The sequence below is a fragment of the Bufo bufo genome, chromosome 6 (assembly GCF_905171765.1).
Source record: "Bufo bufo chromosome 6, aBufBuf1.1, whole genome shotgun sequence".
In the NCBI taxonomy this organism is placed as follows: domain Eukaryota; kingdom Metazoa; phylum Chordata; class Amphibia; order Anura; family Bufonidae; genus Bufo; species Bufo bufo.
Genome location: NC_053394.1, coordinates 294,594,204 through 294,738,382, shown reverse-complemented (window position 1 = coordinate 294,738,382; position 144,179 = coordinate 294,594,204). Strand labels below are relative to the sequence as shown.

Genomic DNA, 144,179 nt, shown 5'->3' with positions numbered 1-144,179 from the left:
GTGGCGATCTCCATGCAGTCATGCACACCTGACCAGTCAATCTGTCCTGGAGGCTGGTTTTAAAGTCAGTATAGAACTGAGTCTACTTTTACAGCGCCTACCAGTAGCCATTTGGCTCCAGGAGAAGTATATAGTGGGCTCAGCATGCATGTTGGTACTTGCATCCCTGGATCAGATGAAAGCTGTCACAGCACCGGACGGGGTTAAGAGCAGAGTGTGCCTGGCGTGCATGCTGTACCTGCGCTCCCTGGACTTTGTGTGGCTGTCATGGCCCATAAACAGGTAGGAACTAGTGTTAGAGACCACTCATAGAGGCGACCTTGACGTGGTGAATGGCTTATTACACTTTGGCCAAAATGTACACCAATGCCTCATACAGCATAGAGGCAGGGCAGAGTGTTGGTTGCAGAGTGCTATTGCATTTGTGTTTTTGCATTAAATGAAATATATATAATATATATAAGGAATGCGTAAAGCAGCAACGTGGCATAAGCCCCTTAGAAAAAGAGCTAACTCAGAAATAACTAGAAAAACCTATAAACGAACACTGAGAGTTGATAAGCTATAAAAATAATATTTATTGGAATACATGATTAAAAAACATACAGTACGAGATGACAGACAAATCAATGACTAAAGTGCGGTATAACCCTGGGAGAGTTTGGTAAGACAAGTGACGGAAAATGGAGCCTGAGGATAAGAATCTATTGCATAAATCTGAAAAATATGGATATCTTAATCAATGGAGGCAAAAAATGCCATATACACTCACCTAAAGAATTATTAGGAAAACCTGTTCTATTTCTTATTAATGCAATTATCTAGTCAACCAATCACATGGCAGTTGCTTCAATGCATTTAGGGGGGTGGTCCTGGTCAAGACAATCTCCTGAACTCCAAACTGAATGTCAGAATGGGAAAGAAAGGTGATTTAAGCAATTTTGAGCGTGGCATGGTTGTTGGTGCCAGACAGGCCGGTCTGAGTATTTCACAATCTGCTCAGTTACTGGGATTTTCACGCACAACCATTTCTAGGGTTTACAAAGAATGGTGTGAAAAGGGAAAAACATCCAGTATGCGGCAGTCCTGTGGGCAAAAATGCCTTGTGGATGCTAGAGGTCAGAGGAGAATGGGCCGACTGATTCAAGCTGATAGAAGAGCAACGTTGACTGAAATACAACCAAGGTATGCAGCAAAGCATTTGTGAAGCCACAACATGCACAACCTTGAGGCGGATGGGCTACAACAGCAGAAGACCCCACCGGGTACCACTCATCTCCACTACAAATAGGAAAAAGAGGCTACAATTTGCACGAGACTCTGTTGCCTGGTCTGATGAGTCTCGATTTCTGTTGAGACATTCAAATGGTAGAGTCCGAATTTGGCGTAAACAGAATGAGAACATGTATCCATCATCCCTTGTTACCACTGTGCAGGCTGGTGGTGGTGGTGTAATGGTGTGGGGGATGTTTTCTGGGCACACTTTAGGCCCCTTAGTGCCAATTGGCATCGTTTAAATGCCACGGGCTACCTGAGCATTGTTTCTGACCATGTCCATCCCTTCATGACCACCATGTACCCATCATCTGATGGCTACTTCCAGCAGGATAATGCACCATGTCACAAAGCTCGAATCATTTCAAATTGGTTTCTTGAACATGACAATGAGTTCACTGTACTAAAATGGCCCCCACAGTCACCAGATCTCAACCCAATAGAGCATCTTTGGGATGTGGTGGAACGGGAGCTTCGCGCCCTGGATGTGCATCCCTCAAATCTCCATCAACTGCAAGATGCTATCCTATCAATATGGGCCAACATTTCTAAAGAATGCTATCAGCACCTTGTTGAATCAATGCCACGTAGAATTAAGGCAGTTCTGAAGGCAAAAAGAAATAGAACAGGTGTTCCTAATCTTTAGGTGAGTGTATAAAAAGTGCAAGTGCAAACCGCAAATGAGCAGTTAAATAGTAGCAGTTCTACAAGTACATACAGTACAGACCAAAAGTTTGGACACCTTCTCATTCAAAGAGTTTTCTTTATTTTCATGACTATGAAAATTGTAGATTCACACTGAAGGCATCAAAACTATGAATTAACACATGTGGAATTATATACATAACAAACAAGTGTGAAACAACTGAAAATATGTCATATTCTAGGTTCTTCAAAGTAGCCACCTTTTGCTTTGATTACCGCTTTGCACACTCTTGGCATTCTCTTGATGAGCTTCAAGAGGTAGTCCCCTGAAATGGTTTTCACTTCACAGGTGTGCCCTGTCAGGTGTAATAAGTGGGATTTCTTGCCTTATAAATGGGGTTGGGACCATCAGTTGCGTTGAGGAGAATTCAGGTGGATACACAGCTGATAGTCCTACTGAATAGACTGTTAGAATTTGTATTATGGCAAGAAAAAAGCAGCTAAGTAAAGAAAAACAAGTGACCATCATTACTTTAAGAAATGAAGGTCAGTCAGTGAGCCGAAAAATTGGGAAAACTTTGAAAGTAAGGGCTATTTGACCATGAAGGAGAGTGATGGGGTGCTGCGTCAGATGACCTGGCCTCCACAGTCACCGGACCTGAACCCAATCGAGATGGTTTGGGGTGAGCTGGACCGCAGAGTGAAGGCAAAAGGGCCAACAAGTGCTAAGCATCTCTGGGAACTCCTTCAAGACTGTTGAAAGACCATTTCAGGGGACTACCTCTTGAAGCTCATCAAGAGAATGCCAAGAGTGTGCAAAGAAGTAATCAAAGCAAAAGGTGGCTACTTTAAAGAACCTAGAATATGACATATTTTCAGTTGTTTCACACTTGTTTGTTATGTATATAATTCCACATGTGTTAATTCATAGTTTTGATGCCTTCATAGTCATGAAAATAAAGAAAACTCTTTGAATGAGAAGGTGTGTCCAAACTTTTGGTCTGTACTGTTTTACATCAATCGAGTAAATAACTGTTTAGTAAAATGCAACAGATATCATGATAAAGTGCATGTGCAAGCCACATATAAGTGGTAGAAGGACATGATAAAATCCTATTAAAGGCTCAACAATGATAATGGATGCAATGTAAGCGTAAAAAGTCACATACCGTAATTTAAAGTAGTATCTCCATAGGAGGACCGCACACCCCGACGCGCGTTTCGGTGGAAACCTTCCTCTGGGGGTACAGTTCTTCCTACTGGAGAGGCTATATTTAAGTAGGCGCTCCTCCAATCAGGATACACCAATTAGTATAAGGTAGAAACAGATGGTATTAATGAAACCATCTGCCCTATCGCCGTCCTTCTAGAAGGTGGAGACACAGGCGGGCCGTGCGGTGGCCAATCGCACGGACACGACTGCGCTCACCAGACAAACTGTTAAGGACCTTGGGTGACGTACTGATCCCGCGAGACACTCGGCGATCACGTGATGGCCTGTCACGTGGCCGGCGAAGTCAGTGGGATAGATCACATGATCGCGATCACGTGATCGGCAGAGGTCGTCACATGATCGGCAGCGCTCAGAAGATGAAACGCAACAGAGTGGACCACATGATCGCGAATCACGATCAAACGATCAACAACGTTCAAAAGGTAAAAAATACGCCACAAAAGATAAAAGTGAGAAACGTGCATGATGAATATAAAAAATAAATAAATAAATGTGTAATGAATCATTATTAGTTAGCTGACCTTCTTTCTTCTCTACACAGCTCCTATTGGGCAAATTCTCAGCAGATTTGACTTTCAGTACCATTTCTACACAGATGACACCCAATCATATTTGTGTTCCCCAATGGTAACACAAGAATGATGACACTCTGAGTACAGCTCTCTGAAATATGTTTGCTTGTGAAGTCTCAAACCTGTTCCTGAAGCCTTGCCTTGTATCTGCCTATTCCTGACTAGAGTGTCTGGGTTCCAGAAATCATCTCTATGTCTGCTTGTTATTGTAATGCAAGGTACCAACGAAACAGACCAGTGAGGATGAAGTCAAAGGGGTTTATTAACAAAATAAACAAAGTCCAGGTACACTTCACTGGGCAAATATCAGGCAAACAAAAAACGAAGGAAAGCCAGGAGTAGTCCCGATCCGTGCAGAAGTCTCTGTGCAACTTGCCAGGTAAACAGATGCGTCACGGAAAGTCCGGGTCCTGGGTCCCACTGGAACAGACGGAGTCCCAGCAATCTTCAGTCAGTAGCTAGCAGTACTGACCTGCACCTGGCTGAGGGAAGATAACAGTGGGCACTGACCGACCTGGGAGACCACCTTTTATGTGCCTGCTAACAAATCCCAGGGCGCCAAGTGTCCACTCCCCATAGGTCATGATCCCGCCCTACACCTGTGTACAAGGCTTTGGTTGGTCATTAGTCAATTAGACCAACGCCGGCCCCCTAATCTACTTAGAACTTGCGGCCAGGTGCTATTCCCTTCACTGGTCGGCAAAGTGCGTACCCCCTTGCGAACCTGTTTTCGAACATACACACGGATGCACGACAGACTCTGCGAGAGTGCGCGAGTGCGTCGACATGGTCACCGGAATGGAATCCGCAATAGGCACCAGAGGCAAGCTCGGCCGCAGCGCACTGCCACTAGCCCGGCCAAGCTGTCCCCGAAAGCCATGTTGTCTTCCCCTCCGGCGCACATGCGAACGCATCCCCGCGTCGGTTTGCAAATGGGTCGGAGCTGGTGTATCAATGGAGACGCGCGTAACCTGTCCCACAGCTCCACGAGGACCCTTTTTGGTCACACTGAAGTGCGAGACGGGTGAGGATCTTACAGTTATTTCTGGTATGTTTGGGTTCCTGAAGTTACTGCAGTGTCTGCACTGGTCCCTGCTACTGTTTAGACTGGTCTTCTGTGAATGCCTGGGTTTCTGAAGTCTTGAGCCAAGTCTGAACAAGTTCCAAGTGTATGTCTCTGTATCTTTGGATTCCTGAAGTTTTCCTAGTCAGAATGTTTCTTTCTATCCTGAGTCTTTCTCTATCAAAGTGTCTGTTTGTTCTGCCCAGTAGGTCAGCTGCCTTCTATCAGGAATCCACCCGTGTAGTGTTTTCCAGTTTTAGACATAGTGGTTCCACAAAACCCATAACACTATACAGCATGGGGTATGTTTTATTTTTTTTTTAGAAATTTGGCTGATTTTACTTTTTTGTCACTTCACCTCCCCCAAAAATTGAATGAAAAGTGTTCAAAAAGACATACACACTCCTAAATGGTAGCAATAAAAACTACAAACCCAGCCCAGTGAGCCCTCAAAAAGCTCCATAAATGTAAATATAAAAAAAGTTATGGGGGTCTCAATTAAAATGCAAGAAAAACTATACTGTTTTAGCTGTAACCGGAGAATGAAGGAAACAGGTCATATAGGGATTTTTTTCCCAGCTTCCTACTACATCATATGCAATATTAATGGTGCCATTAGAAAGTACAGCATGTCCTGCAAAAAACAAGCCCTCATACAGAAGACAGAAAATGAAAAAAGTTATGGTTCCAGTAATGGTGGGCGTAAGAAACGGAAACGCAACATGGTATATCAAAAACTGTTAGGCCCCTTTCACACGGGTGAGTTTTCCGCGTGGGTGCAATGCCTGAGGTAAACGCATTGTACCCGCACTGAATCTGGACCCATTCATTTCTATGGGGCTGTGCAGATGAGCGGTGATTTTCACGCATCACTTGTGCGTTGCGTGAAAATCGCAGCATCACAGGCCCCATAGAAGTGAATGGGGCTGCGTGAAAATCGCAAGCATCCGCAAGCAAGTGCGGATGCGGTGCGATTTTCACGCATGGTTGCAAGGAGATGATCGGGATGGGACATGGTTATAAGGGAAAATAATAGCATTCTTAATACATAATGCTAAGTAAATTAGGGATGGAGGGGTTAAAAAATAAATAAAATTAAACTCACCTCATCCACTTGTTCGCGCTGCCTGGTTCGTCTTCTTTCTTCTTCTTTGGTGACCTGGGAGGAAAAGGACCTTTGGTCTATCCTGGCCTGCACTTAAACTTTAGGGAGAATATATTTTGTTGTACATCACCGTGCATTCCAGCAACATACATAGCTAGTCTTTTCTGGTAGCAAAACAGTTACTGTGCGTCAGAATGTCAGGAAAGTCACATATATGGATGTTCACATCATCATGCAGGCCACCAACAGTCCTAGCTAAACCAAAAGAAAAGCATAGAGCAGCCTTCAGTAAAGCAAAAAAAATAAAATAACAAACAAACCGCTGCATGCCCCTGCAAGAGCTGGGTCCCAATGACTACTTAGTGGAACAAAATAAGGACATGGAGGCAGCTCCATTAAATAATGGAGAAAAATAAGGTTCTTTTAATCCATGTTGTGGCAGTGCAAACACATGCATGAATCCATTCTGCTGTAGAATGACTGTGTGAAACTATAAGGCTTAGTTCACACTTCACTTATTTGATTAGTTATTCTCATCAGTTATTGTCAGCCCAAAGCAGGTGTAGGTCAAAACCACAGAAGAGGTGCAGATCTATTCATGATACCTAATCTGAGAATAGGCTTGGCTCCTGAATTTCGCTCACAATAAGGGCTCATGTTCATGACCATATGTATTTTGCGCAGTGGCGTACTAAGGGGGGGCGGTGCACCCTGGGTTCCGGCTCTCAGGGGGGCACCAGAAGCAATGAGCGCTTCCATCAATACATCGCTGGGAGCTGCGGTCATGTCACTCACTGCTCAGCTCCCAGCGCTCCTCCCCTCCTTCATGCCGGCGGCACACAGACTTCTCCCCGCTCCACCATTAAGCCTGCAGGCACAGATGGCGCTGCCGGCCGATGTGGGCGGAGCCTGCAGTCCAAAAATCTGCATAAGCTCTGCCCCCACACAGTGCTGCAGAGCGATCTGTGCCTGCAGGAAAGAGAGGTATGTGAGCTTCAGGAGCGGGACAAGGTTGTTGTTGGGTTTTTTTTGTTGGTTTTTTTACATACAGAGGGGGCACAGAGGGCTTTATTTCTATAGATAGGGCACAGAGGGCATTATTACTGTGAATGGGGCACAATGAGCATTTCTACTATGGAGGGGGCACAGAGGGCATTACTAATGTGAAGGGGGCACAATGGGGATTTCTACTATGGAGGGGGCACAGAGGGCATTACTAGCACAGTGGGCATTACTACTATTAAGGGGGCACAATGGGCATTATTACTATGAAGGGGGCACAGTGGGGATTATTACTATGAAGGGGGCACAATGTGGATTATTACTGTGAAGGGGCACAATGGGGATTATTACTGTGAAGGGGGCACAAAGAGCACATTACAACTGTGAAAGGGGCACAGAGAGGGCATAACTACTGTGAGGGGGGCACAATGTGGGCATAACTACTGTGAAAGAGCACAATGTGGGCATAACTACTGTGAGGGTGCACACATCTGTACAAAACTACTGTGATGGTTGTACAATGAGGGCAATACTACTGTGAGGGGGTACAAAGTATTGGGGGGTGCCAAACACCCTAGGCACTCCACTGATTTTGTAGTCTGCAACACACGGGACCGCAAAAAGAAAAACGATGACATCTGTGTGACGTCCGTATTGCATCCATTTTTTTTATTGCTGATCCATTGTAACAATCCCTATCTTTGTCCGCAAAACAGACAAGAATAGGACATGTTCTATTTTTTTGCGGAACGGAAACGCGGACATACAGAAACGGGATGCACACCGATTCATTTCTGGGTTTTTTTGCGGACCCATTGAGGTGAATGGGTCCGCATACGGGCTGCAAAAAAAGCCGAACGGACGCAGAAAGAAAATACGGTCGTGTGCATGAGCCCTAAGTGATGCAAATAACTGACCAAATAACTAAAGTGTGAACTCAGCCTTGGAGGTCAATGTTAGCGTCAGGTCTAATTTATCGGTGTGCACTTAACACACCAGTGTGCAGTGGCCCAAGATTCAAGTAGTGGCCCCTTGAAAGTGGGAGGGTGTCAGCAGTAAGGCTGTGTTCACATCAATGTTTAGTTTTCTGTTCTTCTGATCCGTCAGTTTTAGCATCTGCCTTCAAACCATCAGTATTTGTTCAGCATTTGATGAGTATTTGTCAGGCAAAAACAGGAGTTGGTCCAAACAGAGATAAAATGTGATGGAAATATTTGCATCTGTTCTGTATTTTGGACCCACTCCTGCTTTTGGCTTCCAAATCACGATTAAATCAGGATGTAAAATACTGACTATGTGATAGAGGCCTTATGCTCAATTTGCATGAGTTTTGACCATTTGCGTCTGAAATCAGTTTTATTCAGATGTAAAAGAAGTCCTGCATGCAGGACTTTAATGGACTTTATCACATGGTCAATATTTGGTCAGTTTTTTACATCAGTATTTGATCAGTACTGGTAAGGCAAAAACAGGAGTGGGTACAAAACAGAGATAACATGTGATGGAAATATTTGCATGTCTTCTGTGTTTTGGAATCAATCCTGCTTTTGGCCCCCAAATCATTATCAAATCCTGATGCAAAATATTGACATGTGATAGAGGCCTCATGGATGCTCAAATGACAGGACCCTTTTTTTTTTTTTTTGCTATTTTTATGTTCTTGTGATGGATCAGAAGAATGGAAAAAAAAAACAGTGACGTCAACACGATCAAACAGGGACACCAGTTTCAGATTGGTGAGGGTGACAACAGCATGAAGTGTCACAATAGTGGCCCCGTAACGGAGTGGTGATGGTAGCAACAGCATAAAGAGTCACAGTAGTGGCCCCAGAACAGAATGGTGAGGGTGGCAACAGCATGAAGAGTCACAATATTGGCCTCAGGACAGAGTGGGAAGGGGGAGCAACAGCAGTGGCAGTAACAGCACAAGATGGCAGCAGATCACAGTAGGAGCAGATAGCAGTAGAGGCAGCAGGCAGGTGGCAGCATCAGAATTTGTCACAATGTTCCGGTGTAGCAGCGCACTACAGTCAGATCATTACTGCTAGAATAATCTAGTCTGTTGCATCATTCACTGGTGTCTGGAAATCCTGGTTGATCCACGCCTGATTCATCTTTATAACGGTTAGTCTTTGGGGTAACTATGCCACCCGCCACACTAAACACCCACTCTGGCCATACTACTGGCCGGGCAGAAAAGCTTGCCAGGCCAAACTTGGACAGTTGCGGCCACAATTCAAGTTTGGCTGCCCAGTAGTCCAGGGTATCATGGATCTGGGGTGTCAGGGTGCAGTCCAAGTATGCCACCACCTGCTGGTTCAGGTTTTGCTTCATGTCCTACTGCTGCTGGATGGTTTCTTCAGTAGGCTGCTAAAGAAAACTGCTCATCAGAGACTCAAGACTTAAGTTGCTGCTGATGGAGCTGGTGCTGCTCCTCTCCCCCCACCTACCTCCAGCAGTCATGGCAGTGGAGCTTGAGTTCAGAGGGTCCCCTCGGTCAGACCTTAGTGAGGATGGGCGATGGCGCATGTAGGCAGCATTCATGTCACGGATGGTGTTGCAGAAAACAAGAAGTAACAAATAAAAGATCCGACTGACTTGATCCCAAACTAAGGAACAAGAGGGTGAGCCCTATAATAGCCCTAGAGCTCTCCCTGACTGCTCAGCCCATGCAAAGATCTCTATGATAGAAAATTGCATGTCCACGTACCTAGACTGAGTGACACCTGAAAACCCTATAATAGTGAGGGGACACGACCACCGGCTCCCTGCACTTAATACGGAGGGAGTCAGGGTCACCTAGAATCAAGCCAACAGGAAAACACAAATAAAGGAATAGACTTATCTGAGGAACCAGCAGTTGCAACTTCTAGCAGTGAGCACAATCCAGGAAGTAGTATAAACCGCAAAGTGAGGCAGTATGGGAGGGGATATAAAGGGAGGCAATCACTGCTAGTAGATGACAGCTGGGAGAGGGAGAAGAGATGTCAAAGCGAAACCAAAACAAAAGAACATCATGCAGGAGGTACTGAAGAACGTTTGTCAGAACTTCTCAGACTGGCGGTGACAGTACCCCTCCCTCTACGAGTGGACTCCAGACACTCAGAGCCCACCTTCTCAGGATGGGACCTATGGAACACCCTGATAAGACGAGTGGCCTTAATGTCCGCCACTGGGACCCACATCCTCTCCTCAGGACCATAACCCTCCCAATGAACGAGGTACTGGAGAGAACCGCGGATAATACGAGAATCCACAATCCTAGAGACCTGAAATTCAAGATTACCATCAACCACAATCGGAGGAGGAGGCAAAGAGGAGGGTACAGTGGGTTGGACATAAGGTTTTAATAGGGACCTGTGAAAAACATTATGGATCTTCCAAGTCTGAGGAAGATCAAGACGGAAGGCAACGGGATTGATGACGGACAAGATTTTGTAAGGCCCAATAAACTTAGGACCCAACTTCCAGGAGGGAACCTTCAATTTGATATTCTTAGTAGACAACCACACCAGATCACCAACATTCAGGTTCGGACCAGGCACTCTTATCCGCCACACGCTTATATCTCTCACTCATGCTCTTAAGATTATCCTGAATCTTTTGCCAAATAGATGACAAAGACGAGGAGAATCTCTCCTCATCAGGTAAACCAGAAGACCCCTCTCCAGAGAATATCCCAAACTGCGGATGAAACCCATATGCACCAAAAAATGGTGACTTATCAGAGGACTCCTGACGACGGTTATTTAAAGCAAACTCAGCAAGGGACAAAAAAGAACACCAATCCTCCTGATTCTCCGCCACAAAACAGCGCAGATATGTCTCCAGATTCTGATTGACACGTTCTGTCTGGCCATTCGACTGAGGGTGGAAAGCAGAAGAGAATGACAACCGAACCCCCAAGCGAGAACAGAAAGCCTTCCAGAATCTGGAATCAAACTGCGTGCCCCTATCAGAGACTATGTCTGAAGGAATGCCATGCAATTTGACAATGTGATCAATAAATGCTTGCGCCAGTGTTTTAGCATTGGGCAACCCAGGAAAAGGAATGAAATGTGCCATTTTGCTAAAACGGTCCACCACCACCAGAATCACAGTCTTCCCTGAGGAACGAGGCAGGTCCGTAATGAAGTCCATGGACAGATGTGTCCAAGGACGGGAAGGAATGGGTAACGGGAGGAGAGGACCCGATGGCCGTGAATGAGGGACTTTGGCACGAGCGCAGGTCTCGCAGGCTGCCACAAAACCCTCAACCGACTTACGAAGAGCCGGCCACCAGAATCTCCGAGCAATGAGATCCACTGTGGCTCTACCCCCCGGGTGCCCAGCAAGGACAGTATCGTGGTGCTCCTTAAAAACCTTGTAAAAGCGAGAGGCACAAACAACCTCCCAGAAGGACAAAGATCAGGAGCCTCTGCCTGGGCTGCCTGAACCTCTGCCTCCAATTCAGGATAAAGAGCAGAGACAACCACCCCTTCAGCCAAAATGGGACCCGGGTCTTCAAAGTTCCCCCCTCCCGGAAAACAACGTGACAGGGCATCCGCCTTCACATTCTTAACCCCAGGGCGGAACGTGACAACAAAATTAAACCTTGAAAAGAATAAAGACCATCTGGCCTGTCTCAGTTTCAGACGCTTGGCTGACTCCAAGTAGGCCAGATTCTTATGGTCGGTAAACACGGTAATAGGGTGTCTGGCTCATTCCTCAAAAGCTAACTTGATGGCCAACAACTCTGTATCTCCCACATCGTAATTTCTCTAGTTTCGATTTTCTCTAGTTTAGATTTTTCTCTAGTTTCGATTTTTGAACCCACACACGGCACATCTGCGTGCATGGGTCCTGCACCTGCTGAGGGCCTACTCAGTAGTGTCAATTACTGACAGCGTCTGCTCAGGTTTCAGTGCTTTTTTTTTAGCCTTTTTTTCTAAAAAAAAATCTTATTCTTTCACTTATCTTTTTCTCTTTTCCTTCTTTCTCTTTTTTTCTTTATCGTAAATTTTATTTTAAATTTATTACAAGCCCCCTCACGTGTTAAATCACTACATACACCCCCTGACACTTTTCATTTTACACACACCAATAAAAATAAAAATGTCCCATCCATCCCAGAGAATGTGCTCCGCTGAAGAGGCATACACCATCCTTGCCTCTGAAACAGAGCCTGCAAGTGAGGGAGAAGAGGATGCCACATTCCTCTACTCCTCTACTCCATCATCATCATCGGGTGATGAGGGACCCTCAAGGAGACGCCCCAGGAGAGATGAAGTACAGTACAGACCAAAAGTTTGGACACACCTTCTCATTCAAAGAGTTTTCTTTATTTTCATGACTATGAAAATTGTAGATTCACACTGAAGGTATCAAAACTATGAATTAACACATGTGGAATTATATACATAACAAACAAGTGTGAAACAACTGAAAATATGTCATATTCTAGGTTCTTCAAAGTAGCCACCTTTTGCTTTGATTACTGCTTTGCACACTCTTGGCATTCTCTTGATGAGCTTCAAGAGGTAGTCCCCTGAAATGGTTTTCACTTCACAGGTGTGCCCTGTCAGGTTTAATAAGTGGGATTTCTTGCCTTATAAATGGGGTTGGGACCATCAGTTGCATTGAGGAGAAGTCAGGTGGATACACAGCTGATAGTCCTACTGAATAGACTGTTAGAATTTGTATTATGGCAAGAAAAAAGCAGCTAAGTAAAGAAAAATGAGTAGCCTTCATTACTTTATGAAATGAAGGTCAGTCAGTCAGCCAAAAAATTGGGAAAACTTTGAAAGTAAGGGCTATTTGACCATGAAGGAGAGTGATGGGGTGCTGCGCCAGATGACCTGGCCTCCACAGTCACCGGACTTGAACCCAATCGAGATGTTTTGGGGTGAGCTGGACCGCAGAGTGAAGGAAAAAGGGCCAACAAGTTCTAAGCATCTCTGGGAACTCCTTCAAGACTGTTGGAAGACCATTTCAGGGGACTACCTCTTGAAGCTCATCAAGAGAATGTCAAGAGTGTGCAAAGCAGTAATCAAAGCAAAAGGAGGCTACTTTGAAGAACCTAGAATATGACATATTTTCAGTTGTTTCACACTTGTTTGTTATGTATATAATTCCACATGTGTTAATTCATAGTTTTGATGCCTTCATAGTCATGAAAATAAAGAAAACTCTTTGAATGAGAAGGTGTGTCCAAACTTTTGGTTTGTACTGTAGCTCTACCCCCTAGTGATCCCCTATGGACCACACCGCCTGAGGATTATGAGCCCCAAATTCCAGTTTGTGGGAAACTCGAATTCAGATTGACTGCGCGGGCTTCACAGAAATAGATTTTTTCAAAATCTTTTTCTCTGACGAATTCATAAATTTGATGGTGACCCAAACAAATTTATATGCCCAGCAGTTTATAGCTCAAAACCCGACATCCTCATATGCTAGACCCCTAGGTTGGACCCCGGTAAATGCAGCCGACATTATGACATTTTTGGGGCTGTTGCTGCATATGGGTCTGGTAAAAAAAAACGAAATGAGACAATATTGGAGTTCAGATGTCTTGTGCAACACTCCAATTTACAATATGGCTATGTCCCGCTCAAGATTTTAATCCATTTTGAAATTCCTACATTATAATGATAACGCACAGTGCCCCCCCCCCCACCCCCAAAATGACCAACAATTTGACTGTCTATTCAAAATAAGAACCCTCCTGGAGAGCCTCAACTCCAAATTTACAGAAAAAGAAATTAGCATAGACGAGTCCCTTGTACATTTTAAAGGAAGGGTTAAATTCCGCCAGTACCTGCCCAGCAAGCGGGCACGGTACGGAATTAAAATGTACAAGCTGTGCGAGAGTACATCTGGGTACACCTACAGGTTCCAGGTTTATGAGGGGAAAGATTCCCAGATACAACCCCCTGAATGCCCCCCCATCCTAGGAGTTACTGGGAAGATCGTGTGGGACTTACTGCACCCATTGCTGGATAAGGGTTACCACCTCTATGTGGATAACTATTATACCAGCATACCCCTATTCATGTCCCTAAAAGCCAGAGGTACTGTGGCTTGCAGAACAGTACTCAAAAATCTGAGAGGCCTCACTGGATCCCTGGTAGAGCAACTACTCTAAAAAGGCAACAGTAAGGCTCTCTGCCATGAGAACATCCTGGAGGTTAAGTACAAGGACAAGAGGGATGTCCTTGTACTGACCACCATTCACACTCACACCAGTTCTCCTGCCCGAGTGCAAGGTACCACTACCACTGTCAACAAGCCAGACTGTATCCTTGATTACAACAGGCACATGGGAGGGGTTGATGTGTCTGATCAAGTTCTGAAGCCCTACAGTGCCATGCGTAAAACTAAGGTGTGGTACAAAAAGCTGGCCATATACAGTACAGACCAAAAGTTCAAAGAGTTTTCTTTATTTTCATGACTATGAAGGCATCAAAACTATGAATTAACACATGTGGAATTATATACATAACAAACAAGTGTGAAACAACTGGAAATATGTCATATTCTAGGTTCTTCAAAGTAGCCACCTTTTGCTTTGATTACTGCTTTGCACACTCTTGGCATTCTCTTGATGAGCTTCAAGAGGTAGTCATCTGAAATGGTCTTCCAACAGTCTTGAAGGAGTTCCCAGAAATGCTTAGCACTTGTTGGCCCTTTTGCCTTCACTCTGCGGTCCAGCTCACCCCAAACCATCTCGATTGGGTTCAGGTCCGGTGACTGTGGAGGCCAAGTCATCTGGCGCAGCACCCCATCACTCTCCTTCATGGTCAAATAGCCCTTACCTTCAAAGTTTTCCCAATTTTTCGGCTGACTGACTGACCTTCACTTCTTAAAGTAATGATGGCCACTTGTTTTTCTTTACTTGCTTGCTTTTTTCTTGCCATAATACAAATTCTAACAGTCTATTCAGTAGGACTATCAGCTGTGTATCCACCTGACTTCTCCTCAACGCAACTGATGGTCCCAACCCCATTTATAAGGCAAGAAATCCCACTTATTAAATCTTACAGGGCACACCTGTGAAATGAAAACCATTTCAGGGGACTACCTCTTGAAGCTCATCAAGAGAATGCCAAGAGTGTGCAAAGCAGTAATCAAAGCAAAAGGTGGCTACTTTGAAGAACCTAGAATATGACATATTTTCAGTTGTTTCACACTTGTTTGTTATGTATATAATTCCACATGTGTTAATTCATAGTTTTGATGCCTTCAGTGTGAATCTACAATTTTCATAGTCATGAAAATAAAGAAAACTCTTTGAATGAGAAGGTGTGTCCAAACTTTTGGTCTGTACTGTACATTGTACAGATGGCACTGTACAATGCGTACATTTTACATCGAGCTGCAGGCCACACAGGAACTTTCCTTCAGTTCCAAGAGGTGGTCATCAAGGCCCTAATTTTCGAAAGTCAGGAAGGGGAAGGCCCGAGTACTTCAGAAGGTCATGGTTCCTGTGTTGTACCAGGACAACATTTCCCTGGTGAAGTCCCACAAACAGCAAAGAGGGCAAAGACCCAAGAACGATGTCGGGTTTGTTACAAAAGGGGAATACAAAAAGACACCACTTATCAGTGCAACACCTGCCTAGATAAACCTGGCCTCTGCATAAAGGATTGTTCCCACGAATTCCTACTACTCATCCATGGATTTTTAATTTCATCCTTTATGCTCCCTGTAATATTTCCACTTTATATCCCTGATTTAGTCCACCTCGCTTGCATATCCACTTTCCAACAACCACTACATATTCTTTTCTTTGAGACAACTGTTAGGTCAAAAGTGCCCTTTCCACCCCTTAAAATGTTTATACGGGGGTGCTCTTTCCGAAATAGGGGTCACTTCTTGGGGTTTTTCATTTCTGGGGACCTCAGGAAATTTATTTAATGCGACATGGCAGCTAAAATCCATGTCGGTTTATTCAGGCCTGCAAAAAACAATTTTTGCACTTTGCCTCTAAAAACCTGCTGTGCGCCAATACAGCAGGCTACAAGCACAAATGGGGTGTTTGCAAAAAGGGGAGAAATTGGGGAACATATACTGGGGTGTATTTTCTCCTTTAACCCCTTGTGAAAGTGAAAAATTGGGGTCTGCTAGCAATTTTTCATTTTTACAAATGTGTGATTTGAAGTGCTTTCTCAAGCATTTCTGTCTTTTGTGAGACACCTGTTTGCCGAAAAGTACCCTTTCTACCCCTTAAAATGTTCGTACGGGGGTGCTCTTTCTGAAATGGGGTCACTTCTTGGGGTTTTTCATTTCTAGGGACCTCAGGAAATTTATTAAATGCGACATGGCACCTAAAATCCATATCTGCCAATTCAGGCCTGTCAGCAAAATTCATATTTTGCAGTTTGCCTGCTGTGCGTCCAAACAGCACGTTACAAGCACATATGGGGTGTTTCCTGAATAGGGAGAAAATGGGGAACACAATCTGGGGTGCATTTTCTCCTTTAACCCCTTGTGGAAAAAAAAATTGGGGTCTACTAGTAATTATTATTTTTTTCACAAATGTGTGAGTTCTCTTTTGTGAGACACCTATTTGCCGAGAAGTACCCTTTCTACCACTTAAAATGTTCGTACGGAGGTGCTTTTTCCGAAATGGGGTCACTTCTTGGGGTTTTTCATTTACTGGGGACCTCAGGAATTTTTTTATTGCGACATGGCACTTAAAATCCATGTCTGCCAATTCAGGTCAGTAAAATCCATATTTAGCTGTTTGACTCTAGAGCCCTGCCATGCGCTCATACATCATTTTTTGAGTACATATGGGGTGTTGGCGTATTCGGGGGGAAATGAGGAACAAAATGTGGGGTGCATTTTGTCCTGTTACCCCTTGTAAAAAATGAAAAATGTGGGTGTAAAGCAACTTTTTCTGGAAAAAAATTGTAATTTTTCATTTTCACAGCCAAGTGATTCCTAATTCTGTGAAAAGCCCCATGGGTCATAGTGCTCACTACATACCTTGAAATATTCCTTGAGGGGTGTTGTTTCCAGAATGGGGTCACTTTTTTGGGGTTTCCACCCTAGGGCCACCTCAGAGTGTCTTCATATGCGGCATAGCTCCCAATTACCATTCCAGCTGAATCCGCTCTCCTAACGCCATATGGTGCTCCTTTCACTCTGAAGCCTGCTGTGTGCCCATATATAATTTTTTGAGTAGATATGGGGTGTTGGCGTATTCGGGGGGAAATGAGGAACAAAATGTGGGGTGCATTTTGTCCTGTTACCCCTTGTAAAAAATTAAAAATGTGGGTGTAAAGCAACTTTTTCTGGAAAAAAATTTAATTTTTCATTTTCACAGCCAAGCGATTCCTAATTCTGTGAAACGCCCGATGGGTCAAAGTGCTCACTACACACCTTGAAATATTCCTTGAGGGCTGTAGTTTCCGGAATGGGGTCACTTTTTGGGGGTTTCCACTGTAGGGCCACCTCAGGGTGTCTTCACATGCGACATAGCTCCCAATTACCATTCCAACTGAATCCGCTCTTCTAACACCATATGGTGCTCCTTCCACTCTGAAGCCTGCTGTGCACCCATACATCCTTTTTTTTAGCAGATATGGGGTGTTGGCGTATTCGGGGGAAACGAGGAATAAAATGTGGGATGCATTTTGTCCTGTTACCCCTTGTGAAAGTGAAAAATGTGGGTGTAAAGCAACTTTTTCTGGAAAAAATTGTAATCTTTCATTTTCACAGCCAAGTGTTTCCTAATTCTGTGAAACGCCCGTTGGGGTCAAAGTGCTCACTACACACCTTGAAATATTCCTTGAGGGGTGTAGTTTACGGAATGGGGTCACTTTTTGGGGGTTTCACTGTAGGGCCACCTCAGGGTGTCTATACATGCGACATAGCTCCCAATTACAATTCCAGCTAAATCCGCTCTCCTAACGCCATATAGTGCTCCTTCCACTCTGAAGCATGCTGTGCACCCATACATCAGTTTTTGAGCACACATTGGGTGTTTCTGTAAACTCCATATTCAGGGTAATATATTTTGAGTTTTGTTTGGCTGTTAACCCTTGATGTGTTTAAGAAAATATAGATTAAAATTTAAAATCTGCTAAAAAGGTGAAATTTTTAAATTTCATTCCCATTTTCCTTTAATTCTCGTGGGGCACCTAAAGGGCTAACAAAGTTTATAAAATCAGTTTTGAATAGCTTGAGGGGTGTAGGTTCTAAAATGGGGTGACTTATGGGTGGTTTCTAATATGTTAGCCCCAGAAAGTGACTTCATAACTGAACTGGTCCTGAAAAAAATTGGGTTTTGGAAATGTTTTAAGATTTGCTTCTAAACTTCTAAGCCTTCTAACGTCCCAAAAAAATAATACAAACATAAAGTAGACAAATGGGGAATGTAAAGTAATTACTATTTTTGGAGGTATTACTATCTATTATAAAAGTAGAGAAATAAAAATTTGGAAATTTGCACATTTTTCCAAATTTTTGGTAAATTTGCTATTTATTTATAAATAAAAATGAATTTTTTGGACTCATTTTTACCACAAAAAAAAACTAAATGGCTGCACACCGTTATATATACAAACAATAGAGCTAAGAAATGGGGGTCATTCTAGATAAGGCTACTTTCACACTAGCGTTCGGAGCGGGTCCGTCTGATGTTTCATCAGACGGATCCTCTCCTATAATGCAGACGTTTGCATCCGTTCAGAACGGATCCGTCTGCATTATAACTTAGAAAAATTTCTAAGTGTGAAAGTAGCCTGAGCGGATCCGTTCAGACTTTACATTGAAAGTCAATGGGAAACGGATCCGCTTGAAGATTGAGCCATATAGTGTCATCTTCAAGCGGATCCGTCCCCATTGACTTCCATTATAAGTCTGGACGGATCCGCTCGCCTCCGCACGGCCAGGCGGACACCCGAACGCTGCAAGCAGCGTTCAGGTGTCCGCTCACTGAGCGGAGCGGAGGCTGAGCGCTGGCAGGCGGATGCATTCTCAGCGGATCCGCCTCCACTGAGAATGCATTAGGGCCAGACGGCTGCGTTCAGGGCCGCTCGTGAGCCCCTTCAAACGGAGCTCACGAGCGGACACCTGAACGCAGGTGTGAAAGTAGCCTAAAAGTGGTACAATACCGACTATAAATGAGTAATGGAAGCTCTTAGCGCACATACGTGTCGGGCCCATCTACCAGGCGTCAAGGTGGCTTCCACAGATGGGTCCCTATCACTAAATATACTGCCTCACTTTGGACTTACTTAAGCCTACAATATTCAGGGCAGTGTAGGAACCAGCTACAAACATACTCTGCTCAGAAGTCCCAGGTAGATGGGCGTGTTCAGTCTAAAAGAGGTGCTACCCTCAATATATTGCAAGAAAATTTAGACTAGAACCTTCAGAATCAGAGGTGCATATCCATGAAGCGAGCATGATTATAAAAAGTAAAATGGCTGCACACCGTTATATATACAAACAATAGAGCTAAGAAATGGGGATCATTCTAGATAAAAGTGGTACAATACCGACTATAAATGAGTAATGGAAGCTCTTAGCACACATACGTGTCAGGCCCATCTACCAGGCGTCAAGGTGGCTTCCACAGATGGGTCCCTATCACTAAATATACTGCCTCACTTTGGACTTACTTAAGCCTACAATGTGAGGCAGTATATTTAGTGATAGGGACCTGTAACGGATCTCCTGGCACCCCGACCAGGTACCTCCGTTGATAGGTGCTCCTAGTGCTTCCCGAGGACTCCAAGCACTCCACTTGACACCGTGAGCACTGCAGACTAGTGATGTCCGGATCATGAACGAATCGTTCTTTTGAATGGATTCAGTTCACTGAACCGGAAGAGTCGATTCCTCTGACTGAGCCGATCCGAGTGAAACATCTCAGTCATGTTAGCATAGAGGCAGTGTAATAGGAGCCTACAGTGGAAGCTAGCCCCGCCCCTCCCCGCCCTCCAACCAATCAGAGGCAACCAGCACTGACTCACAGCACAGGGGGAGTCGTGCAGGGACTCAGAGAATCGACTGAGAGTTTATTAGTTAAAAGAATTGTGTCACCGAGTCCCTGCCAGGCTTCCTGCTCTGCGGCTCCCTGTCTCCCAGGGGGAAAGGGGGGGGGCATTAGTATAGCATGTAGTGGAGCTGTGTGTGTACAGGGTGCATGCAGCAGTGTAGCATGTAGCAGAGCAGGAAGTCTGGTAGGGACTCGGTGACACAGTCTGTGACTCATTCGATTCTTTTAACTAATAAACTCTCAGACGATTCTCTGAGTCCCTGCAATAACTATACATTATAATTACATCACAGTCTGCTCCACTGCATTCACTGCAGCAGAGCTGTGTTTGCCAGGAGCGAGTCCCTCTTGACCTTCGGTTCACTTGAGAGCCGACTCAGCAAGTGAACCGAAGATTCGATGAGCTGAGCATGCGCATTGATCTTCAGTTCACTTGCTTCTGCCGACTCAGGAAGTGAACCGAAGATCCGATTCATGAATCGGTTCTTTTGAATGAACTGATTCGAATGAACCGATTCATGAAAAAGATCCGAACTTCCCATCTCTACTGCAGACCCCACGAACCGTCGAAGCTTGGTTGAGGTCTCGCCTAAATCCAGAGAGCAGGAAAAGCTCTTACAAGACATAGTAGTTATAGCCAGGGGAGTATACAGCGTATAGCAATCCCCATACACATGAGACAAGGCTCTATGTTGAATGTAAAACAGGAACTCTTTATTGAACACACAGCATTGACTTATATACACATGACATACTGAGGATATGATATAGCAGCCAATCCTGTACAGTTTAAACACAAAACTAACCCTATTCAACAAACACAATGGCATTGTCTGTGACGCAATTAACAAACACACTAGCATTGTCTTTGACGCAATCAACAATGAACATGCAAACAGATATCTTCACACCCTCCATAATGAATGAATGGGAAGAGGAGACACATGTGATGGTATTATCTCCTGAGTGTATCATAGGAGTCGGCTGCTATTATAATCAACTATCTTAATCCCATCACTAACACAATCAGTGGGAGTTTCAGTGCAGAGTTAACCCTTTTTGTGTTGCTGAATCCACACCATGCCTTTTTAATGGGCAATAGGAAATATGTGGCATATAAATTACACACATAAATCAGGGTCATAGTTCCTTGTAACCCCAAAAGGTCTGAGGTGGTCTCCATAGTTCTCGGTCCATAGTCTGTAGGAAGGAGGCTGGCCCTCAGGCTTCTGCAGCAGCCCCAGTGACGGTTCAGTCCGTCACAGGACCCATCTGCGGAAGCCACCTTGACGCCTGGTAGATGGGCCTGACACATATGTGCACTAAGAGCTTCCATTACTCATTTATAGTCGGTATTGTACCACTTTCATCTAGAATGATCCCCATTTCTTAGCTCTATTGTTTGTATATATAACGGTGTGCAGCCATTTAGTTTTTTGTAATTATGTTTGCTTCATTGATATGCACCTGTGATTCTGAAGGTTCTAGTCTAAATTTTCTTGCATCATTTTTGCCACTATCATGAAGTACAATATGTGATGAGAAAACAATCTCAGAATGGCCAGTATAAGTAAAAGCGTTTTAAAGTTATTACCACATAAGGCGACACATGTCAGATTTGCAAAAAATGGCCTGGGCAGGAAGGTAAAAATTGGCCCGGGGTATAAGGGGTTAAGCCCAAGCAGTTAGTTAAACTTAAGGACCACAGGTTTATACCCCCCTAGTGACCAGGCCCTTTTTTACAAATCGGCACTCCACAACTTTAGCGGTTTATTGCTCGGTCATGCAACTTACCACCCAAATGAATTTTACCTCCTTTTCTTCTCACTAATAGAGCTTTCATTTGGTGGTATTTCATTGCTGCTGCCATTTTTACTTTTTATGTTATTAATCGAAATTTACCAATTTTTTGGCAAAAAAATTAAATTTTTCACTTTCAGTTGTAAAATTTTGCAAAAAAAACGACATCCATATATAAATTTTTCTCTAAATTTATTGTTCTACATGTCTTTGATAAAAAAAATAATGTTTGGGTAAAAAAAAAATGGTTTGGGTAAAAGTTATAGCATTTACAAACTATGGTACAAAAATGTGAATTTCCGCTTTTTGAAGCAGCTCTGACTTTCTGAGCACCTGTCATGTTTCCTGAGGTTCTACAATGGCCAGACAGTACAAACACCCCACAAATGACCCCATTTCGGAAAGTAGACACCCTAAGGTATTCGCTGATGGGCATAGTGAGTTCATAGAACTTTTTATCTTTTGTCACAAGTTAGCGGAAAATGATGATTTTTTTTTTTTTTCTTACAAAGTCTCATATTCCACTAACTTGTGACAAAAAATAAAAACTTCCATGAACTCACTATGCCCATCACGAAATACCTTGGGGTGTCTTCTTTCCAAAATGGGGTCACTTGTGGGGTAGTTATACTGCCCTGGCATTCTAGGGGCCCTAATGTGTGGTAAGTAGTTTGAAATCAAAATCTGTAAAAAATGGCCGGTGAAATCCGAAAGGTGCTCTTTGGAATGTGGGCCCCTTTGCCCACCTAGGCTGCAAAAAAGTGTCACACATCTGGTATTGCCGTACTCAGAAGAAGTTGGGAAATGTTTTTTGTGGTGTCATTTTACATATACCCATGCTGGGTGAGAGAAATATCTTGGCAAAAGACAACTTTTCCCATTTTTTTATACAAAGTTGGCATTTGACCAAGATATTTATCTCACCCAGCATGGGTATATGTAAAATGACACCCCAAAACACATTGCCCAACTTCTCCTGAGTACGGCGATACCACATGTGTGACACTTTTTTGCAGCCTAGGTGGCCAGAAGAAGCGCTATTCCAGCGCGAAACGGCCGTCGCCGCCGACGCACACTGTGGCCATCCCATCCCCCCTGCTTGCGCATGATGCTCCACCTGTAATAAACAGCCATCAGCACAAAGAAGTTTGGTGAGTGCCGCGTCTCTTTCTCAACTCCTATCAACTTACCGCTATTTCACGCTGAGCACCATCATTTGCTGTGTATCTCATTACGGCTGCTTCCCCTGGGTTCGACACGGACGCATAAAGACACAGGTGTTTGCACGTAGTGCCGCTGCATTTTCCTTTCCCTGCTCCCTTATCCTAAGGCTCTATTCACACGTCCGGAAATGGGTCCGCTTCCGTTCCGCACTATGTGCTCTCCGCATCAGCAGTTCTGGAGCGCGCCGCCGATCTTCCGGGCGCGGCTCCGGAAAAAAATAGAACATGTCCTATTCTTGTCCGGACAAGAATAGGCATTTCTATGGGGGTGTCGGCCGGGTGTATTGCGGATCCGCAAATCACTACGGACGTGTGAATGGACCCTAATTCTGGTTGCTAGATTTGGAGTCGGGAGGAATTTTTTCCCCTAGAATAGAGAAAGCCGGATTCTGCCTCATGAGGATTCTCTGCCTTCCTCAGGATGGTGGGTTAAACTGAATGGATGTACGTATATGACTATTAAACTGGTAACTATTTATTCTTCTTTCACCAATAACCCTTCACAGGAAGGATCCAATGGTTTATCTTCATCATCATGTCACTGATAGAAAAATAACAGCCCCTAATAGCCTCATGTCGAGGCTATGATTCCAGCCATGTCCTCTCTGCTCATCCTGACATTTAGTTCTGCCCCATTACTCCGCTATAATGTGATAACAATGTGTTTGTGCTGCTGAGTCTGACGGGGGATCAGATGTAGATGTAGTGTCAGTAAGAACATTGACCTCTTCACATTACTCTTTATCCTGTGCTACAACTGGGAGCCCCAGTTGTAAATAAAGACATTCGTGGACTGACCATTTGGGCACTAAGGCAGTGCTTGGGCAATCCTAGCCAGATAGAGCCCACAAACCCTTAGGCTACTTTCACACTAGCGGAAGGACGGATCCGACAGGCTGTTCATCCTGTCGGATCCGTCCTGCCGCTATTTCGCCATGCCGCCGTACTGCCGCTCCATCCCCATTGACTATAATGGGGACAGGGGCGGCGCTCCGGCGCAGCACGGCAGTGCACGGCAGTGCACGGCGAGAGGCTGCCAGACTAAAAGTACTGCATGTCCGACTTTTTAGTCCGGCGGCCTCTCACCGTGCACTGCCGTGCTGCGCCGGAGCTCCGCCCCTCGTCCCCATTATAGTCAATGGGGATGGAGCGGCAGTCCGGTGGCATGGCGAAATAGCGGCAGGACGGATCCGACAGGGTGAACAGCCTGTCGGATCCGTCCTGCCGCTAGTGTTAAAGTAGCCTTAGTCAGCCAATATTCATTAAAGTTTAGGTGCAGGGCCTGCAAAAAGTGCAAGTAATAAATCCTACTTACATGCAATATATTTAAACAACGCATATCATGGCTACTGGTTGGTAAGGGGCTATGATTTTAGCATTTTCTTCAGGCTGTGGTATTTCAGGTGGCCTAGAAACCACATATTGTTATAGGATATCCTGTCTGCTATAAAAGACACTCCTGCTAAAGAAGCACTCCCACAAAAATCTTTATTCTCTGACCTGTTAGAAAGGTACATGATGTAAACTGTAGTGAAGGTAATTTTCTTACCAGTGACTGTATTTCTGAGTTATCCCCTCCCTTCTGATCCTCAGCTGTGTAATGTGACCAACACTCTGACTATCCAAATAACACAGCATCTTATGTGTGGACAATTTCTCTATGAATTCCAATGGGAGCTTCAATGTCAATCTCGTAGAGAAGTAACTGACTTCCTATACTGTGTCAGTTGAAGATCAGAGTGCTGATCACATGACACAGGTGAGACACAGAAGGGAGGTTATAACTCACAAATGCAGTCACTGGTAATAAAATTGCCCTCACTATAGTTTACATCATATACCTTTCTAACAGGTTAGAGAATACACATTTTTGTGGGAGTGCTTCATTAAAGTTTGGTCCAGTGTAGTGACTGAGAGCTCTGCCCAGAGAGACTTATGAGCCAGACAGAGCTTGGGCAATTTTCTTCATTCACACCATAGCAGCTGGAGACACAAGTTGATAAACCATATTCTTCACTACCTCAAAAAATTGTATATGCTTCTTTGAAGACAGAAGCATATTTCAAACCATGAAAAGGACAACTGCATGATGTGGTTTTTATACATTTAGTGAAATCAAGTAAGGCCGGACTAGAGGTTTACCCTAAGGGTAGGCCTTCATGAAGAATTTGGGTGCAAGGGGCCTGGTAGGTGTAGGGTTAATGGGAGGCGGAGGGACGGGATATTAAGGGTGGAGTTAGGGGGGACTTTATTTAAGGGGCTTAGCCCGGTGGCCATTCTAGAGCAATTTTAAAAAGCGCCCACCCCCCCCCCCTCACTTGAAGAGGAGATGTGGAGGTAGCAGGCGGTATTGGTAGAGATTCAGAGAGTATGGGGTAAGGTGGGGATTGTATGTTATGTTTGTCGCGGCAGTCAAGGCGGGGGGAGGTCCTCGGAGCTGGTGGAATGGGTTGGTGCTTGAGAATGAGAGGGCCTCAATGGTGGGGCTGGACTCTCAGGATTGGGCACTTGATTAATCGGTGAGGCATCCATCAGTTGGTGGCTCCGAGCTGGGTGTTTACGGCTGGAGGCAAGGTGGATTGTCCAGTTGGTGGTTGTTATGGATTTATACATGTTGGGGCTTCTAGGACCTCCCTCGTCTGGGTTAATTTATTGTCAATATATTTGTATTTTTGTTTAATAAATAACGGCTACTATGGCCGATTTAAATCCGACTCAAGTCTCTGTGTTTTATTGGTAAGGGGCAAGTAAAAGGGTAAAGATGGAGGTATTACGGGTGAAGGGTAGTTAACAAGGGCCCGAAAGGGTCACCAATAATTCGCTCATGTTTAGTGCATGGTTAGTTGGCTGTCAATATTGGAATGTTTATGATATAGACACTTGATCCTAACATGCCACATATCACTGAGGTTATTTCAGGACCTGCAATTATCAAGTCATTCTTATCTCTTTCATGGTCTTGTAGACAGCAGCAAAACTCCACGCTCTGGAGATATGGATGACGTTATTCCAGTTTAGCGGACAATAAAAAGGCCAATGATCTCCTCTCCAGATGCCATTATCTTTGGTATGTAATTCTCCATAAATCTCATTACGTTACATCCAACAATCCAATCCTTCACCTGTGGCCTTGCTTCTGAGCACCAGCTACCTCTCATCTCTCATTGCTAAAAATTAGCTAGCCCGTACCTACTCATCATTATAACTGGGAATTAACCCTTCATCGTCTGCAATGAAAATGACAATGATCTCCTCTCCAGAGCACATCAGATCCCATTATCTTTGGTATGTAGTTCTCCATAAATCTCATTTTGTTCCATCCACCAATCCTTTCCATCACCTGTGGCCTTGCTTCTGAGCACCAGCTACTTTTCAACTCTCATTGCTAAAAAAAAATATCCAGCCCTTACCTACTCGTTGTTATAATTGAGAATTAACCCTTAAGCTTCTGCAATGTTGTGAAAAATATCCAGCAATTGGTTAACTTTATGTTCTCTTTTCCCATAATTTTTTTTATAGATATTAGATAGCTCTGTAGATTGCTCTATTGTTTTTAAAAGGGGTTCTCCTCTTTGGACAATACTTACTTGTTAGAAAAGTCTATGGACAACAAGCTGATCACAAAGTGTCCCCTTGCTGGAGAACCTCCAGAGACCAATCCGCACTCTGGCCGAGAGATGAGGATCCTCAGTAGTATTTTCTATGAACTCAAAATCCCCAATAGGGCATTGGAAAATATGTATTCTAAACTATATAGTCCCTTTTTTTAAGGTGTATAATCTAAAGTTACCTATACACATTAATTACCTTTTTGGCAAGATCAGCTGACCAATGCTTGTGGGGGTCTGCAGACTTCCACTGACATTTTCTGATGGGGAAAAGAACTGGACATATTGGATTTCAACATGCCTGCTCCTTTACTCCAGCATAAACTAAGCTACTGTTGGAGGGGTCTGGTAGCAGCTTGTCTCCCTCTCCATTTAACAAAAAGAACATAGTCCAGTGGACATGTGTAGGCTCTTAGCCATAGCGTGAAGGTGAAAAACATGCACAGTGATTTAAAAGACAGCCCGACTAATAACAAATCTAGAACAAGTCATTTGAGCCACACAGGTGTATATTACAAAAAAAATAATTCAAAGTAAAATATACAAAATCACAAACAGTAGGAACATACAAAAATCACATAACACATAAATGCAATGTATTTATATTGGGATATCACACCAAAAATAAATTGTATGCTAATAATGTAGGATAAAGTCCTGTTTCCAATTTAGCCCATTGAGGATGCTTGTGTTGATGTTGATGCATGAAGATCCATAAAGCCTTTAGGAGTTTTTGTGAGGCTTTCTGGATTTTCATGCAAACTTGTGTACATCCTTTAGACAGAAATATTAGTACCATATCTGGATCCAGACCATTGCTGGCATCCTCAGATGAAGCTGGCATTCTTTATATATAAAATTATTGTTTTTTGACAAATCCAAGTGATACAAAAATGCTGTAGGGTTGTTAGGATAATTGTGGCAAAAGCCACCTTTTACACAAGTAGTTGTTAATTTAAGTAAAAGGTGGCAAATGAGTCAAGCTTAATATGCCCAATTTGGCACCTGCACTGGGTTCAGAAACTAAAATTAATCATAAGGAGGAAGTTCTGTCTGACCTGAGAGGTCACAGGCCAAACACAGGAGCTTTGTTGGCCAGAAAAGTGTCTTCTATTCAGGAGTAGACCTTTTTAAAATGCAATATGTTTCTCTTTGTGACCAAGAGTACATAACATCTCAAAATTATCTATGTCATGGAGACGGAGCAATTAACACCTTGCATGCACATGGTGTACTTTGCTGTATATCTGGCACCTTTACTAGAGTGTGTACAGTGAACTATAGCACAAGACTAGACAGTCTTTGTAGTTTCTGGGGTTTGAAACAGTTTTGTGGTTCCCAACAGATTGAAACTCAGATCCCTACAGAAAATGAAGAAATAATAAAATTTTTGCAGTGTAGCTGAACAGATAAAAGCCTTATTAAAGTGATTCTCTTCTTTGGACTATCCCTTTTAACTGATCGCCAAGTGTTCCCCTGCTGGACCCCCAGAGATTACTGTACGGTAACTGTTCAATTTTCCTGCAATTCCACCACTGTGGAAATTAACCAGTTCACAGTGCCCAGTGCTCTGCCATTGCTCTGGCTTGTTGCTGGGGATGGGAGGATGTCTATGAAGGACGAGGGGGAGGAAATGGATTAGTGCCTAGTGTGGAAACCAGACACAATCATGAAGATGTCAATAGGACCTGGCCGTGGTGCTGTGTCAGTGACTCAGTGGACCCACTGAACCATTAAAGACATGTACTGTCCCTGTCTTTAACCGTTGATCCAGGTGTCCACTTTGGCTTGCTCCTTGACACACAGTAAAAATTCCTAGGATCAGCCCAAGTTCTCTGCCATATGACAGTACAAGGCAGGGATGTTTTTTTTTAGAAATAATGATTGCTAGGTATCTTCCATCGAGGCTGAGCACACACCATCAGTTTCCTAAAGGCAGTGGAATCCACTAAGTGGTACAGCATCGACTAAACTGCCAGCAATTTGGCCAGGTAGGAGTTCAGCTTCCACACTATTGCTGGATGCATAGAGTTGTTTACTGGCCGCATATTCCATTATTGATGGCTGATGCCAGAGATGAGGAGGAGCAGTAGTCTAAGCAGAAGAAGCTGTAACTGATGATGATGACAAGGACACTGTACTGTATGTGGATGCGGCATAGGAGACCAACAGCAGGAAGATAGTCTTGTTCTGATTGCTGGCTAATTCTATTTTTCCACTGGATCTGGTGAAACAACTTCATGTGGTACAATAGAGCTGTGGTGCCTATGTTCATGTTTAAATGCCTATAGCTTATCTTCATCCTACAGATCTTGTACACAGCAGTGCAGATATTGACTAAGATACTGAAACCTGTGGATCTTATAAAGGAAACAGGTTCTTAGCATTAACCGAAGACAATTACCTTTCCCCACTGGTTCAGGATCCGACTAGAGTAATGACCATATTGGACTTAGTATTAACCAATAGACCTAACAGCAGACATGCAGGTTGGGGGACACATGGGAAATAGTGACCATAAAATAATAACTTTCCAATTGTCATTTAAAAGAGTGTTTCTTCAGGGAGGCACAAAAATGGCAAACTTCTAAAAAGCAAAATTTGACCAGCGGCCATTAGCCTCACTTACTGGGACAATGCCCTCAAGAATAAAAAATACAGCGACAAAATGGTATCTTTTTTAAGGAATCGTAAACTCTAATTGTGAGAGGTGCAGTGTCCTGAAACACACTGCCTAATATTGTGATTATGTTTCATGAAAATGCGCTTGTTCCTGAGTTCCCATATAGTTGCATAGGGAGGGGGAGGTTCTAACAAACCTCCCAGGGCTGACTCCCCCATGCTCTCTCAGAGAGGAGAAGAAGAAGGAGAGTGTGATGTCTGAGAAAAAAGTTGCCCCTCAGCAGCCATTTTGGAGAGTTATCTAAACTCCAGAGTTAGTTATTTGTACCAGCCGATAGAAGGGAAAGATTACAGAAGATCCAGGCAAACCAGAGAGGGAGTGACGAACCATCTAGTGTTTAGAAATGAACAACTAAGTAAAAGAAAACAGGAAAACAAACTAAAAGGGTAAACATAAAAAGAACTGAGTTGAAATTCCACTAAGAACAATAGTAGGAAGTTTTCAGCTTAGAAGGACTCAAGGGTCTAAAACTATTAGCAATACCGATAATATATTCATGGCTGTCATTTCAATATTCTTTTTTTGTTGCTTATTTCATGTGGCAAAGGTAAGCATATACAGTCAGGTCCATAAATATTGGGACATCGACACAATTCTAACATTTTTGGCTCTATACACCACCACAATGGATTTGAAATGAAACGAACAAGATGTGCTTTAACTGCAGACTGTCAGCTTTAATTTGAGGGTATTTACATCCAAATCAGGTGAACGGTGTAGGAATTACAACAGTTTTCATATGTGCCTCCTACTTGTTAAGGGACCAAAAGTATTGATGACCTTTGGATCAGCTTCAGTAAAGTACTGGGAATTTGTTAAGAGAACTGGTCTCCTTATTGTGTGAACTTATCACCAATTTGCACTTAACAGTGCTGGTGTCACGAACACCAGGGACCCTGCCTCCCCTGCACCTTAAACCATACGACGAAGGGCACCTCAACCACCATCTGGCGGGAAATCCCTAAACACCAGAGTGTGCCCCAAAAGAACCTGGTGCTATCCTTCCATACACTGCATACCGGCCAGGGAGCTCTGCTAACCGTGAGTAACAACTACTACACCAATCGACCCACCACGCTCACATATTGCCCCTGCGGCCCGGTCGTTGCAGAGGTACATACCGTATGGGAATAAATGGTGAGGAACAAGAATTTTTTTGGGGGATAAATAGAAATGTAAAGGAAACAATGAATGACAAAAAGAAAGCATTTAAATCACTAAAATAGGATGGTAGACATGAAGCATTGAAAAACTATAAGGAAAAAAATACAATATGTAAAAGACAGATAAAAGTAGCTAAGTTAGAGACAGAAAGACTCATTGAGATTAAAACTAACCCTAAAATGTTATTCAATTATATAAATGGTATAAAGCTTAACCTGGAAAAGTGTTGACATTTTACAGAGTGATGAGAGAGGAGTTATAGAGAGCGATGAGGAGAAAGCGAATCTATTAAATATTTTTCTCTCCACTGTATTCACTGAAGAAAATGAACTGTAAGATAAAATGTAGAGTGTCAAAGTAAACTCACCATTAAAAGTGCCCTGCCTGACCCAGGAATAAGTGCAGAGACGTCTTAGATTAAAATAGACAAATCAACAGGTCCAGATGGCATACACCCCCATATCCGAAGAGAATTAAGTGATATAATAAGGAATAAGTGTTTAAGGACTCTATACAGAAGGGCTCAGAAGGAAAGGAATGCCATATGGTTTTTAGTAGGCAGATTTTGATGGACTGTTTTTTTGACACCATGTCCCATTTGAAGCCACCCTGATGCACCCCTAGAGTAGAAACTCCAAAAAAGTTACCCCATTTTAGAAACTACACCCCTTAAGGTATTCAAAACTGATTTGACAAACTTTGTTAACCCTTTAGATCAGGCATGGCCAACCTGCGGCTCTCCAGCTGTTGTAAAACTACAACTCCCACCATGCCCTGCTGCAGGCTGATAGCTGTAGGCAGTCTGAGCATGCTGGGAGTTGTAGTTTTGCAACAGCTGGAGAGCCTCAGGTTGGCCATGCCTGCTTTAGATGTTCCACAAGAATTAATTGAAAATGGCTATGAAATTTCAGAATTTAATTTTTTTGCCAGATTTTCCATTTTAATCATTTTTTTTCGCTAACAAAGCCAGGATTAATAGCCAAACTAAACTCAATATTTATTGCTCTGATTCTGTAGTTTACAGAAACACCCCATATGTGGTCAAAAACTGCTGTATGGCCACACGGCAGGGCGCCGAAGGAAAGGAACGCCATATGGTTTTTGGAGGGCAGATTTCACTGGGATAATTTTAACTTGCAATGTCACATTTGAAGACCCCTGATGCACCCCTAGAGTAAAAACTACAAAAAAGTTACCCCATTTTGGAAACTACGGGATAAGGTGGCAGTTTTGTTGGTACTATTTTAGGGTACAGATGATTTTTTGGTTGCTCTAAATTACACTTTTTGAGAGGCAAAGTAACCCAAAAATTGCTGTTTTGCCACTGTTTCTATTTTTTGATATTTACAACATTCATTTGACAGGTTAGATCATGAGCTATTTTTATAGAGCAGGTTGTTACGGATGCGACAATACCAAATATGACAACTTTTTTTGGTTGTTTGTTTCAGTTTTACATAATAAAGCATTTTTGAAAAAAAAAGGATTTTTTAGCGTCTCCATATTCTGAAAGCCATAGTTGATTTATATTTTTGGGGCAAATGTCTTATGTAGGGGCTCATTTTTTTCAGTATGAGATGACGGTTTAATTGGTACAATTTTGGGGTGCATATGACTTTTTGATTGCTTGCTATTACACTTTTTGTGATGTAAGGTGACAAAATGGCTTTTTGACATTGTTTTTATTTTTATTTTTTTACGGTGTTCATCTGAGGGGTTAAATCATGTGATAGTTTTATAGAGGTTGTTACAGATGCGGCGATACCTAATATGTATACTTTTTTTATTTATTTAAGTTTTATACACTAATATCATTTTTTAAACAAAAAAAATAATCATATTTTAGTGTCACCATAGTCTGAGAGCCTTTTTTTTTATTTTATTTTTTTTGGGTGATTCTCTTAGGTAGGGCATCATTTTTGTGGGATGAGATGATGGTTTGATTGGTACTATTTTTGGGGCACCCGTAGAAGGCAGGTCCCGATGACGTGCAGGGCATTGGGCAGCCTCTGCACGGCATCGGGCTGCCTTGTCACGCATCGGGTCCCCGCCACAGCAGCGCGAGGACTCAATGCACTGCTTCACCCGCCGCAAACCACTTCTATGCCGTGGTCAGTGTGGACCGCGGCGTAGAAGGGGTTAATCCGCCGGCATCGCTATAAACAGCGATGCAGACAGATACAGCAGGAGCCCGGCTATCAGTGACGGACCCCTGCAGTGATCAGGCGCGCACGCTCTGGTGCCCGACCGATCATCCCGCTGTGCATGTACGGCAGAATGCATTCTGGCAATGCATCCCCCGCCGTACATGCACGGCGTTCTGCGTTAAGGGGTTAAAACAGGTAACTGCACCGCTGAGCGGCAAATATATATTTTTCTTTTTCCACTAATACAGGCCACAAAAGGCTTTACAACAGATAACTTCACCGTTGAGCGGCAAATATTTTTTTTCTTTTTATACTAATACACGTAAAAAAGGGCTTTAGAACAGATAACTGCATTGCTGAGCGGCAAAGATATTTTTCCTTTTTCCACTAATACACGGAAAAAAGGCCTTTAGAACAGATAACTGCACCGCTGAGCGGCAAATATATTTTTCCTTTTTCCACTGAGAGTACTTTCACACTAGCGTTAAAGTTTTCCAGTATTGAGTTCTGTCATAAAGGTTCAATACCGAAAAAAACACATCAGTTTTATCCTAATGCATTCTGAATGGAAAGCAATCCATTCAGTATGCATCAGGATGTCTTCAGTTCCGTCACTTTTACGGTATTTGGCCGGAGACAATACCGCAGCATGCTGCTGTATTCTCTCTGGCCAAAATTCCGGAACACTTGCCACATATTTCTATTGAAATGTATTAATGCTGGATCCATTACCAAGTGTTCCGGAAAAACGGATCCGGTTTCTTGGTATGCGCATGCGCAGACCTTTAAATCTGTGGAAAAAAAAATACCGGATCCGTTTTTCCGGATGACACTGGAGAGACGGATCCGGTATTGCAGTTCCTTGCCCAATGTCCTCACATGTGCAGCAGCCATTTTAGGAAAAAATGCGATTCGTTACCATGAAGCATGAGGAAATTCGGCTTCGGTGCAAATGGAATTTTTCCTGAAATTCGGATCAAATTCCACTTTGTCAGTTTCAATTCTCTTATCTCTACTCATCACCTTCACACCATTTTCATTGACCATGATAGAAGTTCTCAAGAAGCCTGATCCCTTATGACACAGACAGCATATTATACAGATTGACGAGAGACTATTTTAATTTACCGATCAATTCATTTATTTTCAAGGACAGGAGATAAAATGTTGCCAGATAATCCAGGTGTCGCTTATCTCCAGGGAAATAAATGTAAACCTCGAGGTGCTAGATCTCTGTCTACAGTACTTCCACCGCAGGTACAGTACTGTAGCTGTCAATGTTTGAATGTTTCTGGGGGTTCTCAGCACTGGAGAGAAGATAGATAGATGATATATATTAGATAGATCCTGTAGATAGATCATGTGATAGATATTGATAGATACACTGCAGATAGATAGGTGAGATAGGTGATGTAGATCATCAGCGATGATATAGATCAGGGGTGGGCAACCTTACAGACACAAAGAGCAAAAAAAATAAAAACCTATGACCACCAGGAGCCACAAGCTATACATTTAGACACAAGTTACTGTATTTTTCGCCCTACAAGATGCACCTAGGTTTTAACAAAGAAAAATAAGAGAAAAAATATATTTGTCATCTGATTTGAGGTCTGATAAAAATATTTTTTTCTTATTTTTTCATTAGCAGAGAAAAAAAGATAAAATAAATTTTTCATCAGACCTCAGATCAGACTCCTAAATCAGATCCTTAATCCTAATCTGACCTAAAATAAGATCCCCAAACCTCATCAGACCTCCAAATCAGACCCCCAAAATCAGACCCCCAATGTTCGGATCAGACAACACAAATCAGACTCCCAGTGTCAGACCCTCAGTGCTCAGATCTCCCCCCCTAATGCTCATATTCCCCCCCCCATCTGCCCCCATGCTCATATCTGCCCCCATCCTCATATCGGCCCCCCATGCTCAAACAATACCCCCCATGCTCAGATTTACCCCCATGCTCAGATCTGGCCCCCATTGCTCAGATCAGAGCCTAAATTGCTCAGATTAGGCCCCCTCACATGCTCAGATCAGACCCCCATTGCCCAGATCAGGACCCCCCCATGCTCAGATCAGAACCTCCCATGCTTAGATCAAAAAACGTCTTCCCTCTCCTGATCAGGCACTGGGCTCCTGCTCGGGCACCTGCTACTCTGCAGGTCTGACACTCCACTGTGACCTGATGAGCACAACGTCTCCACGTACTACGTTCTCACACTGTGTGCATCAGGACATAGTGGAGAGTGAGATGGAGCTGCAAAGTAGTAACAGTGCCCGATCAGGAAAAGAGATCTGAGCATGGGGTGGAGAGAGAGCTGAACCGACTGCATCCCGGCTCCACAGCTAGAGCCGCACTTTAAGAAGCAAAGAGCCACAGGCTGGCCACCCCTGATATAGATAATAATAAAGTTCTGGAAAGTTTGGACTAGAACATATCTCCGGCCTTTGTGTCCTGACGTTTCCTTGTTCTTGCAGAAGTCGGAGGATTCTCTGCAGTTCTGGGCTTCGGGGCCCCTGGTTGCTGCTAACGGGTGTTTCTAATTCAGCATGTAGGAGATAAATTTGGCTGTCAATCTGGCATGAGAGAAGAGCATGCCGGGAAGCGTATACATTATCACATAAAATGATGTGTAGCTTCAGATGGGGAAGTCACAGGGGGCCGCGCTGACAATGATTTCTACATGTCAGACAAGCATCTGTGACAGGTAAACACATTCGACTCCCCAGCATGCCCGGTACTGGTGCTGGCGCCATCAGCACACGCGGCGGCCTCCATTTACAGTATCTCAACGATATTCCATTAAGGAGAGGAGAATTATATGTTAAATATTTAGAGAAAACACTGTCTTTATCAGGAGAGCAGCTGCAGATCCACATGTAGCTGGCGCCACACAACAGCAGCAGATTGAGCCTGTCACTCACACCGATTGATGGCTCTCGGGAAGTTTACCGGACAATAGCTGACCAAGTAGTAGTTACACTGCGGTATACCGTGGACTGACAACCTCTCAGGGAGCTACACTACACAGCTTTGTTTCTTTCTGATTACAAGCACAATTACTGCGAATAGTCTGTATGAAAACAGAAACCACTCACACTGTGGAATTAATCAGTACAGGGATTATTAAACTTCATTACATTAAATACTACCATATGAAACTGCAGTTCCATGCGCCATCTGCTGTTTACAAACCCAAATTGCACTCTGAATTTTCTCAGTTATCTTTTTACATGCTTTGTTAGCTAATGAAACAGGATATCGCTATGCGCTCACGCGATTCTACAGTGATCGCTAGCGCTGCTACATCTGTAGCAGGAAAAGAAGGTGGTGGGATGATGATAATGACAAAGAATCTGTATTGCTTAGCGATGTGGGTGACTGTCACAAAGAGGACCAGGAGAAGGAGGACAGACTTGTTCTGATTGGGAATGCTGGCTAGTTGTATTTTTCAAAAAATGATGCCGCCTCATATGCTGCAATAGACCTCTGGTACCTATAATTGCGTTTGAATGGCCACGGCTTATTTTAGTCCTGCAGATCTTGCACACCACTGTGGTTTTGTGTGCTCGCCTTGTGGAGAAAAATGTGCCATATGGGAGTTGTTCAAATAGAGCTACAGGCTGCCAAGCTGGGCTTAGCTCTGGCACCTTTTGGGCCTAAGCCACCTATAGCATCAGCGGCATCACCAGATCCCAAAGCAGACGTGGCCCTGCCTGTTCTTTGGTATGCATGTTGCCTCTGCTCTTTATTGCTGCCACCACCGCCCTCCTCCACTGATGTTGCCTCCTCCTTAGAACCCCCCCCATTCTGACTCCCAGGTCCTGTCCAGCACACAATCGTCATCGGAGTCTTCAACCTCCCAGCCATTTTTATTAGACTGTGAGATATCATGATGGGCTCCTGGGCCCCCCTCCCCTGCTCTGCGTTTTCCCTGACTGCCACTGTCGCTGCGTCAAACACCAATGCCGTGGCTACAGGTGCCACTATTACATAGAAACATAGAATGTGTCGGCAGATAAGAACCATTTGGCCCATCTAGTCTGCCCAATATACTGAATACTATGGATAGCCCCTGGCCCTATCTTATATGAAGGATGGCCTTATGCCTATCCCATGCATGCTTAAACTCCTTCATTGTATTTGCAGCTACCACTTCTGCAGGAAGGCTATTCCATGCATCCACTACTCTCTCAGTAAGGTAATACTTCCTGATATTACTTTTAAACCTTTGCCCCTCTAATTTAAAACTATGTCCTCTTGTAGCAGTTTTTCTTCTTTTAAATATTCTTTCCTCTTTTACCTTGTTGATTCCCTTTATGTATTTAAAAGTTTCTATCATATCCCCTCTGTCTCGTCTTTCTTCCAAGCTATACATGTTAAGGTCCTTTAATCTTTCCTGGTAACCACTATCAATTACCACCACCATCAACACAGGTATGCATGGGGTCACCAGCCTCCTGCCCAACCTCCTCCTTGGGGCAGCCCAAACTGTGAGGGCAGTCAGACAAGTCGTCAACAGGAAGACTCTTTTGACTATCCGCCATAGGACGTGGTGAGGATTTGCTGTCACTTTTTAGGAAATAGCAATATGTGGCAACAAGAGGAGAGAGGCGCTCATAGGGTAAATATGTAAAATCAAAAGGGTCCTCTGAGAGGGAATTATAGTTTGCTCACCTATTCACGTTGCACCAAACTGGGCGCAACACCAGTGAAGGCAAAGGAAAAAATATTGCTGGTTGGTGCAGCCGGACTTATCAGAGATCCTTAGGCGGGAGCCAAACCGGCGGTTGGATAGACTGTAGCACTAAAAGGGAGCCGGACCGTGGTAGTCGAGCTTACAGTGGATAACACAATGCGCAGACCACAACCAGGCGTCAAATATAGTTTTACTTTATTCTGAGACAACGCGTTTCGGGGTACATGGGATCCCTGTGTCAAGTCTGGATCACTGAAGCCAAGCAGCTAAGACGTGCGGCATCCAAAGTGTTGTGCGCTTAGCAACGCGCGCCGTACGTGCGTGTACAGCACGTAAATGGACAATTGAGGTATGATGCTCAATTTCAACTTAACACACACAGGAAGATTGTTGCAACAATGATGTGGGTATTGCTGCAGTAATTATATATATATATATATATATATATATATATATACACACACTGCTCAATTATATTTTGAACCCCACAAAAAAAACTGCAATTCTGATAGCACACACAGCCACAGATCCTGTCTCTACTCTCCCTGTCTGTCAGCTGCCCCTCTTCTCTCTATTGTACACCACACATACAATTCTCCTTTTGAAACCCAGACTTTCCCTTCACTTTCCCTGTCAATAAGCTTGATTGATGGATTTTTCACTGTTCTTGACTCTCTAAGATCCTTTTCCGGGCAGACATTGTAACACCCAATCACCCTCTTTCACAGCCCAGCACAGAATGGTGTTGTGCTCATTCTGCTAGGGCACCTCCCTGCCTGCTGTAGCACTGATTGGCTCATTCAGGCTGTCTGTCAGCCTGGGAGCCAATCGGGGCAAGCCCTTCCCCCACTTCTTCTCAGGGTCATGTGAGAACTCTTCTTCTGCCTCCTTAGTACTTTTTTCCCGCCAACATGTGCAGTAAAATGGCACTAGGCACAGTTTTAGTGGATTCGTCCGAAACGAACCCGGAAAGATTCGGGTTCGTCTGCTGTACGAAGAATAGCAAAGTTCGGACCAAACTTGGTTTGGTACACTCATCTCTAATCTACACGTATTTTTGGAGTGTAATAATATTACAGGTTATAATTATTAGATTTCTGGAGAAGGGTCATTGATCCAGGGAGTTATTCTGATTGCCTGATTGGAGTCGAGAAGGAATTTATTCCCCTAAAATGAAGAAAATTGGCTTCTACCTTACTGGGCTTTTTGCCTTCCTCTGGATCAACTTGCTAAATAACAGACTGAACTGGATGCACAGATGTCTTTTTTCAGCCTTACAAACTATGTAACATTGTGGGCTCCTTGGCTCCCCCTCACAATCCTCTCCTCTGTATTTGCTACAATTAGCGGGTTCAATTAAACATGACCTACTATGAACACACTAGAAAAATGACCTGAACTGCTTTTTTTTTTATTAAAAGCAGTTTTGTTTTTTGTTTTTATAAAGAAAAAGGTGCAATGTATGTTACTATACTGGGATTGCCTGGGAATATGCGTATAAAACACTTATGAATTGTAGAAGCTTTAGTTTTGGGTTTTTTCCCCAACAACTGGCTGCTGAAAACATTTTTCTGCAAGCACTGAGGTTTTTGGTTATTGCAGCACCTTCCTGGTGTATAAAACACACACAGAACTCTGAATGACCCTATGCTTTCTAATAAAACACTGACTTTTCTACCTATTGATTCAATCTACTTAAATATGACCCTAAAATTCATTTGACAGCAGAATTTTTGTGAAGTTCATAACGAATCTGATTTGATGAGAATCGATTTGATCATCTCTAGTGACAGTATATTGTAGAATGTAGAGGACTGAAAGACTCAGGAAGATGGTGAACACAATCACTGCTGATGGTGGTCACTGCAGAGCCAGGTCCCTCAAGGATTTTTCTATCAGACACTGTAGTTACTTCTTACAATCTTTGATGAAAACTTTGAGTCTTCAGTTTCCTGCCACACAACCAACCAGTGTAACAATGGAGGGAAACATCCAACATTTCAGATGGGCACCAAACACCTTTATGAACCTTCTATGCCTGATACTGAGGTAAATGGAGACCAATTGGTGGAATCTACTTCAGAAATATTGAGCTCTGGGTTTAATTATCTATATGGAAGTACATGCGGGATGTATTAGACAAGCACAATGATATGAGAGCCCTCCATTAATGATATAATGTACATTCTATTAAAACAATTAGGGTTTAATCTCACACCAAAGAACATGTTTCTACTATAAGGTTAATGTGCAGCGATAAGATCTACTTGTGAGGAAAGTAATAGAAATGAAAGACATTTGGCAGCAGGTGGCAGAGCAATTTCAAACAGTAAATGAGAGCACATGTCAAGCAATAGAACAGCCTATCTGCCCTGGGCTCTGTCCTCATTTATGGGCTTTCACTATGGAGAGACAACTTGACACAAAACGGAGTTATTATGGATGGTAGACGTCAGTGCACCACTGGAAAACTGGAGTCTTCAAATCAGCCAGAGATCAAATGGTACAAGGAACTTATTAAGATGTGTGAATGCTGGGGGGAGGGGGGAGGGGGGGGGGGCTACGCCTTTTAGTGCAAAACAAGAAACTCTATTTAACCCATGCAAAGTCACAGCAAGCTTGATGGTTGTGGTCACCTTAAGGCTGGGTTCACACCTGAGCGTATTTAATAAGCGCTGTTTACAGGCGTTTTTAAGGCGTATTTTGGGGCGTTTTTGTATTTTGGAAACGCGCGTTCTTTCTATTGACCACAGAGGCGTACAATGAAAAGCAAAGGTGTTACGCACGACAATACGCCCCAAAGAAGCTCCTGTACTTCTTGGGGCGTAGGGCGCTTTACAGCACGTTCATACTGGTGAGATGTTCCTGATGTCTAATCGACTGAGTTACCGAAGCCCGAACAGACAAGACGCCCTGAAGACCAATCCATGGACCAGATGCAGAGGCTCCCAAACCAGCCGGCGACCAACGCGACGTGTCAAGATTGACTTTCCATCATCTGTTAGGTTTTACAAGTTTTTTTTCAAAGAAGAAGATGGAGATCCGTCAAGGGACATTGGGGAGCATATGACAAAGAGGAGGGACTGTTGTGGAAATTTTATTATGCGGACATTTTACTTTAGGATGTGGGTGTGTTTTTATAAATTGTCATCTGTCTCCCTGTGTCTGATTTAGCCAAGGAGCGCTCTAGCAGAGGGTACTTTGGCTGAATCGGGACCAGTGGCAAAACCGTCAGTATGAAAACCTTCCCGTGGGCTTGGAGACATATCTGCCTTTAAGACATGCATATCTGCCTTGTCGGTATACTAGTACCGTATACTGACAATAGCCGTAGCAATGCCTCACAGATAATTTCAAGCCTATGGGAACCAGTAGAATGATCTTTATTAGATACTGATCACCTTTGAGCAGTATTGAATGAGGTCCATGCTGACAGTGATGGGGGGTGGGCGGCCATCTGGCTGATCAGACAGTGGACATGACTCATCCTTCCTTATACAGGGATGGGGCGTGTGCATTGTCTGCCCAGCCACATTGATTGCCCCGCCCTGTCCTTTGACATCACTTCCTGTATGTTATAACTTCCTGTATCCTTGTCTTGGGCCAGCCCCTTTTACACCTTTTGTTAGTAAATAAAAGGTTAGCAGACTGAGCAGGGCGGGGGGAGTTTGCTCAGAATTTTCTATCAAGATGGTAACATTGGTGTCTCTCTCTGACTAGGGCTGAGAGAAGGGATTCACCTTTTTCCTTACACAAACTTTGATGCGAGTGGATTACAACTATTAATATTTTTTACTACAACAATACGCGCTGTAAAACGCTCAGGTGAGAACCATGCCCATAGGGAAACATTGTTTTTTGCCTGTTGAGCGTTTTACGTAGTAACGCGCTGTAAAACGCTCAGGTGTGAACCTAGCCTAAGTGGAACAGAATACTTAGTGGTTTCTCTCAGACTTTGTGGGTATACAGACTTTAATAAATGAACAGTAGAACAGTTGCAGAAAGATTGACAGTCTCTTGGGGACTGTGCATCACACCACAAATCCTCCAAAGTGTACCAAAGATGACTAATGGCTCTTGCCCGAACCCTCTGTAATGCTAAGGGAGGTTAAGTCCTACCACTGCATGCCCTGCCTATGTTATGTTTGCAGGGGTTGCACCATCTCTTGTATTTCGATGCACTAGTGTCTCAGAGGGTACTTTCAACTGTTAGACCACTAGTTTTCTCAGGAATTACTCGACCACCCACAGCTGTGTGTGTATAATGTGCGTGCCATGCACACCACAACTAGAGAGCAGTCCCAGACCAATGCATGGTCAATGCATTTTGAGTCCAAAGTCTATAGCCTTCAAGGCCTTTTTCACACGGCCGTGTGTCCCCCGTGGCCGTATTGCGGCCAGCATATGGCGAGTCCGCAATACACGGGACACAGGCCGTGTGCATTCCGCATCACGGATGTGGACCGATTCACTTGATGGGTCCGCAAATCCGGAGATACGGAACGGAACCCTATGGAGTGCTTTCGTGGGGTTCCATTCCGCAAAAAGATTTAACTTGTCCCATCTTTTTGCGGGATTGACGGATCACGGACCCCATTCAAGTGAATGGGATCGCAATCCGCATGCGGCATCCCCACCGGTCAGTGCCCGTGCATTGCAGACAGCAATTTGCGGTTCGCAGCGCGGGCACGGCCAGCACACGTTCGTGTGCAAGTGGCCTAAGGGTGCAGATTTATGTGCAAATCTGCATCAACAATTGACATACTGCAGATTTCAAAATCCACACAAGGAAAAAAGCAAAGTGTACATGAGATTTGTTTTATCCCATATAGGGTTGAGCAAACCCGTGGAAGTTTGGGTTTGTCAGGTTCGGACGAACTTCAGGTCAAAGTTCAGGTCGGGACCCGGACTTCACCCCGAATCCAGACCCCATTTAAGTCAATGGGGACCCGAACTTCACTTTATTATTTTCCATTACTACATGGTTATAACGGAAAATAATAGCATTCTTAAAACAGAATGCTAAATAAAATGTCTATTGAAGGGTTAAAAAAAAACTCACCTCATCCACTTGATCGCGCAGCCGGTATCTTCTTTTCTTCAGGACCTGCGGTGATGTCACTGCACTCACCACGTGATGAGTGTGGTGACGTCACCGCAGGTCCTTTTGCAGGTCCTGAAGAAAAGAAGATACCAGCTGCGCGATCAAGTGGATGAGGTGAGTTGTTGTTTTTTTGACCCCTCAATAGACATTTTATTTAGCATTCTGTATTAAGAATGCTATTATTTTCCCTTATAACCATGTTATAACAGAAAATAATAAAATCACCCGAACACGAACTTCGGTGAAAAAGTCCGGGTTCGGGTACCCGAACTCGCAAAGTTCAGTCCGAACCCGAACTTTGCAGTTCGGGTTCGCTCATCTCTAATCCCATACACTTTGCTGGTACTGTAATCCGTGTTGTGTGCAGGCAACCTAAAAGTACAACTTTAATGTTTAACATTGTATAATCCCCACACATAACTTGAACAGAAAGTCTTTATTCACATCTCTGTTGCTCAACCACTCGGTGGTCTCCCACCAGGACTCTCAGTATCTTATGAGTTTGCTGCACATACACACCGTAAAGGCATAAGATAATTGCTTCTATGTATGCACCTCAATAATCCCCACCTACAGAGTCTGTGGTGCAACACTTCTGGCATTGCAGCATCCACCATCAAGTCTGGCACCAAAACACCATTCCTAGTGTTATCAACTAACAAAGATATTCCTGTAATTCCTAAGCACTAGGTGGGGACTGGATTCCAAATGATGCAAAACAGTTCAACACAAAAATAAAAGTGCAAGATGACATTACAATACAGCAGAGAAGAGTGATTTTCTAGTGCAAAAGCAACAGTGCTATTTGTAAGAGAGTGTGTGAAAGTATTCGCTGCTCTGCTAAAATGATCTCAAATGACTTGAAGTGGCAACCAGAAACTGAAAAACGTGGAAGGAAGCGGGGAACGACTGTTCGAATGGATCAAAGAATATCCAGAATGGCAAAGACTCATTGATCACCTCCAGAAAGATCAAAGTTGATCTGAAGTTACCGGTGAGTACGGCTACAATCAGAAGAGGATTAAGTGAAGCCAGGTTACCAGCAAGGACTGAATAGGTTAAAATTTACCAAGGAACACATTGACCTGCCCAAAGCAAAAGAGTGTAACGTTTTGCTAACTGATGAAAGCAAAAGAGTTTTTTTGGGGGGGGTCTAGTGGTCGTACACAGTATGTCAGATGATCCCCGAGCACTGCATTCAAGCCACAGTACACTGTGAAGGCAGTAAAGCATTATGGTGCAAAAATCATGATATCGGGATGCCTCTCATACCATGGTGTTGGGCCTATTTATCGCATACGAGGGATGATGGGTCAGTTTGAATATATCAATATACTTGAGAAGATCATGTTACCCTATGCCAAAGAAGAAATGCCCTTTAAATGGGTGATTCAAAACAACAATGACCCAAAACACACCAGTAACAAACAACATGTTGGTTACAGACAAACAGGATTGAGGTAATAGAGTGTTGAACCCTGTTGGACCAGCCCAACCATGCCTGAATGTAACTATTAAAGGGGTCGTACCATTTCACCATTTCCACACAGAAATGGGTCTTCTACGCGCCTGCCCCAGGTGGCTTGGTTTATGAAAAAGCCATGCAGGCCGGCGCTCCTCTGTTTCCGTAACTCCCATTGTAGTGAATTGGAGCTACCTGGGGCTGGAGCTTCGTCCCATCTTGCTGTGGAAATGGTGAGATAGGGCAACACCTTTAACAGAACTAACTTGATGATGCTCACTGTTTTGTGGGCCATAGTGAAATGAGACCATGAAACCACAAAAAAACAACTCTTCAGTTCTGTAAGTTATAACTCAACAAGGCAGCAACTTATAATGTACAATTATACATAATCTTAAGCAGTAGAAGAGTTAAAAAGTATTAGAATTATATTCTGAAAACGCCATACGACATGAAAGAAAATTAATTTAACATTTTCCATAAATGTGAACATCTCTGTCAGGGAACGATATTACGCTCATTTACTCAGCTATATTTCCACATCATTCATTGTGTGACCCTCTTGACAAATAGTTTATCTCCATGTACTGTAGCTTAAGGCAGGAGGTGCACTGACATCATGAACAGAAGTGGTAAAGAGTAAGGGGGGAGGTCAGTGATGGGAATGGATGGGAGGAGACATCATTCATCGTCCTCAATAAAAAGGTGCTCAGAACCTGCAGAAAGCCACAGCTATCTTCTGCACAACCATCCAGGCTCAGAGACAAGATCACCACAGGTGGGTTATAACTTAGCAGTAGGGGGTGATAAGTAGGAGAGCTTCTGGAAAAGGCACATGATATGTTGCATGTCTCCATTTATTAGTTTTTTATAATTTGAAGAGTTCTCCATTTTGTCAGTTTAGAACAAATTTTCCTAATTGTTTTTGAGGCACCTTCTCAGGATTTCTCTTAAGTCAAGAGCAACCTTCACTGATCTCAACGTCAGCTAATTGACCAGGATTGACTTTTGGGGTTCTCCTGGTAGAGGAATCCTTCCTATACAAAAAGTAGTGAATCCCTTTGATGTTGGGTGATCTGTATGGAAATATATCTGTATGTGTTTAAACTGTTGTGGTATTATAACTCATCCCCAGCATTCTCCAAGTCTACCTAGTAATAGCCTCTCTCATACAATAAATCCAACCTAAGGCCTCGTGAACACGACAGTATGTATTTTGCAGTCCACAAAACGTGGATCTACAAAATAGGGATGACGTATTGTAGACCCATTTCTGCATCTGTTGACCATTCTGAAAAGTATAGAACATGTCCTATTCTTGGCCGCAAAATGCAGACTACAGACCCATTGAAGTCAATGGATCCAGAAAAAAAAAACATTGGAGGACGTTATCCGTGTTTTGTGGCCACAAAATACCTATGGTTCTGTGCATGAGGCTTAACTCTTGATTATGCTTTTTAGTTTGCTGCTGGGACACCCAGGGATGTGTGGAAACCTGCTAGCAGGCGTTCACTTACCCTGCAGCTCCTCTGCAGGTTATGGGGAGCATTACACAGTTCAAAATGAAATCAATGGTCCTCTCATGCACAGAGGTACTGAATCCTCCACAAGAAGAGGTGTTTTTTGTAAATAAGGGTTCTGAACGAGGGACAGCCCTCTATTAACTCATAAATCCATTTTCAAATACTGTTAGTGAATTCTAAGGCTACATGCACACAAACGTTGTTTGTTTTCATGTCTGTTCCGTTTTTTTTTGCGGATAGGATGCAGACCCATTCATTTCAATGGGTCCGCAAAAAATGCGGGCAGCACACCGTGTGCTATCCGCAACCGTATGTCCGTTCTGTAGCCCAGCAAAAAAAATATAACATGTCCTATTCTTGTCTGTTTTAGGGATTGTTACAATAGATCCGCAAAAAAAAAAACGGATGGCATACGGATGTCATCCGGGGTTTTTGCGGATCCGCAATTTGCTGACCGCAAAACACATACGGTCGTGTGCATATAGCCTAACTCTGATGACCTCCTTCCATTTCTATATAATAATATAATAGTAGACATGGTTATATAGTTGTCCTGTAATTCATCTGCTAACTCATGCTGCCAATGCTAAAGGGGTTATGCCATAATTGATGTAAAAAAAATGAAAATCAGACATCATATGGTACATGACAATACCTTTCTAACAAAGCTAGAACCAGCCCTGTACCTCACATGAATCAGAGTTCTCCACATTCATTGCTCTGCTAGATTTATTTCAGGTGTGCCGGTAGAGGGGTATGTCCTTTCTCATGGGATGTGTCCTTTCTGCTGTAGCTCTTTCCCTGTAACTGCATCAACTTCTAACAGAAGATATGGCTGGTAGCAGTTGAAGATTTAAACTGAGCACATGCGACCACCTCAGTGAGGTGGACAAGAAATAAGGAATAGAGCAAACAGCAGGTGGCGCTATACAGATATATTTTATTGCATACCTCAGTGGTTATACTCAATTTTTAATTACCGGTACTTGCAATTAAAAAAGTATTCAGATCCAGGTGCTGGTTTTAAAAATGTAGAATATGGTTCGTGACACAACCCCTTTAGGTACCATTATAAAGTATCAACTATCTTCTATTACAGTGTGAGTCAAGTATTACACTTTGCTATTTGCAACTATTAAAAGACCTTGAAGGTGTTCAAGGGCATTTTTTTTATCATTGAATTTTACGCATTTGGGGCTAAAAATCTTTTTTTTCTTTTTCATTTGGTCTTTGGTAAAAAGTTTCAACAGCTTTTGTTCTACTACCTACATTTTAAGTGCATCTTTGCAGACCATTTCCTTGTATCTCACACTGAATCCATCAGTGAGCTGCTCCAATGGCTGGATCTGTGGCCCTTATCTCTGAACTCCTGACAGCTTATAAACACTCATTGTCGCCGAATTCCTAACTGATTTAAGCCATATTCTTATCAGTTTATGAGCTGTCAGGAGTTCAGAGATGAGGGCTACAGATCAAGGCAGCAGAGCAGCTCCCTGACAGATTTATTGTAAAGCAAAAAGTAATACAGAGATACAGTGAAAATGAAAGCTTTAGAACAAAAACTGTTGAATATTTGTAATAAAGACCGAATGAAAAAAAAAGATTTTTAGCTCAAAATGAATATTGATGCAATGATTAAAGAAATGCCCTGAATGTTTTCATGGCTTTTAAAGAAATAGTAATTTAAAATAGTATAAAAAGTTAACATGCAAACATTTTTATGGACACTAGGTGGCAGCAGAAATCGAATTTTGCTCTAAATCCATATGTGTTTTATTGTAGAGATGGACAGAAAGGTTTGTGTTAGTATTCTGTTAGCCATGCTAGCAACAGCTGCCCTCTGTAGGCCAATGACAGAACTGCAATCAGCAAGGTTTGGACCACAAAAGAAGAACCCTTTTCCTTCTGAAGTCAGCAGACGGGACCTCCTAGCATCATTGTCCCATGAACAGAAGCAGCTAATGATGTCACAACTTCTCCCTCAGCTATTTGCAGGTAAGTGACAAAAGTAGATAAAATGCCACTCACCTAGGACTTCGGCTCTTACTCAGGCTACAAGGTGAACACATCTAAATGCGAGCTGTTGACACTATCGCCGGAAAAGAGCAGGCATCTAAGATGGTTGTCCCGTTTTTCTGTTACACAAGCTTTCACATTACATATTTAGGGATAAAAATAGGGAAGAACCCTCATCCACTATACCAGTTAAATTATCCTCCGCTGATAGCCAAAATAGTAGCAGACCTGACTAGATGGAAAAACGTACCTTTATCTCTGGCGGGAGATGCCATCTAATTAAAATGATGGGAATGTCTAGGCTCCTATATCCACTACAGACCATCCCATTATTACTCCGGCATGCGGATATTAAATTGCTAGAGAGCAGGTTTACTAGATTTCTGTGGAACGGAAAGAAACCGAGAATCTCACTAGAAAAACTAAAACTGAGGAAAGAGCACAGAGGATTACATTTTCCGGCTGTTCGAGGGTATAATGTAACGTGTCTTAGCAGGCATATCTTGGACTGGGTCAACAAAACATCATTCCACTCAAATCTAACATTAGAAAGACAGCTGGCCGCACCATGGGACCTGGTAGCCCTAATGCATACTAGCCTACCCAAGCTTCTGACCTCGATAAAAAGGTCACTGTTACTAAGGGACACAATTCTAGCATGGAAGATACTGAGGAAACACTTTCATCTATCATATCAGATTTCCAAACATTTACCATTGGTGCGTAACCCAGGCTTTGAGCCGGGTAGTAATGACAAACTCTTTCAGAAATGGATACAAAAAGGGGTAACGAAATTGGGGGATCTATTTAAAGAAGGAGAAAATCGCTGGGGCACGCTGCAAGAACTGGAGGAAAGATGGGGATTACGGGGATTTAACTACCTACCGTTTCTGCAAGTTAGGAATTACTGTAGAAATCTTTCTAGGGATCTCTCTCAGGAGTGGAAACAAAATGAGTTTGATTCTCTCCTTAGTATTAAGATTAGACCCACAATAACGTTACTTTATCAGCTGTTAAGGGACAAATGGAGGTCTAAGGATCGCAAGAAAATGTTCAATAAATGGGGACGGTTATTGGAAATAGAGGAGATCTCCAAACACGTATATGCAGGTCTATCGGCTTTATATAAGGCGATAACTAATGAAAAATGGCGGGAAACCCATATTAAAATATTGCATCACGCAATATATGGATTTAACTTACCGCACCAGAGAGGGGACCCAGAGAGATTAATAGCATGCCCCAAATGCCGATTGCCGAAGACAGATCTGTTCCATGGCTTATGGAGTTGCCCCAATTTGGAGAGGTTTTGGTCAATGACTGGTCAGATCCTTCGGCAAATTAGCAGCTTTAGAGGAAGCATTACTCCATCTATTGTAGTAACACATATGGATAAAGAATCAGAGACACCAGGAGTATTTTTCTTTTAGTATTGAGGCTTTCTTTATCTGTTAAATCTCTGTTAGCCTTCCAGAAACTTTGTAACTATTATATTCTCTATGTCATTGAATGTAACACTGAATCAGTATGTATTTCACGATATACTATGATTTGAAAAACTAATAAAGAGATGTGGGGAAAAAATAAATAAAAATGCCACTCACCTACCCAGTCTTACAAGGTCACTTCTAGTCATCATCATCAGCCTATGCATTACACCAAATCACTAGGAGCCTTACACCACAATAACACAGATGCATAGCTTGTTGGGCGAAGGAAGCAGGAGCTGGTGGGGCATGTGCCCTGGCATCTACCCTTTGACCTTTAGACATAGGACTAGGGCAGCTAACAGTATCTTTGCCCTGGAAGAGGAAAGTCTATGACTTTGTCCCTAGGGTATGTTTACACTGCTTAAAGGGGTTTTCAGATTTTTTTAATTTTTTATATTTATGACTTATCCTCTGAGGGGTCCTCAGGATAGGTAATCGATATCAGATCAGTGGGAGTCCAGCTCATGATCATCTGTTTGAAGGGGCCACAGGGCTTATGCAAATGCTGTATCCTCTTCATTGTCTGCCCGCACGCCGTCTATGTTGTAGTGGTGGTGCAGTGTAATTATAGCTTCCTCTCCCATTCAAGTGAATGGGACAAAAATCTGTAATTACACTAAGCTACCACTACAATGTAGATGGTGTGCAGGTAAACATTGAAGAGGACGCCGCGTTCCCATGAGCACTACAGCCCCTTCACACTGTTGGCAGGGGTTCCAGGAGTCAGACCCCACTGATCTGATATTGATGACCTATCCTGAGGATAGATCATCAATTAGCATAAAACTGAGAAACCTCTAATGCAAAAAATTATAATCAGACATCATACAGTATATGACAATCTCTAACAAAGCTAGAACCAGCCCCGTACCTCACATAGATCCAGAGATCTCCACATTCATCGATCCAATTGCTCTGCTAGATTATCTACAGACTGGCAGCACAGGGGGTGTGTGGCATGTTTCCGGGGGTATGTTTTTTCTGCTACAGCATTCTCCCTGCAACTGTCACAGCTAGATCTAACTGGTGGTAGCTAAAGAATGGAACTGAGCATGTGCGACCACCTCAGCAATGTTACTGGGCTGGACAGAGAAATTCGAAAAAAGGACAAACAGCAGGTGGCACTATACAGATACATTACACAGATACAGTATAGTGGCTATACTAAATTTTTAATTGCATGCAATTACAAAAGTATTCAGATGCAGTTGCTGGTTTGAAAAATAGAATATTTTTGGAGGGACAACCCCTTTAAATTCCACATTGAATGGTGCTAATCCCCAGTAAAAAAAAAAAAACTACCAATCTGTGTCAGCTCCAGATTCTGTGACAAATACACATTGGATTTTTTCCTACATTTGTTTTGCTGTGTGAACATACCCTTATAGTTAACACCAATTATTTTACACCCTAGAAATCTCCAATGCTGAAGGTCACCTTCAGCCCATGCATGACCGGGACTACGCTGGATGGATGGACTTTGGCCGCAGGAGTTCAGAAGACCAGATCTCAGATTCTTAAGAGTGTAGTGCTGTGAACATCTCAATAGTTGCTGTATTATTCTTAAAGTATTGATCTGTTCAGGTTTCTGGTGAGAATTGTACTACTGATGTGTGGAGAGTAAAAAAATAAAATAAAATAAACAGAGGTTGGAATAAATTCTATGTTTGTGCCCATTTTTAAACCAGCTGTTGCCTGGTGGACTGGGAACTTGAAGTGGCTTTGGAAAAAAATAATGTAGCTGCCCTATGTTGTAGGCAGGTCCAAATTGACAGAAGGCTGGGCCAATACAAGTATAAGGGGCCAACTCAAGTAAGTGAGGCCAAAAGTGCCAGTGATAGTACCATATTGCGGCAGAAAATACCACCCTATCAGACCCGAATACTGCGGTTCAGCACAATATATTGCTCCAGCAGCACAAAATACCTCCTCAGAAGCATGTTCTCTCATCCTACTCTAGTTTCCTCAGGATGGCAACACAGCTGAATTCAGGGGTCACAAGGGTACCTGCAGCCACTGGCCAGATACACAAGTACTTGATGCACCCAGCATTATCCAATTCTGAGAGAGTCTGATCATTACTTACCTGGATTTTGACTGTGAGGAGGGCTTAGTTGGCCCCCTGAGCATTGGGCCACTACGAAATTCCTTGTAGGGTCTATGGCCAGTCCGCCTCTGGTATTAGGTCCAGTGTATGTTCTGTATGTGTCAAATCAGACGAACTTTCCCTTAATACTGGGCAGGGGCGTTGCTAGGTTAAAACATTCGGGGCCTGGGCCCCTGATGTTTTGCCCCAGGCCCAAATGTCCTGCATGCCAGCTTGATACAACTGTACTGCTGTTCTCAGGATGGCTATACAATTGAATCTAATGCACTGGAAGAGCTGAAGGACCTGTGATGACATCACAGGTCATGTGACCAGTAAAACAGGCAGTGGTTAAAAAGGACCTGCGATGATGTCACCATCATGTGACCAATGCAGGATAGGATGGCAGTGAAGAGGAGAAGTCCTGGGGGAAGAAGCTGTGGTGAGGTCTGCTATATGAGGAGAGGTAAGTGAAGGGAATGGCAGAGGAATGCTGGGAGTTGTGGTTATTTAACTGGGACTGCATGTTAGGGCTGAAGGGAGGAATGTTATTTACATGGGACTGTATGTTGGAGGTGGCTGCGGAGGGAGTCATGTTATTTATATGGGAATGTATGTTTATGGCAGCTGTGAGAGGGAGTGATGTTATTTACATGGGACTGAATGTTGGAGGGGACTGGGGCAGGGTGATGTTATTTACAGGAGACTATGTTGAAAGTGGCTGTGGAAGGGGATGATGTTATTTACATGGGACTGTAGTTGAAGGCGGCTGGGGGAGGGAGTGATGTTATTTACATGGGACTGAATGTTGAGGGGGTGATGTTTACATGGGATTGCATGTTGGAGGTGGCTGGGGAGGGAGTGATGTTATTTAAATGGGACTGTAGGTTGAAGGCGGCTGGGAAGGAGGTGATGTTATTTACATGGGACTGTATATTGGAGGGGGCTGGAGAGATGGTGTGATGTTATTTACATGGAACTCTATGGCGGAGGGAGGGAAATAGTGTCATTTACATGGGACTATATATTGGAGGGGCTGAAGGGAGGAGAGTGATGTTATTTACATGGGACTGTATTTTGGAGGGGGCAGAAGAGATACTGTGATGTTATTTACACTACATGGGACTGTATGGTGGAGGGAGGAATATAACTACAATGAGCACTGCAGGGGGCAGTATAAATACTGGGGGCACTTCAGGGCATTATAACAGTAGGGGACAATATAAATACTGGGTGCACTTCAGGGGGCATTATAAATACTGGGGGCACTTCAGGGGGCATTATAAATACTGGGGGCACTTCAGGGTGAGCATTATAACAGTAGGGGGCAGTATAAATACTGGGGGCACTTCAGGGCATTATAACAGTAGGGGACAATATAAATACTGGGTGCACTTCAGGGGGCATTATAAATACTGGGGGCACTTCAGGGTGAGCATTATAACAGTAGGGGTCAGTATAAATACTGGGGGCACTGTAGGGGTATTATAAGTCCAGGAGACATTATAGGCGTCTTATTACTACTGGGGGCTCTATAGGAGGGACTTATAGATTCACCTGTTCCAGAAGGTGAGGGAAGGGAAGCAAGCCAAACACAACAAAATTAAACAAAACAGCAGGCTAGGCCCCACAGCTAGGGAACAGGGAAAGGTCACCTCCTGAAAATCCCTGAGCCTTTCCCTGCTACCAACATAAACAAATCTCGATGGTAGAAGTGTTCATGCACTCGAACCTAAGCCCTGCTGCAACTGACACAAACCCTCAGCTAGGGAGCAGGCGGAAAGACAATCGGTTCCTTGCACAAGATGAAGGAACCAGCGTCTACCTAAGGCCTAGCCAGTACAAACAACAGAAGGGAAGGAAGGAGGACTTAAGTGAAGACAAACTGGGAGCAGGAGATCCACCAAACACCAGCAGAGAACTCCGGGAGAAACTATTAACTGCAAGGGCTATAGTGAGAGGCAGGTATAAATAGCATCACTGACTAACTAATGAGCAGAACCTGTGAGGGGGTGGGATCCTGCCCAAAGCCACAACAAAGCAATCTGTCAGATAGATTCACGTGCAGCAAGTCTGACAGATCTTCTCAGATCACTCACAGGGCAGGGCGTGACACCACCTTATTTCTACTAAGAGCATTATGAGGGGCCTTATTACTACTGAGGGGTCTGTAGAGAGCTTTATTACCATTGGGGGAAGAATAGGGGGCCTTTTTTCTACTGGGGGCTCTGTAAGGGCATTATTAATACTGGGGGGCTCTTCTACTAATGGAGGCACTCTTGGGGAACAATATCACAGTTGGGGCACTGTAGGGGGCAGTATTACTAATGAGGGCATTCTAGAAGGGAATTACTATTGGTGGGACTATTACTATAGGGGGCACTAATTTTTCTTCAGGATAGTACTTGGGAGCACAGCGAGCAACAGGATAACACTGTTGTGATTCGAGGTTGGGGGATGATGATAGAAATGTGAGGAAGCTAAGATGTCTGTGTGTCACACTCTGCAGAGAAGAGGCCCGGCTGAGAGAAGTTGTACGGACCAAATGGAGAAGATGATGACAGAGAAGATCTACATCCGAGGAGACGTCACCTGGAGAGGCCCTGGATGTGACAGGTATCTGCTGCTGTATAGCAAGTACAGCAAAATGCGATGTGCATGGGGAATAGATTTAGAGAACTGGGCCATATTCATTGGGGCTTGGGCCCCGGATATTTTGAGACCCTAGCAACGCCCCTGCTACTGGGGAATGCCCCAAGGCTCTGTTCACACTGGTGTCATGGCTTCCAGGAATTATGATGGATCTGTTTTGTAAGGAATCCCATTGAAGGTTTGGACAAAGAAGATGGACACTAGCTGGATAATTTGTCTTATATGCTCCACTTTGAACTCTTAGTTCCAGATGAGCCAAAATATATCACTAGAATGTGCCATCAGTTTATCATTGCGGGGTCCGATCTCTAAGACCCCCACCATCCCCAAGAATAAAGGAGCCAGAGCACTTGTATAGTGCTGTGTCCATTCCATCCAGTGGTGGGGCGCCGCTATGCAGTGGAAACTTAGAAGACTTAGAAGTGCTAAGCCCCTTCATTCTCATGATGGAAGGTGGTGCCAGAGGTCAGATGTACACAGATGATCCTAGTGATATGCCTTCAGCAATGTATTTCAGTATGCTTCTCTATGTGTTCTTGTCTATGCATGCAATTGTTCCCTCAGAAGGAAGAACAGGGGACAAGGCCCCGTGTTCTAGGAATTGGTGTGGGTCCCAGCAGTTGGCCTTCTGCCAATATCACTTATGCACCAGAGGAAAAGCCCATTAGGATTCTCTTTTGGCAGGTCACATTGAAGGAGGAGGGTCAGTTTCAGGGGCTGAATAACCCTGTGACAACCTGAGTATGGAGCAGAAAAGCACATTATTTCAATGCTATATAGTGGTATTCTTGGCACTATATGGTGCTATGTTGCCTGTATATGCAGTATTATGTGAATATATGTAAAACTGTCAAACTGTATATATAAACGCCACCAGATTTTAAGTAGAGGCAAGACTTTCTTCGTCTATGTTCCTGACAGACATCGTGATCTCAGTAAAAACGTTATCACTGCTACTGAGACATTTATATATTCAATTTATTAAAGTCACATATAATCAGTGCAGAAGAATATTCCATTACTACAACACTTATGTCTCAGCATGTACACTACAACATTTCCAATCATGGTGGTCATCAGCAGTACAGGGCAGACCTGGCAAAGTATGTACAGTATCACAACCTTTTCTCTTGAGTCTTGAGATACTTTAAAGAATACGTTGCAGATGTTGATCAAATGAACCCCAATCTAGCCCCACGGTCTTGTAGTATGAACAGTACTGGTACATCACTCACTGGTAGATGGAAGTAGAGAAGAAAGTAGCTATTGCTAGCATTTGTCACTGATAATAATCACATTTCTTTATGGATATGAAAAATAGAACCTTTGTCCTGTGCAACCAGGATACAGTAAAACATGGATTTGGACCACTGACTTGAACCTTTCAAGTAAATAGTTCAGATGTGCAATGCGCTTACATTAAAAAGACCTCAGCCAAGCCTTACTTATTCCTCATATATATTCTGCGGTAAAAAAATTAGACGCTAAGAACATGAAAACTTGAATTTATACCACTCGGATGGAACCACTGAGATGTTCTGCAGAAGGAAACAGGATGGTTAATGGAGCACTATTATCTGAAGGTAATTGTGGATTTACAACTTAGCGAAGAGCATTATATCACCTTGCTATAGGGACAGCTACATGTCCCTCTTTAGTTCCTGTGACAGATACAAGATGTCTCTCTTGTAATATATATGGAGGAACATACAAATGTAGGTTGCATAGTCATAAAGTGCCCGTCCCTAAAATCCCTTTGCTTCTACCACCACATCCTTCTAGCAGAACATGCAAGCTAAAAAAAAAAGGTATTGTGGCATCCACATGGCAGAATATATTGTCCTACAACAGTCAGTGCAAATTGATTTTCATTCTGTTCAGTCACGGTTTATGGAATCAGCTTGAAGGGTTCTTGGCTTCTGTTGTCTTTTGAAAAGATGCAATACCCCTCTCCACAACCTGATTCAAGCCAAGTCTCCGTAACTGTTCCACCAGGTTTATACTGAAGATGCTTTTATGCGTAGCACCATTATCTTGTGTCTCATTCACTGAAGCACTGTCCACAACAGATCTTCCAAAGCCTAGACCTCTTAAAGTCCTACCCCAACCCAATTGAAAGATAGGTGGGTATGCAAAAGGTGCAGGTGGCCTAACTTCAGCTTCAGTTGAGGTTTTGCTGCTGGGGTCTGCAGTGGCAGATATACCATGTTCTTTTAAGAGGGTAACTAATCCGAAGGGAGTGTTGCGTCCAGAGATGGGTTGATCATTCCTTGGTGGGAGAGGGGTTACTACGGGCATGTCTTTGTGAGGTTCAAGGCTGAAGGAACTCAGGCTCTCAAAGCTACCACACGAGGAAAGTACTGTACGAAGACTAAAGGAAAAAGAACAGTAAATTGGTAAAGAGGGACAAAAAAGGTATACGACATTGTTCATAAAGTCGCCACCAACATTGTCTTGCTATCCTCTGATATATGAAACAGAACTTCCAAATGCTATACTATAAAAGCGCTGTAGACCTTGGCCCCTGAAATGAATGAAAATCTGAGCGTATTGATAATGAAGTGGCATATGCCACATTGATGGACCATTGTGTGACAACCAACTGTAAATATAACACCGGCACAAGTACTTGTCTTAAATTCACTGGTCTTCAGGTGTCCTACCATAACATGGCAGTGTTACTTGATGTAAATTATGCATCACTATTTTAATTAGGCCATCATAATCCAAGTAAAGCCCCAAATATGACCCAGACCACCACTTAAATGCTCCTGAATTAACCAAGTGACCAAAGACCAGTCAATAAACACAAGGCTTTCTTGTTCCTCCAACTGGAGATGAAGCAGTTAGTGAAGACAAGAGCAAAGGTTAGCACATGCAAGAAGCCAAGGAAACAGTTAAGGGTTAAACAGAGAAAGTCTTTGCTGCTACTTCAACTCAGGGTTCTATTAATGGAACTCTTCAGGCAAAAACTGTGCAGGGCATAAGGGGCAGGGCATGACATGTTAAACAAACCCCAGATAGAGAAGCCATTCTCTGCCCCCTTCTGGTTTCCCATGGAGTATTGCTTTATCTCCCACAGACCTGTGACTTGTGAAAGAGCCCTTTAATCCCACAACCCAAAAAAAAATAATATATGCTTTTAGGGCCGCTGGAAGGACCTTTTCCAGTACAGCATACCCATACTAGCTAAAAGTCATTGGACTGGACCACAAAAGGAGCAGGAAGGCATTTCTGTTCTTGCGGTGTTCTGGTGTGGAACTGGGGCAAAGCTTAAAATGTCCTAAAATTTGGGAAAAAGCGGTTTAAATACTGAGTATCTGGAGAGGATTACTTCAAGACATGGCAAGGTGTGGTTAAGCCAATCATAATCTGGAGTTATCCATGTACCCCTAGACATATTTCCCATTTGGAACCAGGAGACAAGCTCTTTAGGAAAAGTTTTGGCTGCCATAGAATTCATTACCTAGGTAACCAACAAGGACTTAATGACCTATTTAATAATGGAAATGCTCTTCTAAACTTTTTTTTTAATGTGGTTTATATAGGTAGATCAGGCTACTGCTATAGGGCCAATAGGATTTGGGACAGAAACAAAACCGTTCCTTTTATTTCTGTAACGTAGTTATAGCATTTGCCTGCAGCCCTCACTAGGGGGTGCTCCTGGTATAGAGTTTTTACAAGTCTCTTTGCATTCAACAATGGCTGTATAAATACATATCCAGTGAGCTCCCCCCTAGTGGTGACTGCAAGATGTCAGAATTTCATCAACTGTGAATGGCAGCAGGGAATTGAGAGTACTGTTTTTGAAAAACAAAGCTCCTATTCTTATAAAGGTATATTATAAAAGAGTGTTAAACATTCATGTAGATACAAAAATTTTTACATTTGTGTTGTCCATTTCAAGCTTTGCTATAGGGTGCTATGGGGTCCTTCTTTCCATAGTATATGAAGCTATAAGACCTTGCTGTACCCAATGTATACTTACACCATTAGAAAATTAAAAAAACGGGTCAAAAGATGCGTGTCAGTCACTTATGGTCGGTCTGGAGCAGTAAATGAACCCTGAGAAGAAGTCATACAATTTGCAGTAACCATGCTTAGGACAACTCAGTGACCATAAATGTCCCCAGCTAGTAAGATTATTTATTTGACTGGCACCTACAGTGCCTTGAAAAATTATTCATACTCCTTGAACTTTTCCAAAAAATTTTCACGTTATAACCACAAACTTAAATGTATGTTATTGGGATTTTGTTTGATAGACCAGCACAAAGTAGCAAGTATGTGTGAAGTGAAAAGAAAAAATAATACATGGTTTTCAACATTTTTATTAAGCCCCCTGTACATTAATAGCACTAAATAAAATCCAGTGTGACTTCAGAAGTCACCTAATTAGTCAAATTGATTTATTATTGGTGATCAAACAGCATCATGAAAACCAAGGAACACACCAGAGAACCACAGCTGAGGAGGGGAATCTGTCTAGAGGACAACTATTAGTCGTGTACGCCACAATTCTGACCTTTAAGGAAGAGTGGCAAGAAGAAATCATTTTTGAAAGCAAGCCATAAAAAGTCCAGTTTGCAGTTTGTCAAAAGCCATGTAGGGAGTAAGGGGACAGAGCAAACATGTGGAAGAAGGTGCTCTGGTCAGATGAGACCAAAGTTTAACTTTTTGGCCTCAATGCAAAACCCTATGTGTGGCTGAAAACTAACGCTGCACATCACCCTGAACACACCATTCACACCGTGAAACATGGTGGTGGCAGCATCATGCTGTGGAGATGCTTTTCTTCAGCAGGGACAGGGAAGCTGGTCAGAGTTGATGTAAAGGTGGATGGAGCTAAATACAGGACAATCCTGGAGGAAAACCTGGTCCAGGCTGTAAAAGATTTGAGACTCGAGCGGAGGTTTACCTTCCAGCAGGACAATGACCTTAAATATACAGCCAGAGCTACAATGGAGCGGGTTAGATATTCATGTGTTAGAATGGTCCAGTCAAAATCCAGACCTAAATCCCATTGAGAATCTGTGGCAAGACTTGAAAATGGCTGTTCATAGACGCTCTCCATCCAATCTGACTGAGCTTGAGCTATTTTGCAAAGAAGAATGGACACAAATGTCATCCCCTAGATTTGCAAAGCTGGTAGAGACCTCAAAAGATTTACAGCTGTAATTGCAATGAAAGGTGGTCCAAAGTATTGACTCAGCAATACCGCGAGGGCATGCATCATTTGTCTGTGGAAACAGACGTAGACTCCCACAATGGTGCTCTGGTTTAATAAAATTCAGGAGGTCATGAGAATGGAGGACCTAACTGCATCTATGAGGGGTGCACATGCCAAATTTTATAAAACATGGCAACATTGGATATTATTCCAGGGCTCCCAGAAGTACAAAACTTGGCAGCATAACCTGAATGGGGTTACCGTCCCTTCCATCCCCCCTTTTTTTTATTCTCTCCTCTGTTACCCTCCTCCTCCCTTAACTTTGTTCTTTCTTTATTCTTCAATTCTATGGCTATCTTAATGTTCTAGCCTTCATTAGGCATTATTACTTATATTTTATATATTTGTGTTGATGATGCCCACCCAGGTCATGGGTTTTGATAAATACTTAATAAGCATATTCAGTGTCACTAGATTGACTATTGTCTATTCATGATGCAATTTTCTCTTCTTTTGCTTTTTGAAAAATCTAAATAGGGGACTCAGGGGGGCTGAATACAAATGCATGCCCCACTTTCTAGATTTTCTATTTCTTAAAATTAAAAAAAAAAAAAAAACATGTATCCTTTTATTGTTACTTCATACATACGTACTACTTTGTGTTGGTCTGTCACATAAAATCCCAATAAAATACATTTAAGTTTGTGGGTGTAACATGAAAAAAATGTGGAAAAGGTCAAGGGGGATGAATACTTTTATAGGCACTGTATATATACCATGCAGGCTAATCCAATAGCTATCACAAATAATTCATGAGAAATAGGTGGTGAACTGAATTAAAACTACTTGCTGTCATAAGTAAAGTGTCCACTAGATGGTGCCATTTCAGAACTTTTTGATAACGGAAATACTGGGCCTTCATAACATTGTGGACAAGGACCAAACACTGCACAAGTCCTGTCTGGTCACGGAGTCCCCCATAAGAGACTTGAAGGTCACTGCCCACTGAGCTACCTGATGCCTTGCTGTGATGTCTGACCCTGCCCTCAGACGTCGTTCAGAAAGTCAAGCAATGGAAAAGGTGCTTCCACCAGGACTTGAAGTGCCTAGAACCATGAAGATGGAAAATGGACAAATGAATGAGGGACAGGGAGGGAACAGTAAGTGGCACAGGAGGAATTTTAGCAGATGCAATGTGGCACCAACACACCAGCAGCTGTAAGGGAACAAGTTAAACATGCAGCAGGCAACACTGGGATTTATATGAAAAAGCACTCAGACGGTGCTTATATCATTCAGTCATTTATCTGCTGGACCTATAGTGTGACAGCCATTTGGGCCTACTGTATAAGGGCTGGGAATTTGACATTTTCTCAAGCTGGCACAAGCCTGCAAAGAATAGGTAAAAAAAAAATTACGTGATTTGAATGTCATGGTGACATGACGCTATTTGACTATGAACACATTGCCATCAAGACCTGACCAAGACCAGTGAAAGAGGTCTATTGGTAAGTTGTTTTGCAAGCTTTTTGCCTGTAAAAGAAAGTGGCTGCTTTTTGGACAGCTCCAGGATTTTGATATTGATGGCCTGTACTCAGGATAGGCCATCAGTATCAGATCGGTGGGGGTCCAATAGCCCCCACCCATTGATCAGTATTACCTTGTAGATCCAGAACTACAAAGCACCATCTAATTTGTAGTGGATGGAGGTGGTAACTGCAGAGCTGCTCCTATGCACTTCAATGGGAGTAGCAATGCAGTTGCCAGCTCCACCCATTACACAATAGATGGAGCTGTGAAGTTCTGGCACCAAAGCTACAAGGTAACAGCTGATCAGTGGGCGTGTGGCGAGTCGGACCCCTGCTAATCTGATTGTGATGGCCTAGCCTGAGCATAGTCCATCAGTGTTAAACTCCTGGACAACCCCATTTTAAAAATGAGAGACTTTTTATGAGGGCCTTCTACAGAAAAGAAAAAAAAATTCGAGTTTAAGGGATATTTTGGTTATGCAAAGTAATTTCCTATCCACAGGATAGGGGAAAACCACTATATTGGTTGGCCTCCTACTGCTGAGACCCCCACCAATCACAAGAACAGGGACCCCATACTATGTGGAGCCCCCCGCACGAAATAAATGGAGCAGCCAGTCAAGCATGCGTGCAGCCACTCCATTCATTTCTATGGGACTTCTGGGGATAGCCAAGTATAGTGCTCAGCCATCTCAAACTCCCATAGAAATGAGTGGAGTGCATGCCCAACCAGCTGTTCCGTTCATTGCAGGGGGTGGGGGGCTCCATGGGGTATTGATCTGTTCTCCCTGATCTAACAGTTATCCCCTACCCTGTTGAGAGAGGATAAATTACATAACTGGAATACTCCTTTAAGTGAATATGGAAGAGCTGCCATGCCAGGCACAGCCCATGAACAAGAATGCCACATTTTCTAATCTCATAGTTCATACATCGCCATACTAAGGTCCATATAAAAGCAGCATAGTCAGCAGACATCTATGGGGAGAAGAGATATGAATGTGATGTGAGACAAGATGAGCAAACAGACACGTGTAACCATGAAAAACCCACCTGGAGGTGACCTGTGTAATGTCCTGCAGAGGGTGTGACATACGACATGTGGTAATAGTGTACGTAGATGGAGTCTGGGGAAGGTTGTTAACAGAACGGAACACTGAAACACACAAGTGATCTATGTATTATGGACAGTGACACACATGATAGGAATCACAAAGCAACTACTTCTACGGAAACACCTGAAGGGTAAAGATGGCGGAGGCTGACCTTGAATATGGATTTTTATGAATTATACACTGTAGTTGGCTTATTTTAGGCACTCTATGATCTGACAGAGGTCAGCATACAAAAGCACTGCACGAAGAGTCATAACCCTGGGAAAGACAACTGGGTCCAATATGGCACCTTCCCCGGGGTCTGGGTCATCCTCCAGACACAGATCGGCCATATATACCACTGGTGTAGACATACGAGGTCACACGTAAAGTGGCATAAATATCTGATCGATGGGTCTGATTGCTGGTACCACCATCACTGATAAGAATAGAGCCCAGCCTGGCAGGAGAGGAAACCAGAAGTTCAGAGAATCTGCCTTACATGTACATGGCACTCTCCACTGCAGTCTATGGGTAGTCACTTCTTCCATATCTCCCATAGACTCCACAAATACTCACTGCTTTTAAGTGGTTTGTTTTTGGTTGGAGTGGATGTAGCAATGGCTTCAAAAGATATAGGCTCCAGGTCGTCCTCCTCAAAGTCGTTGAGGTTGTAGACATCTTCAACATCGATGTCCAATTCCTGGAAGTCTTTGGTTAACACACCAGGCCGAGGATCCAGAATGCCACCTAAGTTGGGCTTCGCTAACTGCTGCCAATGCAGGAGGGTTGCTGATCCTAGACATAAACCATATATTATATGGGCTTGTATAGCACATTTTTGGTAGACATACTCATTATCTCAAGAGCCTCCTCACCTTCTATAGGCTTCACTATCTGCAACTTCTCTGGTAGGTAGGACCTCGAACCCAAAGAGAAACTTGAGCTGCCAGTGGCCTCAGAGATGCCAGAGTAATTGGTGCCAGTGGATAGGATACTCTCATTTGGGGTAAGGAACCCACTATTTGTCTCATCATGTTGTTGCATCTTCTGTTCCCTGTGTTCGAAAAAGCTGTCCTGAGATTGAGAATCCTGCTGAGCACTGAGTCTCTGAAGAGCTGCTGCCAGGTCTGTGCCCCCAGGTGTACCAGGGGTTCCCAACTTCTTCCCTCCAAGACTGTAAATTATTACCATTAGATGAAGAGTTAGCAATGAACCAAGTAATATCTTGATTTCCTAGGGATTTAAGGAATTTAGACTTACACAGAAGATTCACTGTCTACAGGAAGTAGGGTCTCCTCCTCCACTAGCACCATGCTGGCACCCTCTGACTCACAGAAGCTCATTGTTGGAGTACCAACACGACTCGGTGCAGCAGATGGCCTCTGTGAGGGAGCTTGAGAGCCTGTTATATTCTGAGGGGACGGGCAACGAGATCTGGTCCTCACCACTTGGTTGGCAGCTTTGACCGTCTCAAACACTCGCTTGTAGCTCCTGTGTGGGATTAGAAGACATTGATCAGTCTGTTTGCCCTGCTTTTCTTCATAAAACAACCATTTCTAAGATCTGTACTTCATCAGACAGCATCCGTTTACTGTAATTGCAAACATAGAAGGAGATAAAATTTGAGGTCTGCAAGATATATTTAGTAGTTCTGCAGCAATGTAAGTGTAGAGGATGTATCACAGCATATTTAGATTTAGGTTTTTAAAGGGATTTTCCAGGATTAGAAAAACAAGGCTATGCTCTTCCAAAAACAGTGCCACACCTGTCCACAGGTTGTGTGTGTAATTGCAACTTAGCCCCATTCACATTCATATAGATGTGGTTCAATATCAGATACACCCAATGGATAGATTTGGTGCCGTTTCTGGAAGAAAGCAGATACATTTAATGTATCTCCAACCCAAAAAATGGGTTATCGTCTAAATAACGTCTGTATGTCAAAATTTTTATTTTATTTTATGGTGATTTTTTTTTTTTTTTCATGTCCCCATCTATTTATTTATTTTTTATTAAAAAATCCTGCAGTTTTCCTATTGGACATTAGGCTTAAAATATGTAAAGACTTCCTATTCTTTGGAGCAGCCACGTGGGCCATAGACACAGTAGACTGGAAAGGACCTCAGACTTCTATGGGAGAGTTTCCTAGGCAGAGGTCAGGAGGGAGAAGATAAGCTCACCTATTGTGAATAGTGGATCCTATTTTATCTATACTGAGGTGATATCTGTAATTGTGATTATGTCTGTGATGATAATGAGATGATGGCTATTGAAAAGTTCCCTGTAGAGAGAACAGGAAGACTCAACATATTATTAGGTGTACTGGTTAGTGTAAAACTGCATAATTTTAGATATTTTATTACATATAGAAAGAGACATGGAAAAGTACTATAAAAAACAAAAATCACTGAAATTATAAAATATTTATTTAACATAAAAAGTGACTTAACCCCTTAGGGACCGGGCTCATTTTGACCTTAAGGACCAGGCCATTTTTTGCAGTGACCAGTGTCACTTTAAGTGGTGATAACTTTAAAACCCTTTACTTATCCAGGCTATTCTGAGATAGTTTTTTTTCCGTCACATATTGTACTTCATGACAATGGTAAAATGGAGTAAAAAAAAAATCATTTTTATTTATAAAAAATACCAAATTTACCAAAAATTGGGAAAAATTAGCAAATTTTCAAATTTCAATTTCTCTACTTTTATAATAGATAGTAATACCTCCAAAAATAGTTATTATTTTACATTCCCCATATGTCTACTTCATGTTTGGATCATTTTGGGAATTACATTTTATTTTTTAGGGACGTTACAAGGCTTAGAAGTTTAGAAACAAATCTTCAAAAACCCACTTTTTAAGGACCAGTTCAGGTCTGAAGTCACTTTGTGAGGCTTACATAATAGAAACCACCCAAAAATGACTCCATTCTAGAAACTATACCCCTCAAGGTATTCAAAACAGATTTTACAAAAGTCGTTAACCCTTTAGGTGTTCCACAAGAGTTATTGGCAAATGGAGCTGAAATTTAAGAATTAAAAATCTTTGGCTAATTTTCCATTTTAATCCATTTTTTCCAGTAACAAAGCAAGGGTTAACAGCCAAACAAAATGCTATACTATATTTATTGCCCCGATTCTGTAGTTTGCAGAAACACCCCATAAGTGGCTGTAAACTACTGAATGGGCACACGGTAGGGCTTAGAGGAAAAGGTGCGCCGTGTGGTTTTTGGAAGGCAGATTTTGCTTGACTGGTTTATTTACACCATGTCCCATTTAAAGCCCCCCTGATGCACCCCTAGAGTAGAAACTCCAGAAAAGTGACCCTATCTAAGAAACTACACCCCTCAAGGTATTCAAAACTGATTTTACAAACGTTGTTAACCCTTTAGGTGTTCCACAAGAGTTATTGGCAAATTGAGATGAAAGGGGTGATGCCGTTACCATGAATTGTGGACAGTACAAGGACATCCCTCTTGTCCTTATATCTGAACAGCAACAGGTTTCCACTGGTAAGGGCACGGGTCTCACCCCTGGGGATAGGTACCTGGAGGGGGTGGGTAGGGAGGCCGCGTTGATTTTTCTGCACGGTCCCACAAGCGGACGTGGATCTGGCGGCGAGGGACTGGAACAAGGGGATACTAGTATAAAAGTTATCCACGTACAGGTGGTAACCCTTATCTAGCAGTGGGTACATTAGGTCCAACACATGTTTCCCGCTAACACCCAGAGTGGGGGGACATTCTAGGGGTTGAATAGGGAAATCTCAACCCTCGTACACCCGAAACTTGTAAATGTACCCTGAAGTACTCTCACAAAGTTTGTACAGCTTCACGCCATACCTCGCCCGCTTAGAGGGAACATACTGGCGGAAAATGAGTCTCCCCTTGAAAGCAATGAGAGACTCATCAACCCTGACCTCCCTTCCAGGTAGATAGGCCTCCAAAAATTTAGCCCCAAAGTGATCGATGACCAGCCTGATTTTGTACAGGCGGTCATAGGCAGGATCTGCATAATGCAGGCATTTCCGGATGGCCTCAAACTGGGAGCGTGTCATGGCCGTACTGTAAAGTGGCGTCTGGTAGAGGACGTCCCCACTCCAGTAATGCCTGACACTAGGTTTTTTGACTAGGCCCATGTGCAGCACGAGGCCCCAAAACGTCCTCATCTCGGCTGCACTAACCGGAGTCCAGCCACCGGCCATAGCCAAAAAGGAGCCCGGGTGTTGAGCAATGAACTGTTGGGCATACAGGTTTGTTTGCTCCACCATCAGGTTTACAAAGTGGTCACTGAAAAAAAGACTAAAATAGTCATATTCAGTGAAGCCCACTGTGGGAATCTGGATTCCTGGTTGGCCAACAAAATCAGGAATCGCATGGTCAAAATGCTCTGGGGTACACCATGCAAGTTCACCGGTAGGGAGCTCCGGTGGACATAACTGGTGGGCCGGAAAACTAGTACGAGCCCCAGAGCTGCTGGTACTAGTGTGGGCCACAGGGTCCCTAGCATGGCGGTCCCCTTGCTCCGCCTGGCGGCGTCTCCGCCGACTTAGGGGCTCATCATTATCACTAGATGATGAGGACGCGGATGACAAAAGGAAAGTAGGGTCATCGTCGTCCTCACTGGGGCTCTCGGACTCGGAAGCAAGTTGGGCATATGCCTCCTCGGCCGAGAACATCAGGTGGGCCATAGGGGAGTGTGTGTGTGCGTGTGCGTGGAAATCTTTATTTGGTATCCGTGTGTGTGGGGGCACGGGTGTTCACGTACTTATCCCTAAACCTAACAGAAAAAATAAAAAAATTAACTAAATTTTTTAAAAAAGGACAAAAAAGTGAAAAATAAAATAAAAAAATTCAAACTCGATGATCAGCCAGATCCCGGACATAGAAAGGAGGAGGAGAGGAGCGCTGCAATATTTTGAACCGCCCGCCCCTGCAGCCAATCAGAGCCGATCCTGAGAGGTGATGTCACCATCACCTCTCAGGATTGCAGGATGGTCATTGGTGGTGTATTATCACACCACCGATCACATCCTGTTCCGGGTTATCGGGTCCCCAGAGACCCGAAAAACCCGGAAACGCAGCAAACCGCAGGTCTGAATTGACCTGCGGTTTGCTGCGATCACCGACACGGGGGGTCACTGGACCCCCCCGTGCATTGTCCCAGGGTGCCTGCTCAATGATTTGAGCAGGCGCCCAGTTCCGATAACCGCCCGACGGTGATCGAAACTACACATGACGTACCGGTACGTCATGTGTCCTTAAGTACCAGGACATCATGACGTTTTGGTACATCATGTGTCCCCAACAGGTTAAAGGCTGTACACTCTTGGGGCATTTTGTAAATTGGTCTTTATTACAAATATAGAACCCTTTTTTCTGTACTGAGCTGAGATGCTCTAATAGAGGGATCTTAATTTTCTCTCTGTTCAGTCAGGCAGTTTAGCTGACTGATAGCTCAGTTCTTATCTTACTGATAAGAATGTGGCTTAAATAAGTGTTTATAACCTCTTATGAAATTAGAGATAAGGGTTATTAGATAACCAGCACAAAGTGAAAGTACCATTCAAACAGCTAGACAGTTAACCCTTTGTGACAGAATGCTCAATATTTTAAATAAAGGCCAATTAAAAAAATGATTTTTAGCTAAAAAATAAATAAATATCCTCTGAAGGTGTACAAAGCCTTTAAACAATAGGCCTTTTTCTGGCGACGCATTCCTTTTAAGAGACACTGCTTACTGACTGTCTGGGACATACTTGAGTTCTGAGGAAGCATCAATGCCTTTTTTCATTGTTCCTTCAATCTCCGCAGCTAAGGAATCCTGTTGACATGAAACATCTATTTAGACTGGAGGCACCAAAAGCATGATGTCATCCAACAGTGTTGATATCCAGTGCAGTTACTGCTTACCAGGGGGAAGATGTTCAAGGTGCTGTATCTGCTGATGGTGCTGTTGGGCAGACTTCGGTTCCGCTGGTTCTTTAACTCTTCCTGGGCTTCACTTAACATGTCCTGGCATTCTTTCTGTTTCTCCTGCAGATACTGAAGCTAGAAGAAAAGAATTATCATAAAGTTACAGATCAGACAGCTCACCTGAAATTTCTATTCGCTCAAATGCTTGAATTTCCCATGTGCTGTTTCTCAGTTATTCCACTATAAATATAATATATTAATAAATCAAGTTCTGGGCACTTCCATTCCTCTTGTAAATACAGTGTATCCCTATACTGGCCAATCAATGCTTACAGTGTCAGATAGTGTAGGGACATGCTTCAAATTACTGTGTCTTGCTCTGCTCTATCAGTCCCTGCACTAGGCATAAAACAGCAAGTGTTTTCCTGGAGTGCTCCTTTAAGCAACCAACCTCATTTTTATACATTCAGATGTATTTACCTCCGTTTTCAGGAGACGCTCTCGTTCCTTCACAGCGGCCAGATGTTGCTGCAGTTCTTCATTCTCTGTAGAGGTCTAAAAATACAGAAGGGGAATAAATGAATAACAACAATGACAGTATGTGGTAGATATTTTAATAAAGGGGTATTCCAACATTAGAAATAATGCATTTTGCTAGGCTGTGCTATCACTTCATGATTGGTGGGGGTTTGATCTCTGGGACACCCAACCATCAACCAAATAAAGAGACAGAAGGGGCTTCCTATTGACCTGAAACACAGCTCCAAGTGAATGTGCAGGTGGACGGGGGCACCAATGTACATGCCAATCTGAGAACCCTCTGTCTTGCTGAACTAGGATGGGTGGGAGTCCCAGAAACCCTCCCACCATCAACAACACAGAGGAAGAGATGGTACTTAAAAACTAAGAGGTGTCTCATACATCTTAGCTCTAGAATACAATGGTCCATCTGTTCTAGACCTAATAGACAACACTCACACTGCGGCACTTCTGCTGTAGATTTACTATCTGTGCCAGGAGCTGGCTGATCTCCTCCTGCTGTCGGACTCCATCTTCTCCCCTTCGCGCTAACTCTTCTGCCAGCAATGCCACCTGTCTGCTGGCCTCAGCTAGAAACACAGAGCACAGTGGGTTTTATACTATAGCCGAAAAACTCCAGATGCATCACATTACATTGGAACTGTAGAGATGTTCACATATAGAAATCTGTGGCATGGGGAAGATCCATTTCAGAACATCCCCTGCCAGTCAGGGTCATCCCACCGCAAAATCAAAAATTCTCCTGGTCACTAGCTTACTCTCCCAGATAGCTGAGGCTGGAAGAACAAGAGAGACACATGTGAGGAAGTGCCACCATCTATGCCATACTTAGAGTGGTGGAACCCACCAGATCACCATGAGAAGGTGAATACTTGCTAAAGTCACCAGTCATGCTAAGACCTAAATGTATCAGGGCCACTTCTTAGCAAATAGTGTGGCTAAAATTTCATGAGCGAGCATAAAAGACTTCCTATTGGATAATTTCACAGGTGGTCCCGTCTGCCATAAAGGCTATTATTGTATGGCTATGGTCCCAAGCAATAGTTTAAATGATGGTCTTGCAGAGACACCCATCTGTAGACGGCTGTTTTGGGATCTTGCTCCTGAACAGTACAGAGCAGAGTACTTTTTAGCTGTATGAGATGTCTTGGGTGCAGTTCAGGAGGCTACTCTTTCTCAATGAAGAGACACAGTGGTGTATGGTACTGTACTGATGAGGATCAAAACCCCAGAAACAGTACTGTCCACAGATGGGTCTCTCTATCCTAGCTGGTATGGGCTGATTTGCATACTTTTGCAATGGAGCACTGTCTAAAAATGAAGGGGGTCATTTATTGAGACCGGTCTTTTAGATGTTGTTCTTAATAAAGCCTCTGAGCTGGTGGTGAATCGCCAAAGTTATGTAAAAGTGCCGGCCTCTACATACAGTAACTTCGTCACATCCAGTGCCGCTTCTAAATGTAAGACAGTTTCATAGCATTCTTACATTTAAACCATTTCTACGCCTAAACCAGGAGTAGAAAATGATGAATGAGACGGGCCGACCAGCCCCTCCCCTTCCCCATCCACACCACAAGCACTTTTTTAGACCTCGCGTGAGTGAGGAAAAGTCGCAGAATGCGGCGCCAGTAACTATTGTGCCAAAATCTGTCCCTGAAATACACCTAATATAGGCATATTTCAGGTTAATAAATGACCCCCTAAGTCTCTATACTACTGCCTCTTCTACAACAAAGAATACATCCCCTACCCCAGCATGAATGTCAGATTATGTATGCAGCCGTGGCAATAGGTGTCTGGCAACAGACCACAGCTGAAGTTGGCCTAAACATCAGATAAAAACGTAACATGAGACAAAAAGACATATTACAATCTTCCATGTCGGCTTAATGGAAACTTACAGAATTGTTCGACACAGTCCAGCATCAAGGACCCCTCCTGCTCCTCATACTCATTGGTAGCTTCAAGTATATGATCGGCCTAATAGAAAGGAAGCAAAAGCAATTGTGAGATGTGACTCCTTGAGCAGCTGTCATAGGGCAGAGCACCTACACATTGCTGATTTCATGCACTGCACCTGTAAGTGGCCACTGCCACACAGGTGGGCAACATCATGCATGGCACCTACAGGTGAAAGACACCATAAACAGCATCTTCAGGCTGGCGACTCCAGAAACAGCACATCCAGGCTGCAGACACTACACTTGCATAGCACCTCCACTCAACTTGCACCATATTAAGAACCTCCAAGTGGCTCACACTGTACACAGCACATCCATAAATGTCCACACCAGCCTGCCAAAACCATTCATCACAGTGCAAGGGCCAAGAGGTCAACGCCATGCAAAAAACACTATACACAGAACCTCTACAACACCATACATGGCACACATCTAGCCTGCTTACACCATACAGTGGAGCATTAGTACACCTCCAAACTGCTGCACCATACCTAGCACCAACAGGCTCACAGCCGTGCAGCTCACCTCACTGCGCATCTTCCGGTTGTCATCTTCCAAGCTCTTGAGCTTCTGCTCCAGTGTATCCAGATGAATATTTTGTTGAAGACAAAATGATGACTGATTCCTACGCAACCTAGAAGCAAATGCAAAGAAACTGATGAAACCAATGATATATGGGATAATGGGAAGATGCTCATTACAACACCATGGGGATATATATGCACACATACATACATATATATATATATATATATATATATATAAAATATATATAGGTTGGGCAGCACTGCTGTGTATCAAGTACAAGCGGAGTGCCAGTGGCTGAGAAGGCGATCCACCTTCAGATAATAAGCAGGAAAAATTCCACGGCACCTCCAAGGCGTAAAATAGTATCAAACTTTATTCACCAGACCCGCAACGTTTCGATCCGCTTCCTGGGATCTTTCTCAAGCAGTGACAAAATTACTAGTGCAATGTGCATATTTATACAGCTTCACAGCATTAATCAATCAAGGTGCTGATTACATCAAAGAGATATTACAAAATATCCATCAAAATACATCATAAATCAGTGTACATCGTGACTATGATATTAACATAAAGTACAATAACGTGTTATGGGCATCATTGCCAAAAAACATCTCATAAATACATATACAAATGTATAGTCATCATAATTGTAAATTCACACATCTGTGGGTGACTTCATGATCACATATTTGGTGCAGGTGTACCTTAAAAACAAACAAGGTGAGGAAGGTCCTATAGCGGGCGCTGGAAGAGGTCCACACGGAATTCGGCGTTCAGGTCAATCAACTGCGCATGTCGCAGGACCTTTTGAAACATTCCGATCACGTGATCGTGTATCCGATCACGTGATGATGACTACTATATTCATTATGCGGACATCTGTGTAATCCGACGTCATGCGTTCCACCGTCACGTGGAACGCACACGACTGCGTAAGCATTCACGTCAGTAAACAGAGTCGGATGTCGTGCGCTCCAAAGACTTATGGAACGCAAGCATCCCCATGGAGCTCCGACGTCCAATCACATGAGAGCCCCTGTCCGAGCATGCATCATGACCCCAGTATTTATGAGATGTTTTTTGGCAATGATGCCCATAAAACGTTATTGTACTTTATGTTAATATCATAGTCACGATGTACACTGATTTATGATGTATTTTGACGGATATTTTATAATATTTCTTTGATTGATGTAATCAGCACCTTGATTGATTAATGCTGTGAAGCTGTATAAATTTGCACATTGCACTAGTAATTTTGTCACTGCTTGAGAAAGATCCCAGGAAGCGGATCGAAACGTTGCGGGTCTGGTGAATAAAGTTTGATACTATTTTACACCTTGGAGGTGCCGTGGAATTTTTCCTGATTTTATATATATATATATATATATATATATATATATATATATATATATATATATATATATATATATATATATGAGAGAGAGAGAGAGAGAGAGAGAGAGAGAGAGTCTAAGTTTTGCTTCAACACAAATGAGTAGAAATGTACTGACGGAGTAGAAGTTGCGGACACTGGATCACTGTCCGAATTGCCGGTATAAAGATGGAGAAGATCCTCCCGCATTGAGATGTCATGTCGCAGCTGAAAGACCTAGAGAGGCACAAATATAGCAGACGCTTAGAATGCCAAGGGGTGATGTAGTGTGGCATAGCAAAGTCTTTTACATAAAGCTATGCTTCTAGCTCTGCCCAATGCCCATCTGTCAATACCACCCAGTCCCCTTTGTGCACTTACACAGTAGTCCAGCCCTTGTAGTTTAAGAAAATAAAAAAGGAAACAACTATTCACCTAGCCCTGTTCCCCCAATGAGCTTGTGCTGTCTCCTGCTCAGCACGTGCGATGATTTCACTGTATTGTACTGATGGCTTTCTGCTTCGCTATTGTATTCAACCTCCTCAGGACGCAGATACAGTTAAAATCGGGACATGCAGCAGTCCTCCTGGAAGAGCCACCGAAATCTGGGACTGTTCTGCCAGATCCAGGATGGTTGGGAGGTTTGGATTACAAAAACATGGAAGCTTTCTTTCAAAACTGCCCCATTCTTGTCCATCGGTTGACCTGGTATTGCCATCGGTTGACCTGGTATTTAACTTGAATTGTGGCTAACCTGCAATACCAGAAACAACCGATGGGCATGAGTGGCATCGTTTTTGGGAAGAAAAAAATACATATTTTTCTAATCTCATAACCCCAAAAAGTCTCTTGAGTGGACCTATTTCTGACAACCACTTTTATCCTCACCTCCTCTTTGGCAGCCTCCAGTTGTTCCTCCAGAAACTCATTTCTCGCTGTCAGTTCTTGATTCTGCTTCAAAAGAGATTGCCCAATACGGGCAGCGAGCTCCAGGTCTCTCTCTTTCTAATGATGGAAAAAAACACACAAAAGGGTGAATAAAAACATTCTGTGTTAAAAAAAGCAAATGCAGATATTACTTCAAAGAGGATCTGACACAAAAAGTCCAAAGTATACGTTAACTCTATGCACACCATTCCTTTAAAGGGTTTCTACCACTTAGTTTTCACATAATTAGCTTTCAGACACTAGCGATCCGCTAGTGTCTGCTCTCCCAAACAATCCTAATATAACAGTTTATTGTCCTGCTGTTTCGCTAAAAAACGAACTTATATAGATATGCTAATGAGCCTCTAGGTGCTATGGGGGCGTCATTAGCACCTAGAGGCTCGGTCTACCTTCACAAACTGCCCCCGCCCAGCGCGTCCCTCCAGCCCGCCCATCTCCTCCGGAATGCGATCCTCCCTGTGAGCCAGCGGACGAATTTCGTGCATGCGCGTATGTATTCGGCGCATGCGCAGTGAATGTCTAACCGCTTTCTGCACAGACATCCCCACTGCGCCTGTTCCTCGGAGCACTATGACGTCATCGGCGCAGGCGCAGTGGAGATGTCTGAGCAGGGAAGTGGTCAGACATTCACTGCGCATGCGCCGAATACAGACGCGCACGGGGAGGATCGCATTCCGGAGGAGATGGGCGGGCTGGAGGGACGCGCTGGGCGGGGGCATTTTGTGAAGGTAGACCGAGCCTCTAGGTGCTAATGACGCCCCCATAGCACCTAGAGGCTCATTAGCATATCTATATAAGTTCGTTTTTTTGCGAAACGGCAGGACAATAAGCTGTTATATTAGGATGGTTAGGTAGAGCAGACACTAGCGGATCGCTAGTGTCTGAAAGCTAATTAGGTGAAAACGAAGTGGTAGAAACCCTTTAATTTATTCTTTTAAATGGAATGTGACAGCTATAACTTTTCTGCTAGTTTAAACGGATATTCTTTTTTTTAATCAGTTTTTATTTTCTGATTGTATGTTTTTTTATTCTTTTATTTCCTGAACATGATTATTGTGGTTGCCATTTTGCCAAAGCTGTCATTAATAGCATTTAGAGATATACTCTACAGCAGCCACATGGTCCATAGACACAATGGTCTGGAGGGGACTCATTGACGTCTAGGGCATGCTCTGTGACCTGTGTGTAGGTCATTGTACAAGGAAGGAGTAGAAAAGCTTTGACAATCACCTACTGAGAATAGTTGATCTTGTGTTATATATATATATATACACTGCTCAAAAAAATAAAGGGAACACTTAAACAACGCAATGTAACTCACTTCTGTGAAATCAAACTGTCCACTTAGGAAGCAACACTGAGTGACAATCAATTTCACATGCTGTTGTACAAATGGGATAGACAACAGGTGGAAATTATAGGCAATTAGCAAGACACCCCCAATAAAGAAGTGGTTCTGCAGGTGGTGTCCACAGACCACTTCTCAGTTCCTATGCTTCCTGGCTGATGTTTTGGTCACTTTTGAATGCTGCAACCCACACAAGTGGCTCAGGTAGTGCAGCTTATCCAGGATGGCACATCAATGCGAGCTGTGGCAAGAAGGTTTGCTGTGTCTGTCAGCGTAGTGTCCAGAGCATGGAGGCGCTACCAGGAGACAGGCCAGTACATCATATTATATATACACAGTACAGACCAAAAGTTTGGACACACCTTCTCATTCAAAGAGTTTTCTTTATTTTCATGACTATGAAAATTGTAGATTCACACTGAAGGCATCAAAACTATGAATTAACACATGTGGAATTATATACATAACAAACAAGTGTGAAACAACTGAAAATATGTCATATTCTAGGTTCTTCAAAGTAGACACCTTTTGCTTTGATTACTGCTTTGCACATGGCATTCTCTTGATGAGCTTCAAGAGGTAGTCCCCTGAAATGGTTTTCACTTCACAGGTGTGCCCTGTCAGGTTTAATAAGTGGGATTTCTTGCCTTATAAATGGGGTTGGGACCATCAGTGGGGTTGAGGAGAAGTCAGCTGGATACACAGCTGATAGTCCTACTGAATAGACTGTTAGAATTTGTATTATGGCAAGAAAAAAGCAGCTAAGTAAAGAAAAACGAGTGGCCATCATTACTTTAAGAAATGAAGGTCAGTCAGTCAGCCGAAAAATTGGGAAAACTTTGAAAGTAAGGGCTATTTGACCATGAAGGAGAGTGATGGGGTGCTGCGCCAGATGACCTGGCCTCCACAGTCACCGGACCTGAACCCAATCGAGATGGTTTGGGGTGAGCTGGACCACAGAGTGAAGGCAAAAGGGCCAACAAGTGCTAAGAATCTCTGGGAACTCCTTCAAGACTGTTGGAAGACCATTTCAGGGGACTACCTCTTGAAGCTCATCAAGAGAATGCCAAGAGTGTGCAAAGCAGTAATCAAAGCAAAAGGTGGCTACTTTGAAGAACCTAGAATATGACATATTTTCAGTTGTTTCCCACTTGTTTGTTATGTATATAATTCCACATGTGTTAATTCATAGTTTTGATGCCTTCATAGTCATGAAAATAAAGAAAACTCTTTGAATGAGAAGGTGCGTCCAAACTTTTGGTCTGTACTGTAATATATATATATATATATATATACACATACATATACATATACATACATACACACATACATATACATATATACAGGGTGGGCCATTTATATGGATACACCTTAATAAAATGGGAATGGTTGGTGATATTAACTTCCTGTTTGTGGCACATTAGTATATGTGAGGGGGGAAACTTTTCAAGATGGGTGGTGACCATGGCGGCCAACTTTTGTTTTTTCAATAGGAAGAGGGTCATGCGACACATCAAACTTATTGGGAATTTCACATGAAAAACAATGGTGTGCTTGGTTTTTAACGTAACTTTATTCTTTCATGAGTTATTTACAAGTTTACAGCCATTGACATGTCGCTGAGGTTAACACATGAGGAGCGGATAGAAATTGTATTGATGTCTGGTGAACGCAGTAACCGGGTCATTGCAGCAGATTTCAATGCAAGACACCCTACGAGACCATCCATCTCCCATGCTACAGTTAGCAAACTGCTTGCTAAGTTTCGTGAAACTGGTTCAGTGTTGGATTTGCCAAAATGTGGACGCATTTGAAGAAAATCTGGACGCTCTAATGAAGAAACATCAGTGGCTGCCCTAGCTTCATTCAGCAAGAGCCCACAGCGTAGCACTCGCCGCATGTCACTGGAGAGTGGCATTAGTCGAACATCCCTTCGGCGGATATTAGCTACTCACAAATGGCACCCTTACAAACTCCAGCTACTGCAGCATCTCAACGAGGATGACCCAGATCGGCGCACTGAATTTGCAGAATGGGTAAAACAAAAATTGGAACAGGACCCTCAGTTTACGCAGAAAATTTTGTTCAGTGATGAGGCAAACTTTTATGTGAATGGTGAAGTTAACAAACAAAACCACCGTTATTGGTCTGACACTAACCCACATTGAAAGAATAAAGTTACGTTAAAACCAAGCACACCATTGTTTTTCTTGTGAAATTCCCAATAAGTTTGATGTGTCACATGACCCTCTTCCTATTGAAAAAACAAAAGTTGGATTCAAAATGGCCGACTTCAAAATGTCCGTCATGGTCACCACCCATCTTGAAAAGTTTCCTCCCCTCACATATACTAATGTGCCACAAACAGGAAGCTAATATGACCAACCATTCCCATTTTATTAAGGTGTATCCATATAAATGGCCCACCCTGTATATATTATATATATATATATATATATATATATATATATATATATATATATATATATATACACACACACACACACACACACACGATATCTGACATTGTAATACTGCCTGTGATGATAATGAGATGACTGCTAAAAAGAGATCCGAACAGACCAAGAGGTGGCACCTATTATTAGGCCTAATGGCCAGTGTGAACAGTGCAGGTTTTAGGATTTTTAAAAATATATACTTTAAAATATAAATTAAAAATAACTTTAAAAAAAATGTTTATTCTATAAACTTGAAATAGATCATTTTCGGTTTTAGTAAGTTTTTATTAGTTTTATGGGAAAAATCAAACTTTGCATATTAGATGTATGGTTATCATCTAACACAGATGGAGTGTTGGAGTGTTCCCCAATACAAAGGAATATTAACTGTCTTCTATAGAGATCCTAGTAGCATTCTACTAATTCTAGCATTGTCTGATGACCAATTCCCTGTAGGGTGTTTTCAGGTGCAGTGGTGCTAGTGCAGTGCAACCAGGAACCTTGTGGCAAAAAATGCATGGGTTTTACCACTAATTGCCATGGATACAACCACAGAAATTAGCAATAAAAACACGTTTTTGCTGTGCAGTTGTGTACAGACTTTTACAACTTTCATTCAGTTCTACACTAGCTGTACAAACCCATAGGCAGAGAGCTCCCCCTAATGGTAGATGCATGCAGCCAGAATGTCAACATGCAACTGAGTGAAAGGACACAGAAGATCTGAAGATTTATGAAATACCCAACCACTATATATTATAGTGGACAATAAAGGGTTTATCCACGATATTAATACTGATTAGCCATCTTCAGATCAGCAGGAGTCAGACAACCCCCAGCTCTGGAAGTCGGTGCCAGAACTACACAACTCTCTCCATTGTGTAGTGGATGGAGTTTGTAACTTGTGAAGGCTTTGTTGCAACTGGAGTCCATTCTGAGTTTTGCTATAGGGACCCATAATTTTGGTGTATACCCTTACTACTGTTGTACTTCCTTTAGTACCCAACCAAGTATTATAGAATGGATTGATAATCTGGAAAATGACAAGACCTGTGAATACCACATAAAGCTGAATGTAATAATTGCTACACAGGGTTGTAATTAGGATAAAATCTGGATTTCAGTGGTCGTTCTGTAATCCGGGTCATGACCGTTTAATGACGGCCTACTGCATTATCGCCTCTACGTTACATCCTTACCTCCTCAAGCAGACTGGTCACAGCATCTATGTCCCGATAGGTCTTGGTCACTCTGCCCACACGCTCAGAACACAAGACTGCAAAACAGTAATAGGAAAACAGCATATAACACAAAATGAAATTCCAAGTCCAGGTAATAAAATGTCCATTACAATGACTTAAAATAATGCTAAGGGCCCAATGTAACCCACGATTCATGTGACCCTATAGATTTACAAAATGTTTAATAACACACTATCATTGGAAGTACTAGAAGTATAGACCAATTCAAAACTTATTTAGTTCATTGCCCTCCCCCATGTTACTCGAAAATTCCATTCCCGAGTAAAGTTGAATGTTCACTGGGCATGACCATAACCTTGGAGAGGGGGCATCTTGTCATTTGGTGTAGACACTAATTGGTAGTAATTGGGTCCTGCTGGTAGTAAACAGTAGCTGCATTTCAGATCAAGGGAGTTGTAGGGTCAGCATTTCTATAACCCTTTAAAAACCAAGTTGTTGTTGTGTTTTACATATAGACTTTTGCTTTTGGGGCTAGAAGAGTGTTTATTGCTGCCAGCGCTCATGCAATCGCCAGAAGCTGTGACTCTACAACTCCCAGCATGCCTGTAAGATGCTGGGAGATGTAGTCACAACAGCTGGAAGGCTTCAGAATTCGGAGCACTGATTTATACTATAACCCACAGATTAAGTGCTGCCCGGGGCCACACAATCGGTCGCCAGACCTGCATGCTATTGTTCAGATCTCAATAGGAAGAAAGCGCCATGATTATGAGGCTTTAGTTATAAGGGATAATTGCTGTTGTTTAGATCATCTCAAAAAGTGTGAGGAGAAAGAGTCCTTCATGATGTGTTATTAAGAAGCTGTAAGAGAGGTCACAGAGGAGAAGACTTCCCACACACGACTGTTGCTCATCAGTGACAACATATTTCCATGTGGCAAGTAGTGTTCCCTTCCATTGTCCACCATGTAACCATATATAGTGGCATCTTAGGTGTTGCCCATGGTCTGACTCAGAGCCAATAGTGTTCTTGCACCATATACATCTTTAGAATTAACAATATTGGATCATACATCATATGCATGATCATTGTTAAGTCTACGACCAGCCATGAAATTAATCTGTACCTTTTAACACTAGATCATATTTAGGTTCAACCTTTTGTGACAATTCAATTCTGAATGTCCCTTTTATGGGGATTAATTCTTTGTTTTCTGACACACAGCTCCAAATCCCCCGTCTTGACGCAGAGTTAAATGATAACATTCCAGCTACTTACAGACATCACTAGAGGGAGCTTATGAGCATACTACATACTGTTTTAATATTGCGCGCCTAAGCTCCCTCTAGTGGTGACTGCAGGAATTCTGAACTTGATCTTATAATTGTCTAGGCAGAAGATTTGATGTTCTGTATCAGAAAAACAGAGCTTTGACTACTCTATACATATTAAGACATGAATCATGGTTATAGACCATAGAGTTATCCTGGATCAGAGAAAAAGGCAGAACCCAAGGTGACTTCAGACGTGCAAATTCAAGCTAGCTAAAAATATTGCCAAAAGCAGATGTGTGTGACTTTTTATGATTTGTGTCAAGTAATCGAGGACCTAATAATTCACTAGTAGTTTGACAATGGGACTACAGTGTGCTTGTCGTAAACATTTTTCTTAATAAATCATATGCAATTTGACTGCGTTGGAAACAAATCTGTCACTTCACATCTTTTGGAACCACATTTCCAACCTCATCTTTGCAAAATTGATCTTGTGGTCCCCCAAGCCCTGGGCGAAAGGTGCACAAACACAGTTCTATTCAAAGCCAAAACACACCAGGAGGCCCCAGTGACCTGCAATAAATCATCTGCATTGGAAAAAGAAGACATCCCTGGCCACCCATACACCAGGAATGGCTAGATAGTGCTATCGGAGGTGTTTAGACCACCAGCAGACATAGAAAGTAACCAGCTGCCCTTATAGTGACACTATCTAAGGAAAACAACAATAATGTCCAGGGTCTCTAAACTCTGGAAGACCTCTGAACTATCAAGGAATTACTCCGAGAGCTTGCAATCAGAGTGCAAAACATTAATTACAGACAATGGAAACTGCCAACCTAATTTACCCAAACTGAAGAAAATTAATATTGAATGGCTTCTCTCTTTCAAATCCTCACCTGTACTTGAGTGCTAAACCTTACCTTCCAGGTCTTCTGCCATGTAGTCCACTTCAATTTCGTAAATAAGATTCCCATTGCATTCATTCTCGTTTGCAAGGTGGCAAGAGTGTTCCCATAACTCCATGGCTGCTAGAAGGCAAGTGGTGGAAAGTTCTAGCCCCCTTCTAGTAAGTGTCACTCAGTGGGGGACATGAACCCCCACAGGAACTTTGCTGGGGATTTTGGAGAACAGGCAGCTCCCAGCACAGTGCCTGGTCATATCCTGATGTCCCCAGTCTGCAGGCATCAGTGGAGGTGGCAATCAGCGGTCCTCTGTTATGCACTATGTCCAGCGTGTGAAGTTGTGCAGCTTGCTCTGGTCTACTCATTTATAACCCTGCCTCTGGGTATATACACCTGACTGGGACGCCCTACGCCCATGACAAGAGGGTGGGACAGGATGGCAAAACAAAACCCTATCCACGCCGCATTAAAATACACAGCTCCCTTCAGATGGTAATAAGTAAGGGATCCTCCTCTTTCATTTTGATGGTAAAAAAACATCTCAGTGGCATTCTGCATTGTATGGGTTTAAACAATCTAAAGACATCCCCTTTTCAGCTATGAGACATGGTATGTTCCAAGCCCTGACAATCCGACACTCCACCTGCTCTCATCTCTAAGCTATAAACATAGGAATAAACTACAATAACAAAGTGTACAGAAACACGTCCACAAAGTGTCACCTGTAGAAATACACGAGGCAAGAGAAAAACTGCAGCAAAAAGACAAAACTACTAACTTCTAGAAACCAAACAATCTAAAAATAATAATAAAAGCAACATTAGTAATAGGAAAATGAGCGCACACTCATACACTTGGCAACCAAATTGACATGTGCAGAAAATATTTATTAAATCCCCATAAAATACAAGTAATAAAATTTATAAGAACAATGTAGCAATAATATACAACATTACAGTCACATATATTGTGGTAGATAAGATCGATACTATATTCGATAAAAATATATTCTATAAATTGAGTGGTAGAAAATTCAATGTTGAAATATTCGATAGAATATTCGATACCACTCAATAGTGTCGATAAATTCAATAATATATATCACACCAAAAAACTTCAAGTATATGCTGTTATAAAGCAACATTGTTTCCACAGACCAGGGATCCTCAACCTGTGGTTCTCAAGCTGCTGCAAAAGTACAACTCCCAACATGCCCTAGCAGCTGTGATGCTTAGAGTTGTAGTTTAGCCACAATTCTAGAGCCACAGGTTAAGGTCCCTTTACATGGGACCATTAGGACACTTTCACACGTGACAGATTTTGTTGCAGAAAGACTGACTGAAAATCAGTTCTATTCATCTGAATTGGGTTGTTGTGGTAGGAAGCACCATTCAGATGAATGGAACCGATCGTCAGTCGGGGAAATTTCTGCAATCCCTCATCCATCGGGTGAAATCATAGTTTATGCTGACATGTAAATCATTGTTTCGGAGCTGCATACTATAGACACTGGTCAGAAACAATGACTGTATAAATGCAGCTCTGACCTCGTCTGACGAGCAGGCAGTTATTGGGAATGAATGGTTTCTTCCTGATAATTGCCATCTCAGTCTACATGGCTAAAGGCACCGTTAGGATTACTGACACAAACAAATAGCTGTGTTGCAGAAGCTGCCACACATAGGTGCTGGTATCTCTTCAAGCTCCATGATAGCACATTAGGGGATTGTCCAAGTACAATTCAAAAAATGCTTATTTTTACATATGGAACATCAAATCCAGATAAAATATATGAAAGAAGGAAGTATGGGGAAAAAATTGACATGTCTGGTGCTGCAGATCGCGCAAGGAATAAAGGATTGGACATGTTATAATGCAGCATGAATGAACCTTCTTTCCCGGTGTATCAGGCTACTTCCTTACACTTTAGACTGAGAACGGGTTATGCATGTGTATGGCCAGGCATAGAATCTTTTCAGGGCCCTATAGGGGGTCCAGAAATAGGCCCCAGTGCCTGCAGGGCCTGTGCCGCATAAGAAGAGTTAAGTGCCCTTGGGGGTCTGTTACAGATGATAGCTGGTAGCTCCAGCCTCACCACCCATGATGTAGAAGAAGCTGAAGCACATCCCATAAATGTTCCACCTGATGAGACGGCAAACTACTACAAAATTATGGCAAAATACTGTGGTTTTATGAAATACCAGCAAAACTGTGACTGTGAAATTTTGGCAAGAAACCAGAATTTAACTGTATCATGTGAATATACCTTTACATGCAGTTCTCAAACTGTTCAGGAGTTTATGGCTGTACAGGAGCCAAGTGGATTGATCAGAAAGAATCCTGATGATCCCAATAGGTGTCTATGATCGAAGACATGTAAACTCCGTCCCCACTAGCAATTATGATATTGGCAATACCAGATCCAAGGAGCTCTGTGCCCTGCTGTATAGTGGCCTCAGGAGACACCGTATTGTCATTCTAAAGTCACATTCAAGCATGCTGGGTGTTGTAGTTTGATAGTAGCTGGGGAACCCCGTTGGCAACCTCTGATATAGGGTTAATGGACATGGTAAAGTCACACGCACAGCAGTACAGGGAGTCTGCTGTATGGGGGATAAAGTGATGCAGACCCATCATCGGTTGTTTCCTGCAAGGTTTAAGAAGCCTCCTCAAGTGTCGCCTCAAGCTCTATGTATGAATATGACACTTAACACTTATACATAGTAACATAGTATATAAGGCCAAAAAAAGAGACATTTGTCCATCCAGTTCGGCCTGTTATCCTGCAAGTTGATCCAGAGGAAGGCAAAAAAAAAACAACCTATGAGGTAGAAGCAAATATTCCCCACTTAAGGGGGAAAAAATTCATTCCCGACTCCAATAAGGCAATCAGAATAACTCCCTGGATCAACGACCCCTATCTAGTAGCTATAGCCTGTAATATTATTACGCTCCAGAAATACATCCAGGACCCTCGTGAACTCACCACCTCCTCAGGCAGAGAGTTCCATAGTATCACTGCTCTTACCATAAAGAATCCTCTTCTATGTTTGTGTACAAACCTTCTTTCCTCCAGACGCAGAGGATGTCCCCTCGTCACAGTCACGGGGATAAATAGATGATGGGAGAGATCTCTGTACTGACCCCTGATATATTTATACATAGTAATTAAATCTCCCCTCACTCTTCTTTTTTCTAAAGTGAATAACCCTAATTTTGATAATCTTTCAGGGTACTGTAGTTCCCTCATTCTAGTTATTACTTTAGTTGCCCTTCTCTGAACCCTCTCCAGCTCTGCTATGTCTGCCTTGTCCACAGGAGACCAGAACTGTACACAGTACTCCATGTGTGGTCTGACCAGTGATTTGTAAAGTGGTAGGACTATGTTCTCATCACGGGCATCTACAGTATGCCCCTTTTGATGCAACCCATTATCTTATTGGCCTTGTCAGCAGCTGCCTGACAATGGTTTTTACAGCTTAGTTTGCTGTTCACTAAAATTCCTAGGTCCTTTTCCATGTCAGTGTTACCCAGTGTTTTACCATTTAGTATGTACGGGTGACTTGCATTATTCCTACCCATGTGCATAACCTTGCATTTGTCAGTGTTAAACCTCATCTGCCACTTATCTGCCCAAGCCTCCAATCTATCCAGATCCCTCTGTAGTAGTATACTGTCCTCTTCCGTGTCAATTACTTTACACAGTTTAGTGTCATCTGCAAAAATTGATATTTTACTATGCAAGCCTTCTACAAGATCATTAATAAATATATTTTGAAGAGGATAGGGCCCAATACTGACCCCTGAGGTACTCCCTAGTGCAAGTGACCCAATCTGAGTGTGTACCATTAATAACCACCCTCTGTTTTCTATTACTGAGCCAGTTACTTACCCACATACAGACATTTTATCCCAGTCCGAGCATTCTCATTTTATATACTAACCTTTTATGTGGTACAGTGTCAAATGCTTTGGAGAAGTCCAGATATACGACATCCATTGATTCGCTGCTGTCAAGTCTAGAACTTACCTCCTCATAGAAACTGATTAAATTAGTCTGACATGACCGATCCCTCGTGAAGCCATGCTGATATGGTGTTATTTGCTTATTTCCGTTGAGGTGCTCCAAGATAGCATCTCTTAGAAAACCTTCAAACAGTTTACCCACGACGGATGTTAAACTTACCGGCCTATAGTTTCCAGGCTCTGTTTTTGGACCCTTTTTGAATATTGGCACCACATTTGCTATGCGCCAATCCTGTTGGACATTTCCTGTCAGTATAGAGTCCGCAAATATCAGAAATAAGGGTCTGGCTATGACATTACTTAATCCTCTTAGGATACGGGGGTGTATGCCACCCGGTCCTGGCGATTTGTCTATTTTAATCTTTTTAAGACGCCGCTGTACTTCGTCCTGGGTCAGACAGGGCACTTCATCTGACAGTTTATTTTCTTCAGTGAATACAGTGGAGAAAAAAATATTTAACAGCTTTGCTTTCTCCTCGTCGCTCTCTGCGACTCCCCCCTCATTACTCTTTAAAGGGCCGACACCTTCAGATTTATACTTTTTACCATTTATATAATTGAAGAACATTTTAGGGTTAGTTTTGCTCTCTTTGGCAAATAATCTCTCGGTCTCTAGTTTGGCCGCTTTTATTTGTTTTTTACATATTAAATTTTTTTTCTTATAGTTTTTCAGTGCTTCCTCACTACCCTCCTGTTTTAGTGATTTAAATGCTTTCTTTTTGTAATTTATTGCTTTTTTTACAGTTCTATTTATCCACATTGGTTTCTTCTTGTTCCTTAACCTTTTATTCCCATAAAGGTATGTACCTCTCACAATTACCGTATTTTTCGCCCTATAAGACACACCGGCCTATAAGACGCACCTAGGTTTTTGAGGACGAAAATAGGAAAAAAAATATTTTTAACCAAAAGGTGTGCTTTTGGTGGGTTTTGAATTAATGGTGGTCTGTGCATGACACTATTATGGGGGATCTGTGGATGAAGTACTGTCATGTGGGGGATCTGTGGATGGCACTGTTATGGGGGACCTGTGGATGGCACTGTTATGGGGATCTGTGGATGGCGCTGTTATGGGGGATCTGTGGATGGTACTGCTATGGGGTGGGAGATCTGTGGATGGCATTGTTATGGGGTGGGGGATCTGTGGATGGCATTGTTATGGGGTGGGGGATCTGTGGATGGCATTGTTATGGGGTGGGGGATCTGTGGATGGCATTGTTATGGGGTGGGGGATCTGTGGATGGCATTGAATGAGGTGGGGGATCTGTGGATGGCATTGTTATGGGGTGGGGGGATCTGTGGATGGCATTGTTATGGGGTGGGGGATCTGTGGATGGCATTGAATGGGGTGGGGGATCTGTGCATGGCATTGTTATGGAGTGGGGGATCTGTGGATGGAACTGTAATGGGGGGATCTGTGGATGACACTGCTATATGTCATCCACAGATCCCCCTCATAACAGTGTACCCCAAAATACACGGCCCTCTGCTCACCGAATTATTTATAAACATGAATCCTCATCCTGTAACTAACGCTGCGCTCTCCCATGTTCCCATGTTCCCACGTCCCCTGTATCCCCACAGCACTTACGAACAAGCTTCCATAGCAGGCAGAGCGGACGGCAGCAGTAACGTCACTCACTGACGTCGCGCGCCTGCTCCGCCTGCTTCATTCATAAAGTGGGCGGAGCAGGCGCTCAACGTCAGTGAGTGACGTTACTGCTGCCGTCCGCTCTGCCTGCTATGGGAGCTTTTATCCACATTGGTTTCTTCTTGTTCCTTAACCTTTTATTCCCATAAAGGTATGTACCTCTCACAATTACCGTATTTTTCGCCCTATAAGACACACCGGCCTATAAGACGCACCTAGGTTTTTGAGGACGAAAATAGGAAAAAAAATATTTTTAACCAAAAGGTGTGCTTTTGGTGGGTTTTGAATTAATGGTGGTCTGTGCATGACACTATTATGGGGGATCTGTGGATGAAGTACTGTCATGTGGGGGATCTGTGGATGGCACTGTTATGGGGGACCTGTGGATGGCACTGTTATGGGGATCTGTGGATGGCGCTGTTATGGGGGATCTGTGGATGGTACTGCTATGGGGTGGGAGATCTGTGGATGGCATTGTTATGGGGTGGGGGATCTGTGGATGGCATTGTTATGGGGTGGGGGGATCTGTGGATGGCATTGTTATGGGGTGGGGGATCTGTGGATGGCATTGAATGAGGTGGGGGATCTGTGGATGGCATTGTTATGGGGTGGGGGGATCTGTGGATGGCATTGTTATGGGGTGGGGGGATCTGTGGATGGCATTGTTATGGGGTGGGGGATCTGTGGATGGCATTGAATGGGGTGGGGGATCTGTGCATGGCATTGTTATGGAGTGGGGGATCTGTGGATGGAACTGTAATGGGGGGGATCTGTGGATGACACTGCTATATGTCATCCACAGATCCCCCTCATAACAGTGTACCCCAAAATACACCGGCCCTCTGCTCACCGAATTATTTATAAACATGAATCCTCATCCTGTAACTAACGCTGCGCTCTCCCATGTTCCCATGTTCCCACGTCCCCTGTATCCCCACAGCACTTACGAACTAGCTTCCATAGCAGGCAGAGCGGACGGCAGCAGTAACGTCACTCACTGACGTCGCGCGCCTGCTCCGCCTGCTTCATTCATAAAGTGGGCGGAGCAGGCGCTCAACGTCAGTGAGTGACGTTACTGCTGCCGTCCGCTCTGCCTGCTATGGGAGCTTGTTCGTAAGTGCTGTGGGGATACAGGGGACATGGGAACATGGGAGAGCGCAGCATTAGTTACAGGATGAGGATTCATGTTTATAAATACTTCTTTGGTGAGTGGCGGGGCTCGATGTAAGAGTACAGTGACTGCACCGGGCCCCGCCCCTAGTTCCGGACTCCAGCCCCTCCTCTCTCCCGGCTCATACATCGCAGTCCGCGATGCTGCAGCGTCGCAGACTGCAATGTAAATTGGAAGCATTCGCCCCATAAGACGCAGGGGCATTTCCCCCCCACTTTTGGGGGGGAAAAAGTGCGTCTTATGGGGCGAAAAATACGGTAGATTTTAGGATGCTTTTAAAAATATCCAATTTTGTGGCTATATTTTTATTTTTGAGGACATTGTACCAGTTAGTTAGGCCTATGGCCTCTCTTAATTGGCTAAATTTAGCTTTTTTCAAGTTTGGTATTTTTGTTACTCCCTGAAGAAAAACTCTTATGAATGATAATTGGAAGGTTATTACTTTATGGTCACTATTTCCCAGGTGTCTCCGCGACCTGCACATCGGTTGTTCTGTCAGGTCTATTGGTTAATACTAAGTCCAGTATGGCCGTCCCTCTAGTCAGGTCCTGAACCAGTTGGGAAAGGTAATTGTCATTAGTTATTGCCAAGAACCTTTATGAGACGTACAAGTTTCAGTTTCCCAGTCTATATCTGGGTAGTTGAAGTCCCCCATAATAACCACCTCATTATGATTTGCCACCTCGTCTATCTCGTTTAGTAGTAGATTTTCTGTGGACTCTGGTATATTAGGTGGTTTATAATAAACTCCTATTAGTAATTTATTATTGTTTTTGCCTCCATGTATTTATACCCACAGTGACTCCACATGTTCATATCCCTCACTTATATCTTCTCGGACTGTGGGCTTTAGACAAGACTTTACATAAAGGCAGACCCCTCCCCCTCTCCGGTTTTGACGATCCTTTCTAAACAGACTGTAACCTTGTACATTAACGGCCCAGTCATAGTTGTCATCCAGCCATGTCTCAGTTATTCCCACTATGTCATAGTCCTCCTCACACATCACTAATTCCAGTTCCCTAGTTTTATTAGACTACTTTCACACCTGCGTTCGGTGCGGATCCGTCTTGTATCTGCACAGACGGATCCGCACCGATAATGCAAACGCTTGTATCCGTTCAGAACAGATCCGTTTGCATTATTCTTTCAAAGAAAAGTCTAAATCAAAACGGATACGTCCTGACTTACATTGAAAGTCAATGGGGGACGGATCCGTTTTCAATTGCACACTATTGTGTCAATGAAAACGGATCCGTCCCCATTGACTTACAAGCAGCGTTTTGGTGTCCGCCTCCAGAGCGGAATAGAGTGGCGGAACGGAGCCAAACTGATGCATTCCGAGCGGATCCTTATCCATTCAGAATGCATTGGGGCTGAACTGATCCGTTTTGGGCCGCTTGGGTGATCCCTGAAACGGATCATACAAGCGGACCCAGAAACGCCAGTGTGAAAGTAGCCTGTCAGGCTTCTGGCATTAGTATACATACATTTAAAGAGGTTTATGTATATTTTTTACCCTACACCTTTCCTTCTGAACTGTTCTAGTGCCTCCTTCCATTCCTCCCCCAGTTCCATTACCTTGCCCCCAGGTCTCTATCTGCACTATTACGTATGGAACCGTACTACAGAACGTATACATTCCAAAAGCTCTACATGAGAGGACTCCCAAATAAACTTCTTCTATATAGTCCATTGTATGAACAAATACAGAGATGAAGAACCATAATGTGACAGAAACAAAACCAATATTCAGCATCATACCTTACAGAAGCTATTGAGGCACATGGTACATTATTGGTATGGAACACTTTTTCTACAGCCATAACCAAGACGGCCTTACAGTAATAGTAGTCTATCTGCAGCTCAACCCCAAAACTCTAGGTCTCACCACCGATTATACTAGATGCGTTACATGCAATTATTTCCAGAGTTACATGACTGTATGGTGGCTATGATATGCAGAGTCTGTTGTGTGATATTGTTATTCTACTAACCGGATATAGTGGATAAGTATATGATCGCTGTGTGTCTGACTGTTGAGACACCCCCCCCCCCCCCCAAGGACATGCGAATGAAGGTCATGAATGGCCCCACGAGAATGGAGTGGCGTTGCACATGCATAAGTGAAGTGGGCAGCATCATGTACTAGGCCAAAGATCAGCAACCTCTGACACTCCAGCTGTTCAGAATACTTCATTCACTTCGGTGGAAGTTAGAAGAATAGCCGAGCATGTTTGCATGCTGGGCGTTGTAGTTTCACAGCAGCTGGAGTGCCAAAGGTTGCTGATCCCTATAAATGGCCATATCCAGCAGAAAAATCCCATCATGGCTCCTATTGGTTCTAATAGGAAAAGGACCCAAGTGATATTCTATGGTGTTCAGGATGTAGGTTCCTTCAAGCTTCCTTGCAATTCAGTATCTGATACCATCAATAACTCAATTCATTTTAGGGCAGGGACTTTGGAAAATTTTGCAAGAACACACCTATTCGATCACTATCGCATGGGTTGGATGGTTGCCCTGACTTCTGTGGAAGTGGCTTAATTGTGACTGATAATGTAGGTCCACAGTCTACACAAAGTTACTGATCATGTCTACTTGTACACATCTACAGCAGGCACACCACAGGCTGGACTTGTCTTGGTCTGAGGGTCCACAAATATCCCTCCACATCATAAAGATATTGCGCTACTATAGACACATGTAATGGCTTGGGGACCCCATTCTGCTCTGGGCCTTTGGAGCTTCAAGTTACACATTTGAACCAAACCATAGCAGATGTTCACCAACCATGTATACTAGCTGAACAGCCTAGGAACATCCTCTCTAGAGCTCCACTTTTGTTTGAACATATCTTGTCTGAAAAACATGTAAAGTGATAATACTTTAATCCAGCATGCAAAAATCCAGAAATTTGGATTTTTGCCTGCTACAATACAATGTGGAAGCAGAAGGCTGGACACTGTGAACTAAGGAAGGCAGGCATTCGTTACCATGAATGCAAAGAGTCTGTATTATAAATGATGAAATCAAGCATCATGACAATGAAACTGAATGTAGTCAGATGCAAATGGAAACTTATGAATTTTTCCCATGATGCATATGGACATATCTTTTGTGTTGCTGACCAAAATGCTGTGGAAAGACTTGGTTCCATACAAGAAAGAGAATTGGGACACTGACATAAGGATGTGGATGAAGTCACATGGATATACAAGTGGAATACGCCATGAACTTTATAGATCAATCGGAATTAGACAACACTTCGCCAGCATGTAACTCTCCAGCCTTTGGCTATCTGAGCATGATAGGAGTTCTAGTTTTGCTACAGCTGGGGACCCACAGACTGTGGATCAGTGACTTAGATTTTGAATTATATGTAGTTCTTATGAGTGTGGAGCCACCTTAGATGCCTTCACAGAATGCAAAAAAGGAATTCTTGCCACAGGAATGTGAAAATGTTCCTGTTTTCTTCCAATTGAAAAAATGTGAATGTAAAATATAAATTATATTTCTAAAAAAGCCCTGCCTGCTATGCATTCTATATGTATTTATTTTATTCTCCGTATTAATATTATGTAATAGGGGGGAGCATATTCAAAAACATTTTGCATTAGGCTTCACTTGCATGGCAGAACAGTGTAGACACAGCCTCTACAGCATCTACTGGATTCCCTGTGGGTCCATATTACAGTATATGTGACATACATATACAGTACAGACCAAAAGTTTGGACACACCTTCTCATTCAAAGAGTTTTCTTTATTTTCATGACTATGAAGGCATCAAAACTATGAATTAACACATGTGGAATTATATACATAACAAACAAGTGTGAAACAACTGAAAATATGTCATATTCTAGGTTCTTCAAAGTAGCCACCTTTTGCTTGGATTACTGCTTTGCACACTCTTGGCATTCTCTTGATGAGCTTCAAGAGGTAGTCCCCTGAAATGGTCTTCCAACAGTCTTGAAGGAGTTCCCAGAGATGCTTAGCACTTGTTGGCCCTTTTGCCTTCACTCTGCGGTCCAGCTCACCCCAAACCATCTCGATTGGGTTCAGGTCCAGTGACTGTGGAGGCCAGGTCATCTGGCGCAGCACCCAATCACTCTCCTTCATGGTCAAATAGCCCTTACTTTCAAAGTTTTCCCAATTTTTCGGCTGACTGACTGACCTTCATTTCTTAAAGTAATGATGGCCACTTGTTTTTCTTTACTTAGCTGCTTTTTTTCTTGCCATAATACAAATTCTAACAGTCTATTCAGTAGGACTCAGTAGGACTATCAGCTGTGTATCCACCTGACTTCTCCTCAACGCAACTGATGGTCCCAACCCCATTTATAAGGCAAGAAATCCCACTTATTAAACCTGACAGGGCACACCTGTGAAGTGAAAACCATTTCAGGGGACTACCTCTTGAAGCTCATCAAGAAAATGCCAAGAGTGTGCAAAGCAGTAATCAAAGCAAAAGGTGGCTACTTTGAAGAACCTAGAATATGACATATTTTCAGTTGTTTCACACTTGTTTGTTATGTATATAATTCCACATGTGTTAATTCATAGTTTTGATGCCTTCAGTGTGAATCTACAATTTTCATAGTCATGAAAATAAAGAAAACTCTTTGAATGAGAAGGTGTGTCCAAACTTTTGGTCTGTACTGTATATAACCAGAAATCGAATCGAAGATGACGAAGTGTAATTTTATCCGAATATCAGGTTTTATTCGATTCGCACTGAATCCGAATTTACTCGCGATTCATGGTAACGAATCTCATTTTTTCCTTAAATGGCTGCTGCACATGTGAGGACATGGAGCAAGGAACTCTGGGAAGGCGGGATCACCCATAATGCCATGCATGCAGCGAATCAGCAGCCAGCCAGCCCTGTGATGTTACAGCCCTATAAATACGGCAGCCATCTTGGATTCTGCCATTCACCAGCGTACTCAGTGCAGGGAGAGACGTTAGGCGCTAGGTTCAGTGCTAGAAAAAACTTAATTGTGCTAAAAAAACGATTTACAAGTGCAGGGAAAGATTATTCATGGTGTAGGAAAAGGATAGGGTGGAATCATTCCACAGCATTTATGTAGAACAGGGTTCAGTAGGGGAGGTTACAGCCTGGGTAATAGGACCAATCCTATTACACCTTGCTGCACTGACTGGGGATCCAAATTGCCATTATACAGCTCTGTAATTCCAGCAAACGGTTCTTATTAGTAATAATATAAATAATCAGTGCCGGGTAACACAAACTTACTGCTAACACCCTCTCCACTCTGTCAGGGGGCTCTACTTGTATAAGCGTTTAATAGAACAGGTTCTGTAGACATCTATGTGGAATCAGCTGACTATGGTGTAAAAGGAGTGCGCTTCTTCTTGACGCTAACATCTACCTGTAAGGCTGAGTTCATACTTGAGCTATTTGATCAGTTTTGGCCCCGTGACTGCCCAAATACGTGAAGTGTGCAGTGATTCTAAGAGAGACGCCTGTCATCTGCATGTCATACAGACTCACAGTATTTCACTACCACAGCAGACTCCCTATGCGTGTTACTGCAAGGCACAGTGTTCTACACCATTATACAGGCTCTCTGCAGCCAGCAAATGGCCGTTTGTAACGCGATTCGCTGCGAATGAATTCGGATCGAAACAACTTTTTTTTTCTGAAAATTCAGCGAACCGGCCGAATCTAATTTTTAAAAAATTTGCTCATCTGTATATATAACCCAAATTAAATATGTATGATTCCTTTCCGGACTTTTTAATTTGGGTCACATTTAGGAGCCAGTGACACCAAAGTATTCTTTTTAGTCTGGAGGGAGGCGGGGATGAATGGCTCTGCGGGCCTCCACATTGTGATACATAACAATTATAGATGTTCCTCAGAGTCTAGTGCACGTCGGGGTTGTCTCCTGCTGAGCAGGGCAGCTGGTGCTATCTGCCATGTGTCATTAGTATGATGGCCGTGTTTACCAGGCCACGTGAGGAGGGTAAGAGACCTCGAGGGCTAGAAGTGAATTACTGGGCAGAGATAAATAATGCGAGCCAGTGCTGCAGTAAAATCCCAGGACTCAGCTCATTCCTGACCTCATTTTATAAGTGGCGTAGATTGTGGCTCTTGTAGGCATCTAAACATTTCTTAAGTGTCTTTATTCTGGGTCATTTATTAATACACAACACTGGTCAAACATACATATAAAACACTCCCCAAACACACACATAAGGCACTGTTCACATCTGCTTTGGGGATTCACATATTTGTGTTCTGTCACAGGAACAAAAAAAATATGGAATGTAAACTAGACATGAAAGACAGATCCACCACCAACAACACTTTACAGCCCTGGCTGACTATAAGGCCCCTTTCACACGGGCGAGTATTCCGCGCGCATGCGATGCGCGAGTTGAACGCATTGTACCCGCACTGAATCCCGACCCATTCATTTCTATGGGGCTGTTCACATGAGCGGTGATTTTCACGCATCTTTTGTGCGTTGCGTGAAAATCGCAGCATGCTCTATATTCTGCGTTTTTCAAGCAACGCAGGCCCCATAGAAGTGAATGGGGTTGCGTGAAAATCGCAAGCATCCGCAAGCAAGTGAGGATGCGGTGCGATTTTCACGCACGGTTGCTAGGAGACGATCGGGATGGAGACCCGATCATTATTATTTTCCCTTATAACATGGTTATAAGGGAAAATAATAGCATTCTGAATACAGAATGCAAAGTAAAATAGCGCTGGAGGGGTTAAAAAATAAATAAAAATAATTTAACTCACCTTAGTCCACTTGATCGGGCTGCTGAACAGGACCTGTGGTGAGCATTCATTGCAGGAACAGGACCTGTGGTGACGTCACTCCGGTCATCACATGGTCCATCACATGATCCATCACCATGGTAAAAGTGACGTCACCACAGGTCCTGTTCCTGCAATGAATGCTCACCACAGGTCCTGTTCAGCAAAGAAGGAGACAGACAAGAAGCCGGCAGCGCAATCAAGTGGACTAAGGTGAGTTAAAATTGTATTTTATTTTTTTAACCCCTCCAGCGCTATTTTACTATGCATTCTGTATTCAGAATGCTATTATTTTCCCTTATAACCATGTTATAAAGGAAAATAATACAATCTACACAACCCCGATCCCAAGCCCAAACTTCTGTGAAGAAGTTCGGGTTTGGGTACCAAACATGCGCGATTTTTCTCACGGCAGTGCAAAACGCATTACAATGTCTTGCACTCGCGCGGAAAAATCGTGCGTGCATCCGCACCTTTTCCCGCAACGCCTGTCTGAAAGAGGCCTAATGGGGTTCCTCTGGTTTCCGTCATAGGGTCAATCATCTTAGTGCAGCACACACAGGACTTTTAACTGAATCTACTATGGAGGCTCCTAATGGACTTTCCGACGCAGACATGAGAGAAAACTAAGGCTGGGTTCAGACCTGAGCGTCTTTGATATGCGCGTTTAACGCGCGTTTTTGACGCGCGTTTTTTATGCGCGTTTTTTATGCGCGTTTTTTGCAATAGTAAACGCGCGTTTGACGCGCGTTTGTGTGATTGACTGCAATGTCCTATGGCCACAAACGCGCGTCAAAACGCCCCAAAGAAGCTCAAGTACTTGTTTGAGCGTAGGGCGTTTTACAGCGCGTTTTTCAGCGCTGTAAAACGCTCAAGTGAGAACCAGGGCCATAGGGAAGCATTGGTTTTCATGTGTTGAGCGTTTTACAGCGCGTTTGAACGCGCTGTAAAACGCTCAAGTGTGAACCCAGCCTAACACTGGCCAAACATACTGTACAACGTTTTAGAACACTAGCCAAGGGTCATAACACACTCAACACTGGAATAACCCACACATAACATTGGCAACCACTATGACCTTCTTCCTGGTCACTCAGCTTTCCTGAAGCCATGAATGACATATCAGCCTAGTCACCCAGAAATAAAGGAGCGGGGGGGGCCTCATCACTGCATATCTAGATAGCGGTATTAGAAGCGTCATACGTAAGACTACGGTATAATAATAGAGTCTTCATTCACAGATAATCTCTGGGGGTGCGCGCTGCTTAATCTCCTCAGATAGTTGCATCTGAAAAGCTCTTTTCCAGACTAATAATCTTCTTAATGAGCCCGGGCTGCACCATGTTCCAGAATCATATGCCACGTGTGATTGCACTGTGCATCCATTTTTATCTTCCAGAATGAGCTTCCATCGTATCGTTTGTCCACCTGCTTACGGTGGAAGTTGCTATTATGGGTACATTCATGAATATAAGACATGCTACCTGAACAAAGACATTGGTGGAATACTGCTAAGATAAACCACCAATGTCTGATCAGTGATGGTCCGTACTGTGCAACCCTTGCTAAATGCCCTGGAAAAGCAATGCACCACTTCCTCACCCGCTGGCTCCGCAGCTTTTTCCTGACACCCACTAGGTTAGCGTCTTACTGTCAATGGGCAACTATGTGAAATGCGCAAAAAAAAGCATATCAGCCACTTGACTTGCTAATAACACTCCCTTACTGTTAAATGGAATGTGTCATCAGAAAATTACCTATTGTTTAAATCACGTTTTTTTATTTAATTTGCTTGGCGATTTTTGCTTGAACTTTCCATGTCAGTATGTATAGTAGATTTAAAAAAGATGTCTAAAATCCTATTGTTTCTGCACTCGCCACTAGGCTTACTAATATGTTGAGACTTCTTGTTCTGTACAGGTAACTTTGCAGTAGTCATCGCATTATCATCACTGGCAGGATTACAATGAAAGATATCACAGATGGATAGAAATACGCCTAATAGAAGTGTATTTCTGTTAGTAAATAACCCCCAAAGTCTTAACCTAGTTGCCAGTGTGAAAACTGCATAATTTTAGTCCCACAACAGTGAGCCATGGGTGCACAGTGTGTCTAGAACCCCACAGTGAGTACAGAACGCAAGTTTCTGCAATGGCCAGAGGCCTCCTGTATATCAACTCAGCACTCGGAGAACAACCAACGGAATTAGTCCACTAAGGGCTCATGCACACGACCGTAGTTCGGGTCCGCATCCGAGCCTCAGTTTTGGCGGCTCGGATGCAGACCCATTCATTTCAATAGGGCCGCAAAAGTTCCGTGGCCCCGCAAAAAAAATATAACATGTCCTATTCTTGTCCGTTTTGCGGACCGCAAAAAACAGCACGGTCGTGTGCATGAGGCCTAAGGAGTAGTCCGCTACAATGGCTCCAATGGTTGAATAAACTGAACTCGTTCATAGTCCTGTTAAATCCAACTCAAGTCACAACTCAACATCAGCTGAAGTATGTGGGTGGCTGGAACAGGTGCATATGAACACCCCAGTGTCTACTAGTGATCACCACATATATGGCGTAGATACACCAGGAGCTTGGAGTGAAACCGATCTGGGTGGGAAGTAGAGGGCTCTGCTGGACTCAAGTGTGCAATAAGGAAACCAGGAGGCTTCCACTGTCCTCCCCAAGCTATACTCCATCGTGATTCTTCATGGTTTGCTCTGACTGGTATCTTCTTGGGCAAAACGCTTACTGCGTCCCTTCTCTTTGGCAAATTTTTAAAATCTGACATATGTCGGAACGTCCTGCCCTCTATAGAACTGTCATATCGTTGTCCATAAAACGGACAAGAATAGGACATGTTCTATTTTTTGCAGGGCTGAGGAATGGACATACGGATCCGCACACCTTTTGCAGCGCCATCGAAGTAATCCTCAAAAATATGTTTGTGTGCATGAGCCTTAAGGCTCCATTCACACGTCCGCAAATGGGTCCGCATCCGTTCCGCAATTTTGCGGAACGGGTGCGGACCCATTCATTGTCTATGGGGACGGAATGGATGCGGACAGCACCCAGTGTGCTGTCAGCATCCGCATTTGCGGAGCGCGGCCCCGATCTTCAGGTCCGCAGCTCTGCAAAAGATAGAACATGTCCTATTCTTGTCCGCAGCTTGCGGACAAGAATAGGCATTTCTATAGGGGTGCCGGGCGGGTGTGTTGCGGATCCGCAACACACCACGGACGTGTGAATGGAGCCTAAGACTGAGTGCCCCACAGGAACAGTCACAACTTATGAAGAGGTAGAGGTAACACAACTGGATTGTCCCACGTGGCGCACTACTTATAGGAACGTTCACAAGCTATGAGCAGGTTGAGGTTACAGGAACGCTCGTTACTGATAATCTGTTGGTGTAAAGGTGCCGCCGTTCACCCGACAAACTAGTAAAGCGCTCATTCATCGGGTAATTATATTTGTTCATGTGGTCAGCAGAACCATCTAAATGGCCTCTGCTGCCAACAAAAAATGATTCTGTATAGGGACAAGCGATGGTATTAGCGATCGCTCCTCCCCATACTGTGGAGGAGATCAGTGCTGGTAAATGCAGTGTCTCTTCATTGACGAGCAGATGAAGGCTTCCATCCTGACAATCATCTGCTCTATCTAGCCGTGTAAAGGGCCTTTAGGGTCCTATTAGACAGGAAGATATTAGCGAGTCGTTTGTGTTCAGAAGACGTTCCGTTACACAAACAGTTTTCACTCTTTGCTCGTTATTGCCATTGCTGCTTGTCTGCCCCTCCAGCAGTCGTTTGATTGTTGTATGCTACTGCATATGACGATAATTTCTGAAAATCAAACCATTACACGAGAATTGAAGCAATAATCGGTCTAATAGGCCCTTTAACGTCCCTTTACACGGGATGATTATCGGGCTAATTATAGCGAACAAGCATCTGTTCGAACACTTGCTCCAGGTAATCAGTCCGTGCAAAGGTGCCGGCGATCACCCGATAAAGGAGCACTGCTGAAACAACGAACGTGTACGAGTACGAGCGATCGCTCATCGCCATAGAGCAGTAGTGATTGCTGAATATAAATGCAGCTCTCACCTCCTCTTAAGAGCAGGCAATTATCAGGAATGAGCAGCTCATTCCCAAATATTGCCCATTCAGTCGGCCCGTGTAAATAGATCTTTATACAGGAAATGCTATCAGTCACTGAGAAGACCGCCTACTTGGCTACTGAGCCCAGAAAGAACTGAGATTTTAATGTGTAAATTACAAGTTTTGCTGACTATTTTCCCACAAAACTATATATCAATCTGCTCAGCTTCTCCATTACATGACGTCAGGTCCTCACATATTATTTTAGGTGACTGCACTTAAAGTGAGGTTATTAGTGTTATCCCTTTGACTGAACATCGCCCTATACCCAGAAGCAGTTCAATATTGCAGATGAAGATCATCAAACAAGTGCAGGCAGAGGACCCCATAATCCCTCACTCCCGGCTACACTAACTGTTATCATGTAAATTGTGAAGAACAAGGTCTGATCTGAGAACCTGCCCCGGATCCCTCCCCTCTCCTTCCACCCCACCAGTGTACTCCATTGCTGACGTGCTGCCTGTCACATCCGCAGCTCACATCTCCACAGGCAGGACTGGGAAGTCCAGGCTGTCACTCAGGAATCCAGACAAACATCTCCTCTGCACAACAATAAGAGGCAGACGGTGAAGACAGGGGGCAGGGAAAGCCACGTCACACAAAGCGTCCCAAAGCCATCACAACTGCTGCCATATCATAGTTGCCAAGAGTCCCAAACTTGAAGGGACTGTGCCCTAATTTTAAGAGAGACAGCCCTTGCAAAGTTGGACTGTCTCGGGCCAAAAATGCGCAGATCCAGGCAGGTTTGGGGTGTTCCCGGGGGTGTAGGCTTACATACCCCGAATTTGGCAAGTATGCCATGTGGTGGCACCGTAGTCTCCCCTACAAGTCATGCTTCATAGGAGAGAATACCTTTGTGATATGGTATGCAACAAAACGTGCCCCAACTTTAATTCTCATGGATTTTGTACTCCTCCATGTTAAATCATAAGCACAAGGATGCCGAAAACAGCATTGTGCATCAGGGGTGCACACAGAAACGGAAACATCCATATGGTGAATCCTTGTATTTTCCCTGACTGTGTCCCTGAGTATAGTGCCAGCTGCCCTTAACCCTTTCCAGACACAGTCTATTTTAATTTTTTTAATTTTCATTCTCTGCCTTCCAAGAGCCATAATTGTTTCATTTTCTGTTCACATAGCCATTTAAAGGGGTTATCTGGGAATTAAGAAAATAAATGAAAATACTTAAATATTACTTTATTATAAATATCTTTCATTAGTTATAATGGCTCATTTTGTCTAGGGAGCAATCATTAGGAGAAACAGAATGGCCACCGTCCTATCAGTACACACAAAACCTGTCCTGATCACACAGGAGGACAAGTTACTTCACCACACTGAGGCAAGGATCTGCCTCATCCTCCTCTCCTACTTGTCAGGGATTATGATCCTGAATACAGTTTAATATGATCTTCAGCTGAATCTCTGTAGGAAAGGAGTTCATGGGGAGACATGAAGTACAGAAAACGGACAGGACAGATTGTGGTAATGTGGAGCTGTGGTAATGGAGACTGCATACAAGGACTGCTGCTCCTAGCCACATCTGCTCATGAACTCCATTCCTACAGAGATTTAGCTAAAGATCTTTTCATCTGTATTTAGGATCATAATCCCCGACAGGTAAAGCAGAGAGGTGGATCAGGCAGCCCTTTACCTCAGTGTTGGGAAGTAGCTTGTCCTGCTGTGTGATTAGGACAGGTTTGGGTTTGTACTAATAGGATGGCGGCCATTTTGTTTCTCCTAATGATTGCTCCCTACACAAAATGAGCCATTGTAACTAATGTAAGGTATTTTGGAATATATTTATAATGAAGTAATATTTAAGTATTTTAATTTTCTTAATTCCCAGAGAACCCCTTTAAGGGCTTGTTTTTTTGTGGGACAAGTTGTATTTTTAATATCACTATTTCACCATAGCTTGTATTGGAAAATGGGTGCGGTAAAAATGAAAAAATATGGCAATTCTGCCAAGGTTTTTGCCGACCTTAGGCCTCATGCACACAACCGGTTTTTTTGCGGTCCGCAAAAACGGGTTCCGTAGTTCCGTGATCCGTGTCCGTTTTTTTCTTCCGTGGGTCTTCCTTGATTTTTGGAGGATCCACGGAAAAAGTCGTTTTGGTGTCCGCCTGGACGTGCGGAGCCAAACGGATCCGTCCTGACTCACAATGCAAGTCAATGGGGACGGATCCGTTTGACGTTGACACAATATGGTGCAATTGCAAACTGATCCGTCCCCCATTGACTTTCAATGTAAAGTCAGGAGTCCCTATTAATATACCATAGGATCAGAGTTTTCTCCAATCCGATGGTATATTTTAACTTGAAGCGTCCCCATCACCATGGGAACGCCTCTATGTTAGAATATACCATCGGATTTGAGTTAGATCGTCAAAACTCAGATCCGACAGTATATTCTAACACAGACGCGTTCCCATAGTGATGGGGACACTTCAAGTTAGAATATACTAAGAACTGTGTACATGACTGCCCCCTGCTGCCTGGCAGCACCCGATCTCTTACAGGGGACTGATCAGCACAATTAACCCCTCCGGTGCCAGGCAGCAGACCCCCCTCCCTCCCCAGTTTTAAATTCATTGGTGGCCAGAGCGGCCCCCCCTCCCTCCCCAGTATTATATTCATTGGTGGCCAGAGCTGCCCCCCCTCCCTCCCCTGTATTAAATTCATTGGTGGCCAGTGCGGCCTCCCCCCTCCCTCCCCAGTATTATATTCATTGGTGGCCAGTGCGGCCCCCCTCCCTCCCTCCCCTGTATTAAATTCATTGGTGGCCAGTGCGGCCTCCCCTCTCCCCCCCACCTAATTAAAATCACTCCCCCCCCCCCATCATTGGTGGCAGCGGAGAGTTCCGATCGGAGTCCCAGTTTAATCGCTGGGGCTCCGATCGGTTACCATGGAAACCAGGACGCTACTGCAGTCCTGGCTGCCATGGTTACTTAGCAATTTTAGAAGCATTATACTTACCTGCGCTGTCTGTGACCGGCCGGGCGCTCCTCCTACTGGTAAGTGACAGGTCTGTGCTATAAGCAATGCGCCGCACAGACCTGTCACTTACTAGTAGGAGGAGCGCCCGGCCGGCCACAGACAGCACAGAAAAGTTTAATGCTTCTAAAATTGCTAAGTAACCATGGCAGCCAGGACTGCAGTAGCGTCCTGGTTTCCATGGTAACAGATCGGAGCCCCAGCGATTAAACTGGGACTCTGATCGGAACTCTCCGCTGCACCTGAGGGGTTAATTGTGCGGATCACAGCCCCCTGTAAGAGATCGGGTGCTGCCAGGCAACAGGGGACAGTTATGTCCACAGTTCTTAGTGTATTCTAACTTTAAGCATCCCCATCACCATGGGAACGCCTCTGTGTTAGAATATACTGTCGGATCTGAGTTTTCACGATGTGAAAACTCAGATCTGAAAAAGCTCTATGCAGACGGATCTGCGGATCCGTCTGTGCAAAAGTAGCCTAAGGATCACGGACGCGGATGACAATCTTGTGTGCATCCGTGTTTTTTCACGGACCCATTGACTTGAATGGGTCCGCGAACCGTTGTCCGTCAAAAAAATAGGACAGGTCATATTTTTTTGACAGACAGGAAACACGGATCACGGACGCGGATGAACAACGGTGCATTTTCCGAGTTTTCAACGGACCCATTGAAAGTCAATGGGTCCGCAGAAAATCACGGAAAACGGAACAACGAACAAGGATGCACACAACGGTTGTTTGCATGAGACCTTATTCCGTGGATCAGTGTGATTACAGCAATATCAAATTTATCGGCAAGTAAACATTGCCAGCAGAAATAGAACTGCGCTTTTTTTTAGAGAGATTCTCCATTTAGGCTCATAGAGGGGGAACCTGAACGTGGGTCTTCGTGAGTCAACCCATTTAACTTACTTTTGAGAAGAAAGAAAAAACATTGTTCTGATGGTCTCTTGCTTTAAAAACAGACATTTCCTGGACCACTCCTCCTGCTGTTATGTCTAAACAGGGTAAAGGTCTACCAGTAATGTTTTATATATGTGCAAACATTAAGGTAGGGAGTCTAGGGACACACCTGACATTATACAGTGATAAATTACATTATGCTGGCCCTTATTACCACTGTAGACCATCAAACACTGCATGTTTACTCCAATCCTGCAGGTCTCTTAAAGAGCCACTCTTCCTAAAAACGAGATCAGCAGGAGCAACGCCAAGCACCAGATTTACCAGACTTTCCAGTTTCAAGAATTGTATAATAACAACAACCAACGCTAGTATAAGGCTCCATTTTGCTCTTGCCATAGGGCACAAGTGATAACCTATCTCCAGGATTGGCCATTGTTATCCGAGTTTCCGGTGTCCGACAGTCCACAACTCTGTTCATCAGCTGTTTGAAGTGAATGGAAGCAGCACTGCAGTAACAAGTAGACAGAGCTGTGTTGTTCCTGTGCCATCTTCTGGCTCCCATAATGGTTGTCACCCAGCAGACTGACAATGAAGGATGGCTCAATGACATTTTTACAGGGGGGGACTGGGTCAGCAGAGTACTAGAGGATACTCCAGTGGCCCATGGTCTAATACAAAAATGGGCCTCAAACAACCTCAGTTGGAGGTGACTTTGGAGCCAAGTTTTAGGGTCTATTTGTTATGGGGTGAATCACGTATAACACATTAGCCCTGTAGATCTAATGAAAATATGTGGAAAAGAAGGCTGCAGGCTTCAAACTTCCATGTTGTGTGGACACAAGACTTCATATCTAATCTGTTATCTTCATATTGGCTCTTCTACACCTGCACAGTACTCACGGTCCCTTTGTGTCTCCTTTGACAACAAGTACAAAGTTCACACATCTGAGGAGACTGCTTTCTACACCCTTCTTACTGTGATAAGGAACAAGGAGTGTAAAGCCATAACCTCTCACTGAGTGTAAACATCTGGGCACCCCATCCCCCATAACCCCGGGGTCCACGGTAACTGACATAACAAGACTTGACAAATGGACGCCAAATCAGATCTGAACAGACCGGCTATGGCTGTGGACTGTAAATTACTACTATTTGTATGGTACATGCAGTGTCCCACTATGTGTTGTATGTGGGCACTTTAAACTTTTGAACGGTCATATTAATGTGTTGTGGTATCAAGCTGTAATTCTATTATCAGGCTGTTAGGAGTGTCATTACATCTATTCGCCCCTAGGTGGTGCTGGCACCACTCATATATACAGTATATCTGGGGTTTGCTAATAAAGTTAGTTGAAGTAGACTGAGAGGAAGTCAATGGAGGAGGTGAACAAGAGCAGTCCACAATGTAGCTGCCATTTATCAATGCCACTTATTGATCAAGCCAAGGGAGTATAGAGAACAGTATTGCAGCAGCACAGCACAGCACAGCACAGCACAGCGAGTCTACGTCTCTCCTCTGGATCGATCATCAGAATCTGATCGGCGGGGGTCCGACACCCGGGACCCCCGCCGATCAGCTGTTTGAGAAGGCAGCGGCGCTCCAGCAGCGCCGCAGCCTTCTCACTGTTTACCGCTGGCCCAGTGACGTCACTACTTATATCAACTGGCCTGGGCGCTGCTAAGCTCTGTTTACTTGAATGGAGCTTAGCCCCGCCCAGGTCAGTGATACTAGTCGTGACGTCACTGGGCCTGCGGTAAACAGTAAGAAGGCCACGGGGCTGCTGGAGCGCCACTGCCTTCTCAAACAGCTGATTGGCAGGGGTCCCGGGTGTCGGACTCCCGCCGATCAGATGCTAATGATCTATCCAGAGGATAGATCATCAGTTTAAACAAAGTGCAGAACCCTTTTAAGCATACCCATTACCATCAAGGGCATGTTAACTCCCATCTGGCTGGTGTTCCTTGCAATAGAGAGTGCCCCAGAGGGATTTAGTGCTGTCTTACCATCAGCTGCACGCCGGCCAAGGGAGACTCTGCTAACCATGAGTAAATGAACTACTACCCCCATCGGCCCAATGTAGCCTCACATGTTGCCCCTGCGGACCCGGTTGCTGCATACACAGTGTATAGGCAGATTGACTACTAGTGAGGATATATAGTGCACATAGGAGCCTTCCTTAAAGGGGTTGTCTCACTCCTGCAAATTACATTTATCATGTAGAGAAAGTTAATACAAGGCACATACTAATGCAAATGAGACTAGTAAGGAGCCCAAGGGGCTGTTACCAATGTTTCAGGAGCCCAGTCACACCCACTGTGAAGGAGCCCAGCACCGCCCGTGCAGCGTCCCACATGTGTGTGTAAATGGGACACTTCAAACATCTGTATGTATGTATGTATGTATGTATGTATGTATGTATGTATGTATATATATATATATACACACACACACACACTGCTCAAAAAAATAAAGGGAACACTTAAACAACACAATGTAACTCCAAGTCAATCACACTTCTGTGAAATCAAACTGTCCACTTAGGAAGCAACACTGAGTGACAATCAATTTCACATGCTGTTGTGCAAATGGGATAGACAACAGGTGGAAATTATAGGCAATTAGCAAGACACCCCCAATAAAGGAGTGGTTCTGCAGGTGGTGACCACAGACCACTTCTCAGTTCCTATGCTTCCTGGCTGATGTTTTGGTCACTTTTGAATGCTGGCGGTGCTTTCACTCTAGTGGTAGCATGAGATGGAGTCTACAACCCACACAAGTGTCTCAGGTAGTGCAACTTATCCAGGATGGCACATCAATGCGAGCTGTGGCAAGAAGGTTTGCTGTGTCTGTCAGCGTAGTGTCCAGAGCATGGAGGCGCTACCAGGAGACAGGCCAGTACATCAGGAGACGTGGAGGAGGCCGTAGGAGGGCAACAACCCAGCAGCAGGACCGCTACCTCCGCCTTTGTGCAAGGAGGAACAGGAGGAGCACTGCCAGAGCCCTGCAAAATGACCTACAGCAGGCCACAAATGTGCATGTGTCTGCTCAAACGGTCAGAAACAGACTCCATGAGGGTGATATGAGGGCCCAACGTCCACAGGTGGGGGTTGTGCTTACAGCCCAACGCCGTGCAGGACGTTTGGCATTTGCCAGAGAACACCAAGATTGGCAAATTCGCCACTGGCGCCCTATACTCTTCACAGATGAAAGCAGGTTCACACTGAGCACATGTGACAGACGTGACAGAGTCTGGAGACGCCGTGGAGAACGTTCTGCTGCCTGCAACATCCTCCAGCATGACCGGTTTGGCATTGGGTCAGTAATGGTGTGGGGTGGCATTTCTTTGGAGGGCCGCACAGCCCTCCATGTGCTCGCCAGAGGTAGCCTGACTGCCATTAGGTACCGAGATGAGATCCTCAGACCCCTTGTGAGACCATATGCTGGTGCGGTTGGCCCTGGGTTCCTCCTAATGCAAGACAATGCTAGACCTCATGTGGCTGGAGTGTGTCAGCAGTTCCTGCAAGACGAAGGCATTGATGCTATGGACTGGCCCGCCCGTTCCCCAGACCTGAATCCAATTGAGCACATCTGGGACATCATGTCTCGCTCTATCCACCAACGTCACGTTGCACCACAGACTGTCCAGGAGTTGGCAGATGCTTTAGTCCAGGTCTGGGAGGAGATCCCTCAGGAGACCGTCCGCCACCTCATCAGGAGCATGCACAGGCGTTGTAGGGAGGTCATACAGGCACGTGGAGGCCAGACACACTACTGAGACTCATTTTGACTTGTTTTAAGGACATTACATCAAAGTTGGATCAGCCTGTAGTGTGTTTTTCCACTTTCATTTTGAGTGTGACTCCAAATCCAGACCTCCATGGGTTGAAAAATTTGATTTCCATTTTTTTATTTTTGTGTGATTTTGTTGTCAGCACATTCAACTATGTAAAGAACAAAGTATTTCAGAAGAATATTTAATTAATTCAGATCTAGGATGTGTTATTTTTGTGTTCCCTTTATTTTTTTGAGCAGTGTATATATATATATATATATATATATATTTTTTTTTTTTTTTTTTTTGAATTGTAATCTATGGTATTTCCTATTTTCTGGCTGGCAGTGTGATTACATCCATTCGCCCCTAGGTGGTGCTGGTGCCACAAAGCATATATAGTGGGGTGTGTCTAGTTACAGCAGATTAGAGGTTGTTGAAGTTAGAGGAGGAAGAAGCAAGTCCATGGAGGAGAGAGACAGACCTAAGCCACCATGTAACTGCTGTACTTCCCTTTGGGCCCTGATCAAGCCTGGAGAAGATCATTGCAGAAGACCAGCACCAGACAGTGACTAGTGAGGGTAACAGCTAACTAAGGCTTACAGACCTCATTAGCACCACGTGACCAGGAGAAGCTTACAGCGTGCCTGAACACAACCAGACAATTTAGGTGAAATTGTCATTATCACTAACTTAACCTTCCGGGTGGTAGTGAGAAAACATGATCCGTTTCTAGATGAGTTTCCTGCCAAATAATGAAGCTGATGTGTTTGCCTGCCGTGAGGGGGACACCCTTAAAGTATAACTGTCATATTATTTTTCTTTGGAGTATTGGATTGTGGTGATTAATATCTCCTTGGTGGCCCTATTTCAACTTTTCACTGTGTATTCAATTACCCCTTAATTCCACAGTTTTGTTCCCTGTACTGCCTACTTTTACCTGTGCTTAAAATAGGGTTGCTAGGCATGGTCCGTCTATCTGTTGAAGGACGGAGGACGCAGGAGCAGGCAGCGTGCAAGGTCAGATTACTGACAGCCAGGGACTGTAAGTAAATGATTAAAGCCAGGTCCTCCCCAGCAGCTGATAACAGTGCCTGGGCTGTGTGCACTTCTCCCTGTCCCTGCGCTTGGCAGACGCTCCCTCACTCAGCAGAGCTGGAGGATGCAGAGTGGAAGCAGCGCAGACCAGGGAAGGGAGATCTGCCATCTGCTCAGTGTATAAATGCAAGCAACATGTGCTGCAGGAGATTAACCCTTTAGGGGGGAGGGCTCTGGTTACGGACACTTTTGGGGGCTATTGTTACTGGCTAGTGAGGGCAGGCGGGATTAGCCTCAGGGTGAGGGCAGTGGCGGCCATCTTAACTGTTAATAGTAAAATTGCAGTTTTATGCAGACTGGTTGCTAAGTGTTGAATCTTATTAAATATGGGGTAAGTCAGTCTAATAGTAACTGATTCTGGAATATCATGTTATTAGTAACTACATATATGAAAATTGAAGTTAGGGTCTAAATGTGACAGTTATCCTTTAAAGGAATACTCATAGATAAATAATTACTGATTCCTCATTCTTACAACTACTACTCTCAACATTTGCACCTAACGATGCTGGCATCACGAACCAGGGGCCCGGCCACAAGCACCCTAAATATCACCACCATCAAGGGCACCTCAACCAACATCTGGCTGGTGTTCGCTGCAACGGACAGTGCCCCGGAAGATCTCGGGCTGTCTTCCCATCTACTGCACTGCCGACCCAGGGAGGCTCTGCTAACCATGAGTACAAATGAACTACTACCCCCATCGGCCCACCATGAGACTCACGTGTTTCCCCTGCGGTCCAGCTCGCTGCACCCGTATCCTCCGAATCTCCTCCTTGCTCCCCCAACGTCACACAGTTAGAGCGCAGTAATCTCGTGCATGCGCAGTTCATTCCCTGCGGCTGATGCCAGCACAGGGAAGGGAACTATGTCGGCACCGACATGCGTTGTACTCGCGCATGCGCGAGATTACGGCTCTCTAACTGTGTGACATTGGGGGAGCAAGGAGGAGATTCAGAGGATGCGGGCGGTGCTGGGATCCTGAAACGTTGGTAACAGCCCCTTGGGCTCCTTACTTGCCTCATTTGCATATATATAGAAACGTGTTTTTTTTTACAGAATAAAAGCACTCAGAGCTATGGGAAATGTATATTGCGGACGTACTAGTGGCGATCTAGGAGCGCATTTCCTCAATTCTATAGGCTAATCCTAGCTGACAGAATCCCTTTAAAGGCTTACCGTAGGTAGTGTTTGGGAGAAGAAAAAGGTGTTTTTCCCCCAGACACATTGTCACTCTTGTCCATGGCTTGTGTCTGACATTGCAGGTCAGTTCCATTCAAGTGCATGCAATACCAGGCACAGCCATGGACAAGGGGAGCGCTGTTTGAAGAAAAGAAGCAGACCCTTGTTGGGGCTTTCCACTTGGTAGTTTCTTAAAGAGCTCAGGATCCTGTAGTCACCTCCAGCAGTGGCACCGGGGCATTGAGCAGTTACATGGTTTGGATGCTAATTTTTGATCATTTAGACCAGGGATGCTCAACCTGCGGCCCTCCAACTGTTGTAAAACTACAACTCCCACCATGCCCTTCTGTAGGATGACAGCTGTAGGCTGTCAGGGAATGATGGGAGTTGTAGTTTTACAACAGCTGGAGGGCCGCAGGTTGAGCGTCCCTGATTTAGACCATAATGGGTATGTCTGGTTTGGCTGAGATGCACCATGATCAGTTGTGAGGGCTGAAATTCTGTGGATGCTGGTGGCATTTCTGCAGTAGAAGCGGGGATTACAATAGCAACAAAGTGTCTTCATAGGGCTGTTTAATGCAGCTCAAATGGGTTGGGGGAAAAAATGGATAATAAAAAAAGAAAGAAAACAGCGCCACAATTGTCCATGGGTTGTGTCTGGTACTGCAGCTCGGACACCTTTAAGTGAAAGCTGCAATAACAGACACATCTGTGGACAACAGGGTCACTTTTCTGGGACAAAACTGATGCTTGAACCTCCTAGCATGTCTCTCGAGCAGATGCCCCCTAATCATGTTTATGAGTTTCTACATAGAGTGGAAGGTTCACATTGCCCACTGGGCAGAGGTACATGGCCACCCTAACAGCCAGCCCCACCAATTCTTTTTCAGTTCATTCTGCTACATACTCCCAATATGGCAGCTGGAGCCAAAGTGTTGGTCAGCGTACTGCGCGTGCTGAAAAGGTAAGTGAACTTACGGAAATATTTTAAGGTTTCCTCTATCTGCTCGGGGGTGAGGCGCAAGAGCAAATCAGGCGGCAGCAGAGGGGTGTGCAGCCAGTCATCGTGCTCATATCCAAACATGGTGTCGGCTCGCAGAGTATAATGGGGGAGCTGTTCCTGCAGCAGGCTGATGATCTCCACCTCTGGGACGTCCCCATTGGTGCACACATCTGGAGAGGGATAAAGAAAGGGTTAATGGAAGGCACATTATAAGATTTACTGCTCTAACCCTGTACAGCAAAGAAATGATTAGGTTTAGTGTGTCATTTAATTTTCGGCTACACTTTAATCATTAAATTACTGGCGGTTTTTAGCAACCTCTGCTTGCTGCCAATGAATAGGCACCACAGGCACACAGCCGGTTACAAGCCGTGCACCTGTGCGGTCATCACATGACCTGGATGGAATTTTAACCTTTAGATATGAACAATATACATTGCCATTCACTGGCAGCAAGCAGAGATCATGAAATGAAATTGATGCATAAGGTATACCATAAAAGTGCAGAACTTTCTATTATACAATGAACAGAGCTTTACTTGATGAAGGTGGGAAACCTTTTGGAACACTACAGAAACATTTGCCATTCAGGAGCCTGAAACAGCATCCCCTGCGAGCGCTGTAATTGCAGCCAATCAGATTTTTTGTATAAATATATAAATTATAAAATGACCACTCCAGGGCAGGGGGAATCTGTACACGTATGATGTGCATGTTATTACAGAGGATGGTAGCTAGGGGGCCAAGAGCTTTAAGGCACACCACTGCCCTCTGCTGTTCCCACAGCGATATTACCAAAGTACAAGGATCTTCACACCCATTTCATGTCGAGGGCAATAAAATGTACATTTATAGAAAATCAGACTATCCTGCCATACAGTACAGTATTTCTAAACAGGGAAATGTGCAACAACACTGCCCTCTGCTGTCCAGCTTTGGCATTGCGGCAGTAAAGGAATTAGGGGGTCATTTATTAATCTGAAATACACCTAAATTAGGCGTATTTTAGGTGCAGATGGTGGTGCAATGGTTAGTTTAAACTTTTCCCCACTCACACCAGGTCTAAATAAGTTGGAGTGGCGTGGGCGGAGAAAGGGAATGGCCGGCAGGCCCGTCTCATTCATCAATTTCTACGCCTGTGTTAGGCATAGAAAAAGGTCTAAATGTAAGACAGCTAGGAAGTGGTCTTACATTTAGAACTGACGCTGGATGCGCTTCTTCATAACTTCGGCAGATCTTCCGTCCGCCAGTAGGGTTTTATTAAAACCAACACCTAAAACGCCTGTCTGAGGCATCTTTTTCAGCCTTCCCGGTGTCACAGGTCGAACATAGGGGGTCATTTATTAACCAGAAATACGCCTATACTAGGCGTATTTCTAGCGTGGATTGGTCGTTCTGGATAACTTATTGACTGCATGTAATGCCTTTTTGTGAATGCACAATAATCGGGGGTGCCTCACTAGAAGGTATATGGATACCTGGTTACAAGGGTGCAATATAGGGGAACCCAAACCCCAAAAATAGTATAGAATAGTACAGATTACTCTAACAGAGTATAGATGGCACTGAAGGGGCTCTATATACACACCGATTAGATATCCAGCACTATAATGAGCAGTTTTAATAAATCACATTAAGGCTATGTTCACAGAAGCCTTAAGAAATCCAACAGAGGAACAGCCTGCCCGCGATCACCATATAATGCCGGGAACCACCAGATCCCCATTGACTACAATGGGATCTGACGGGGATTCAGACATAATGCCTTACCTCGTCAGATTCCCTTACCCCACGTGACTTCTGAACGGTGTGCGCCTCCGCGCAAGTGCAGTACCACGGCACGGCACCTCCGCGCAAGCGCAGTACCAGGGCATGGGTAAGGTAAAATTACAGTGAGCGTTGACTCATGGGTGGCGCAAGGACACCGCACGTGCACCCAACTGCGCGTGCGCTCTCAGGGGTAAGGAGATCTGACGGTCTTGTTAAATCTCCTTACCCTCACACTGCGCACGCGCAGATTGTAACTCAACGCCAGCCAGCAATTAATCTGAAGCGCACTGTGTAGTGAGGGTAAGGAGATTTTACAATCCGCGTGTGTGTAGTGTGAGGGTAAGGAGATTTACCAAGTCAAAAGACCGTCAGATCTCCTTACCCCTGAGCGCCGTGTGTGCGTGCGAACGTCCATGAGTCAACGCTCACTGTAATTTTACCTTACCCATGCCCTGGTACTGCGCTTGCGCGGAGGCGCACACCCCCGGAAGTCACGTGGGGTAAGGGAATATGACAAGGTAAGGTTTTCTGACAGAACACCGGCTTGTGAGATTGAGAAACAGCTCTCATTGTTTGAACACTGTTTGTGTGTGGATTAAGTTAAATAATCGGGACTGATATTCTACTGTTTGGCCACAAGATGCCGCTGTTTCTTAAACACAGATAACAGACTGCAGATATTTAAATATTCAAAAGAAGTGGGGTTTGAGAACCGGCTAGAAATGAAGCAGCAGCCATCTTAGAAGCTAGCTGATACTAAGGAGCTGTGTGTGAACAGAGAATATGAAGGATCCAGGAGTGGGAGGACCCCTCAGTGATCACAGCTGCAGCTGAGTGAAGTTAATCGTTGTCCAAGACCCAGATCCTGTCCGGGGAAAGGAGGATCGTTTCAAGAAAGGCTGATAAGAGCTGAGGAACAAAGCTACATACCGTGCGGGACCGCGTGTTTGCGTGTTTTAGTTGTGCCCGCCAGTAGGTAAATTACCGCAAAATTTCCTCCGGCATCCATCAGAGGGCAGCACAGGGGTCTCAGCATTTGTGGTTGTGTTTATTATCACGTGTTCGTAAAATTCAGTTTTTGCAAAAGCTGGTGTCAGAGTTGCTTTCCTCGTTCGTGACTTCGCTGTATCCTGGGGAGCCCACCCCGGTACACGGCTTACAGGCTTTTGGCTAGACAAAAGTCCTGAGTGAACAAATTTTTCTTCAGCCAAAAGCCAGCATTATGCTGGAAGCTGGCCGGATCCCCATCGGATCCCATTGGTGGTTCTCGGCATTATACGGTGGACTCCAGCAGGCTGTTCCTCTGCCGGATTTCCTTATGCTCCTGTCAACAGCCTTATAGAGAAGTCTGGTTATTAAAGAGCCAGTAGTTCTAACTATTATGTAATGCCGGTAATTCCCTCCTGGTGGCGCTGCAGGGGAATTGAACATTGGCTACCAGGTTCCCCACACACACACACACACACACTTTACAGCTGATCATGGGGGCCCTGTGATCACGTTTATCTTCAGGGGTTACCTCTAAAATAAAGGGACTGTCCATGGTGGAGAACCCTTTTCATGATGACCAAAAGCAGGTCTATCAGAGTAATGTAGTCCTCAGCATCATATATGTGCGCATATACACTGATCAGCCATATCATTAAAACCACCTGTCTAACATAGCGTCGGTCTCCTCCTGGATGGCAATGGATAGTGGTCTTCATGGGCACACTGACCAGTCTACGGCTACACAACCCCGTACACCAAAAGCGACTGTACAGTGTGTGTTCTGACAACTTTCTATCGTAGTCAGCAGTAACACGTTCTGCAATTAGTGCTACAGTTGCTCCTAGTGGGACTGTATCAGACAGGCATCTGACGGCCGCCAGTTTATCTGGTGTCCTTCCTAACACCACTTTTGATAGGTACTAACCACAGCTTCTGAGAAACCCCCCTCGTCATTTGGGGATGCTCTGACCCCGTCATCCATGTAGCCACCACAATGTGGTCCTTGTCAGAGTCGCTCAGATCCTTTCCCACCCATCGACAGGTACCATTGTCTCAAGATAATCAATGGGTCAGTGGTTTTAATATAACAGCCCACAGAAGTACTTGAAACTGTATATGTATGAACTTACATATACACACACACACACACACACCACACACAGGTATATACGTGTACTTGCAGGTGTGGATATGAAACTGGCAGCCAGGCCCCATGCACATGACTGGATCAGTTTTGCGGTCTACAAATCACGGATCTGCAAAACACAAGTACTGGCTATGTGCATCCAGCATTTTCCCTTTTTGCACATCCTACCCTATGTTAAAAATGCCTCTTGTTGGCCGCAAAATAGACAAGAATAAGACGTTTCCATCTTTTTTGCGGAACAGCAGAATAGACATATGGGTGCGGACAGCACACTGTTTGCATGGGTTTGAATCCGACCTGCAAAAAATGCAGATTGGATGTGGACCAAAAATACGGCAGTGTGCATGGGGTCTATGGGGATCATTTATCAAGCTGAAATACGCTTAAATTAGTAGTATTTAAGGAGCACATTGCGGCGCAACTAACCCCTGCTCACGCCAGGTCTAAAAAAGTGGGCCGAGAAGGGGACGGGCTGGGTGGTCCGTCTCATTTCCCATTTTGTACGCCTGTTTCAGGCGTAGAAAAAGGTCTAAATATAAGACAGCTCGGAAGCTGTCTTCTATTTAGAAGTGGCACTGGATGCGCCGAAGTTATGGAGAGGCCTGTGCCCCTAAGTGTTCAGTTTCTCTGCAGTGCCCCAAAAGGCAAAATAAAGTATTACACCGTGCTATCTGTGTCGTCTGGTGACGCTCTTTGTGGCCGCTATCCACTCCAGTCATTAAAAAAAACGAATTCCCCTGTTTCTGTCTCTTCTACTCCCTGCTGAATCGGAAGCACAATGTGCCATCTACATGCACCATGTTACCTCTGCCTGGCCTCAGTGGCAAGGGCGTAACGATCGCGGTTACAGAGGGTGACCGGCGCGGGGGGGCACAAGTGCTTTTAGCCAGCCCAGTCTCCCTCCGCTTTGCTTTGTCTATTTAAAAAGTAAGTGCCTAGTGTGCGGCTGCGCACATCCCCATGCAGCAGAAAGGGTGTATGTATGTAGATGTGCGAGCCGCACTACTCAATGTCAGCGAGACCAGGCGCTGGAGGTCACAGGTCTCGTGGGAAGACGTGATGATGCTGCCAGTGAGACTGGACGACTGAACGCGGAGCAGAGGAGAGGCAAGTATTTTTATTTTTTTTTATTTTTTTTAGGTATGCACACGCTGCGCACCATACTGGGGGCACCCAGCACTATGAATTGAATTTAAAAAGGGGGGGACAAAAATAAAATAAAATCTATACAGAGAGGGAGGCAGCCTGGCAGGGACCCTATGAATTGAATTTAGAAAGGGGGGCCCGCACCAGCCATATAGGAGGGGGCCACAAAAAAATATAATCTATACAGAGTGAGAGGGGGCAGGCAATCATTTAATTATATACAGGGGTCAAAATGAAATATATACAGTCTGGGTGGGGGCCAAATGAAATATATATAGTCTGGGTGGGGGCCAAATGATATATATACTAAGCGAGTAGCGGGGGAGGGGGTGGGGGGCCCCAATCCAAAAGTTTTCCCTGGGGCCCATAGACCTCTGGTTACGCCACTGCTCAGTGGTGACCTGTGTGGGAAAGGCACATGAACTAGATCACTGCTGAAGCCAATGATGAGTTGCATGTAGATGGCACATCACACCTCCAGTCCAGAAGGAAGAGGAGCGGCAGAGACAGGAGCTCAGTAATGGACCCAAAGTGCTTGTGAGGAGTCTTTGTTCTTTGGCACCATCCCTGGCTCCTTGACCATTGGCTCCCAATCTTAGAGAACCCCTTTAACTCAATGTGCTAAAGAGTTACTTGAAAATAGTTTTTTTTTTGAGCCATACATCTTTTACCCAAATGACTCCATCCATGAGAGGGCGCTACTCAGATAAAAGAAGAGGACACAGATGACCCACAGGGCCAGCAGAATACAAGCGCTGTTTATGGCATCTGTATTCTGTAGTTGTAGAGAGCAGAGGACCTGCTGCAATCGCTGTCAGCATCCAAAGGTCAGTAATAGAAATTTGGATGGGGAGAAGTAGGCAGTATGTGTGTACCAGGCAATTGCTTGTAATGCAGTCCCATAATATATTAGAAAATGTGCAAAAAGGAATTTCAGAACTGTACGATCCCCAAAATGTTTCTTACTTTCCCATTCAATAACAGTGTAAACATGCCACCACAATGCCACACCGTAATTCAGCCCCAGAGGTATAGTAGCGTCAGTGGTGGCACCAGTTGGCCATATACCCCCTTCACCTGTGATTGTAGAAGCATCTTTGACATGGCGGCTGTTCTCCACTGACACAATGTGTTTGTCATTGTCCTTGGCTGTGGGTTTGAGGTCAGGCACTTGGATATCACTGAAGCACGCTGGGGGGTATCTGGCAGCCTCCTCACAGGATTCGGAGGCGTCCAGCTTGGCAGGAGTCAGCGGGAGATGCAAGCTGCCATGCACTGAAGACTTGAAGAACCCCTGATCTGGTAGGCAAAACAGATACCCAGGCCTCTCCTGGGCCAGGCTACTGGAGATAGCCCTGTGTGAAGACAAGAAGATAGAGAGCTGATAACAGAGAGCAATAATACTGTACAACAACTTCACCTCTTATAGATAAATAACTCCAGTAGATGAATGGCTTCAAATTGTTAACCACTGTATTCTCATGTCTTGTATAATCTGTCCCTGGGAAAGCTGGGTGACAACCAATAGATGTTACTTAAAGGGGTTGTCCGGGTTCAGAGCTGAACCCGGACATACCCTTATTTTCACCCAGGCAGCCCCCCTGAGGCTAGCATCGGAGCATCTCATGCTCCGATGCGCTCCTTTGCCCTGCGCTAAATCGCACAGGGCACGGGCTCTTTTGTTTTTAATAACACACTGCCGGGCAGAAACTACCGTCCAGCAGTGTGTTCGGTGACGTCACCGGCTCTGATGGGCGGGCTTTACCGCTGCCCTAGCTGTTTTACTGGCTAGGGCAGCGCTAAATCCCGCCCATCAGTGCCGGTGACGTCATGAACTGCTCCGATGCTCATGTCAGGGAGGCTGCCGGGGTGAAAATGGAGGGATGTCCGGGTTCAGCTCTGAACCCGGACAACCCCTTTAAATGGGTTCTCTGGGAATGAATTAAAATGGTCACAAGCAACGTGTCATGGAATGTGTGCAGGACTAGTTGCTTCCACTTACAGAGATGCCTAGGAGAGCGAGAGGATGGAGCCTCACTACACACTACCCTTTGGCACTTGCATATACTACATATTGGTGAGTGTTCCTGTCAGGCTATTCAGCCATGATGACATATCATAGGCAGGATCACATCATTACCATCTATTGTAGAGCAGTTCAGTGTGTAGTGAAGCCTTGCCCCCTCAGCAGCTCTGAAAGTGGTGGCAACCAGTCCTGTTCACATTGTAGGACACAGATGCGTAGCTATAGTGGAAGCAGCTGCTACGAGGCCCAAACTCAGAAGGGGCCTGCCCAGGAGGAGGACTGAAAGAATTTGTCAGTAAACAGTATTATACAATGAGTCATTATATACAGTGACAGTATATACAGCGACATGACACAGTATATACGTGTAGGATGGAGTAGCTGCCTGGCCTGGTCCAAGAGTGATCTTTACTAGCCGCAGGAGCAGGGGTTGCACGGGAGGAGGAGCTTGCGAAGAAGTTGCTGTGGGGCCCAGTCATTTCTAGTTATGCCGCTGGTAGTACAAGTTGCTGGCAGTCATTCTAAATCATTCCTGCAGAACCCCTTTAGAGTCCTTGTAAATAGTGTTGAGCGAACTTGTGTTTTAAGTTCTGCGTCCAAAGTTTGGGTTATCGAAGAATCCAGTTATGGATTCTGCTACCACGGACCATCACAGAATTTGGAATTCATAACGGGATTCTTCGATAACACAAGTTCGCTCAACACTACTTGTAAACTAATCATCTATTTAATTACCCATTGATACAGTACCAGTGAGGGCATCACTACACGTAACATATTTGGACCTTGGAAAGTTGGGTGACCAACAATAAGGATGAAATGACGGTATTACCTCTATTTTACAGCATAGCAATAAAAATAAATAAAAAAAAGTAAAAAAAAAATGACAGCTGGTGTTTCTGCCCACTGTCTTTTAATGAGAGATATCCTCCTGGTCTCTGAATGTGACATGTGAAAATATGCAAGAAGTTTCTGTTACTGTAGACCTTGTAATATTTCGCAGTAACACCTTTCTACCAGCAGATGGCGGCAAAACAGTAGTCGCCTTTCACAGTGAATGGAGAGAGACAGTAGTGACCTGAGTGCTTTGATCCAAAGAGACCAAGTGCCTCATAGTAGTTTTGTGCACATAGTGAATAACCTTTTAGGCCATTTCTTTTTTTTTATAGGGGTATTTTGTACAAAAGGTAATAAAAATACAATCAAAAGTCCTATATTTTTTGTACTATTCCACTTTACATCCAGAATAGCCCCAAATACGACAAAATGGCCTTATCATGACACTCATGTGGGCAGATCTGATCTGAGTCTCCATGCTGGGAGGGGGTTCATACAGTGATTAGATCACGTGTTCACTAGGTCCACTAGAATGAGTGGCATTACCACTTTTCAGTGCCCAGCACTCATTGAGCGCTGTGCAAGCCACACTATAGAAGACATAAGAGGCTACAAACCACTTCTTCTGTATTCACCTCAGGGCCCTGGTTGATAGTGGGGAACCCTATCTGCTCCTGCTAGAATAAACCTGCACTGTACATTTATAATGGCACACGGTCAGTAAATAGTGCCACTCTTGTCCATGCACATGGTCAACCATGGAGAAGATCGGTGCTGTGTGTGCAGAAAAAAAGCTGACTTACGCTCAGTCCACAAATTGCCATTAGATGGCATATATTCTGATGTCCATGATGCTACACTAGTAATTAAAGAGTTGTCCACCTTTTTACTAGTGATGGTCCCACACCCTGCCGATCATCTGCGCCAGAAGTTGGAACCAGAACTAAACAGGTCTTTCACTGTGAAGAGCACAGAGCTTGTCACCACCTCAGTCCACTACACAGTGGATGGAGCTGTGAAGTTCTGGTGCTGGAGCTACACTGAAACCGTTGATCAGAAGGGGTGTGGGATGTCTGAACCCCGCAAATCAGATAGCAATGGCCTATCGTGAGGAGGGCCATCACTTGTAAAAAAGCGGGACAACCCTTTTAAGTCTCTGTAAAAACAAAAACATTCCACCCCTCATCTAATACTAATCGTCAACTAACGATCAATTATGTATGAACTGACCAGCCTGCTTACACAAATGGAGACATGAGGGGCTGTGTTCAGTAGGTGTGGGTGACACAGGGAACTACAAGCCTTCAGCATGAAAGAGGAGACTCCTTCCCCCAAAGAAATGGAGCCTTCAGCTCAACAACTTCACAAACTATTGTCCAAAGAGGAAGTTCTAGACCGTTTACCCAAGTAATCCTCACATGAAAGGTCTGGAGCCTTCAAAGCTTCCTGATGACTTCACCATTTGTGACAAATTTACTGTCAAACTGCAAATTATCATTAGCCAATGTTGAAGGCTCTATAGACTTTTTTTGAACACATATATATGCAGCTGATTGGAATTCTACTCACCAGTTTCTTAGAAGTAAAACCTCGGTGACACTCCCTGTGAGAGCTGTAATGGGGATCACAATGGTTGTTGCACACTTTTTTTTTTTTTTTTTTTTTTTAAAAGGGAAACGGTCTCCAGGATTTTTAAGAAATGCCCTTTAAGTACGTAAAACAGCAGCACAGATGGTGTTTGGGACAAAAATGAAGCTAATTGTCTGTGAGTGAAAAAGACAGGTCACTCATTACAAGAGTGTAGTATTTCTGTATTTACTTTGTCTTCACCGTGAAATAAAGTGACAACTAAAAGAACTGTGGTCAAACCAGTGAAAAAGTTCTCATGGACCTTCAGGAGCATGGTAGGTCTATTGACGTTGTGGTTGATTCCTCACTGTCCTAGCATTATGCCATCACTTTATAGCAGGGATGCTCAACCTGCAGCCCTCCAGCTGTTGCAAAACTACAACTCCCAGCATGCCCTAATAGCTGTAGACTGTCCAGGCATGCTGGGAATTGTAGTTTGGAAACAGCTGGAGGGCTGCAGGTTGGGCATCCCTGCTTTATAGCATAGGAATACCTCTTTAAAAGTGTGCCTCCAAATCTGGCCTCACATCGGGTGGGAAAAACCGCTAGTGCACCTCGAGCCATACAGTTGTCAAGGCAACGTGTAAGAGGGTAAAAAAAACAATGGGTATGACCTATGGCATTTACACTGTACCCCACTCAAGGATGGCAAAGTGACTCAAGCACTCTGCACAAAGTTTGAACAGTGGCAATGAGCATACAGTTCCATCAGCGGAGTAAACATATATCATGGGGCCCATAGCAAAACGTCTTATGGGGCCCCTAGTGAGATCTCTGATGAATTTACAAACTTTACTTCATCGAGGAATATTTTTATGGAAAAAAAAGTCACACTTTCGACAACTTTGCCCAATGGGCTGTAAAAATATAACACTCATTCTGCACACCATATTTTCCACTATATTCACACCATGCATATATTGATAACTATCCTCCACACAGCTATAATTCACCCGGTTCTCCTCACACACTTTATTATAAAATTTTGCTTGCACTACCAAGAGAAGTTTAGTGGATAGGAATTTATACAGCTACCATTGAACTGAAAGGGAGCTGTAAAAAAAAAAAAAAAAACCTTCTATGCACCCCTAGTGGTGGCTGCAGGAAAATGCCACAGATTTATGTTGGGAAATAGAAGAAGCAGTTCAGGGCCAGGCCCCATTAACAGTGGCACGGCCAGCCGCCGTAGTAAGTAAGCCACTGGGATACATGGTTGGAGTGGGGCTTCCTGAGAGTGGTATAGACACCGAGATCTGAAGGGGTGGTAATGGGCTGTCATCTATGCCATGGACCTGCTCTGGAATACATCCGCTCACTGGGTAGCTTGGGCCAGAGCTCCCTCAGGGAGAGGAGACCTCTCCTGGTCCTGGTCTACTTCTGGCCTGGAAAATGTAACCTGGTAGGCCAGAACATGATGCTCAGGAGTGAGAATCATCCATGGATTATGGGCCATACACATTTGATGAAAGTCAGATGACCACCACAATTTTGACAGTTCTGGGCAACTATCTAACATGGATGGAGAGTCTAACTATCTAACCCTGATGACAGTCTGGCAGCGGCCTATCCGTGGAGAGATTGAGGATTTGGAAAGAATCGCTGATGTAAGGTATATGAGTACTGTAAAGCTGAGCAGAGATTTTAGCTAACTAGACAGATTTTGTCCATGCAGTTATCACATGCTTTCAAAACTATTGACATGCATGCCTGGCCCAGTTTTTTTAGACACCTGCCAGAGACCACCACCACTGATGATCTTGGGGCAAGCCACAATGGGGTAGTTTAAAAATAGACATTAGGTAAGGCATTACAGACAAAAAAAAAAACAACTCAAGTTCATGGCCAATTTTAAGATCAATGTGTTCTACTGATCATTGCTTTGAATATTCAATCATTTAGGTTATCTGAAGATGCCAAGTCCATTATGTTGAACTGAAGTAATGGTTGATTGAAGTGAATAGAAGCAGTAAATTCCAGCGCTAGAGCCACTACAGAACAGCTGATGCGGGGTGTCCGACCCGTGCCTCTCAGATATTGATGATCTATCCTGAGGACAGGCCAGCGACATAAAAATACCGGAAAACCCCTTTAATGATTCTCTAAGGCAGTGCGTGCTCTGACAGGTGTGAAGGGAGCATCCTATAGACCGTACAGCAAGTGGAGAACAATTCAGCAGGCTGGTATTGATGTGTGTACAGAGTCGCTTGCCTCCATTATTTTGGAGGTACCATAGTTGACCATAGCTAACATTAGAGGTCTAGTCAAGTTGTGGACTCTGCAGGAGCAAACAATGGACAAGCTGTACTGATAAATTATTACACACTGTAGTTTATTAGCACAGGTACAAACACGGAGCAAGTTTCAGGGTGGTGGAGGTCCCTATATGCCATTGATAGGAACGCTCATTAGCAATGATCTGCCGATGTACGTGTGCAGCCGATTACCTAATGAATGAGCAATCACAACTTTTATGCAGGCACAAAAATCATTGTTTGCCGGCAGCAGATTGTGCCATCTAGTCACGCTCTGCTGCCGGCAAACAGTGATTCTGTATGGGGACACGCGATGGCAATACCAATAGCTGCTCCCCATACTGTGGAGGAGATCAATGCATGTACTAGCATCGGTCTCCAACAACGAGCAGGTGATTGTTGTGAAGGAACGCTTCTTTCCAGACAATCGAAAGAGTCATCTGACAAAGTAATAAAGCCCTTAGACTTTAAAAGAGAGAGCAACATGCATGGCCACCTCTCCCTGTCTTAGGCTGATAGGATTGCCTAATGGACATCAGGAGGCCAACATTTTCCTGAGAGCTGGGGGTCCTAGAGATGATTAGCATATACACAACCCATATAAATATTGCCTGGCAGGGCTGTAACTAGAAAATGCTGGGTGGATTGGAAGAACTGGCCTGGACAGGGAGGATGGGTGGTTGAGGCCTCCTAGGCCCTTGCTCACATGCAACCACATGTCTTCTTTATAATCCAGCATTGCAGTCACACAGCGGCGTGCCCAGGGGAAGGGGCGCTCCGCCCCGGTGCCAGCTCTCAGGGATTGCCAGAGCTCCCTGTGCTCTGTCTCTCCTGCACTGAATGGTGAAGCAGGAAGACTTCTCCCCGCTCCACCATTCAGCCTGCAGACACAGATCGCACTACCGGCCTGTGTGGGCGGAGCCTGCAGCCTGTAAATCTGCATAAGCTCCGCCCACACCATGCTGCAGAGCAATCTGTGTCTGCAGGGGAGGGAGGACTGTGAGCTTCAGGAACCGGACAAGGTGAGTAGGTACTGTGTTTTTTATTTATTTAAACAGAAGGCATTTCTACCATGGTGGAGGCACAGAGGGCATTTCTGCCATGGATGGGGCACAGAGGGCATTACTACTACAAAGGGCATTACTAGTATTAGGGGGGCACAATGGGCATTACTACTATGGAGGGGGCACAATTGTCATTATTACTATAAATGGGATACAATGGGCATTATAACTATGAAGTGGGCGCAATGAGCATTACTACTGTGAAGGAGGCACAATGGGCATTACTACTATGAAGGGAGCACAGATGGCATTACTACTGTGACGGAGGCACAGAGAGCATTATTCTTGTAAAGTGGGTGGGCATAACTGTTATGGGGCACCGAGTGGGCATTATTACTATGAAGGGGCACAGAGGGCATTATTACTGTTATGGGGGCACAGTGAGGGCATAACTACTCTGAAGGAGCACAGAGAGGGTATTACAACTGTGAAGGGGGCACAGATAGGGCATTATTACTTTAAAATGGGCACAAAGAGGGCATATCTACTGTGAGGGAGGAACAAAGAGGGCATTACAACTGTGAAGGGGGCACAATGAAGGAATAAGTACTTTAAAGGGGCACAATGTGGGCATAACTACTGTGAAAGTTGCACAGAGAAGGCATAACTACCTTGAAGGGGCACAATATGGGCATAACTACCATGAAAGGGCACATATCTGGACAAAACTACTATGAAGGTTGTACAATGAGGGCAATACTACTGTAAGGGGTACCATTTTTTAAAAGTATTGGTGGGGGGTGCCAGAGAAAGGACCCGCCCCGGGTGCCAAACACCCTAGGCACGCCACTGCAGTCACATACAGTATCTCACAACAGTGCCCTCAAACGGAAGATAGAGGAGCGCAAGGTCTCAAACATCCACCAGCTCAGTGATGTTGTTATGGAGGAGTAGAAGAGGACTCCAGTGGCAAGTTGTAAAGCTCTAGTGAACTCCATGCCCAAGAGAGTTAAGGCAGTTCTGGAAAATAATGGTGGCCACACAAAATATTGACACTTTGGGCATAATTTGGCCAATTTCACTTAGGGGTGTACTCACTTTTGTTGCCAGCGGTTTAGACATTAATGGCTGTGTGTTGAGTTATTTTGAGGGCACACCAAATTAAGGCTACTTTCACACCCGTGTTTTCCCTTTCCGCTATTGAGATCCGTTATAGGGTCTCAATAGCAGAGGAAAACGCTTCAGTTTTGTCTCCATTTATTGTCAATGGGAACAAAATTGGAACTGGGAAAGGGAACGGAGTGCACCAGAATGCATTCCATTCCATTTTATTGCGCTCCCATGAGGCACACAAAAGCGCAGCAAGCAGCGCTTTTGAGTGCATCCTGGGATGCGGAGCAAGACGGATCCGTCGTGACTCACAATGTAAAAGCTCATGCCCACGAACGTAAGGGCTCCGCTGTGGACCGCAAGTTGATGTCTGCAATGCACGGGCACCAACCGTGGGGCAGCCGCATGGGAATCGCGGACCCATTCACTTGAATGGGGTCCGCAATCTGCATCCGACGGTCTGCACCGCAAAAAAGTAGTGCATGTGGTGCCAAGGCAAGGCCAGAAACACCACAGAAGCACTCCGTAGTGCTTCCGTGGGGTTCCGATCCGTGCTTCTGCACCGCATGTACGGATTTGCAAACCCATTCAAGTGATGCGGAATGCACAGGGCTGGTGACCCGTGTACTGCGGAACCGCCATATGCGGTCTGCAGCACGGGCACAGAGCCCTTACGTTCGTGGGCATGATCCCCAAGTCAATGGAGACGGATCCGTTTTCTCTGACACAAAAGAAAGCTGATCCGTCCCCCATTGACTTACAATGGTTTTAGAGAGGGATCGGTCATCGCTATGTTAAAGATAATACAACCAGATCCGTTCATAATGGATCAAGCAAAAACGCAGGTGTGAAAGTACCCTTACACTGCTATACAAGCTGTCCACTGACTACTTTACATTGTATCAATGTGTCATATCTTCAGTGTTGTCCCATGAAAAGATAGAATAAAATATTTAAAAAAATGTGAGGGGTGTACTCACTTTTGTCAGATACTGTATCCTAAAGGACACAATAAATTATGAAATCAAGGAATACTGGTCCAATGTATTTTTCCCGACCACGTAGCTATAAGTGCACCAAGAGCTGCACAGATTGGGGACTGGAAATACATGGAGCACATGCAGCTTGGAAACGGACAGGTTCTGTGCCAGTAGAAGTCTATATACACAAACGCTGTATGTAAAGAAACTGCAAGGTCCATTTTTCTGGAGGTGCCAATATGTCCTCTATGGAAGATCAGTGCAGAAAGTAGTTTACAAATGAAGACCACAGAACAGAAGCACTCATTTCAGCTTCTTGTCTAGTAAACTGGAGAACACCTTCATAGCGAATGTTAGTTTTTTTTTTTACAATTGCAGCCAGTGCCACCAATGGATGTGTGCAGCTGCCAATAGGGGGCTTCCTCCATTCTGCCTTAACAATGTACTGTATAAAGAGTATGCAGCAAGCTCCCTCTAGTGGCAGCTGCAAGCAGGCAGAATTTTATCATTAAATTTTATATTCACTTCTTTCTCCAGCACTATTCTGTGCACCATAAGTCCGGTTCTCTGATGTCATGGTATACGGCGTGTGACCACTGTAGCCAATCACAGTCCTCAGCGGTCTAATCATATGAATAGAACAGTGATTTCACATGCGCCCTGCCGTTCCATTCAGCGTCTTATGGGACTGATGGAGATAGCCTAGTAGACCCTGAATAAAGCTACAAGGCGTATGCGTACCCACTGCGCCATTCAAACTCCTCCACACTGCAGTCATGCATCCATGGGGCCCCAAGCAATCAGACATTTATCCTCCTATGGATAGGTGGTAAATGTTTTTTTGTGGGATAACCATTTTAAATTCTATTACATAACATGGGACGTAATAGAATTCATCCTCATTACATAGATACTAGACCCAAATACAATGAAGAGATTTCAGTAACTTGAACCAAAGCATGACACTTTGGGGCACTGAGGTCTACCAACAGGTACTGGGAGGTCTAACCAGTAACTCATTAACTATCACTTAGAATAGGACCCGCTTTACCTGCTTCTATGCCTACCCTATCTCTAGATAAAGAACCTATTTGGCAAATATGGACTTTGCCCCATGTAACACAGCCCTGCTATGCCCCTACCTCCCAACTAGTCTGCCCATCCAGACATTTTACCATAAACGTTCAATGACCTTGAAAGAAGAAAATATATGGATGAGGAAAGATACACACAAAACCGGTAAAATTATAGACGACAGCTGTCCAAAGTACTAAATGTTAGAGAGCGCCCCCTGCAGGTGGTAGGAAGTTGTCTATATGAGCACTTGAGCAGAACCACCTTGCTTTGAGATCTATGGCCATATACATTCAAAACCTGTTGGCCAAACGATCATCTGGCTGACAGCTATCTCTCTCGGTGACATATATCCGTTCGGAGTGGCAGAATGTGTCTTTGTATTTTATGGGGAGAGTGGAGAAAGCTGCTGCCAGAAACTTTCCCAGGAGAACAAAAAGATTGGGCTAAAATATTTACTTCGCCCAATTCTTCTCTCCCCTGACGTTAGAGCGTTGGCCGAAACTGCTATTTTCGGTGAGGTCGGCCAATAAACACTAGTGTGTATGGTGGGTCTTCAGAATGCCACAGAAACCATGGTGGCACCACCTGATCAATGTGACCAACAATGGGAATGACAGTAATCTGAATAAAGAGGTGTGCCACTCAGATATAGACGAATGGCAATATACAAGATCATTAGACCCCACAAGTTAATAGTAATAAATTGTCCACCAGCACAATACATATATACTGTAGATGAGTGGTCTGCTGCTGATGACTCTCCAGTTGTAGTAAAACTACAACTCCAAGCATGTCCCATCAATAGAAGTTAGTTGCAGACCATCATAGTGATTTCTAATAAGAAAGAACTCCTACTAACCTCACAAGCTTGTAGTGCATGGTTGCTTCTGCTGCAGATACCCCAAGGAGATGTCTATTATGTGCTTGTTACATCTTGGCTGTGGAGGAGCAACAACCTGCACCTGGAGACTGCAGGCTGAGCCAGAGAGACTGTGAAGAGCAAAGAGCCGGCTGCTATCTAAGACACGAGGAGGAGGAGGAGGAGGAGCGGAGACTGAGCACACAATGGGATTGGGAGTCACCAATGATGGGGGATTCGGAACGTGATTTTAACAAGGGGGGAGGGGGAGATGTGAGGCCGCACTGGCCACCAATGAATATAATATTGGGGAGGGAGGGGGTCTGCCCCCTCCTGCCTGGCAGCACCTGATCTCTTACAGGGGGCTATGATACGCACAATGAACCCTTCAGGTGCGGCACCTGAGGGGTTAATTGTGCGGATCACAGCCCCCTGTAAAAGATCGGGTGCTACCAGGCAGCAGGGGGCAGTCATGTACACAGTTCGTAGGATATTCTAACTTGAAGCGTCCCCATCACTATGGGAACGCCTCTGTGTTAGAATATACTGTCGGATATGAGTTTCACGATCTAACTCAAATTCGATGGTATATTCTAACATAGAGGCATTCCCATGGTGATGGGGACGCTTCAAGTTAAAATATACCATCGGATTGGAGAAAACTCCGATCCTATGGTATATTAACTCCTGACTTTACATTGAAAGTCAATGGGGAACAGATCCGTTTGCAATTGCACCATATTGTGTCAACGTCAAACGGATCCGTCCACATTGACTTGCATTGTAGGTCAGGACGGATCCGTTTGGCTCCTCCAAAAATCAAGGAAGACCCACAGACGAAAAAACGGTCACGGATCAACGGAACCCCGTTTTGCGGACCGTGAAAAAATACTGTCGTGTGCATGAGGCCTCAGCCCCTACTATTCACTCCCTACGTTAGGACCCCTTCCCCTCATATGCTTCTAATATACAGATATCGGGTTAGCTACACCTAACCACATCTTGCACAGTCTACATGATCACTGTGTGCTGGTACCATCATCGATCCAAATTAAACATAAAACAGAGAAAAACATGCTCCTCACACTTCAGTCATCTCCTTGTAATCTACCAACATCACAGGTACACAGGACTCCACAGACTCAAGAATAAAAGCTCTCTCCCATAATGTGATAGGTTCAATAATTCATCCAAGGCACGCTGCCCAGAATTTACATTGTGTGCTCTTATTACACTGCCATTGACAAGGACAAGGTGGAGAAAAGTATCACATACGTGTGACCCAGGGGAATGGCTATTCGTAGTACCTGAGCAACGATGAGACTGCAATTCTGGCTTTACAGAATATCTACACACCAAGGTCCTAGAGAACAAGATCCACCAATGTCACAGAGTGCAATCCACCAATGACCTAAAAAATGAGATCCACCAATGACCTAAAGAATGAGATCCACCAATGACCTAATGAATGAGATCCAATGTTGCAGAAAATAAGAATTCTCGAATACTATAGAAAGCAAGATCAAGACTGTACACCATAGAGAATGAGATCCACCAATACTGTATGGAACAAGATTCTCCAACATCATAGAGACCAAGATGCGCCAAAGCCATACAGAGCTAGATCCGCCAATGCCATAGAGAACAAGATACATAAAAGCTATAGAGAAGGAGATCCACAAATATTGTAGACAACAACATCCACCAAGGTTTGTAGGCTTACCGTAATACACACAGATGTGTCCATAATTTGGTCCGCAAAACATATGTACCTTCTATGTGCAATCCGCATTTTTCCCAATCCCATCAATAGTAAATCACTATTCTTAGGACACAGAATAGAACATGTTCTATAATTTGCGGAATGGCCACATGGAGCCACAAAAAATACGGATTTGTGCATGACCCCATAGAAATGGTCGGGTCAGAGTGCTATCTGCAAAAAATAAATAGTACATGGATGAAAAATGCTGTACAGTTGTGTGCATGAGTCTGTCACCACAATTTGCCCTTATAGACCACTTTCATAGCACTGTAGCATAACTATAGATCAGTCAAACGGTACCTTTGTCTTTTTGTTTGGATGTACACCAGGGGCAAAAACTGAGTTTTATTCATATGTAAATGAGGGCTCGCAAGTGCCCAGGGGCGGCGTTCGGGCTGTAAGTGCCCAGGCCGCTCTTCCTTCTTCTCACATAGCCCCTCCCCAGCCTGTTGCTTGGCCCGCCCTGTAAGCCTCTTACGTCATCCAGTGTACTGGCTGATATCCCGCCCGCGCATGCGCACTGCATGGAATGATGCTGCTGCCCACAATGGTCATCACAGTGCGCATGCGCCGGCAGGATATCGGCCAGTACACTGGATGACGTAAGAGGCTTACAGGGCGGGCCAAGCAACAGGCTGGGGAGGGGCTATGTGAGAAGAAGGAAGAGCGGCCTGGGCACTTACAGCCCGAACGCCGCCCCTGGGCACTACAACTATGGGAGCTACAAGCACAGCCGACTAAGTGTGCATGCTGGGAGTTGTAGTTTCACAGCAGATGGAGTGCCAAAGGTTGCTACATTATTCCATCCCTTTCCATTGTGGTATACTGACATACCCCAGCCAGATGGAGGCCAAAAGGACACTTTCTGTCTGTAAGGGCTCATGCACACGAACGTGTGCCGGCCTGTCGTAATTGGTGACGGTAACGGTATATTGCGCTCTCCCCAATGCACGGGCACTGTCCGCGTGGCCTGCGCTGGCGGATGTACACTCATTCAACTTGATCCGTCTGCACCACAAAAAAATAGAGCATGTTCTATTTTTTGCAGTGCAGAGGCACGAACCGAAATGCCCGGATGTGCTCCGTAGTGCTTCCGTGGCCTTCCTCTCCGTGCCTCTGCTCTGTATCTTCCAGATTGTGGACCCTTTCAAGTTAATGGGTCCGCATCCATGAGACGGTGAGTACACAGTCAGGGCTGGTTCGTGTTCGTGAGCGGCAAAGCTGATACTACTGAGACTAGGCCCAAGAACTTGCATCGGCGCAGCGGGATACCGCTACTGCCAGCTTAACAGATTCCATAAAGAATGAGATCCATCAATGTCGCTGACAGTGAGATCTACCAATGCTCTAGAGCGGGTACTTCACCAACTCCATATATACCATTAACCAATGCCCTATCATTGCTTCACACCACGATGGGCACAAGACACCGACATGTGCCGCAGCAGCTATCCCTAGCACAGAAAATGTCCGTCTCCTTGTGATGTTTGCACAGTAAATACATAGATAGAAATTGTGCCTCTGCAGCTTTGGCGTTGCTATGAAGCCAGAGAGTGGAAGCTCTGCCCTCCCTCTTCTCCTGCTCTCTAAAGGGCCTCCGGTTGCCCAGGGCAAGCTGTCTCCGTGCTGTCTCGCACGTATGTTATGTGCACCAGCCAAGCCGAAGAGGGAAAAAATCTCTTGCATTCATTTACAATGTAGTGTTATGTCCAGGGCAATGTGGTGTCACAGCTATAAGTAACCCAGCCTGTCCATTGTAATGGCTGCATAGGGAAGGATCCGGGGCCCAGACTGCTAAAACCAGGCCTGTCTGCAGTACTGTACTTGTACTGCTGGACAGTGGACCGCAGGAGGGTCTGGGATATTTGGTATTAGGGGGCATTCACACGACCGTATCCAATTTGCAGGCTGCAAAATATAGATAAGGTCCATGTGCATCCCGAATGTTTTGCAGGCCCCATTAAAAAGAATGCCTATTCTTGTCCGCATGGATGTGAATAGCACGCAGATGACATCCATATGTTGTTCACATTTTTCAGCCCATAGAAATGAATAGGTCCACGTGCGGTCCGCAAAAAAATGTTGATCAGATGCCAACTGAAAATACGGTTCATAATAAATGCAAAATTAAAGGGGCACACTAAAATGACAGTGTGCCAGTCAAAAGTCCATGCAGACCGTGTAGTACAACAAATACCAGAAACACTATACAAACACAACGCACGTCCAATGATAATTAAAATATAAATGGATCTTTATTAAACACCACAACATTAAAATACTGTATACAATGAGAGAAACCACATGTAGGACTTATATATGTCCTCACATAACCCTATTAAACTGGCTGACGTTAGCGATGTGCTAATGTCAGCAGACCCTAAGGCCTCTTTCAGACGGGCATTGCGGGAAAATGTGCGGGTGCGTTACGGGAACACCCGTGATTTTTCCGCGCGAGTGCAAAACATTGTAATGCGTTTTGCACTCGCGTGAGAAAAATCGCGCATGTTTGGTACCCAAACCCGAACTTCTTCACAGAAGTTCGGGCTTGGGATCGGTGTTCTGTAGATTGTATTATTTACCCTTATAACATGGTTATAAAGGGAAAATAATAGCATTCTGAATACAGAATGCATAGTACAATAGGGCTGGAGGGGTTACATTTTTTTTTAAACTCACCTTAATCCACTTGCTGGCGCTGCCGGCATCTTGTCTGTCTCCTTCTTTGCTGAACAGGACCTGTGGTGAGCATTCATTGCAGGAACAGGACCTGTGGTGACGTCACTCCGGTCATCACATGATCCATCACATGACCCATCACCATGGTAAAAGATCATGTGATGACCGGAGTGACGTCACCACAGGTCCTGGAATGAATGCTCACCACAGGTCCTGTTCAGCAAAGAAGGAGACAGACGAGATGCCGGCAGCGCCAGCAAGTGGATTAAGGCGAGTTAAATAATTTTAAATTTTTTTTTAACCCCTCCAGCGCTATTGTACTATGCATTCTGTATTCAGAATGCTATTATTTTCCCTTATAACCATGTTATAAGGGAAAATAATAATGATCGGGTCTCCATCCCGATCGTCTCCTAGCAACCGTGCGTGAAAATTGCGATTTTCACGCAGCCCCATTCACTTCTATGGGGCCTGCGTTGTGTGAAAACACATAATATAGAACATGCTGCGATTTTCACGCAACGCACAAGTGATGCGTGAAAATCACCGCTCATGTGAACAGCCCCATAGAAATTAATGTGTCGGTATTCGGTGCGGGTGCAATGCGTTCACCTCACGCATCGCATCCGCGCGGAATACTCGCCCGTGTGAAAGGGGCTTAACTCTCCTAATCTTATGCTTCTGGATGCCCCGGTTACTGCACAATTTTAACTTTGATGATATGCTAATTAGCCTCTATTAGCAGGGGGCGTTGCTCTTGCTCCCAGAGTCCATTCGCCCACCTCAAGTCACGCCCGGCCATCCTTGATTGACAGGGCCAGCGTTCGTCTTCTCTTGCCGGATAAATCTTGCGCCTGCGCAGTCCCAGCACACAAGGCCGGCAGGAGGAGACGAACGCTGCCTGGCCCTGTCAATCAAGGACGGCAGTGCGTGACTTGAGGTGGGCGAACGGAGTCTCTGGGAGCAAGAGCAACGCCCCCTGCTAATAGAGGCTAATTAGCATATAAAAGTTAAAATTGTGCAGTAACCGGGGCACCCATAAGCATAAGATTAGGAGAGTTAAGCCCCTTTCACACGGGCTAGAATTCCGCGCCGGTGCAATGCGTGAGGTGAACGCTTTGCACCCGCACTGAATCCGGACCTATTCACTTCAATGGGGCTGTGCAGATCAGCGGTGATTTTCACGCATCACTTGTGCGTTGCGTGAAAATCGCAGCATGTTCTATATTCTGTGTTTTTCAAGCAACGCAGGCCCCATGGAAACGAATGGTGATGCGTGAAAATCGCAAGCATCCGCGAGCAAGTGCGGCTGCAATGCGATTTTGACACATGGTTGCTAGGAGATGATGTTAGTAAATTGATAAAAATCAACTCACTGTATTATTTTCCCTTATAACATGGTTATGAAGGTAAATAATAGCATTCTTAATACAGAATGCTTACTAAAATGTTGCTTGAGGGGTTAAAAAAACCAAAATAATAATTTACTCACCTTATCCAATGGATCGCGCAGCCGGCATCGTCTTCTTTCAGGACCTGCAAAAGGACCTTTGATGACGTAGATGTTCTATCTTAATTCAGCAGGGCCTGCGCTGACATCACCACGCTCACCACGCGGTGAGCGTAATTACGTCAAAGGTCCTTTTGCAGGTCCTGAAAGATGAAGAAAAAAAGACTATGCCGGCTGCGCGAACAAGAGGATGAGGCGAGTTAATTTTTGATTAATTTTTTAACCCCTCAAACAACATTTTAGTAAGCATTCTGTATTAAGAATGCTATTATTTTTCCATTATAACCATGTTATAAGGGAAAATAATAAAATGAATAGAACACCTAACCCAAACCCGAACTTCAGTGAAGAAGTTCGGGTCTGGGTACCACATTCAGTGTTTTCTCACGTGTGCAAAACGCATTGCACTTGCACGGAAAAAACTTAACATCGGAACGCAATCACAGTCAAAACTGACTGCAATTGCGTGCCTACTCGCGCGGTTTTCCCGCAATGCACACGCGACACATCCGGAGCAAACCAGAAAGCCCGTGTAAAAGAGGCCTTAGGGTCTGCTGACATTAGCATATCGCTAATGTCAGCCAGTTTAATAGGGTTAATTCTGGTGACAGAAACCCTTTAAAGAGTCTATTCTCTAAATGGGCCATCAGTATCTGATCAGTGGGGGGACGACACCCGGGACCCCTGCCGATACGCTGTTTGAGAAGGCACTGACCTTCCTGTGAGCGCCGCAGCCTTCTGGCAGCATACCAAGCACAGCATTGTACATTGTACAAGCCACGTGATCGATTAACGCGTCGTCAATGGCCTAGGAGAAACTGTGAGAACGTACCGCCGTCTCAAACAGCTGATCACTGGGGGTCACAGGTGTTGGACCCCCACAGATGAGATAATGATGACCTATCCAGAGGATAAACCCTTTTAATGACTGACCTTATTTTGGGCCAGTTTGCACACAGTTATGCGAGGACGTAAACAAGTCCTACATAAGGTTTCTCTTATTGTATACCAATCAGATACTGATGACCTATCCTGAGGACAGGTCATCAGTTATAATGTCTCGGAAAAACCCCTTTAAGACCTGGACACACTAATGAGCTAATCCAAAACATGACATCCATGATAAACATGTGCAACGGGCGGCCGCGCCCCAGGGCCCTCTATTTCGCGTCCCAGGTGTAGGAAATGCCGAGTGGTATGTTGCGGCCTAAAATGTCTCTTTGTGTGTGTCATGGTGCTCCTACCTGGATACGGCTGGACCCCAGGCTTTGACTCCGAAGCAATAAATAGGAGGAATAATTGAGGGATAAAAGAATAACTTGAGTCCACACCTTAAGATAAAGTTCAATGGCAGCTTTACTTGAATAAGGCCCCTTTCACACGGGCGAGAATTCCGCGGGGGTGCAATGCGTGAGGTGAACGCATTGCACCCGCACTGAATCCGGACCCATTCACTTCAATGGGGCTGTTCAGATGAGCGGTGATTTTCACGCATCACTTGTGCGTTGCGTGAAAAATCGTAGAATGTTCTATAAACGCAGGAGAGTTATGTTTTTATTATTTTTTAACCCTTAATTGACATTATACTTAGCATTCTGTATTAAAGAATGCTGTTATTTTCCATTATAACCATGTTATAATGGAAAATAATAAAATCTACAGAACACCAAAACCAAACCCGAATTTCAGTGCAGAAGTCCGGGTTTGGGTCTGGGTACCACATTTAGTTTTTTCTCACGCGCGTGCAAAACACATGTAACGGGATGCAATCGCAGTAAAAACTGACTGAAATTGCGTGCCTACTCGCATGATTTTCCCTGAACGCACCTGCATCGCGACGCCCGTGTGAAAGAGTTCTAAATGTTTCTCCAAACAGTTTCAGGCTTTCTCTTGGTTCCAGCAGGCTTTAGCATTAAACTGGCAGGCAAACTCAACTCTGCTATATCTTTCTCTCACTCTGCTGTAATGATAAGCTAACTTAGTAACTTGGCTTCTTCTTTATGCTGCACTTCTCTCTGTAGTCTGACTCTAGGTTATGCCAGGGAACTTTCCTCCTGGCTCCTGAGGCTTTAAGCTTTGGCCTCCATGGCCAGAAGAGCTTAGGGCACTCTGGCTGGCGTGGGCATGTCCTGCAGAGACGTGCCCCTGCACACCCTTCCCCTAGCCCACTTGTCTCCAGAGGGGGGGGGGGGGGGGGGTTAGAATGGAATGGCAAGTTCCATTCTCCCTAAGATAGCTCTGCCATATTTGCTGCCACCTGCTGGTGAACCAGGCACATTATATGTAATAACAGTTGCAAACAGATTAGGAATGCATACCACTGGTGGATCCAGGGGGAAAGGGGCAACGGGGCAATTGCCCCCCGAGCTGGCGGCGTGGCCCTGCTCACAAGTGGTGGGCAGTGGCAGCAGGGCACAGGGAGATGAGCGCGTTTCCCTTCCCCTTCCTCTGATAGGCTGCCGGCCTAATGCCTGCAGCCTATCAGAGGCCGGCGCAGGGGGTGCGATGACGTTATCTCGCCGCCGTAGCCGCAAAGCGCGGGACACAGGCCAGAAGAGGCCTGCATCGTATCGCTGAAATGGAAGTAATTTTAAGTGTTTTTTTTTTTTTTTTATATGTACAATACTTTTACTGGCACATTGGGGGGCTCTTGTTACTGGCACATGGTGGGGGGGTGCTTTTATTACTGGCACATGACGGGGGGGTGCTTTTATTACTGGCACATGATGGGGGGTGCTTTTATTACTGGCACATGATGGGGGGTGCTTTTATTACTGGCACATGATGGGGGGGGCTTTTATTACTGGCACATGATGGGGGGTGCTTTTATTACTGGCACATGATGGGGGGTGCTTTTATTACTGGCACATGATGGGGGGTGCTTTTATTACTGGCACATGATGGGGGGGTGCTTTTATTGCTGGCACATGATGGGGGGGTGCTTTTATTGCTGGCACATGATGGGGTGCTTTTATTGCTGCCACATGATGGGGGGTGTTTTTATTACTGGCACATGATGGGGGGGCATCTATGGGGGCACTTATTACTGGCATATTACTGGTACATTATTGGGGGCACATTGGGGGCACTTATTACTGGCACATTATTGGGGGCAATTATTACTGGCACATTATTGGGGGCAATTATTACTGGCACATTATTGGGGGCAATTGTTACTGGCACATTATTGGGGGCAATTGTTACTGGCACATTATTGGGGGCAATTATTACTGGCACATTATTGGGGGCAATTATTACTGGCACATTATTGGGGGCACTATAGGGGCATCTACTGAGGCCCCAAAGAAGGGGTATTTTATATGGGGGGCTCTGTACAGTAGCATTTTATACTGGGACACATTATGGTGGGTACTATGGGGAAGGGGGGAGAGGAGTACTATGGGGTCATCTATGAGGGGCACTAAGAAGGGGTATTTTATACTTGCAAATTATGGGGGACACTGAGGGCATCTACTGGGGCACTATATATGGCAGCCACTAGGAGGAAGGGGGGAGAGGAGCACTATGGGGGCATTTACTGGGGCACTATATAGGAGTATTTTATACTGGCACATTATGGGGGCACTATGGTGACATTAGCTCAACTGGGGGCATTACAAGGGGGTATTTTTTGCACTGTCACATTATAAGGAGAATTATTTCTACTGGGGGGGGGGGGGGCATTATGGTTGGCTTTATCATGGTATGACCCCCTAGTAGCAGCACCAGCCTCTCTCTGCTTTGCGACCCCACTGCCCCTTCTCCAAATCCTTATTATGAAATCTTTCTCATTAGGATAAAACACAACATCAGCTCCACCAAGCCCCCCAGCCAAAGTGTTAAAGTGGTGTCAGAGACCCCTAAGGACCAAGCCAAGTAATTGTAAGTTTTCTTTATGTTATACACATATAGCATACACTGTTCCACACAATATACAGTATACCGCTACACTGTGTAGTCTGTTCTGTAAGCACCATTGTTTTGTGGCGGCGGACAGAAAATAATCTGGAAGTGCCCCTCCCGAGACCAGGCTCTGGATCCGCCACTGATGCACACAGTGTATAGGACCTGGACAATAATACAAAAGATGACATTATGTTAGTCCAATAAAGACAGTAGCAGGGTGCAGAAGTGGTAACACCACTCTGAGGTGTTACACATGAAGTAACAATACCCATAATCAGGGGTGCACCTAGCCTTTCTGCTGCCTGAGGGGAAAACTGAAACAGCATTGCCCATGGCCCTTTCGCTGCCCCCCCTCTTTCCCCTACCTGGTGCTGCCTGAGGCGATGTGCTCACCTGTCCTCATTGGTGGTGCACCCCTGCCCATAATACAGCAATAGGCTTCCAGCAGTTGCGTACATAGAGAAGTAAGGGCCCCACAACAAGGATCAGACCAGGCCTCTGCCTAAACCCTTTTCAATGACCCTTGGGCCATTTTTCCACTGCCTCATTTGCTAAAAGTTGTTCATTTAGGGGTTAGAGTCCTGACCAGGTTTTTACCTCCAGGAGAAGAGGAGATGATCCCAACTGGGCCCCCTCTTGCCCTGGGCCCCATAGCAGTCGCATGGTCTGCTGCTATGGTAGTTACACCCCTGGCTTCCAGGATCTTAAGGCGGATTTAGATGGGAAGATTCTGAAGCCGATTGTCAGGAAGGAAGCGTTCCTTCCGGACAGTTGCTGCTCGTTCAGTGAAGGAGACCTCTGTATTCACATGCAGCGATCTCCTTCACAGTATAAAGGCGAGGGATGGCTATAGCGATCCCTCATCCGGATACAAAATCATGGCTTCTGAGCAGCAGATCGCTGTTTAGACCACACAATCTGCTGCCAGGAAACTATGATCGGTGGTGCCTGCACAAAGACAGGATCACCTAATTAACAAGTCTATGAGACAATCAATCTATATAACTATATAAAAAAAAAAAAAAGGGTAAAAAGTGCAAAAAAAATAAATATTTAAAAATAAAAATTATAAAAATTAAAAATCGCCCCCCCCCCTTTTCCCAAAATGTTAATAAAAATATGTACACAATAAAAAAATACACATCATGGGCATCGCCGCGTGCGAAAACGCCCATACTATTAAAATATTACAAATATTTTTCCCATACGGTAAATGGCAAAACGGAAAAAAGTCAAAATGGACGATTTGGCGTTTTTGGTCTCTTCACCTCCCACAAAAAAATTTAATAAAAAGTGATCACAAAGTGATACATGGTATAATTGAAAAGTACAGATTGTTCTGCAAAAAATGAGCCCTGATATAGCTCCGTACACATAACTACAAAAAACAGTTTACATTTTTTTTTCAGTATTAAAACGCAAGAAAAACTATACATATGTGGTATAGCCGTAATCGTACCGACTCAGAGAATAAAAGTAACAGGTCAGTTTTACCGCATAGGAAATGGTGTAAAAAATAAAATGGTGTATTTTTTCTAATTCCACCCCATTTGTTTTCCTGCTTCCCACCACATTTTATGCAACCGTATATGGCATCATTAAAAAGTGCATGTTTTCCCGAATAAAACACATTCACAGCTATGTGAAAGAAAAAGTTTTGGCTCTGGGAGTAAAAAAATAAAAAAAAAAATATATGGAAAATTTCCTAGTTATTAAAGCTACTTTCTGAAAGACCTGTGGTGATGGTCATGTGATATGAGGGGGCGGAGCTTCTATGCTGCACAGCTTGTATGGACAAGTAATGGGTTCAGTGTGAGAGCTGGGAGCCAGGTAAATGCTGGGAGTTGTAGTGGACTCCCCAATCACCCTTCACTGTACTATCCTCTGAGAGCCCATAACAACAGCCTGAGTATGCTGTGAGTAGTAGTTCTTTCCTGTTATTGCTCCTCCCCTGCAGGGTTCTCGGTCATCGGATAATAAGATCCTCGACATGCTGGGACTTGTAGTTCTCCTACATGCTCTCCCTGTAATGTCCTCTGATATCCCATAAGAGCCTGAACATGCTGACCCTTGTAGTTCTCCTAATACGGCATACATATAAGGACATCCTCAGACATCATCCACAACTCCCTCCTCCGTCAGCCCAAACTCCCTCAGTCCTCCTCCGTCAGCCCAAACTCCCTCCTCTGTTTAGGCTGAGGGCTGACACCTGATGTCTGACCCCTGACATCTGAGAGCTGACACCTGACGGCTGATGGAGTTTGGGCTGAGGGCTGATGGAGGAGGTATTTTTTGACTGACGTCTGAAGGAGGAGGGAGTTTTGGATGAGGGAGTTTTGGCTGACATCTGAGGTAGGAGGGAGTTTGGACTGACGGAGGAGGGAGTTTGGACTGACGGAGGAGGACTGATGGAGTTTTGCCTGACGGAGGAGGGACTTGTGGATGATGTCTGAGGATGTCCTAATATGTATTCCATACTCCTATATGCTTTCCCTGTAGTGTCCCAGTACATGCTGGGGCTTGTGGTGCTGTACTGCCCCCTCTTAGGCTGCATTCACATTAAGTTGGATCGGATTTTCATGCCGGACAACAGCATATAAATGCATTCCTCCTTGTATCCATCTAGGTGTATGGGGCAGAGTCCACTTTAGACGCAATTTGAGCTCCTGTCGGCGGTATATGAGTTTTTCCCCAGACACAATAGTGAGGTAAACTACATTAGTCTGGGTGCAGCTATGATTGATGGGGAGTTTCCTAGCGCCCCCTGCTATATTTATCTGCTGCCTCGCCCATTGCTTCCTAGCGCCCCCTGCTGTATTTATCTGCTGCCTCGCCCACTGCTTCCTAGTGCCCTCTGCTGTATTTATCTGCTGCCTCGCCCATTGCTTCCTAGCGCCCCCTGCTGTATTTATCTACTGCCTCGCCCATTGCTTCCTAGCGCCCCCTGCTGTATTTATCTGCTGACTTGCCCATTGCTTCCTAGCGCCCCCTGCTGTATTTATCTGCTGCCTTGCCCATTTCTTCCTAGCGCCCCCTGCTGTATTTATCTGTTGCCTTGCCCATTGCTTTCTTAATAAATATATATTTGTTTTACTCACTTATATAGCGCTGTCATAATCCTCAACTATTTACAGACAATATCATCAGTCACTGTCCCCAATGGGGCTCACAATCTAGATTCCCTATCATGACTTTGGAGTATGGGAAGAAACCGGAGTACCCAGAGGAAACCCACGCAAACACAGGGAGAACATACAAACTCCATGCAGATGTTGTCCTTGGTCAGATTCAAACCTAGGATCCCAGCGCTGCAAGGCACCAGTGCTAACCACCGTATTGCTCAACATTATTTTAAAGGGAGTCTGTCACCAACCTGACTGGTTTTAAACCTATTATATAGTTTCGTGCGGCACAAAGACATGACACAGATGTTGATGCCGGTTGCTGGTGCCCAGGCCTGGTGGTGATGTGCAAAGGGGCTCCAGGGAAATATGATGTCACAGAGACACAGGGCTGGCCGGAGCTTACTGAGGGGCGGAGTAAGGCAGGGGAGCCTGGACATTTTTAGCAAACTCTCCGCCCCTAGGCACTTGCGATGACTCATTATAATATCATAAAAATGACTTTTTTGGCGATTTGGAGGATCTGAAAAACTAAACACAGGTAACATCTGTGTCACATCTTTGTGCCCCACTGAACTATGTGATCAGTTTAAAACCGATCAGGTTGGCGACAGACTCCCTTTAACGATATCAATGCAAAAATGATGCTCTGTGTGCTCTTCAGCTCAGCAGGAGTGATGACATCACTGCATTGCACTGTTGTGTGGGAGAGCAGGATGTTCTTTGTTCTTCGGGGAAATGGGGCTAGGCGAGTATTACTTTTTTTCCCCCTTTCTTTAATTTTGTTAACACTACTGTAAAAGGGGGTATAACTACTGTGTGGGGGCACTTTGAGAGCATAATTACTGTATGGGGCCAATAAGGGGGCATAACTACTGAGCTCGGGCAATATGGGGCACCAAGGGGACTCAGTGGGATTGGGCGTGCTTAGGTACACATTGGGTGGTTATAGGCATGGCTTTTCCACACCAACTACACCTATTGTCCCTCCTTAGGTTTTTTGAAAGTTGGTAGGTATGCTATGGAGATAGAAATAGCTAGAGAGTTTTATGAATTTAGAAGTAGGGACGAATGAATGAATGGTGTCTGGGTGCTTCACTATAAGATAACGACACCGACATTGGGAGGAGGAAGGGGGCAGGGAAGCTACTGAGCACCTTAGTCCACCACTGAATGCAGAAGGTGGACCAGAAGGGTAAACAGCAGGGGGCACTACCAAAGAGGAAAATGTAATGTACATAAAAACTAACAATATATTCATTGCAGGTATATCTCAGTATTACTTCATTGCTTACTAATACATTTTGTGGGGTACGGCCTATGATTGTGGGGAAAGAAAAAAATCACAGCTTGAAGAGAGCGCAGGGATTTGAAAAGGTTATCCTTGCATTTGCAGGCAGTCTTACAGGTTTAGGCTAGTTCATACTAGTGCTAGCGATCCGGCATGTTGCTACAGCTGCGCGCAACTGTTTTCTTCATGCCGATTCTCAGCCTATTTACCGGCTTGCGGACTGATCTCGGTCAGTCCCAATTATAGTTAATGGGGCTGGCCTGAGTTGTTCAAGCTTCCGGCAATGCCAGTATGCAGAGGCTGTTCCCTGCCAAATCCCTTCCACACAGTCATTGCAGTATAGTCTCAAATATTCCTCTATCCCGGCAGGACCCGTCACACTGTTCATGCTGAATTTCCTGGTTCATAAATAGAATGCTAGAACTACAGTGAAGACTGACATACAGTTAAAGTATTTAAACTCAGCAGATGTTTCTCTCTGGGTGAGAGTTTAAGTTGCTGAGAAATCATCTTCTTATTGGATATAGGACATCAGTGGTTGATAGGTGTGTAAGAAGCCATTGTATAAGATGGAATTGTATCCCATCTGATCTGCCGTTTGGAGACGTCTTCCCCCTTCCCCCTCCTTCCCTCATTCCCCTACCTTTAGTTCCTCAGTTGAGGCATCTTTTTACAGGATTCTCTGGCCCATCATCCTCTGATCAGAGCATAAAAGATCACTGAGGACTAAGTGAAAGCCTCAGCCGTACTCATGGAGGGAAAAAGGGTGAGCCCCCTGCAGACCGGGGAACAAAAGAGGGATTAGGGGAGAAGAATGCCGCGGCTCAGAGAGGTTTACAAGCTCTGGTTCGGGCTCAATAAGGACTTTACCTTCTCAAAATCCAATCTGTGGCATTATGTTTGTACGGGACAGTGGGGTCTTTTTGTCCATCCTATACACTGCAAACTATCATTCAAAATCTGAGATAACACAGGCACAAACCACGCCTGTAATATATAGGAGTTTATCCATCTGTACCAGTCCGCACTGTAAACCCCTGGTAAAGCTGGCCATAGAAAATCTCATGTGTAGGGGGGCAGCTATTTAGAATGCTGTGCGTCTCTGCCCGACTTCAGCTGTACTGAATTGTACTGACGGCATTACAGTATGCGAGTACAAATCATTACAGTGGAGGTCGGGCAGAGACACACAGAATTATAAATCACTGTTTGGTTCAGTCGCAGGAGAAGTGTCCAGTCTGGGCCATGACGCTTCCACACAGAGTGCGTTTCCTGCAGTGGACACGCTCATCTGAAACCAGGGTTGTCAACCAGAATTTTTCTTTTTTCTGGACAACTTATCCCAAAATCACGGACAGCCAAAAATTTTTACGGACAAATTTGAAAACTAGAATGAATAAGTAACACATGTCTACAGCTCACTATACTGATAAGAAGTCATTACCAGTACTTACTGTGCTCTGTAGAATGATGATAATTACCACCAAAATATTCTAATTAGCTACAACCAGCCCTAAAAAAAATAAAAAATCACCGTCACAGGAAAAAAAATGCCTATTTTTACGGACTGTCCAGAAATTTCTGGACGGTTGGCAACCCTGTCTGAAACGGTCTTCCACTGATCTGATCATATTGATTACCTTCAAGATAAGCGGTACCAGAGGTAAATGGCGGCCATTTATCATATTAGTAAAGGTGACCATACACCAGAGCTAAAAGTCAGCATGAATGGCCAATTTCGGCCTACTGTCGTTTTAAAAACTAGCACGATGGCAGATTCTTGTTTGCCGAAAATGTAATTGGCCATGCTGGAATATTATGGCCGAAACTGCATTTTTATGGCATGATCGGCCAAAATTGTCTGATGCCTTGGCATTGTGCTCAAGGACAGCACAGGGAGTCAGATTTTTTTTAACAGTTTAGTCCAGTTTAATTTTAAATCTTGTGAACAATCCCACAGATGACTGACCGTAATGCAGTCGATCATTACCGCAAATGTATTGCCGGCTTAAGCCAGTGTTCAGCCAAAACAGAGAGTATCTGTATCAGGCCCTCCCCACCTACCATGTTCCATTACAATACTCGTGTCTTCTTATGTGGCAGAGGCCACTATGGCCACCCTTAGACATCAGCAGTTGCAACCCTCTCAATTAGCCAAACTGGAGAACAGCAACAAAGAGCATCCTTCAAAGGACCCAGCATGTCCATGCATTATAAGAACAACCCTTCGATCTCTGCGCTCTAACTGAACGGAGCACTTGCTGCCAGCTGCAGCACAGACATATTTTTGGGGTTGCAGCTGGATCTCCACCGGACCACATTATAGTCAATGCGGCCAGATGGATTGCCAGCAGCGTGCGGCTGCGCCCGTCAAGGACGGATCCGACAGGCCGTTCGCAGCCTGAACAGCCTGCCGGATCCGTTTTACCGTGAGAGTGATACAGCCTTTAAATGGGTTGTCCAAGATTAGAAACAAATGATCAACTTAATTACCTTAGAATAACAGCTTTCATTAATGTCCCTTAAAAGACTGTTACTAGGGCTTGTCTGTCTCCCAACTTAATGTAAACAGAAGACAGAGGGGCGGTCCTTCACACTGCATGCCTGCATTAGTCTTCAGAGTGAGGAGGTGTGTCAGTAAAGAACACCATACCCACAGTGAAGCGTGGTGGTGGCAGCATCATGCTTTGGGGCTGTTTTTCTTCAGCTGGAACTGGGGCCTTAGTTAAGCTAGAGGGAATTATGAACAGTTCCAAATACCAGTTAATATTGGCACAAAACCTTCAGGCTTCTGCTAGAAAGTTGAACATGAAGAGGAACTTCATCTTTCAGCATGACAACGACCCAAAGTATACATCCAAATCCACAAAGGAATGGCTTCACCAGAAGAAGAATAAAGTTTTGGAATGGCCCAGCCAGAGCCCAGACCTGAATCCGATAGAAAATCTGTGGGGTGATCTGAAGAGGGCTGTGCACAGGAGATGCCCTCGCAATCTGACAGATTTGGGGTGTTTTTGCAAAGAAGAGTGGGCAAATCTTGCCAAGTCAAAATGTGCCATGCTGATAGACTCATACCTAAAGAGTGCTGTAATAAAATCAAAAGGTGCTTCAACAAAGTATTAGTTTAAGGGTGTGCACACTTATGCAATTATATTTTTTATATTTATTCTTCCCTCTACCTAAAAGATTTCACTTTGTTTTTCAATTGAGTTGTACAGTTTATAGGTCACATTAAAGGTGGAAAAAGTTCTGAAATGATTTATCTTTGTCTCATTTTTTTACAGCACAGAAACCTGACATTTTAACAGGGGTGTGTAGACTTTTTATATCCAATGTATCAATGTTATATATAGGGATACAGTGTCAAGTCATTTATTTGGGGAAAGACACTGAGAACCTTTCATGTCTATAGTACTGTACATTTGGTATGCAGTGACAGTAGCACACCTTCTATAGAGGAAGACCATGATTATCTTGCTTCCTGAAATACAGACATTATTGTCCTACAGCCATCACTATGGAGCACTGTACATTGCCCATTAAATTCAATAGTGAGCACCCCTAGTGTCTACTGCAGGTAGCAAAAGTTTTTTTTCAAACTAGCTCTTAAAGAAGTTGCCCAACCTACAAAGCAATTTAAATTATGGCCCTGAAAGTGATTAGCATAAAGAAAGTCACGCACCTACTTACCCATTCTCCTTTTCAGTGCCAAAGGTCTTGTCCCCGTGGACAGGACAAGTGATGTCCCAGGCGTTGTCATGTGCACCACTGCAGCCATTCACTGTCCTCAGTGGTTACGTGACCCAAGCAGAAAGTAACCACTGAGGCCAGCGGATGGCTGCAGCGGTGCACGCGATGACGGGATGTCACACTTCTGCTCCACAGCAGACCAGAAGCAACAGGGATGAGGCCCTTGATGCTGGAACAACGCACCACTGAGTAGGTAAGTGGCCTTCTGAAGTTAATGCCAATCACGTTCATATCATATTCAGAATTAAAACTGCTTTTCTAGTGCAGTTTAATAATAAAAAAAAGTGCACATCATTTTGAGTTTAGCTTTGGGACCTGATTATTTCTGTGTATGACCTTCATGGGAAGCAAAGCACAGCAGATAATACAGTTGCCTAGTTCAGGGTATAAACCTTATCCAGTATTGTAGTAAAACCATAATGTGATGAAATGCAGACAATATCTCCTCCACCCTGGCCTTATATAGACCTGGTGATAAAAAATAATAATACAGTGACACAGTCCTTGAGACGTGACTCACATTAGGCTATCTGCCAAGGTCATATACATCCCTCTGTCACATCCAGCCTCTTCTGAAGAGGTCCATTAGTGACCAAATCAGCCTTTTCTCAGGAATCACCTCCAATGAACCCCTTTAAAGAACAGCTCGTCTCCTCCAAGGGTTACCTCATGGAAACACACCAGTGTCAGCCTTTTCTGAGGGTCTCACTTAGAACACATACCGATGTTATAGATCCAGAATATGGTTGGTTGCATGAGG

At 44.2% G+C, this 144,179-nt stretch overlaps 2 protein-coding genes across 2 annotated transcripts; one reads left to right on the top strand and one right to left on the bottom strand.

The window, feature by feature from the left end:
• The first annotated feature begins 35,213 nt into the window (after positions 1–35,213).
• Positions 35,214–50,331, top strand: LOC121005252 (gastrin/cholecystokinin-like peptide). Its single transcript, XM_040437873.1, has 3 exons — positions 35,214–35,223; positions 47,087–47,299; positions 50,225–50,331. The coding sequence occupies exons 2-3, from the start codon at positions 47,089–47,091 to the stop codon at positions 50,329–50,331; spliced, it is 318 nt and encodes a 105-aa protein (XP_040293807.1). The 5' UTR covers positions 35,214–35,223; positions 47,087–47,088.
• A 4,976-nt stretch (positions 50,332–55,307) lies between these two features.
• Positions 55,308–125,416, bottom strand: LOC121005663 (trafficking kinesin-binding protein 1-like). Its single transcript, XM_040438438.1, has 17 exons — positions 125,397–125,416; positions 114,700–114,977; positions 108,545–108,739; positions 77,624–77,700; positions 72,558–72,674; positions 71,809–71,906; positions 70,289–70,397; positions 69,704–69,782; positions 68,241–68,371; positions 67,743–67,817; positions 67,260–67,397; positions 67,106–67,170; positions 62,605–62,835; positions 62,220–62,518; positions 61,921–62,139; positions 61,301–61,403; positions 55,308–55,919 (listed from the first exon to the last, which is right to left on the bottom strand). Exons 1-17 carry the CDS (start codon positions 125,414–125,416, stop codon positions 55,445–55,447), a joined length of 2,709 nt encoding a protein of 902 aa, XP_040294372.1. The 3' UTR covers positions 55,308–55,444.
• Between the last annotated feature and the right edge of the window lie 18,763 nt (positions 125,417–144,179).

Bases quoted from the DNA above. Each gene is read 5' to 3' on its own strand.
- LOC121005252 (XM_040437873.1), top strand. From the start codon at position 47,089: ATGGACAGAAAGGTTTGTGTTAGTATTCTGTTAGCCATGCTAGCAACA. The intron at 47,300-50,224 runs GTAAGTGACAAA...TTTACACCCTAG, and splicing joins TCTCCCTCAGCTATTTGCAG to AAATCTCCAATGCTGAAGGT.
- LOC121005663 (XM_040438438.1), bottom strand. From the start codon at position 125,416: ATGCACTACAAGCTTGTGAG. The intron at 67,818-68,240 runs GTGAGTGTTGTC...CTGTATTTTTAG, and splicing joins TACAGCAGAAGTGCCGCAGT to ACCTCTACAGAGAATGAAGA. The intron at 67,398-67,742 runs GTAAATACATCT...CTTTTCTTCTAG, and splicing joins AGCGTCTCCTGAAAACGGAG to CTTCAGTATCTGCAGGAGAA.